The sequence below is a fragment of the Bos indicus x Bos taurus genome, chromosome 15 (assembly GCF_003369695.1).
Source record: "Bos indicus x Bos taurus breed Angus x Brahman F1 hybrid chromosome 15, Bos_hybrid_MaternalHap_v2.0, whole genome shotgun sequence".
Classification (NCBI taxonomy): domain Eukaryota; kingdom Metazoa; phylum Chordata; class Mammalia; order Artiodactyla; family Bovidae; genus Bos; species Bos indicus x Bos taurus.
The window spans coordinates 17,940,816-18,062,711 of NC_040090.1; the positions used below are offsets into that span (position 1 = coordinate 17,940,816).

Sequence of the window (121,896 nt, forward strand, 5' to 3'; positions counted from 1 at the left end):
TGGGGGTTCCAAAAAGTCAGACATGGCTGAATGACTGAGCAACAACAACAGCAACTCACACCCTAGCTTGTGTGCCTTCCTTCCCCAGGCATTATGAAAGTGTATTTTTCAAGGTAGGATGATAGAACATGTTTTCTTTATTTTTAAATAGCTTGATTCATGCTTTAAAAGTATTTAGACATAGGATATGTGGGCCTTCTTTGTACTCTTGGTCTGGGACCTGGAAATATTAGGGGTGGTCATGGATCAGCCCATAGGAAACTTATGCCTCCATGACATGCTCAACCTTGGGAGTACAGACGGGTTCTGCTGACGCCTTCCCTCCTTTCTCCAGCCTCACAGCGAGCCTCAGCCAGCCTCCCATCTTTCTGCCTCTTCAGGCTAGTGTCTCTCTCCCTGTCCATACCCCCAAACTCTGAGCGCTGCCTTTCAAATTCTCCCAGAACCCTTTCGCCTCTGTTTTAGGTAGCAATACCTGGTGGTGAGCTTGTGTACAGCCAATGTACCTGAGGCTGAAGGATGAGAGGTAGCAGCCTCTTCTGGCAGACAGACGCACCTAGATTCCGAGTGGTTCTCCCGGGGAGCGTCTCCCTCAGGCTGAAGGGGAAAGGAGGAAAACACGACTCTGCTCTCTACTCCCGTGGATTCCCTTCCGAAGATATTCTCTACTGAACCTCAGCCTTTTCTTATATGACCTGGAGGTGGGTGAACAGGATCCATAGGGAAGGGCACCTCCTGGGAAGACCTGTGTGGGTGTGTCTAGAGCTTCTCTTAGAACGGGTATGTCTTCATCACCCAAGCATAAACCTTGGGCTTTAGCAGAATACAGAGACAATGGGAAAAGCCCCACCTGGTAATCTTTTACACATGCACATCTACTCATTTGTTAATTATTTATTGAGCCCTAAACTTGCCTTTTTCACTTGGATGGTCATTTATACGTTCTTTTAACAGCTACATAGCATTTCGTGTGGTGCATGTGTCTGTACCATAATTTATTTAACCATTCTCATATTGACAGTTATTTAGGTAGGTTTTTTTATATAGCAAGAAAAACTGCAATGAATAATCCTTTAATATATATCCTGCACCCTTTTATAAATATTCTTAGAAGTGTGATTGCTAATCTACAGGGTCCACAGATTTTACATTTTGGTAGGAAGCACATTTTGTTTAATTGGTGGAGTCAAATTATCCTTCAAAAAGCTTCAGCAATTTATACTCTTACTAAAGTATCTTTCCCTAAACCCTTGCCTACACTGAATAGTGTCACTCTAATCTAATCAGTGACAAATTCTATCTCTTTGCTATTTTAATTTGGTTTTCCCAAATCACTAATGAAGATGAATGCCTTGTATATACTTACTAGCCATTTGTACTTCTGTGAATTATGTTTGTATCTTCTGATTACTTTTTAAAATAATTTTTTAAAAGTCTTTATTGAACTTGTTACGATATTGCTTCTGCTTTATATTTTTGGTTTTTCCGTCCTGGGGCATGTGGCATCTTAGCTGCCTTAATGGGGATTGAACCCATACCCCTTGAATTGGAAGGCGAAGTCTTAACCACTGAACCACTAGGGAAGTCCCTAGATGACTTTTTTAATGTTTAGAATTCTCTGTTTCAGTCATAACTGCTTGACCTTAACACATGTTGCAAATATTTTTTCTCTGTTATTCTCAAGATGCTTTAATCATAAATAGACAGATTCTTGAGGCCAAAGGATTCCTTTTTGTTGACTTGAGTTAGTAACTCCAAAAAAACAGAGTAATGAATTATATATTAGTCAACAAATTTACTATAACAAATTATCCCCAAATTTCTGTAGCTTCATTCAATGAAAGTTTATTTTTCAGTTTTGCAACACCCCAGCATGGGTGTTCCGGATCAGCTCTTTTCCAAGTGACTCATGGGTCCAGGATCCTTCTACTTTGGGTTCTGCTCTAAATTCTTGAAGTCTTCTCCATTTCAGCTGGCAGACGGGGAAGGAAAGAGCAGAGAATTTCACGGGATGTTTTGTAGGCCAGGCTTGGAAGTGCCTGGCCTATGCACCACTTCCTCCCTTATTCCTTTGGCCAGAGCATAATCATATTATGAAGAAGACTAGAAATGAGGTCTAGGTCTGAGCCTGCGGAAGCCTCTGCTGCAGTAAATGGAGCAGACCAACATCTCAGCAAATACACTTCTTCACAACTCATTGTGTTACTGAAGGAAGTCTAGTGACTCTTGAAAGGAGAGCATAGGGTGATCCTTACCAAACAGTTTTCAACACACAGAGTGCTGTCTGAATGTCAAGCATCATGAGTCCGGTGACATCTTTCATCTCTTCCTTATGAAATACAATTTGAAGTCTTCTTCAAAGGGGATATGGAGTCTTATGAATTCTTTTATGAGGAAAAACAATTCTCTCTCTCTCAATCCTAAAACATTTCTGGAGATTTCCCTTCTCAGACTCAGAGGCATTGAGCTGGGGGATTGGAGCAAGGGCTGGGAACAGGCATGTCCAGTGGACGCAGGGGGGCAGTTGGCTGAGAGCTCACAAGGTAAGCTAGAGCTGGGGTGGAATTGAAATAAATACGTTTCCAGGTTGGGGGAATCAGTGTAAGGGTTGCTGAGTGGTGAGCTTTGGGAATGCAACTTTTCTAAGGGGTGACCTTAATAACAGATTAGGGCAGGGGGAGGAGAAGGCAAGAACAGTCTGGAGCATGGATTTCTGATCCAGGTTTGAAATAGGAAGGAGAGGCAAATGCTAAGACTGGTGATGGAAGCAGCATTCAGAATTGTTCCCCAACAGTGACAGCAGGAATTCCAGACAAAACATTTTATCATCTTCAGCAGCCTTGAGCCCAGGACAGCCCTTGCACACCTTGGCCGTTGTGATATTCTCTAAACCCAAGCCTTTATGTCATGAGGAAGCAGTGCTTCACCACCTGGACCACCTTCAGGGGTTATCCTGGGATGCTATTTGGTGCTCTGGCTCTGAAGACACTTGGCTAGTTGGAGAAGTGCTATGTGGACATTCATAACTAGAATGAGAGTTAATGCCCTCTGGCTTCATGACCAATGATCCCATTCCATTAGATGTGCTGTTGAGGCCAGCAAGAGTCATAGCCTGTTTTTTTTTTTTTTTTTAATAAGGGGTAATTAGTTCCAGGACCAATCAAAAGAAGACAGCAACTTTTCCCCAAACTCCTCAGGTTCCAATAATGTTCCTGACCTTGGGCAAGTTGCATTCTCTCCCTGGGACTGTTTTACCATCTGAAAAAATGGGGTAGAGTCTGTGGGGGTGATTTCTCTTCCAGCTCTGACTTTCTTAGAAGCTAAATACAAGAAGTAAATACCAGAGTTTGCAGGAAAAGAGGGGTTCTGTCCCAAAGTGATCAGCGTGGTCTTCCCATTGGTGAGTTCACATATAACCCCGTAGTCTGTGATGCCCTGGACTGCTCAAGGGCTTTAAAGTCTTCCTCATCACTCATACTGGAAGACAAAGCTGTCCCAGGGGGATGCTTTGTGCTCTGTTCAAGAGGCCTTACTGCCTGCTACCTCTCCACCTCCCAATCCTAGCACATCACTGATTTCTTTCTTGTGGCCTCTCCCTGTTTGAGTCATCCTTTCAAATAAACCCATGTTGATGGTGCCCTGGCTTTAAATTTTGGCTTCTTCTCACGGGGTCTCCCATTCTCTCTGAAACAATACACTGAAGGTCATGGATAAGTCCTCACTAGTCTTGCGAAGACTTGGAATCCCAGGTGTCCCCACGGAGAGAGAAATCAGACAGTTGTTGTATATCATAGCACTTGTCCTGATTTTTCTGTTTGACCAAACTTCAGAGGGTGGCAGATGATGGTCAAATAAAGTTTAGCTCTGAGAGGCCAAGAATTAGCTCTGTGAGAAAGTGATGTGAGTTAATGGCCTTTCCATTGGCTAGGGATTTAGTAGAAGTAGAACATGTACATTGTAGGTCCTGAGGCTACCTTGGAGAATTCATTTACCACATATTTTACTAAGATGAGAGGAGCTTGACAATCAGATATACATGGGTAGTAGCCAACAGGATCTTGGAACCAGATAGGAAGAGATCCTAGCTGATGTTTTGGTCCAGCCTTGATCTACTATTCTTTGAAGTTGGTTTTTAAATTTATTTATTTATTATTTTTTGGCTGTGCTGTGCACAGCATGTGGAATCTTAGTTCCTTGACCAGGGATTGAACCCATGCTCCCTGCAGTGGAAGTGCAGTATCTTAACCATGGGACCACAGGAAAGTCTCAAAAATAATCAGTATTTTCAGGTCTAGGATATTCCTATCATTACCAAAAAAAAAAAATCAAGATGCACTATTTGGGGCCTTATATGGGGCTGGGAGTAATCGTGATGATTGACAGAATACTGAGCCTATTTTTCCTTCTGCCACCCAGCCCCTTCTAAGTCAACAATCAGGAAAGGATACTTTTGTAGAGGAAAGTGTGGTATTGGTTAATTAACTTCTGCAGCATGGCTGGCATATGCTGATACCAGTCTCTGCTCTGACCAGACCTTAATTTCCTCCACTTTGTAGGGGCACATTTGGAAAAGAAAAATGAATCTACCAACCCAGAGAGACAACTGTGGGAGAGAAGCTCCCATGTGGCTAGAGAGAATTTTCTAGAATTTTCTTGTCTAGGAAACCTATCCTGGGCTATGGCTGGATGAAGCACAAGCTGGAATCAAGATTGCCAGGAGAAATATCAATAACCTCAGATATGCAGATGGGCTCCAAAATCACTGCAGATGGTGACTGCAGCCATGAAATGAAAAGATGCTTACTCTTTGGAAGAAAAGTTATCAACCTAGACAGCATATTAAAAGGCAGAGACATTACTTTGCCAACAAATGTCCGTCTAGTCAAGTCTATGGTTTTTCCAGTGGTCATGTATGGATGTGAGAGTTGAACTATAAAGAAAGCTGAGCGCTGAAGAATTGATGCTTTTGAACTGTGGTGTTGGAGAAGACTCTTGAGAATCCCTTGGACTGCAAGGATATCCAGCCAGTCCATCCTAGAGGAAATCAGTCCTGAATATTCATTGGAAGGACTGATGTTGATGCTGAAACTTCAATACTTTGGCCACCTTGTGTGAAGAGCTGACTCACTTGAAAAGACCCTGATGCTGGGAAAGATTGAGGGCAGGAGGAGAAGGGGACAACAGAGGATGAGATGGTTGGATGGCATCACCAACTCAATGGACATGAGTTTGAGTAAGCTCCAGGAGTTGGTGACAGACAGGGAAGCCTGGCAGTGCTGCAGTCCATGGGGTCACATAGAGTCAGACACGACTGAGCGACTGAACTGAACTGATCTGATGAGAGCAGGGTCCATGTCTTAGCATCATTTCTGGTGCACCCTGGGTGGCAGCATAGGGAATGAACAGGTGAATCCAGGGCTGCCTCCCCAGTGTCCATGATGAATGCTCCTGGGGCTGAGATGCCCTCTTTGTAAGTAAAGCCCCACAGCACTTGCCCCACAATTTGGCACATACTGTCCTATTTTGTTGTTTTCTAAATCTTACCCCATTTCTTACTATTTGCACTGAACATGGTGTTTAAAATCTAGCCTGAGTCCTAGATGTAGATTATGGTTTCTGACTGCTGTGTAATATTTCATTACATATTTATACCAAACTCTCTAGAGATGGATATTTAGGTTGCCTCTGGCGACTAATCAACTCCCAGCCACCCCCAGGCTCACAGTATGTCTTTGTACTTGTCTTCTTCCAAAACGCCATCTGACTTTAGTTGTTAAGTGTTTACTTGAATGGTTTCAATCACAGTCATTGCTTTCTTAACTAGTGTGTAAATTCCTTTCGAGCAGATAATCACAGTCTCTACTTGTTAGGTGCTTTTGAGTATAGATGAAATTATGTGTTATGAAGTGCTTAGCACATTATCTGGCAAGCAGAAAATTCTCAGTAGATGGTATAAGCCCTCCAGAGCCTAGAACACATTAGGACTTTAATAAATACCAATTACAATAATGAATGTTTAATCACCTCTGGTGATCTGGGGTCTCCTTCTTCATAAAGCTTGGTCCCAGAACACTTAAAACATGAGGTGTTCAGGAGGCAGTAATTACAAGAGTCACCATTAATCCTCCCAAATTATTCCCCTTTTACAGATGATAAAACTGAAACTCAGAGAGGTTTTGCATCTTGCTTATGATCATTCAGCATCGTTTGTGGCAGAACTGGGGCTGAAACCCTGGGCGAACTCCAAAGTTTTTACTTTTAACCACTCTTTCATCACCACCCTTGGGAAAGCACGTTTAGATTATTACTATTTCAGCAACAGTAGCTTTTATTTTCTCTGTGTGTGGATAACAAAGAATTTAAAATTCAGTTAATGCTTACTGAGACCTCACATGTGCCAGGCCCTGCCAGGAACATATTTAAAGGACATTTGTGTACATTACTGAAAGATGCTCCCTGGGTGGCTACAGCAGTGGGCACATGGCTTGGTGAGTAGAAGCCAGGCTGGATTCTGGCCTCTGCTTGTTCCCTACCCTGGCGCCTGTGTGCAGTACACAAACTGCCCGAGTGTGTGCCGTACCCCTGGGAATATGGCATGTATTTCCTCAAAGCCATGTCATTGAATCTTCTTCTCCACAACAGTCCTATGGGGCATACACATTTCTGCTGGACAGATGAAGAGACCAAGGTTCAGAGTTGCAACATTTCAAGGCAACATGATCTTAAGGTACAAAGATCCAGCATTCAAATGGGAGTCCTTTGGCATCAGATCCACAGTCTGGCAAGCATAAAGCAGTGTGATGGAGTCCCTTCCATGTAGGGAAGCAAAAGAGATTCAGGAATCACTGGGCAGAATCTGCCAAGTTTGACAACTACTGCTGAGCCGATCCTCCTGCTTTGATGTAGCAGCCTCCCCAGTAAGTGATGGATGTGGTCCCCCATCGGAACTCCAGAGGAGACGAAGTTCCAGACAGGCTGAAACCGGAGTCTGGGGAGACATCACCAGTGAGCATAGCACTGCGGAATGTGAATGCTTGAAGCTGTCCTGAGCTCTTGGAATAGGCTGCAGGTTTCAGGGCCCATACGGCTTCCACTGCACAAGGGATTAGGAAATATATTTACCTGTAGGTACAGAGTAGCACATGCTCAACCAAGGACCAAGAGATCTAGCCAGTGGCTCAGTGGAGAGGGACAGTCTTCTGGGTAGTGAGGTTACTATGAGGACCCCAGAGAAAGTCACACTGGGCTTGCCCTCTGGCACTTATGAGCCAACCTCTCAGAGCCTTGGTGTTCTCATCTCCTCCTTTATTCCTCTATGATTTTTTCTAGTCCTTTGGAAACTGAGCTTATGATCTCCCTGAAGATACACCTATGTCCCAAGGTCAAATCAGGACCTCTGATTTTTGAATGTTTTATGAAATTATTATCTCAGAATGAAGTCTACCCTCCCATGTTCATGGTAGCATTATTCACGACAGCCAGGATATGGAAGCAACTTCAGGACCTGTTGACTGCTGAATGGAAAAAGAGAATGTAAGATATATAAAAATAAGAAAGTAAAGGGTATGAAAAGTGAAGTGAAAGTGAAAGTTGCTCAGTCGTGTCTGATTCTTTGTGACCCCATGGACTATGCAGTGCATGGAATTCTCCAGGCCAGAATACTGGAATGGGTAGCTGTTCGCTTCTCCAGGGGATCTTCTGAATCAAGGGATCAAACCCAGGTCTCTCACATTGCAGGTGGATTTTTTTTACTAGCTAAGCCACCAGGGAAGCCCAAGAATGCTGGAGAGGGTAGCCTATCCCTTCTCCAGGGGATCTTCCCAAACCCAGGAATTGAACCAGAGTCTCCTGCATTGCAGGCAGATTCTTTACCAGCTGAGCTACCAGAAAAGCCAAATAAAGTGTATATAAATATGATATTCGTGTATATATATTCAGTTCAGTTCAGTTCAGTCGCTCAGTCGTGTCTGACTCTTTGTGGCCCCATAAATTGCAGCACGCCACACCTCCCTGTCCATCACCAACTCCTGGAGTCCACCCAAACCCATGTCCATCGAGTCGGTGATGCCATCCAACCATCTCATCCTCTGTCATCCCCTTCTCCTCCTGCCCTCAATCTTTCCCAGCATCAGGGTCTTTTCAAATGAGTCAGCTCTTCGCATCAGGTAGCCAAAACTTCAACATCAGTCCTTCCAATGAATATATATATATAACATATATATCTGAATGTCTACTGTTCAGCCTTTAGAAGAAGAGGAATTTTGTCATTTGAAACAGCATAAATGACTCTGGAGGGCATTAAGCTAAGTGAAGTAAGTCAGACAAGGAAAGACAAATAACTCACAGTATCACTGATACGTGGAATCTTTAAAAAAAAAATTTTCCAAACTTTAGAATAGAGAAGGGCTGGGGGTGGGAGAAATAGGGAGGGGTTGGTTAAAGGGTACAGCTTTCAGCTACAGGATGAATAAGGTCTGAGGATCTAATGTATAAGACAGTGACTAGAGTTGATAACACCACTGCATGATTGAAATGTGCTTAGATATTCTCTCTCACACACACAAATGATAAATATGTGAGGTGCTGGGTGTACTGATTAACTCTAGGGTGGGAATCCTTTGACAATGTATGTGTATAGCAAATCATCAGGTGGCACACTTTAAATATCTTCCAATTTTGCCCATTACATGGGCTTCCCTGGTGGCTCAGTGGTAAGGAATCTACCTGCTAATACTGGAGACCAGGATTTGATCCCTGGATCGGGAAGATCCCCTGGAGAAGGAAATGGCAATCCACTCCTGTATTCTTGCCTGGGAAATCCCATGGACAGAGGAGCCTGATGGGCTGTAGTCCACGGGGTCACAAAGAGTCAGACACAACTGAGCGACTGAGCACCCGTGCCCATCTAGGTAAAGCTGCAGGGAGTTCGGTGGTGGGCCAGGGGAGAATGTTGCTCTCAAGCACCCAGGATTTTTCTGCCAGTGAAGGAGATGTGTGTTTGGATGGGCTGTTCTCAAGATACTCGGCAGGTATTCCTTCCCTCTGAAACTGGGGACTCCCCTATCACACACACACACACACACACACACACACACACACACACACACACTGTTCGGGGTGCTGGAAATGTCACAATAATTCCTACCTCAAGGGAGTTTATTTACATTTAAAGGGAGACAGACTAACAAGTGTTTATAATCCTAATAAGAGCTAAAATAGGCACTAGAACACTGGAGGAAACAGAGAAGACTTCCTGGAGGAAGTAATATCTAAGCTGAGTCTCAAAGGATGAGTAAAAGGTTGAATGGGAAGCAAGTTCCAGGTGCCCGGCACAGTCTGTGCGAAGATCCAGAGCAAAACCAGCAAAGCCAGGTGGTTTGAGGAACAGAAAGATTGGGAAACAAAAGACCCCACAGGGTTGGCTTGTCTGTTTTGCTACGTTCACGCTTTTGGACTTTACTGTGGGGCACTGGGGGGCAGGAAGGAATTTGAATAAGGATTAACACGCTCTGAAGTTGAGAAAGATTGCTTTGGCCTGACGCAGAAGGCAGGGAGAGTGGGACAGAGACTGCACAAGGGGAGATTTGTTAGAAGGCTATTCAGATGTGGGATTATTTAAGGAAACCTAAAAGCCCAAGTCTAACTGTGCCCATTAGAAAACAAGCCTTTCTCCTTCCACCCTAGAGGAGCTGCCTTTGGAATCTTCGGAATCTCTAGGATCTTGGAGGCCAGTGAGAGCCTCCGTCCTCCAGGCTCCCCCTGTATAGCGGGAGTGCTCCAAAGTGCCCCCATTCCTTCCCCTTCCAAGAATCTTTCCTCCCAGCATTCCTGCAGCCTCCAGACTGATCACGTGTATTTCTTCCTATGCCCTTCAGTTTCACCTCTGACTCTCCTCTGATCTTCTCTTGACCTCCCTGGGGCAGACACAGAGATAAACCTGTTGGATTCTTGGCAGGAGAGTTCAGTCTCTTTCCCAGCTCTGGCCTGACACATTCCCTAGCTCAGCGGGGCAGAGGCAGCCCCTTCACTCTAGTCTGGAACCGGGCAGAGGGGCAGGGAATGAGCTCGGATTGCCAGAAGGTCTTTCTGTGATTCCAAGACAGAAAGAGGAACAGATTCTGGTCCCTTCCATCAGTATCGTGATGCCCAGTCTCATGGTTCTCAACCCAGACTGCAGTCTAGAATCGCTTTCTGGGGACTTAAAAAAAAAAAAACACAACAAAACTGCCTGGTTCCTCAGAGATTCTGATTTAATTGTCATGGGATAAATCCAGGCATCTTTAGTTTTAAAAGCTGCCGGGCTGATTCTAACGTGGAGGCAGGATGGAAATCACAGCTCTCTTAGCATCCCATTTCAGAGATAAGCTGACACTTAGGTGGAGTGTCAGCTCTGGCTATTTCTTTTTTTTTTGCTGGGCTAACCTTGGGCAAGTCATAGCCTCCTTGAGCCTCATCTATTCCCTCCTCTGTACAGGGGGGTTAATAGTCCCTACCTCTTAAGAGAGTTGTGAACCTACCAAGTCAATCATTTGCATTACCTGTAACATAGTTAGTGCCTGGCTGCAGCACTGATGGGTTATTTCTCTTTTTATGATGTCTTCAAGTTAGGTGCTGCCCTGTCCTTTTTCTTTTTTTGTGTCCAGGGATCTTAGTGTGAGTTGGATGACCAGATTTCTAACATTCAACTGTGACAGCAGATGTACTAATGAAGGAGTAAGGTATAGGGTTAACATTTTTGCAAAATGATTGCATAAAATAAGTTTGTCTCCAGGGTGCCCACCCCCATTTCTTCTCCCTGGTCCCTAAGGCTTTTTGGACAAGATTTGAGGCCCCTGGAGGCCTCAGTCCCAAGCACCATCCCCAAAGAGGATGGAGAAAGGATTCTTCTGTAAAATTTTCCTTTCATAAGTGGTTTCACCACCATTACAAAGTAAGACTTTCCATAGCTTTCCTGCCAAAGTATGTTCCGTTGGTCTCTAGACGTAGCCTGTGTGGTCTTTTCCTATGGGTAGACTCTCAGAGACACCACCCATTCTATCTTCCTTTTGCTGTGATGAAGGAGGGTAATGCTACATAGCGTGGCTGGGGCAAGAGTGAGTCCTCCCAGGCACAGTTCAGCAAAGAACCCCGTAGCCTTGCTGCCATTGTCATAGCCGTGCTTTGCTGCACACAGCAGAAATGTCAGTGGAAGAGAGAAGGTTCAGTGCAAATGCATCACCGCTCCAGGAAAAATAGTTCACAACAGGTTCTTCGTAATAAGAAGAGATGTGTCTCTCTCCGAAGATTTGAGACTCAGAGATTGGCAGTGGTGCTCTGGAACAGCTGAAACTGAGTTCCAAAAAGATGCTCAGAAATCTAAGTGACAGCTGATGGGAGGAGCCGATGCCTTCGCAGTGGTCGTGATAGAACTGTAACTCAAAGAGTGTTGCCTTGCCTTTCCAGAGGGACTGGCTCTCCATTAAGATGGAAAACAAACAGTGCTTTCAAATCTGAGCCCTAAATGGATTAATCTAAAAAGTCTAACAGCAGTTCAGTTTCTGAAAGTCAAGCTATTTTAAGAAGCAGTATATTATCCCAAAGAATTTTTCAATGCAATGACAGCACCTGGATGTCCTAGACACTGACTCACTTCATAATTCAATAAGAATTTGCTGTCCCAATGAGCATCTGTTTCTTCTGCTTTACCACAAATACATCATGGGGGCAGATCTTCCAAATTGCAGACATTGGTGATGAGGCTACTTCTCACACAGGCAACTCTACATAGCGTGATCCAGGGTGAATAGCTGCACAAATTTAATTGTGTGTCCTGTAAACTGAATCATCAATTCACTCTACAGAGAAACTTTATTGCAAAATTACAAACTGGATTAATACCAAGCTATTAATTCCCATAGCTTGGTATTAATTATTAATGATTATAAAAAATTAATGTTGATTCAATAATATTTATTTATATACGTATATTATGACACCAACATTAATTTTTATTGTTTTCATAAGACTTATTTTAACAATGGTTAATCACTTCTGCTGAGTCACCCTGGCAGTACAATTAATGAGTTAAAATATGTCAAGTGCTTAGCTATGCCTGACATTAAAATAAGCTGTCAAGAAATGATGGTTCTCATTTTATCAAGGGAAGAGTTCAATTTTTTCAAAAGATAAAGACATTTTGGAAATGACTGGGCTGATGATTTAGAAATCTCAGTATCCATGAAGTTCAGGTCTAGATGTTCACTGACACTGACATTTTGATTGGTTTGCCCTTTCTCAAATGACTAATAGTATTAACAGCAACTACTGCAGTTATCGGCTTCCCAAGTGGCACTGGTAGTCAAGAATCGGCCTGCCAGTGCAGAAGATGAAAGAGACGCAGTTTTGATCCCTGGTTCAGGAATATTTCCTCGAGTAGGAAATGGCAACCTGCTCCAGAATTCTTGCCTGGAGAATCACATGGACAGAGGAGCCTGGCAGGGTACAGTCCATGAAGCCACAAAGAGTCAGACACGACTGAGTGACTTGAGCACATCAACGATAACTGCAACTATTACTATTCTAAATAATAGATTGAAACTCCAAGTAGTAATGGTGGTCATAATTGTAGTTGGCATCATTTATTTCTGCTTCCTCAGTGTCCTAGCCCCCTAGTATTGGAAATATCTAGATTATCCTTTGGATAAATATCCCTCTCAATTGGCTTTGGTCTTGGTTCAGATGTCAAATTGTACACCCTCTTTTGGAAGGTGACCCAAAGATAGTGGGACTGATTCATACTTACAGCAACACCCTGAAGATACCATGCAATGATACCTGTGACTTAACTGGGGACTCTCCTATCTCCTGCTTCCATCCAAAGCCTGGGCATTCAGCCTTATCCTTTGATTTTTGTCAACTGTCTATCTCAGAGCTACTCAATATATTTTCTTTTTCATAAGTTAGCAAAGTGATTTGCTTTGCTGGGTAATCAAAAATCCCTAAATAATAAGAATTTTCCGGGCAAGAGTACTTGTGGATTGCCACAAATGGGTTGCCATTTCCTTCTCCAGGGGACCTTCCTGACCCAGGGATTGAACCCACGTCTCCCACATTGCAGGCAGATGCCTTACACTCTGAGCCACCAGGGAAGCCCTGATAATAAGATAATACTAGTAATAGAAGTTTTGATTGTCATTATTATTTTTTTCAAAATCATAGTAGCAATAGCTACTGTTTACCTGCTATGCATTATGTTCTGGGCACTATTTTGATGGGGAACACGTGTACACCCGTGGCGGATGCATGTTGATGTATGGCAAAACCAATACAATATTGTAAAGTAAAAATAAATAAATAAAAATTTAAAAAATAAAATTATTTTAAAATTAAAAAAAAGTATGAACAGCAGCCTTATTGTTCTAAATTTTGTAGACTTATACAACTATAATCACCTTCTATTCAGCTCATCAATCATACAGAGTACCAGCACCTCAAATAATGGGACTTTAACACAGAGTTGGTGTTTTAAAGAAAATAGGCAAGGAAGAATAAAACATTTGAGAAAGTGGCTTAATAAATACTTTAAAGTCTATACTAAAAAAAAAAAAAGAAATGAAAAAACATCACTCTAAGACTTTATCTGAATAAATAAAGCATTTTCTTTCCTAAAAAAAAAAAAAAAGCATTGTCTTACTGCACCCTCATCAATTCTATGAGGGAGTGAATATACACTGTTCTCATCCCCATTTGCAGATGAGAAAACTATAGGTCAGAAAGATCAAGTAATTCGCCCTTAACCAGCAAGCCTATAGCCAATGCAGCATCTTCAACCATGGCACTGACAACTTCAATCACTATACTCCTTTTCTGTTACATGACTCAGATGGGATATGTCTGGAAATGTGCTAATCACTTTGTATCAATTAACTCTTAGTTTTCACAATCCTGTCTCAGTATGGGTTCTGCTTGCAGCTGTACAGATCAAGAAACAGGGGCTCAGATGAGTTCAATGCTTCGTTCAAGGTCACTCAGCTACTAATATTCCAGGGCAAAACCATCCAGCAAGAAAGGTCAGAGCCTGTTGGCAGAGGGATGAGGAAAAGAAAGTGGAAAGTCTGTCCAGACTTAACCTCACTCACTCTTAACAGAACAAAAGAACCTTTAAAAGATGTCGAGGACCAGGCTGCATTTGGAGGATTCCCAGGAGGCTTCAGCAAAAAGGGAAAACTTCCTTGTACTTAGATAACTTTGAAATTCTCATTTCTAGACCAGTTTTTTTTTTTTTCCTTCTTTGAAATTCCAGGCCTGATTAGGTCATGCTCTGGACTTGAGTCGGCCAAGGGCCATGGTTTAAATCACTGTGATCCTGATGACCCTACATGAACATCTTAAAAGGATAAATCTATTTATTTTACTGAGATAATGGAAAATAAAGCAATCCCTCCCCTCTCCAGGAGACCTTGCTTGCCAAGTTGATTTTCATAACATACTTTTACGGTTGATTTATCTTTTCTGAAAAATGATATTTAAAAACTAAAAAAATAAAGAAGCCTTCCATGGTGCTTGTGCCAAAACCAGTGGTGAAAGCCAAGAACATCATCATGGACCCTATTACCAGACATGGCAGGTTGATGTGTTTCCACACATAGGAACAAAGGCCACCAAATTCCACTGAGCCTGGAGAAACTTGAGTTGTATTTTCAGGGCTGTCATAAAATGAATGATGTAGAAGGCACTCACGTGGCTGCTGTTTAGCCTCCACCACCACCACCAAATCCCAAAATCCCACCAGCATTTATGGCCGTCACCCCCAAGCTTCTAGGTCTACGGGTTGCAAATTTGAAATTTGTGCCTAGAAGGTGCGTGCATGCTAACTTGCTCCAGTCGTGTCCGACTCTGTGACCCTATGGCCTGTAGCCTACCAGGCTCCTCTGTACATGAGATCCTCCAGCAAGAATACTGGAGGAGGTTGCCATGCCCTCCTCCAGGGGATCTTCCCCACCCAGGGACCAAACGCATGTCTCTTAGGTCTCCTGTATTGGGAGGCAGGTTCTTTACCACTAACGCCACCTGGGAAGCCTGTCCCCAGGAGGTGGATAGGGCCTTTTTGAGAGTAGTATCTGTCTGGGATGACTTTCTAGAGGATGCTGATGGGAGTGGGGGAGAAATCCAATCAAGGTGGTGACAGAAGAACAAGTAATTTCTTCTTTCCTTTTGTAGCAGTTATTTCTAAACCATGCCAACTTTTTCATAATGTTCAGAAGAATGGAAGGATGATATTATCATTGGACTACACAAAGGCGCCCCTGCCAGCAGATGTGGGTCATTGAACACCGTCTGGGCAACTGGATACCACTTAAGACTGGCTGCTATGTAAGCCTTAAGGACAGAAGCCCTTAACACGATCCACAGGGACCAGCTTGCCTCCCCAGCTTCCACTGCTTTTTGCTCTCTGGGCTCCTTTTTACACTGGTCTTTTTTTAGTTCCTCGCATGCACCACGTCTGCCTTCTGTCCCAGTCTGCCTTCGCACGATGTTGCTCCCTGGCCTGGAACGCCAATGTATCCCTTTGCTTCATCACTTCCTCTTCATCCTTTTAAGCTCAGCTCCGACAACACCTCCCCCAGGAAGGCTCCCCAAATCCCCTAGACAAGGTCTGGTCTTCTGGTCCCATGTACCTTATTGGTAATGATTGAGCTGTCAATTAATTAATCCATCGTTCATTAAACTTACAGGAGTTTATGGTCTGACTTGTGCTCTCTGGGTCACCAGCGGGGGAGCTCATTTCACAAAGTCAGACCCAGATTCCAGGTTTCTTCACGCAGAATCCTGGGTTCATACTCTTCATAATTGCTTTTAAATCCCTATTCCTAGGGGGAGAAAAATGGCTGTTATTGTACCTTGTCCTTATACAAGGCTCTTTTCATTAGTTAAAAATAGAATCATGCTGATTTTCCAGACTGAGCATCTAGCCTATATTTTTGCTTCCAGGCCCCCTGCATTAACCACAAGAAAGCACTTGCATTAGAGTTCGCTATTTTATTCCTTTACCATTTGATTCTTATTAGCCAGTAAGTACAGAGTTTTAAAAGTTACCAGCAACACTATTTGTCACACGTTTTCTTTGGAGATCAAGCCCTGCTGCTGGAATCCATTGAGGGGAAGAGTTAGAAAAGAGAATTGTCTACTTTTCCCGGGCATTGAGGTTTGGCATAGTGGATGGGCTACTTGGAGCAGAACTCTTAGTCCCCTGCTCTTTTTTTCACTCACACACATGCGTACACACACACACACACACACATGCACACACACACACGCACACACTCCTTTGATTTATTTGCTAGGATGATGTAAATGGAAATTACAGAATCATATGAGCACGTGTGTGTGCGTGTCTGTGTGTGTGCGTGCATATGCTTAAGGCCAGTAGGGATGTCTAAGCGGAGCCTAAAATGGAATTTAAATATGTCTGTAGAAGGCTCTCCCACTCCTCACTGGGAGGGAAGGGGGATAAGAGGACCCCATGAAGTCAGACACAGGCTGTGCCTTAGTTCTGTGGAAATGAGGCTCCTAAGGGGAAGGATGAGAACTGTTTGTACAACAGACTCCATGACCCTTGAGGGCACAAGCAGGTCCTTTTGGAGGTCAGGGTGACTCTGTGTTACTCTGAATGGGGGAGGGAGGCCATCGTCTCACTTTGGAGTGGACTGAACTTGGAAGCCAGCAGCTTGGGAGTAGTGGCAGGTAGCCCACATGTGTGGACATTGGCATCAAACTAGTGTCAGCAGCAGCTCAGAGGCCACGTGGTGAGTTCTAAGGAGCTCTAGAGGCAGGTGGCACGGGTGTGTGGGTGGGTGGGGAAAAGGGAAACCCAGTGGCTGCAACTGGATGCATTGTATCTGTGGTAGTTGATTGATTTATGACCACCTGGGAGACACCCCCGGGGTCACTGGGACAAGAGGCTGAGATCTCATGGGGGCTAAGATCCTACGGAAGAAAGAGCCAGGGATGTGTGGGAAGGGCAGTAATAGTGAGCTTCATCTAGTTACACACCAGAGAGGCTGAGAAGCTCTGATTTGTATACAATAATCCACTGAAGTTGGAGGTTAAGAGAGAGCTTAGGTCATATAGATCAACCTTTCACTATAGTGCGGGGGAAGGAGAACCCAGAGAGGAAGGCAAGTTTTCCAAGGCAGACAGCTAGGACAGAGATCTGAGTTCTGGCCTTGCTGTCTCCTGGTACCTAAAGGAGTTTGGAGTACTTAGGCAGATCTCTGCTACTTCCCTAAGATACTTCCCTGAGACTTGGGGGGAGGATGGACTGATGCTAAGAGACAAGCAGGCCTCTAGGTTGGGTGGCTCCACATCATGTGGCTGGAAGGACAGAAGAGAGCCAGCATGCCTGAAATGTCTCCCCTAGTGGCACACCCTGAATTCACGGATGCCTTCCTTCAAGGTCATTCCTTTGGCTTATAAGCTTGTGCTTAGCAAAGATGCTTTATTGGAAGAGTTAGACCCCATGAGTAAGCATGGGAGGGGTTGAAGAAGGGATTAGCAGAGATGGCAGGCCTGGATGAGGCCTGGGGGGGAGGTCCATAGAGAGGCAAGAGATGCTAAAACGGGGAAGAGGTGGAAACGAAGGACAATGACAAAATGGATCACTTCCCATTTTCACCGGGCCCCAAGCCCATTTCCCAGGCTCCCTCCAGGAGGGTTTCAAGTGGCCCACTGAGCATCAGCCATGTGCTAGAAAATCCCCTTGCCCCAGTTAAGTGGTGTCCTAGTCTGACCTCATGTTAGATTCTTAAGCCTTGCTTTGCTGTAAAGAGAGACAGGGAGGAGAATAGGAGAGAGGAAAACAACATGAAAAAAAGAAGGAATAGAGGAGGAGAGCAGAGGAGGGGAGATGTCCTGAGACCCAGAGAAAGAGCAGGCATGGGCCATAAATTGCTTCCAGGGTGTAAGGAACCACAGACACCCACTTTCAAGACCTTCTGCGGCCACTGTTTAATAGCATCCAGCCGTCTGGCCACAGGAGGGCCTCTCACCTGACTCCCATTAGAGCTCCTTGCCTCTGGAAACCGGCATGATGTATGGGCCCCTCTGGGCTTGCGGCCAGACAGCCACCCCTCACCCATCTCATCTCTGCTGACCGCGAGTTGCCCTTCTTCTTGTGCATGGTCCAGCAGGTGGATTTGAATTTCTAATGACTGCAGACACCTGCGTTTCCCTGAGGCTCTTGCCATGGTGATGGAGAACAGACCCAGACTGTACCCAAGAGGAAGAACACAGCCGAGGAAATATGAGAGACAGAGTCGTTGGAGGCATGAAATAGAGCTGAAAGTGTGCACCTTGTTAGGTTTCATTAACTGTTTACATTTCCCTGGCTGCATTCCGCTGGTCACCTGCCCAGAAACACTATTGGAAACACAAACCTTAAATAAGATCAGATTTTCCAATGAAATATGATAAGAAGGAAAGGGTCCAGAGCGAAATCACAGGTAAGTGGGCCCAGTCCACCAGAGGGACATTCAGGAGGATCCTGATGTCTGTGCAGCTCTGGTCCAGCCTGACTTATGGCTGTCCTGAGGCTCTGGGAGCCTCGCTGTGAAGGAGACGGGGTAAAGTAGGTTTGCAGAGCCTAAGAGAGGCATGCACAGATTTGGATTTATGGGTGGGGGGTGGAGATCCCTCCCAACCTCTAAGTCCTTTGGAGAGTAGCATACTTTCCCTGATGACAGTTCTGTTGCAGCTCATGGAAACTTAAGACTGAAAGTTAAAGGCCCACGGTCAAGTCAGCAGTGCAGAAGGAATGGAAGACTTTGTTACAAGGCCCAAACTCCTCCAAATGCACCACAATTCATGCTGCTCATCACCAAGCTGCTTAGCAGAGAGTAACCCCTTCATTCCTAGGAAGCTTCGTTTGAAAACTCTCTCAGTCCAGTCAGGCTAAGTCCCTGGTGCCAGTTTTCATGGGTCAGCAGCTCCCTGCTGTTATTGCTGCTTTAGTGGAAGTTCAGGTCAGTTGCTCAGTCGTATCTGATTCATTGCAACCCCATAGATTGCAGCACGCCAGGCTTTCCTGTCCATACCAACTCCTGGAGCTTGCTCAAACTCATGTCCATTGAGTTGGTGATGCCATCCAACCATCTGATTCTCTGTCGTCCCCTTCTCCTCCTGCCAACAATCTTTCCCAGCATCACGGTCTTTTCCAATGAGTCAGTTCTTTGCATCAAGTGGCCAAAGTATTAAAGCTTCAGCATCAGTCCTTCCAATGAATATTCAGAATTGATTTTCTTTAGGATTGATTGGTTTGATCTTCTTGCAGTCCAAGGGACTCTCAAGAGTCTTCTCCAACACCACAATTCAAAAGCATCAATTCTTCAGCACTTAGCTTTCTTTATGGTCCAACTCTCACATCCATACATGACTACTGGAAAAACCATAGCTTTGACTAGATGGACCTGTGTCGGCAGAGTAATGTCTCTGCTTTTTAATATGCTGCCTAGGTTGGTCATAGCTTTTCTTTCAAGGAGCAAGCGTCTTTTAATTTCATGGCTGCAGTCACCATTTGCAATGATTTTGGAGCCAAAGAAAAGAAAGTCTGTCACTGTTTCCATTGTTTCCCCATCTATTTGCAATGAAGTGATGGGACCGAATGCCATGATCTTAGTTTTTTGAATGTTGATTTTTAAGCCAGCTTTTTCACTCTCCTCTTTCACATTCATCAAGAGGCTCTTTAGTTCCTCTTCGCTTTCCGCCATAGGGGGGTGTCATCTGCATATTGGAGGTTACCCTTCATGAATCTCTGTTAGAGCCTGTTGGGAGAACTTTTCCCCTATCAGTGGTCTTGCCTATGATCTTAGAGGAAGTAACTTCTGCTCTTACTCCTCTAATTTGTTGTACATAGACCAGCACCACTGTCATCACTGGGATAAGTGGCATCATTTGGGTCCTTATTGGAAATGCTAAATCTTAGGTCCCTGTCCCATTCCTCCTGGATCAAAATAGAGCATGCTGGGGCTCAGCACTGGGTCTGGTTGCCTGCAGGTCGGATATGCAGAGGTGGCAGTAGTTAGACTGGCTTTGGTATGCAGCGGTCCAGGCTGTTGCAGTGCGTAACTTCTAACTTTTGTCTCTACTACTTTGACCTTTCTGTTCATGTGCCCATCACGCAAATACCAGCTAATGTAAACTGGCTGAGTCATTTCTGTCTTCTTGGATATTTGATGCCTATCCAATGGTAGATGCTTTCTTATCCAGCATGATCACATTTTCTAGTAATCCTTGGTGCCCACTCCTATATGCCCACTCACATGCCTCCAGTCATTCAGTCCTTTTTGTTTCAGGCTCCTGATCAGCCAGTGAGGTCACTTGCCATGGTCCATAATCTTGATATATTCTCAAGTGACCCCAGGTCACTTCTTCCTCACAGAGCAGAGGATTAGGTGCACCACCCAAAGCTCCACCCATTGCAAACATTTTCCCTCAGCTCCGTCATTCAGCTCCATTCCATGATGCCTACAAGATGCCCACCATCCATTTTTTCAGCTCAAACGCATATTCCTAAACATCCCATTTGTAACCCAAGCATGGGACTTTTCTCCTTCAGGTAGTTGTACTGGGAATTCTCCCTGAATGTCTGTCATAGGTGCATGCTGAGAGACAGGTACTGGGCAGTCATGGAAGATGGCATGGGAATCTGGAGTTTATGTCCATGAAGCTTGATTGTGCTCTCTGGGCCTGCTTGAGATCCATTTGGGATGTGCCCTTTCCATCTTAGAATGACCTGCTATGGCCCTGTGTAATTTTATGACTTGGAGAAAAAAGTGAAGTGAAAGTGTTAGTCGCTCAGTTGTATCCGATTCTTTGTGACCCCATGGACTATAGCCCACCAGGCTCCTCTGTCCATGGGATTTCCCAGGCTAGAATACTGGAGTGGGTTGCCATTTTCTTCTCCAGGGGATCTTCCCAACCCAGGGATCAAAACTGGATCTCCTGCATTGCAGGCAGATTCTTTACCATCTGAGCCACCAGAGAAGCCCCTGGTGATAGAACTCAGCTCAAGATTACTTGATATTCCAGGGTCAAATGTCCCTGTCCCCCAGGGCTCAGTAATAATCTATATGTTCCTCAGAAAGCAAATGCTGCAACTGACATGGCCTTGGTCCAGATCACAGAAGCTTGTGTTGTGTTTCCCCCACTGGAGTTTGCTCTAAGACCCTTACTGCATCTTTTCCCACCACTGACACTTCCGACACCAGATAGTCTCCCAGATCATATCCTCCACGTGGCAGAGCTACTTGGGTTCTGAGTCCAGAGCCTAATGGACTATAGATTCCTTTCTTGCTCCAGGCCCCACACAAAGCAGGCTATCTTTCAGATTTCCTGGGATACAGGCTGGAGTAGTATTGCTAGATGTGGAGTGTGCTGCCTCCAAAACCCATCCCAAAGAGCCCAAGAGACATTATACTTCTTCATTCTAAGGGATGAAGAATGCAGCAATTTGTCTTTTACCTTGCACAGTATTTCTCAGCCTGTCCCTGATCTTTGGACCCAGAAAACTTTACCAATGTGCCATACCCCTGCATCTTCCTACGGTTTATCTCTCATCATCTGCAGTGAGTTGTTTCACCAATGCCTCAAGTGTGCTAGCCAGCTTTTATAATCCTTGCTCTGTCATTGATGGAATGGATCAATGTGATATTCTGCAGAATATCTAGATGGTCCAGATTTCTTTTGACTATATCATGACAACATGAGAATTAACATAGTCCTAGGACAATACTATCAAAGTGTATTGCTGACCATTCCATGTGAAAGTAAATTGTTTGTATTTCTCTTCTCTGATGGAGATAGGAAAGAACTCATTGGCTGCATACCATTTACCCAAGTCCATTTTAATCTGCTCTAGCAAAAGTACCAAGACAACCACTATTGAAACTATTCGTTTGAGTATGTGATAGATGACAGTCATGCTAGAGTATCTGTCTGACTTCTTTAGGGGCCTGACTGGTGAATTAAATTGAGACAGACCACCATGACTGCATCATTAAGATCCTTAGAGGTATATTAAACATCACCATTGTCCATGAATGTGATCTTGTTTTTGATTCATTATCTTGGGGAACTGAAGTTTCAGAGAGGAGGACAATTTTAGGGGCTTTTACTCAGTCTTTCTATTATCATGATTATCAATATTATGATAAAACAAGGATTTCATGTTAAGAATTCAATAGCTGAGTATGTCAATCCCAATCAAATATTTGGAGCCCAGAAAAATGATCACTGGATGGGTGATCCATAGACCCACAGTAAGTTGGCCTTTGGCCAAGAGTCAGCTTATTAACCTACTAATATATACCTCAAACAGGTGGCTCTGATGTTATTTCAGGCCTCCCGATCTTAGACTCTGTGTCCAGTAACCCCAAAATGTATGAGTGTTTTCCTTCCCCAGTCCACAGTCATCTGAGTAAGAGGTGATAGGTATTCTTAGGAAAGTATCAAAGGAATCATTATAACATATGCTTGCCATAGTGTTGCTCTTTATTTCCTTTTGGGGACCCATCCACCTCTGTAGCCAACAGGTTTTGAGTATGAAAACTGGCTCATGTTCAAGCATTGAGTTAGATTCACAACTTCTGTTGAGGTAGTCACCCTCAGCCTCTTGCTCATCTATTCTTGCCTCTTTTGATTGTATATATTAAGTAGTACCCTACATTTCTGCCTGTTCTTTTGTCTCTAAGGAATACCATGTTCTATTAACTATATCCACAGCTCCTTGAGGGTCAAGTCCCCTTGGTTGCCCCTCCAATCTTATTGATTGTGGTGGTAATTGTGGGGTCCCCTCACTTCTGGTGATTAATAACTATTATCTGGGCTTTATTGCTTTGAGGCCTTATCATTCCCACTGCTATTAGTAAGCCAAGTTTTGTGACATATTTCTTATAATCAACCTTAGCCTATAGAAGAAACTCACCACTGAATGTCTTAGTGATGCTAATATTTATCCCATCAGCATGTTGTTGATGGCCATTGTGAATAGCACCTTCTCTAGGTCCTTCCATGGAAATAAATTTCTGATGCATCTTCTGTCCTCATGTAATATATCCAATTCAAACTGCCTGTTTCCTTGAGCCATTTAATCCCACTGGTTTCCACAGTACCTCAGGCATTACTACTTGGTCAGCATGGGCTAGTGTTTTCTCCATATTTTTAAGAGTTTTCTTTTGTTTTTGTTTCTAGTTACTAAGTCATGTCTGACTCTGCCACCTCATGGACTGTAGCCCTCCAGGCTGCTCTGTCCATGAGATTTCCCAGACAAGAATATTGGAGTGGGTTGCCATTTCCTTCTCCAGGGGATCTTCCCAACCCTGGGATCAAACCCATATCGGCTGCATTGGCAGGAGGATTCTTTACCACTGAGCCACCTGGAAAGCCCTTTTTAGAGTTACCTACTAGCAAATTTGCGCATACCCTAGGGTTGTTGCCAACGCATTAAATCCATGTTCCTAAAGAGTACTCCCAATTAAATGAACTGTTGCTTATCTATTCTTCTGTTTTGTACTCCTTGATCCCGTCAGTGCCAGTGAAGTTGCTCAGTTGTGTCTGACTCTTTGTGACCCCATGGACTGTAGCCTACCAGGCTCCTCCATCCATGGAATTTTCCAGGCGAGAGTACTGGAGAGGGTTGCCATTTCCTTCTCCAGGGGATCTTCTCGATCCGGGGATTGAACCCAGGTCTCCCACATTGCAGGCAGACGCTTTACCATCTGAGCTACCAGGGAAGCCCTACTCCTTGATCAAGCACCCTCAAAATCCAATCCCATGGGTACTCCCCTGGCTCCTGCTGGTACATGCTACTTAATTCTTGCAGCTCCATTAGCATTTGTCTCTTTCTTTCCTCATCGTGTTCTAAACTGGGATTAGGCTGGCACTTAACCCTGTTTTCTGGCCTGGTAGCCAGGACAGGCCTGAGCGCAAGTCCTGAGGAGGACCCTTGTCTTCTTGTAGTGGGAAAACACCCATACTATTTCTTCCCAAGGATGGAGCTCAGGTTCTTAACAGGAACAGATGAGCCATCTCTGAAGGCTCAGGGGATTCATGGAATTCAGTGGAACCACATACTTTGGGAGTATCCGTACAGATGAGTCAATCTCAGGTTCAAGAGTTCAAGGTTTTCTGGGCAGGATGCTGATACAGCGTAGTAGACCAGCCATGACTAAGCATTCCACTCTCTTCGAAGCCTATAAATATCAGAACCTGGGTTTGTTTCTCAGTTCAATCCACTCTCCTACTGCAGGAACTACCAAAGAGGACCACTGGCTTTCACACTTAGTATTTAAATTTGTTAATTATACTTAGTTTCTCATTATCCCTCTGCAGGGCATCAGATCAACTTAGTAACCAGCTGATTCCATTGTCCCTAAATGTGCTATTCCTCCATAATGAATAAAAGCCTTAATCTTCATCCCAGCCCAGGCATTCTCCTCCACTAGGAAGTACTTCTAAGTAGCCAGCTGGGAAATCTTTAGCAGTTGGGTTGCCACGTTGTGCCAGGATTATCTATACCTCAAATACCACTGGGGAATGGGGCTTTCCTTGCCAGCTCTGTGATCTAGAACCACAACCCCCTCTTACCACCTCTTGTTTTTTATTATTCCCAGTACTGATTGTATTGGTTGGTCCCAATACAATATTGGTTGTGTTGGTGTCTAAGAAACAGACACCAAGCAAAGTTAGAAGAGCCAGATAGAATTCTTGGTGGTAGCCCCTCCCTTGCGGTCCAGTGGTTGGGAATCTGCCTGCCAGTGCTGGGGACCCAGGTTCAATTCCTGGTCCAGGAGGATTCCACAGGCCCTGGGGCAGCTGGGCCCATGCGCCACAACTACTAAACCCCTGCCATGGAGTCCTCACCTCAGTGAGAGGAGCCACCGCAGTGAGAAGCCTGCACACAGCGACTGGAGAAAAATGTCTGCTTGCCGCAACTAGGCAAAGCCCATGCACAGCATGAGGACCCAGCACAGCCGAAAAGAGGCACGTTGAAAAAGAAAAAGAATTCTTGGTGGTAAAGCCTATGAAACATAAAAGGGAGAGAAGCAGGATTAGGCAGGGAGAGCCTTCCGACTGCTATGTAGGTCTGACCTGGTGCAAAGCAAGGGGAAACATAGGAGGGTGGGGTAGGAGACCTTCACTGGTACAGCATCGGTCGACGTGGTAGGGAACACAGAGTAGAAATGGCCTGCATTTGAGTAAAAATGGTCAGGCCCCCATATCCTCACCAACTTGGAATAATGTGGCTTGAATTTGAATGCTGCAATTAGATCATTTCTGGGTGGGCTTCAGAGGGTCCATGCATATTCCGAAATTATAAGCAAAAATCAGTATGTGTGTATTTTTCTAGGATCCATAGTTTTCCACTAAATTTTCAAAGAATTCCCCGATGCCCCAAAGGTAATGAGACATTGGTGTGGATTCACTTGGTCATCCGAGCATGTTCTCCTGGAGCCTGCCATACGCCCTCTTTTCTAGAGCGCGGGTCATGTACTTGTGTGCTGGCCACACTGGACTTCTTTGCGCTCCTTGTGTGCTCTAAGCTCATTCCTAGCTTGCAGCCTTTACATTAGCTGTTCCCTGTGCCTGCTAAGTCGCTTCAGTCGTGTCCGACTCTGTGTGACCCCACAGATGGCAGCCCACCAGGCTCTCCTGTCCATGGAATTTTCCAGGCAAGAGTACTGGAGTGGGGTGCCATTGCCTTCTCCTCCCTGTGCCTGGGATGCCCTTTTCTCGGAGGCTCTCATGATGTTTTACTCTGGGTTTCAACTTCAGTGTCACCGTCTCTCTTCTCAGAGAGGTCTGCTCTGATTCCACGAAGTAAAGTACCTTCCTCCATCACTTCTAGAATATTTCTCTGTTTTATTTGTAGCATAGCGCTCTCCCCTCTGATCTGCTCTTCTTTGTTTGTTATATATCTTTGCCCAGTAGGATGTAAGCTCCATGAAGACAGGAATCACTCTGTCATGCTGTCCCCATAGCCTAGAATGTGGCTGACACATAGGGGACACTCAAAATGTTTTCTTTTTTTTAAGTTGAAGTATACTTGATTTGTAATGTTGTGTGAATATCTCCTGCCTAGCAAAGTAACTCAGTTATCTGTGTACATACTTTTTTTCATATTCTTTTCCATTATGCTTTTTCACAGGATATTGAACATAGTCCCCTGTGCTATACAGTAGAACTTTGTTGTTGCTTCATTCTATATGCACCAGTTTGCAGCTGCCAATCCCCAGCTCCCAGTGCATCCCTCCCCCACCCCCAGCCCCTTGGCATCATAAGTCTGTTCTCTATATCTCTGAGTCTGTTTCTGTTCTGTAGAAAAGTTCTTTTGTGTCATATTTTAGATCCCACATATAAGTGACATCATATGGCATTTGTCTTTCTGTTTCTTTCACTTTTATGATAATCTGTAGGTTCATCCATGTTGCTGCAAATGGCATTATTTTATTCTTTCAAAATGTCTTCTTAAAGAGTAAACGCTTGTCTTCTCTATCCATTAAAATATTTTCCCATGCGTCCTTTTCTTACATTTCTGTAGCAACTTTATAAAATATAGGTATAATTATTAATAATCCAGACATCCAAAAAAATTCCAGACTATAACAGAACCCTATGTACTAGCCTCAAAGAGAGACAGATGTTAACATTTGGCTTCAATGCTTCAATTTCTCTTTTACTTGTTTAATATTGAAGCTAAACTTTCATATATCACGTTTTGTGACACCCTTCCTTTTTTTTCTCTTTTTTTGGCTGTGCTGGGTCTTTGGGTTCTTCACTGCTGTGTGTGAACTTTCTCTAGTTGCTTGGGTGGGGGCCGCTCTCCAGCTGCAGTGTGCATGCTTCTCACTGCGGTAGCTTCTCTTGCGGCAGAGCACAGGCTGTGGCGTCCGCAGGCTTCAGTGTTGCAGCCTGCGAGCCATGGGCTCTAGCGTGAGGGCTCAGTAGTCGTGGCGCATGGCCCTAGTTGCTCCACAGCACGTGGGATCCCGGACCAGGGATGGAACCATTGTACCCTGCATTGTACGGTGGATTCTTAACCGCTGGACCACTAGGGAATCCTGATACCCCTTCTTTTCAGTGGTAACTACTGCCTTTAAGGTACTGTACGTCATTTCCATGGGGTCGCAAGAGTCGGACACGACTTAGCAACTAAACCACCACCACCATGTCAATTCTACCTATTATTAATAGTTTAATGATAAGTTTGTATTCACAAGTAACATATGCTGTTTTTAACTGAAGTGTAGTTGATTTAGAAAACTGTTAGTTTCAGGTACAGCAGTGTGATTTGCATATCTGTGTGTATATATGTACTTTATAAAAATTATTTTCCATTATAGGTTATTACAAAATAGTGAATATCATTCCCTATGTTATACAGTACATTTTTATTATCTATTTTACGCATGGTAGTACGTATCTGTTAATTCCATACCCCTAATTTATCCCTCCCTGCCTTCCCCTTTGGTGACTATAAGTTTGTTTTCTATGTCCATGAGTCTGTTTCTGTTCTGTAAATAAGTTCATTTTTACCATTTTTTAGATTCCACATATAAGTGATAAAATATTTGTCTTTTTCTTTCTGACTTACTTCACTTAGTCTGATCACCTCTAGGCCCATCTATGTTGCTGCAAGTGGCATTATTTCATTATTTTTTATGGCTGAGTTTTATATATATATATATATGACGGAATATTACTCATCCCAGGTGGTGCCAGTGTTAAAGAACCTGGCTGCCAATGCAGGAGACATTAAGAGATGCTGGTTCAGTCTCTGGGTTGGGAAGATCCCTGGAGGAGGAAACTGTAACCCATTCCAGTATTCTTGCCTGGAGAACCCCATGGACAGAGAAGCCTGGCTGGCTACAGTCCATGGGATTGCAAAGAGTTGAACATGCCAAAGTGACTGCATGTGCTAGTCGCTCCGTTGTGTCCAACTCTTCATGACCCCACGGTTACTGAAGCTCACCAGACTCCTCTTTTCAGCTGGGTCACATGGCCTCTATTTTTAGGTTTTTGAGGACCCTCCACACTGCTTTCCACAGTGACTATACCGATTTACATTCCCACCTGCAGTGCAGGAAGTTTCTCTTTTCTCCACACCCTCTCTAGCATTTATTATCTGTAGACTTTTTGATGACGGCCATCCTGAGAGGTGTGGAGTGATACATTATTATGGTTTTGATTTGCATTTCCCTAATAACTAACGATGATGAGCACTTTCCATGCGCCTGTTAGCCATCCATACAACATATGCTATATTTATATGTCCCAAGATTCTATATAAACATGTGCATACCATATATATCTGCTGGTTATTTAGAGCTATTTAGATATTTAACACTATTGTTGGGGCACAGACTGAGCTCTGGAGTCATTCTAACTGTGGACTTATTGCTATACTGGACAAACAATTCCTTATTGTTTAAGCCAGGTAAGTTGGGTTTGCTGTTATGCGCTGCTGAAAGCCTCTTTCCTGGGATAGTCTCACTCTATTAAATTTCTCGCCTTTGGGTCCTTAAACTCTAGCAGTTTTCATTTGGCTGCAGATTTACCGACTGTATAGACACTTTTAGTTTCTTCTAAAGATCATCCAATTCACAGATCTTTTGTATTAGTCAGCTCTTGCTGTGGAACAAATTTAGCAGTGCCAAGCAACACGATTTGTTATCTTGCCTAGTTTCTGAAGTTTGGGGATCTGGGAGCAGCTTATCTGGGTGGTTCTGGCTAAGGGGACTCTTGCTAGGTTGCAGGCAAGTCGCTGCTGAGGGCTGCAGCCACCAGAAGGGCCCCAGAAGGGAGGATGTGCTCCCAAGCTCCTTTGGGGGACTGTTGTCAGGAAGCGTTGGCTCCTTTCCATGTGAGCTTTGCATAGTTGACTTCTCCCAGAGTGAGTGATCTGACAGAGAGAGTGACAGAAAGAGAGGCTGAGAGAGGAGAGCAGTCCTGCACAGCTCACCACCATGCGTCTGTCCACTCCTATGTGGTTAGCAACAGGGATAACCCTAACTTTGCTCCCGTATTTTTCTCCTCAATCTATACCATGATCACTGATCCCATCCTTTTTACCTCCTCAGTGCCTTTCAAGCCGCTTCTCTCGGTCCGGTTGCATACTGGATGTTGTTGCAGAGAGGGGAACCTGGGGCACCAACCATCCAGTCACTGACCCCCAGGCTGTTTTCCCATGACCCCCACAGAACCAAGTTCATGGTTCTCAAGGCCTGCCTGCACCTGTAGCCTCCCAGTACACGGTCTTTCTCATCTCTTGTCCTCTACTCTCCCTTCCCTCTGCGTTTCTTCAGCTCTGAAGTTCAATGTCACCTTCTCAGGTTAACTTTCCTGACCTTCAGACCAGATTGGATCCCCTGGTTACCTGCCTCTGGGACGTTCCATCTTTTGGCGGGATCTTTTGCTGTGGTGCACAGACTCTCTAGCTGTGTCGCATGGGCTCAGTAGTTGCAATGCAGACTTCATTGCCTGTGGCATGTGGGATCTTAGTTCCCCTGACCAGGGATTGAACCCATGTGTCCTGCATTGCAAGGTGGATTCTTAACCACTGGACTACCAAGGAAGTCCCCTTCCCTACAGTCTTTAACAAATGTCAGAATACTTTTTTCTTTAGCACCTGGACTGGGCCCACTCGGGTCAGACCTCTCAATTTGTCTTTGAAAAAGTGCACAGTCTGCCCCTAGACCTCCAACTGGGAGCATAACTATACAAGGCAATATATTTTTCAGACACACATTGGCTTCAAATCAATATAGGAACATAACCTGACTTCCATCACCAGAGCTATGGGAAATGGTACCTATTTCAAAATGAAACTCTAAGATTAGATGTTCATAACAATCAGCCTTGATTGAACTACCATTATGCAGGCTGGCCTCATTTTAATCTCATCAGAATGATAAGGCAGCTCTCACCTCCCTTTTACTGATGAAGAAAGTGAGACTGCTGCTTTCCTGGTGGCTCATATGATAAAGAATCTGCCTGCAATGCAGGAGCCACAGGAGATGCAGTTTCAATCCTTGGTCCAGAAGATCCCCTGGAGGAGGAAATGGCAACCCACTCCAGTATTCTTGGTTGGAGAATCCCATAGACAGAGGAGCCTAGTGGGCTACAGTTCATGGGGTTGCAAAGAGTCAGACATGACTGAGTGACTGACACTTTTCACTTTCTTTCAAAGTGAGACTCAGAGGAGCCAATGGATTTGTCCAAGTTCACCCAGCCGGTAGGTAGTAGAGCCTTGGTTCCCCCTGGGACCTGGTGTCTTTTTCATGCCACCATACCCTACTGCCTTCCCTCGGAATTTTTCCATGTTTTGGTCCTTTCCCCACCCAAAATGGCTCAACTATATGTCAAAATGGCACAACTACATGTAACTCTTGAGTTAATCACTTGGATTGGGGTCCCGGTTTTTGCCAGAGTTCTTTATAAAGCTTTGCAGCTCATGGCATAGCAGAAATTTTTATTTAAATTGAAGTTTACAAATAACACATATGAAAATCAAGAACTGGTTTCCCCAAGAGATTCAAGAGTGCAATGACCATGAAGGAAGGAAGCACGCCCTCTTTCAGCAAGTTCCATAAAGAATGACATAGAGCAAGAAGAATGTGGCCAAAGAAAGAACCACAGACTCACCTACCCGCTTGCCCAGCTCCCGGTGGAAAGGGAGTGGAGCTGAGCCAGCCCTGGAGGCACAACATCATTGCTTGTTGTGTAGGTGAACAGCCGGGATTCATTAGGGCTGGAGACTTCCATGGCGGGGCCAGTTAGAGCAGGCTCTGGTGGAAGGGCCCTTTGTCTTTCCCCCAGACCTACCCTTCTCCATCTCTGGCCCTGGGTGACTTGAACTTTGTGTTTCGTACAGCTGATAAAAACCAAACATAATGACCAGCAAGCAGTCTGGGATGCCTCTCGTAGGCTTACAGACGGGTCTCACCCTAGCTATTCCCTCTGGCTTGCCCTCAGTGGTCTCTGCTTAAGCTGCTGATCTAAAAAAGTTACAGCTTGGAGACTGGGGAGCTGTTGTCATTCACAAGACAGCCTCCACTGCGGTTTCTTTCCGTGTATTCACATGCAATCAGCCTCCCATGGCAGTGAAAAAGGTCCAGGTTTTTTAGAGTGCCTCATCCTTTCATGTGAAAATTAGTGGGGATTGTGACTTGTAATTAAATGGGTGGCCCGACTCCATCTACTCCAGCCAACTGTTGATTTCTGAGTGCTCATTATAAGAAGATAATTTTTAATTCCAGGTATCGTTCCGTGTTCCCTAGCATGGCACTTTGCCTCTTTTACATTCAGCCTTTCCAGTGATTTATTTCTCCCAGAAGTGGATGTAGAAAGTGAGGGCAGGAGGGGGAGAGAATCATAATAAAAATAGTGTTTTCTGAGTACTTAGGTAGGCTATAGTCCACGGGGTCGCTAACAGTCGGACACGACTGAGCGACTTCCCTTTCACTTTTCACTTTCATGCATTGGAGAAGGAAATGGCAACCCGCTCCAGTGTTCTTGCCTGGAGAATCCCAGGTCGGGGGAAACTGGTGGGCTGCCGTCTATGGGGTCACACAGAGTTGGACACGACTGAAAGACTTCCCTTTCCCTTAGTGTATTTTAGACACTGTTCTGAGCTCTTTACTCCAACCCCATAGGGGCAGGTACCATTATTCTCCTCACTTAGCAGATGAGAAAACTACAGCCATCACAGGTGAAATAACCTACCCAAGTGTACACAAGTAGTAGTGGTCCACCTGGATTCAGCACTAGGCAGTGTGAGCCACAGCAAGTGCTCTTAGACAAAAATAGAAAAAAAAAGGGAGTGGGAGGGAGGGTCCTAAAAATATCCGTCGTGCAGTTTATAGCCTAGACTCAATCACTGTATGTACCAAACCACTTTCCCCAAACCCAACAAATATGTGGTGAATTTTTCGATGTTAACTTGTGAAGATCAGTGATTCTAAAAAACCTGGATGTTTGCAGATCCCTATTGTTTGAGTGAACTCTGGGAGTTGGTGATGGACAGGGAGGCCTGGCATGCTGCAATTCATGGGGTTGCAAAGAGTTGGACACAACTGAGTGACTGAACTGAACTGAACTTACTGATGAAATTTTGAAGAAGGCAGTGACTTCCTCTTGCTCCAAAAACTGCCAGAAAAACTTGCATATCAATTCCAGAGGTTCAAAGGCCCTGCTAAAAGTCCTCCAGGTAGACCCCATGGAACCTGGGTCAAGAATCCTGATTTAGAACAACACTAAACTCTATCGATATGAAAAACTGAGTTAATGGAAAGAGAGGAAGCTAAACTTTCGTAGGAAAACTGAAATTTATGTAGGGTTGTATGACCTCAGACAAACTACCCACCTTTTTTGTATCATAGTTATCGCTTCCCTCTTCCTCTCCCAGTCCAAGCTAATTGTCAAGTTCAACAAGGTAATATGTGATCGCTGCTTTCAGTTCCCCAGAGGAACGTGCCCCACTCCTTTTTGAGAATTCCTTTCCAGGTTCCCTAGTCCTAGGAAATTTGCAAACCCAAATTAGTGACATTATTCCTGAGGGCGTTCCAATAATAGATGTGAAGGCCTGTTTCCAGTCCCCTAAGCCTGGAGCAGCAAAGACCTTTCAGTAGAGACTTCTTTAGAGAGTCACATGCATTAACTGGGGCCCCGCCCTCGTGGGCTAAATTGCTGTAGGGATGAAGCTGCTGGGTAGACTCGGAAGGTGTGTGTGTGTGTGTGTGTGTATGTGTGTGTGTGTGTAGGTGAGGGGAGACAAGGGAAGAAGGAAGTGGCATTGTCAGCTAATGGGAGAAACAGATTCCTAAGAGGCTGTAATACTGAGGCAGGAGGTAGAAGCCTCCCTCACACCCCCCACCCCCCCAGGGTAACGTGATTGGAGATTCATCCCTAAGCACTGGAACTCCAAGAAGAGATGAGCAGAACAAATAAGGGAGGAGGCGGGGCCCTGCCCAGTCCACGTATTTCTTGCTCTCAAAGTCCGAAGACCTCCCCGATCACACATGTGCAGGATAGCTCCTTGGAGGTCAGAGGGGAGTGATGCTAACTAATGCCAAGCTACCCGTATGCCTTTTTGGTAAAATCCATCTAGGCTAAGAGATGCAGGCATGCACACACGTGGGAGGATCCTGAGATATACCAAGTATGGACTGTGAACCAGACAAATCAAAATGATTGGCTAAAGAAAACCCTGGAAGAAATACCCCATAAAAGTCATTCAAACTGCCACAAGGGCACGACTCAGTGACTCTCAGAGTCCCCTCGTGTGTCTATCCACACCTACTGTACTCTTTTTCCCTCTTAATAAACACTTTACTTATCTCACCACTTTCTATCTTTGAGGAAATTATTTTCTGCAAAGCCAAAGGGCCAGGGCCCTTGTCACTGACCGCTGATCTAGGAGCTAGGATCTGGTACTTTCACCGCCACACCCTGGCCTCAATCTCTGGCTGGGAACCCATGCCCTGCTCCAAACCATTGCAGGCTGAGGCCACCCGAGATCGTATCCTATGGTTACTTGGGAACCATGTCAACTCCTCCCTATTTCCATCACCAAAAGACTAGGGCTGAGTGACCAGCAAGAAAGTAAAACTCTCCTCTTCTAACCTCCTACCCAGCTGCCCTTTGGCACTTCCCCCACCCTCCCCTTTAAGGTTGTTTTTGGTGCCTGTTTTAACAAATTTCACTTTAATAGAGAAATTGAGGGTGAGGAAGAAGGCCCATACCATGGGATTTCCATGGGGTCAGTCTCAGACCGATAATACAGACAATGATGTATATTTATTGAGCATTTAAAATGAGCTTGACCCTGTGCTAAGGGCCTTATGTACATAATCTCATTAAATTCTCCAAATAGTCCACAAAGTATCTTTGGTTATTATTTTCATTTTACAGATGAGACAGTTGAGATTCAGAGAGTTGGTGGTGAATGGAGGATTTGACCGCTAGGTTCTTGCTCCCAGTCTTTTGGCTGCGGTGGGCCCCAGAAGCAGGGCTGGGTTTTAGGGATTTCCCCAAGTGGAGTCCCTTTGGCAGCGCTCCTGCACTCCTAGGCTGTCCTGAGTCCCAGGACTCTACCTTCCCCAAGTTCCTCCCACAGTTTTCCCTTCAACTTCCATGGCTTGCTCCTCGCTCCAGGCTGTTCTCTCTAGCCAGGCCTTGGCCTCCTCCATCCCCTGTTCTGGACACCAGAAAGGCTTTTCTTCTAGGACTTTGCTTTAGGCCCCACACCTTCTGCTCCTAAACAGTCAGAGTCTTCCATTAACTATGGAATAAAATCCAAGCACATGACTACATGCTTTCTCTTTACCTTCTGTCTCCAAACTGTACAGAGTGTTTATCCTCTTGAGTTGGCTTTTGTTCTGAGATATGTGTGTGTGTGTGTTTGTATCAGTCAGTTCAGTTGCTCAGTCGTGTCTGACTCTTTGCGACCCCATGGACCACAGCACTCAAGGCTTCCTTGTCCATCAGAAACTCCTGGAGCTTACTCAAACTTATGTCCACCCTGTTGGTGATGCCATCCAGCTATCTCATCCTCTGGCATCCCCTTCTCCTCCCGCCTTCAATCTTTCCCAGCATCAGGGTCTTTTCCAATGAGATTATATATATGTGTGTGTGTGTATAATCTCAAAACTGTTTAAAAGTCATTTTAATATTTGTTTATTTTATTTATTTGACTGCACGAGGTCTTAGTTGTGGCATGTGGGATCTCTAGTTGTGGGCATTTGAACTCTTAGTTGAAGCTAGTTCCCTGACCAGGGATCAAGCCCAGGCCCCCTGCGTTGAAAGCTTGGAGTCTTAGCCACTGGGCCACCAGGGAAGTCCCTAAAATTCATTTTTTAAAAATTTATTTATTTTTAGTTGGAGCATAATTGCTTTATAATATTGTGTTGGTTTCTGCTATACATCAGCCTGAATCAGCCATAGGGATACATATGTCCCCTCCCTCTTGAACTGCCCTCCCACCTCCCACCTGATCCCAACCCTCTAGGTTGTCACAGAGCATTGGGTTTGAGCTCCCTGCATCATATAGCAAATTCCAGCCGTCTATTTTACATATGGAATTGTATATGTTTCAAAGCTACTTGCTCTATTTGACCCACCCTCTTCTTCACTGTGTTCATAAGTCTGTTTTGTATGTCTCCATTCAGTTCAGTTCAGTTCAGTTGCTCAGTCGTGTCCGACTCCTTGCAACCCCATGAATTGCAGCGCGCCAGGCCTCCCTGTCCATCACCAACTCCCAGAGTTTACTCAAACTCATGTCCATCGAGTCGGTGATGCCATCCAGCCATCTCATCCTCTGTCGTCCCCTTCTCCTCCTGCCTCCAATCCCTCCCAGCATCAGGGTCTTCATCATGTCTTCATTACTGCCCTGCAAATAGGTCATCAGCACCATCTTTCTAGATTCCATATATATATGTGTGTGCATGTGTGTGTGTCTAAAATTCATTTTAATGGTTTACATTGCCATGGATCCTTTGAAGGAAGGATAATTAAAGGATAAAAGGATAAAGTATCCTTTAATTAAACATGTAAATAGTCATTTATTTCCCAGTGGCACTAGATGAACTCAGCCCTTTTTCTTAGAAAGACCTTCCCACTCCCTCCATGGATTGAGATCCTGCCTCTCTCAGGTCCCAGCTCAAGCTTCCCCAGTTCTGGGAAGCCTCCCAGTGCTGTAGGCCCGAATGATCACTCCTTCCAACCTCGGTTCTTCATCTGACCTGACAAACTGAGATCAAGCACGTCCTGAAACCCCAGTGCTTCTCTGAGTTAGACCTGGGTGTCAGTCCTACTCTGACAGTTCCAGCCAAGTGACCTTGAACAAGTCATTTCATCTCTGAGTGTTGGTTTCAGCATCCATACTACGGGGACAGTGCCATCTACTGTACACGGTGACTATAATGGCTAAATAAAACACTGCATACACAGAATTTTAAGAAGCAGTGTGCCTGCTGTCTGGGATTGTAGCTTCTGGACGCAAGCTGCTTGGGTTCAAGCCTGGCTCTGCCATTTACTTGGATGAGCTATTGAATTCTCATGCCTCAGTATTTCTCTCTGTAAGACTGAGATGACAGATGTATTATGAGGAATAAATGAGTTGATACATGTATGGTACTCAGTTGCCTGGCACAGAGAAATTGATCAAGAATGTCAGCTGTTATCTTGTAACACATCCTTCGTCTTCCCTTCAACATCTCATTTGCTATCTCCATACCTAGACTGAATGCCCTCACTACCGGGACAATGCCTGTGTGTTCTTTTATCCCTGAGCCCAGTACCCTGCCTGGCATGTGGGCAGGAGCTCTTTAAGCTGCTGAACTCACCATAAGGGGTACTGTGGGACCATGCAGAATACCCCCAGCAGCCTATAGAGGCAAAGGATAAGGTTTGCAGACTGTGAGCGCTGGGAGCAAACGCTGGGCAGGAAGGAGACTGGGGATACAGGTGGAGGGGGGAGGCGGGTTGACCGCTTTTCTCCCCCCATCTCCAGCTCACCCCCTCCCCCAAGGCCAGGCGTTTAATCTGGCGGACTCAGTGTGTGCAGTCAAAGCACCCACTAGACCTCCCATCCGGGCTGGAGGTGGGGGTGGGGCTTCAGACCTCACCTGCGGTGGGGGGACAGGGGGCCCAGCCCCGGCTACCTCCGCCCCCAATTCAGGGTCCTGCTGGCTTCTCCCCTGCCCTCACCGCCTCGGGGAGCCCAGCCGGACCTGGGCGGGCCTCCGTGCCCCGCAGCTTCCTTTCCAGCCACAGCCCGGGGCCTCCCCTCGTAGCCACACCTCCCCGGGCTCCGCAAGGGTTAAGGCGGCCGCGGAGAGGAGAGGTTTGGGCTGACGTCGCGCCGGCTGAAGGTGGTTCCCCTCGGATGAGGATGGGAGAGCCTGGCGAGCTGAAACCCGAGCTCCCGCTCAGCTGGGGCTTGGGGAGGTCCGCGTAGGAGCCGCCTGCCCGCCGGCCTCCCTCGGTCCCTCCCCAGCAGTCACTCCGGGCACCGCCGCGGGAACGATGGAGCTGGGCTGGTGGCCGCAGCTGGGGCTTGCTTTCCTGCAGCTCCTTCTCATCTCGTCCTTGCCAAGAGGTACTGTGGGTCGCATTCAGGACCCCCCAGGAGGGGACTTTTGTCTCCTGGGGTTAGTTAGGGGGCAGGAGCGAGGTGTCCCAAGAGAGGGTGCTGTGTGTCTGTGGGTGGTGGTGGTGAGCTTTCTTCTAGTGGGAATCTTGGGGGTTTGGCTGGTGGTGCTGAAGTGTCCCTCTTTCTAAGAACGTGACACCGTTTTTCTGCCATCGCAACTTGCGGGACTGAACTCCCTCAGGAAACGTACCAGCTTCAGTTTTATGTGCCTTTTTTTTTTTTTTTTTCTTAAGCTTTTTAAAGCACAAAATTATCGCCGGGGTTCTACTCAGGCTCAGGTGCCCTCTCTGACATGCAAAAGCCAAATATCTACCTGGAAAAAGCCCCCTCCCAGGTGAGCTGGGAGGAAAGAGGTGAATAAGAGCAGGGCTTACAGCGAGGGTATTTGTCCTGAGCATCTGGTTGAGGAAATCTCACACCACAACCATTCAGAACAGATTCCCAGCAAGGGAGAGGTGCTCACTCAGCATATATACACTTCCTTTCCGATAAGGATGAGAAAGAAGAAGAAAAAGCCAGGGTGAAGAGTGCAAGTTGATTTGGGGGATGCGCAGAGTTTATTTAGAAAGAGCTGTGGCTTCTGTGTTTTTCACATGTCATTTTCTGAGCCACAAACCCCACGTCAGATAGGCTTCTGGGGCAAGTGAGGTTGAAACAAGACCCAGACAGAGCTCTTGGGAGCCTCTTGAGCCAGCAGAAGCAAGGGGAGAGCAGGCTTGTCCTGTGACTGCTCCTGGGCAAGCAGGGAAGGAGGACTTCTTAGGAGCATCTGTCCCTCTATGGCTAGAGAGCCAGGTGTCAGGAGGCAAGGTGAGACCTCAAGAGGTAAGATGCACAGGTGATAAAATAGGGCAGCTTTGTGAAGGAGCAGGGAGTGCATAAGCCTTTGTTACTCCCCACTGTGGGGGTTACCTGACACCTGTGCTGGTGACCTGACACCTTTGCTTTACTTAAGAAGTGGCTGCTTCGTTGCTGCATGGAGCTGGCAAGTGCCCAACAATGAAACAGAGGAAGTTGGGTGGTGAGGGTGTAGAAAGCCATCAGCTACTGTAGAAGGGAAGCCGGACCTTGGCACATGTCGCTTCATGGTGAACAAAAACCGAGATACATGAAAAGCACCCCCGCCCACTTTAGTCAATACTTTCCATCTACCTGCCAGCCCCAAGTGAAATCTTCCTTGGTGATTTACTCTCAAGCTGAAGAGTGTTTCATTTGAATTTTGCCTTATTGGTGTCTGAAACAGCCCAATAATGTAGGGAGAAGGAGCCCGGGAGGGTGGAGTCTGATAATCCTTTAACCCAGCCTCTTGCCTGGGGTTTAGTTGGTGGCTTTTCCTTGAGACATGTCCCTGTTCCACCTCTGCCTTTTGGAGCCGACCTTCCAGGGCACAGTGGCCCAAGCCCAGCTCCAGAGGAGCCAGCTTCCTCCTATAGTGCCAGGGCTCCCACGTGTAGTTTTCTTGTCCCCGCATCTCTTTTTCTAACGTGGCAGGTGAGATGGCTGAAACCCATAAAAGCTGAAAACTAAAGCTCAGCTGCCCCTTTTTCCTTGCCCAGGATCTGAAAAACCCGTTTATCCCTGACCTGAGAATCTCTTATACCTTTTACTCAGGAAAGAAAGCTGACTCTGGTAAAGAATCGCCTGCCAATGCAGGAGACAGGGGTTCAGTCCTTGGGTGGGGGAGATCCTCTGGAGAAGGAAATGGCAACCCAGTCCGGTAGTCTTGCCTGGTGAATTCCATGGACAGAGGAGCCTGGCGGGCTACAGTCTATGGGGTCATAAAGAGTCAGACGCGACTTAGAGACCAAAACAAAACCAACAACAACAAAAAAAGCCAAACAGAAAAGAAGAGCTTCAGGGAATGTGCATGGCGTCTGGGCAGCCAAGCTGCTGACTGAGCTGGAGAGCAAGGCTATTTCATTGTCTGTCAAACATTCACGTTTAAAGGGAGCACAGAGGGATGGAGTGGAGAAGGAAAATATTTCAAGTTGTGAGCGAGTGAGTCCACTCCCTGCTGGAATTCTGAATCTGGCCCCCGTCAAGGAAAGCTTAGCAGCATATTTCCTCTAATTACTTTTCTAAAAAGAGCATTTGATGAGATGTAAACACCCACTGGGATGGCACGGCAGACGGTTGTTGCTCATCGACTCGGGACACGTGTCTGAGGATGAGAATCCAAACATCAGGCCAAGTGATAACCCAACACAAACAGCATGTGAGGGGAGAAACCCAATTCCACTGACTTCACCAAACAGCAGTCGCTCTGCCAGCAGGATCCAGCCTAAAAGGAACAACTCATTGAAAAGATGTGACTCTGGGGAATGAAGCTTTCACATGAATAACTTCACAAGTGTTGCTTCCAACAGACATTAGCTGGTGGGGAGCGAGCATCCAGGCAACCGGGGAGGATAATTTGAAGCCCAGATATGCAGTGGGCAGGAGCAACAGTGGAGAGAGGGAATGTGGAAAGAAAGCAAGGGGGAAGGAGTGGCAAGAAAAATTAGATGTTGGTTTATAATGGGATGTGTTAGCAAATTCCAAGGAGAGAGCTATGAAAATTGGGCCTTCTTGGCAGAGCTAGATTTTTGTGGGGACTATGAAGAGGGTTTTCTCTTGATATATACTCTGAGAATTCCTAGCTTTTCCAACAGGGAAATAATTTGATGGTGGGATCATGGGTTTCAGGAGCTAGGAGTGACTGGAGAGATCATTTAGTCAGAGTACCTTAAAAGGCAGAGAGCGAGGGGAGTAAACCTCTGAGCATTTATGATGGGCTCAGTGCTTAAACCGAAGCAGGGTAGGTGCTGTTATTTCCCAGATGGGGTTTAGAGAGGGTCTGTGACCTATTCAAAGATACATTAGGCAAGGTTCCTGGAAAAGTGAAACATTTGATATAGCAATTCCACCTCTGGGAATAGACACAAAATAAATGAAAGCGGAAACTCCAGCAAATATTCATACACTCGTGTCCACTGCAGCGCTATTGCCAGCAGCCAAAAGGGAGAAACAACCCACGTATGGGTAAACAGAATGTGGGTCTATACACACAACGGAATACTATTCAGCCTTAAAAAGGAGTGAAGTTCTCAACGTGGATGAGCCTTGAAAACATGATGTGAAAGAAGCCAGACACAAAAAGATAAATACTGTATGATTCCATTTATGTGAGGTGCCTAGAGGAGTCAAATTCATAAAGGCAGAAAGTAGAACAATGGTTACCAGGGGCTGGAGGAGAAGGGATTGGAGACTTAGTGTTTAATGGGCTTAGAGTGTCAGTGATCTGATGATACATTCTGGAGATGTATAGCAGTGATTGTTACACAGGCCATTGGACTGTACACTTAAAGGTGATCAAAATGGTAAATCTGTGTTATTTACATTCTGCTGCAGAAATGATTCCCAGGTGGCGCTAGTGGTAAAGAACCCACCTGCCAGTGCAGGAGATACAAACAGATGCAGGTTCAGTCCCTGGGCCTGGAAGATCCCCTGGAGAAGGAAATGGCAACCCACTCCAGTATTCTTGCCTGGTGAATCCCATGGACAGAGGAGCCTGGCAGGCTACCGTCCATGGGGTCTCAAAGAGTTGGACATGACTGAAGTGACTTAGCACAGTACAGCAACATGATAAAAAGAAAACACAAGAAGGTTAGTGGAGCCTGGGGTGAGCCCAGACTGTCAGATTCCTGAGCTCAAGCTCACCTGGTACCTGGCTGAGAAACTCACACAGCTAACAGCCTCCTACAGTGATGCGCATGTAATCGCGGCACGGTCTCAGGACACACGTGGCAGGAGAGGGTCCTTGCTCTCTCCCATGTGGGTGGCGCTGTTGTGTCGTGGGGTGACTCTACAAAGAGGAAGACTATCGCATGGAAGGGCTGGCAGCCTTTGGGTAAAGGTCTTCAGAAGTATTCAGCAGTGCTTGAAAGGTTTTGAACCTGAATGCTTTGAGGTGGGCTGGGTCCTCTGTCTGGTCTGACACCCCACTTCTCAGTTCACAGGTGTCTTACCTGCTAGTCCCTGCTTGTATTTGCCTTATTGATCTCTGTTCTTGGGAGGGATGGGGGAGAAATGGGATGTGAAAGAGAGAAAGTGGAAAGCTGGGTGCTGAATGGGGAGAGGTACAAGTGAGCATTTTGCAGCGGACAGGAACATAAATGTATTTTCACTTGTGTGTGTTGTGGAACACAATCTCACCTCTATGACCACCAGTAAAATGTTTTATGAATGCCCTTGAGGGTGAGCTGTTGGTTGAAGTTGAGGGTGAGGTTGGGTGTTATATTTGGGTCAGTAAGCTGGGGACAAAGCACCTTTGGATCCAGAGGCAGAGATGACCTGGAGCATGTAAGTCCCTTAGAAATATCCAGAAGCCTTAGGGAGGGCTTTGGAATGCTACTGGCAGGGACTGTGGTTTTGACTTAAATTTATCTGCATCTGGGTTACCCTGGCTAGACAGCATCGGCTGAGATTATGGCGTCTCTTGGTGTCTGGAGGACCTAATGATTGGCCTTAAGTCAGAAAATTATTTCCATCTGCCCTCCTAGGGGTGGCCGATCCCGATGCAAGAGAAAACCTCTCTACCTGCCTTTTCTGAGCCTAGTTCTAGAAGCTGCAATTGATTTGGGGGGAAGGGTGCACATTTCAGTAGTAAATGAGGGAAAGTGATACCCTGCTCCTCCCCTCATGTGGGAAGACCTGTCACCCCCACTTTGTGGATATTTGAAAGTCACAAGAGCCCAGATCTCTCTCATTTTATTTTAAAGGGGAGGGAAAACCAGTGTTTATATTTTCTAATTCCTGAATTCCAGGGCAGAAGACCCCGAGGCCAGCTGGAGCTTTGAAAGCTACCAGATCAGTGGCAGAAAGTTATCAGATTTCAAGCCTGGTCTGTGTTTAAGGAGTTCTGTTTGACAATCATCCCAAGATCTGGGCCAAAGCATTAGGTTTATAATGGAGAGAAAGAAGTAAAATGCAGGAAAAGTCAAACTCCATATCTATGAACAAAACCACTCAGGGAAGGTAGAGAATTAGAGTTGGCTGGAGATATTTCTCTTAACCAATGGGACTTTCTACTACTCACTGCCCAGTGCTGTTCCTTTCGTTGTTCTCGGTTGCTATTTGTGATACAGACACAGAGCCTGTGTGGGTTGAGAGTGGAGTAAGGAGGGCTGCACATCAGATATTTCACCTGTAATGGTGGAAACACCAGTGGTGGAAGCCTCATACCTAAGGGACCAGATCCCAAATAATCTACTGGTATTTGTGGTAAATACCAGGCATTCTCCTATATGTTTTACATGTATTCATTCAATCCTCACAACATACCTAGAAGGTAAGTAGTTATTATCCCTAGTTTACATACTGAGAGGGAGGCACAGTACTTGCCCAGGTCGCAGAGCTGGACATCAGTGTTTTGAACCCAGTCTGACCCCATAATGCATGTACGGAAGCAGTAACACTGCTATAGTCAGTAGTGGTATAGAAGATCTACCAACTATGGTAGATCTTCTGTCTGTATTTTGGCCAAAACATAAGGAATCACAGTATTAGTAAAAAGTCCTGGTTATCCTGTGGATATTCCAAGAGCTGATATTCCCCAGCCCCTGAGTCAGTAAGGTCACATGCTCAGCACTATGGAGGCCGAATGGATGTAAGTGACGAGGGAGAGACCTCAGCAGTCCCCGTGGGACCACGTGGAACCCAAGAGGAGCCATTTTCTAGAGGAAACAGGAATGTTAAGCAGATCACAAATCCCACTCATTTCTGGGTAGCTGTCCACAGGCACATGCATCTCATTATGATTAGACATGGGAAGTGAGAATTTCTTTGTCTCATGGTCAAATTTTATAATCAAAATCACGTTTCTGTTTGTGGAGTGACAGAGTTAAGGCTGAGACGTGCTTCATGCCTGGCCCTGAGACCGTGGAGCACTAGTCTTTTATGGATTTATTCTGTCAAAATCGTCAATGTGTAAATTCTTAGGTGATGGAACAGGAGTAGCAGGCCTGGCCTGAATAAGGGGAGGCATTTTTCTTTCTTCTTTTTTTGGCATAACACAGCTGATGGATATTGCAGGGGATGGAGATGCAGCCTCCCTCCATTAATACTGAGATGGATTTTAACCAGTTCATTCCAACCTTGAATGAGGATCTGCTGTCTTTTGAGTCTTTTGTTGAGTGGTTAAGAGAGCCCAAATGAAGACACATGTTTCTGTCACCCTTCTGCCTCTGGAGTTGGGGACATGCCTTTATCCCTGCAGTGTAGGCATCTTTATCACTGCCCTCTCCGAGACTCTGGTTGTTTCAGGGGGCTGAGTTAGTGGTTTGGCAGCGAGTGTCGGTAAGTAGAAGTCTGGTCAGTTGGTTTGGTGATTGGAAAACCAGGGCTGCTGCTGCCAGAACAGAGTGAGGAACACATTCAGGCAACTTTAGCTCATGGGGAGGTGCAGCAAGTGTCCTCATAAGCTGAATTTATGATTGGTTAAAATAAATTTCCATCTAGCTTAGTGGAAAACCACTGGGTGGAGGAGGGATGTTGGCCTGGTTTGCTTCAAATCAAATCATTTGAGAACTCTGGCGAACTGAAGTATCAGTTTTTCAAACCCAGTTCTGTGCCCATTTACTTCATAGGATTCCTTTGAAGATGATCAGTTAATCCCCTATATTGTGCGACCCCACTTTGGAAGTCAGTGGTGATGGTGGAGAACATCTAGGAAGCCCAGGACAAGTTGCCTGAGCTTAGCTTCTAGCTGGTAGCATCTATTCCCATGTTTTAATATACGACTTCCTCACCTGGGATGCAAGCAGAAGGGAGGGCTTGGCTGGTATAAAGAATCTTTATTGCCTTACTTCTTGTTTGGCTTTCTGCCTCCCACTGGGTGGTTGACTGCTTGCTTCTAAGTGATGTTCAGCCTCCTTTCTCTGCAAACCTGGCTCCCCTGGCCAATTCACTGGTGGAACAGAACAAGTGAATATTCAAGTCTTCATGGAAATGAGATACAAACTGTAAGACACAAAAAGCAAAATATATTTAGCAGTAATGGACCCAACTGGGGCTTCCCTTGTGGCTCAGTGGTATAGAATCCACCTGCCAATGCAGGAGACTCAAGTTTGATCCCTGGGTCAGGAAGATCTCCTGGAGGAGGAAATGGCAACCCACTTCAGTATTCTTTCCTGGGAAATCCCATGGACAGAGGAGCCTGGCAGGCTACAGGTCTTGGGGTCGCAAAGAGTCAGACACGATTGAGTGGCTAAACAACAACAGAAGTGGACCCAATGGATTCCCTGTAAAATAGACTCCTAAAGGTCATAGCAGGAGCCATTTCTAACAGCAGTCTTTGTCACAAATAACCTGACCCTGGAAATCACATATGCCTGATATGTCTGCATTCATATATTTATTCAACAAACTATCTAGAGATAGCAGGATGAATGAGACCAGTCCTTTTCCTAAAGACACTTGTAATCTGTTGAGAGAGGTCATGGTCTAGCCTGGTGTTTTCCAAAGTAGGTTTCATGAGATACTAATATTAAAGGATATTCAGCAGAAATAATAAAACCTAGGATGTCATGGTAAAATAAGTTTGGGGAATGTGGGAATTAACTTGGTACAAAGAATATTATAGACTCAGCAAAGCCCTACAATAAAGCAAGCTATTACTAGCATTTAAAAGGTTGTTCAGCTGCAGAACCTCTTTTCATGTCAGACCTTATACCATCAGTGGATTTGGCACTCTATGGAACACAGTTTTTTTCAGGTCTCTTGTTCATAATGGATAAAACATTGAAGAATATCTCTCTCACCATTATGGAGGACAAGGTAAGAAGGGAATTTGAAAATCTATAAAATTGGAGCGTCTCTTCGGCCTTCTGCTGAGAGACAGGCAGGAAGTCTGTTGTCTGCTCACTTCACACTTGCTGAGTCGTTGAAAGAACCGTCGGGGTGATCCCGGCCCTGTTGTTGTGATAAAAGTCCTCACCAGCATCGACCTGCGTAGTTCACCAAGAAAGCTTATTCTTGACCTACAAGGTGCTCACAGTAATGTGATTGCCCTGGGATCATTGGGTGGAATGAGGTGTGACTCTGATTAAGGTGCACGTGGTGATGTGACAGTCCCAGGGAGTGGTAAGAGCTGTGACTTGAGTTCCCCACTTAGGTTGTAACCTTGGTGACAGTTACACTGTCCCCACCTCAAAAATGAGGAGAATATTCGAGCATCCTTCTAGCTCCTGGGAACATTGAGTTCAAGATCCAAGTCCATTCATTAACCTCCCCCGATCTCAACACACATGTTGCTTTGTCTCCAATCTTTTCTTATTTACCCTCCTGTCTGCTAGTTTGGGTATAGCTCAGGCACCATGATCCTGATTTTTACAACCCGGAAGCGGTCTGGGCTGTTTACACTGGTGCTGTATCCCATAGAGACAGCACGTGAGTTTGAGCTGTTCATCAACCCCTTGTTTGCTGTTTCTGGGAACAGCTTTATTCCTCCCTTTCCTAAATATTGTTCTTGTTGGCATGCAACACAGTTTCTCCCTTAGCCCTCCCGTTGCCTGCCTCCTGTCTCTGCCCAGACTTGTTTCAGATTGGATGACTACAGTGGCAATGGATAAGGAATGAAGCAGCTCTTCCTTTTAAGGGTTTTCTGCCCAATCCATAGCCTTCTCAGCAAAGATTTAGCTCTTCCTGGCCATTGTATGTATTTCGTTTTTGCTGCGGATATCTTAGTATGGATGTGTTCAAGTTTGAATATACATGCATACAGAAAAATAAAAGTATAGGTATGGTTGTTGTTGTTCAGTTGCTCAGTTGTGTCTGACTCTTTGTGACCCCATGGACTGCAGCACACCAGGCTTCCCTGTCCTTCACTGTCTCCTGGAGCTTGCTCAAACTCATGTCCATTGAGTCGATGATGCCATCCAACCATCTTATCATCTGTCGTCCCCTTCTCCTCCTGCCTTCAATCTTTCCCAGCATCAGGATCTTTTCCAATGTGTCAGCTCTGAGCATCAGGTGGCCAAAGTATTGGAGCTTCAGCTTCAGCATCAGTCTTTCCGATGAATATTCAGGATTGATTTCCTTTAGGAAATAGATATAGTTATGTATACACTTATGTGTGTATATGGATGGATATGTATAAACATGGGGTGTAGAGTATTATGGTTTAAAACATGGGCCAGAGTTTGAATCCTGCCTCCATCATTTGTGGCTCTTTTCTTGAAAAATTACTTAACCTCTTTCATGTGGCCTTACAACCTTCCAACCTGTACACTGAGAATAATAGTGTCTTTATTTGAGTTTGAGAAGGGAATGGCGACCCACTTCGGTATTCCTGCCTGGAGAATTCCATGGACAGAGGAGCCTGGGGGGCTGCAGTCCATGGCTTTGCAAAGAGTTGGACATGACTGAGCGACTAACACACACACATGAGATAACCTATTTACTTTTAAATTATTATTGGGATATAGTTGATTTATTATTGTTTTTTTTAATTTATTTTCATTTGGAGTATAATTGCTTTACAATGTCATGTTGGTTTCTGCTCTATAACAGCATGAATCGCTATATGTGTACTTATGCCCTGTCCCTCTTGAGCCTCACTTCACCTTCCCCATCCCATCCCTCTAGGTAATCACAGAGCACTGAGCTGAGCTCCCTGTGCTATATAGCAGGCTCTGGAATAGCACTGAGCCATAAAAAGGAATAAATTGAGTCATTTGTAATGATGTAGATGAACCTAGAGTCTGTCATACAGAGTGAAGTGAAGTTAGAAAGAGAAAACCAACTACAGTTGATTTATAATGTGTTAGCTTCAGGTGGACAGCAAAATGAATCTGCTACACATGTACACATATCCACTCTTTTTTAGATTTTTTCCCCATATAGGCCATTACAGAGTGTTGACTAGAGTTCCCTGTGATATAGAGAAGGTCCTTTTTAGTTATCCATTTTATATATAGTAGTGTCTATGTGTCAATCCCAATCTTTGATTTATCCCTCCCTTCCAATTTACCCTCCCTCCTCCTTACCCTTTAGTGACCATAAGTTTATTTTCTACATCTGTAATTCTATTTTGTAGATCAATTCATTTGTCACCTTGTTCTTAGTTTCTACATATAAGTGATATCATATGGTATTTGTCTTTCTCTATCTGGCTTACTTCATTCAGTGTGACAATATCTCGGTGGTCCAGTGGTTAAGACTGAGCTTTCACTGCAGGGGGTGAGGGTTCGATCCCTGGTTGAGGAACTAAGATCCTGCATGCCACATGGCATGGCCAAAAAAAAAAAAAAAAAGAGAGAGAGAGAGAGAGCCTATTCAGTATAATGCTTTGCAAAAAGGAGTACTCAGGAAATTAAAGTCATCTTCTGCTCTTCTCTTTTCTAGTATTTTTCCCACTAGCACAGAAGGAATTAAGAAAGAGAAGTATTGGGTATTCTGTCTTTAGTAGGCTGGAATTTACATGGTCCTTTTCAGGCTCACTTCATCTTGGTGCACAGTCCTATCCTAGTCATCTGTCACCTGTGACTCTGTGTCAGAAAAAAAAATCTCCTAAAGATTCACCGTATGTTTATTTCTCTGAGACTTGCTTTCTCCCCTTGCTTTTATCATGCATCTGCCTTCCAACCTTAGGGTGAAATGCCTTCCACATGCCTAAGTTTGTCCATGTGCTGGATTCTTGCAGGGATTTGAGGGGCTGGAGTCTTGCAGAGTGGGGGATTCTGGGTCAGTGATGTTGTCTCCCAAACATGAGATGGTGCCCATGGCCACCTGTTGTGATTCAAGGGTAGAGCCAGCCAGGAATCCTCAGGCCAAAAGAAGTTCCCCTTCATCTTGTTCAAGCTTGTAGAGCTGGGGGAGGCAGCTATAATGAGGACTAGCCTGCATGAAGCTGCTGCCAGCTTAGGGCTTAGTGAACCATAGGACATACCATTATAAACGCATCACCCTCGTTCAACCTGACATCGGCTCTTGGCCATCTGCTTCTGCTTGGCATCAGTGAACCTGAACGTGAACACAGTAACACTGACTCTGGAGGCTCCTGGCAAAGGGATAGATGTGGTTGACCAAGGCCCCCATAGAGCCCTGGCAGACTCTGGCTCAGAAAGAAGGTTTTAAACATGTGGAGGATTGGGGAACAGGTGGGATTGTTTGTAGAATTCTTATGTCTGAGGAAATCCAGATTAGATTTTTAGGGTAAGCATAAGTGTTATTGTTTTCTTAAGGAAATATCTTTTCTTGTATTACTTTTAAAAATATTTATATATTTTTGTCTGTGTCGTGCAGCTTGTGGGATCTTAGTTACCTGACCAGGGATTGAACCTGCACCTTCTGCAGTGAATGCTCAGAGTCCTAACCACTGGACTGTCAGGGAATTCCCAAGTTTTATTGTTTCTTAATTTATATATTCTAATGCTTTGCTTGAATAATATTTGCTGGGTTCTATGGCCAGGAACTTTTAGGTGCATTATTAAAAAATTTTTAGTAGCCAATGCTAATTAAAAAAATAAGATCTATTCAGCTCATATTGCAGTGTTGGAAATAACCCAGAAGCAGCTGTCTTTCTGTGCGAGGGATTTCTAGCACAGTTGTTGAGGATAATGGCAACTTGGGGCCCTTCCAAGATGCTCAAGTTTGGGCTTCATTCCCTTTGGCTATAGATGCAGAATTTCTATTCCTAGAAGAGAAGCAGCAGGAGGTGAGGTATGTCCTATTTAAATAGGTGTCTGAAGAGGAGGTTTTAGAGAGAAGAGATTAGGAAATCTAAAAGCAAGGGGGAGGAACTCAGAATGCCATGATAGAAACAAGAACAGACTGCTTGAAATGCCATGTATGTGTGGGCCTCTGAGGGAGACAGTTACTCACCCCTCTTGTTCCCCTAGCCATCTGTATCTTAGCCACACATGTGATGGCTTAAAAAAATTTTTTTTGGAATATAGTTGTTGATTTACAACCTGAAACTAACACAATATTGTAAATCAACTATACTTCATTAGAGTATATTAGAATGTACAGCAAAGTGAGTCAGATACATATATATATATACACACACATTCTTTTTCAGATTCTTTTCCCATATAGGTTATTACAGAATTCTGAGTAGAGTTCTTTGTGCTGTACAGTAAGTCCTTGTTCACTATCTGTTTTATATATAGTAGTGTGTATACATTAACCCCAGTCTCCTAATTTATCACTTCCCCCCATGTTTCCCCTTTGGTAACCATAGATTTGATTTCCAGGTCTGGGAGTCTGTTTCTGTTCTGTAAGAAAACTTCATTTGTATCATTTTTTATTAGATTCAACATATAAGTGATATATATTTTTTCTTTCTCTGTCTGACTTTCTTCGTGTAAAAATTTCTAAGTCCATCCATATTGCTGCAAATGGCATTATTTCATTCTTTTTTATGGCTGAGTAATATTGAAATTAAAAGACGCTTACTCCTTGGAAGGAAAGTTATGGCCAACCTAGATAGCATGTTCAAAAGCAGAGACATTACTTTGCCAACAAAGGTTCATCTAGTCAAGGCTATGGTTTTTCCTGTGGTCATGTATGGATGTGAGAGTTGGTCTATGAAGAAGGCTGAGTACCGAAGAATTGATGTCTTTGAACTGTGGTGTTGGAGAAGACTCTTGAGAGTCCCTTGGACTGCATGGAGATCCAACCAGTCCATTCTGAAGGAAATCAGCCCTGGTATTTCTTTGGAAGGAATGATGCTAAAACTGAAACTCCAGTACTTTGGCCACCTCATGCGAAGAGTTGACTCACTGGAAAAGACTCTGATACTAGGAGGGATTGGGGGCAGGAGGAGAAGGGGACGACAGAGGATGAGATGGCTGGATGGCATCACTGACTCGATGGACGTGAGTCTGAGTGAACTCTGGGAGTTGGTGATGGACAGGGAGGCCTGGTGTGCTGCGATTCATGGGGTTGCAAAGAGCCGGACACGACTGAGTGACTGAACTGAACTGAATATTCCAACATGTGTATGCACCGTATCTTCTTTATCTGTTGATTGTTTTAATTCTACAGTGAATAATGGTAATGTCTCAACAAACACGCAATTTTTCTTCCAAAGCACTTTATGCTTATTGCCTCTTTAACTGCAGTGACATTAACAACCCCATCAGTCTACATCCATTCTCTTGAGATTTGAGGAAAATGCCACAGCAAGATGTCTTGTTTGTGATTGTCCAGCAGCATAAATGAGAGGCAGATTCAGTATTAAAATTTGAGTAATCTGATTCCCAAGTGTGTTCACTTCACCAGTGATGCATTCTTGATCTGTAAAGTCAAAGTTGTGAACTGTCGAGAATCAAAGTATTGTGTTGAAAAGAATAAGACTTTGGCCCTAGAAAGAGCTGGCTTTTTCACCTGAAAGCTTGCCACCTAGGACAGTTTATTTACCATTCTGTTCCTGAGTGTCCTCATCTGTTAAATGAAGAAAATGATACTTACTTTGAAGGGTGGCTCTGAGGATTCAGTGAACTGGTTTCTTTCAAAGGCTTGGATACGTTCTTGTGGGGGCTGGGACCCAGGGAGAGGGGACAATGAATGAGACATGACAGAGTGGAGCAGTGTGCTTAATAAAGGATGAAGAGGGGAAGAAAGTGACAAATTGATTTTTGCTTCCCTTTCCTCCCCAATGTACTAAGGCCTGCAAACTAGATTTCTAGGGAGTCTGTTAAAAGACTTATCACTCCTGATACCCAAAGGGGATGATGAACGTGTTGACTTTCCAGCTATCATTATCTTATTACCAAGAGGAGCTATGAGAAGGGGAAGACCAAGGTCAACTGAGGGTAGGAATCCAGCCAGGCTGGGACTGAGAGTCACTGGTGGTGGGAGGGTTTTCAAAGTCACAGGAGATATTGAGTCATCAAGAGCCCTAGTAACCATTCCATCGCCCCTGACTCACAGCATTTCCATCTGGGATTTGCCTGGCATCTGTCATCAGCCCCATGGAGTGGGCGGTCAAACCTTCAGGTGGTTAGGAATGTACTGTGTTAGAAATCAATAGGGGGAGTTCAGAGAGCCTGAGAGGAGGTGGGGGAGTGAGTGGGGATGAGAGGGCAGCCCAAGCTGCCTAAGTGTAGGACTATGATTCCTACATCTTTTTTTTTTTTTTTTCCCCTTCTGGTCTTAGGTTTATAATGTGAAGGACAGCAAAACACTCAGTAGAGATTTTCATTAAATGTGGTTAGAGGGGAGGGCTGTGGGGTTTTTAAGTGGAGACAAAGGCATATTCTAACATCAAAGAGGAGTGAGCCCTTGATGAAAGCCCCTTTCTTTGCCACCTTCTGGGGTGGCCTCAGCCTGGGCCTTTGGTCTGACAACCGACATCATATATGGAACAGGCCAACTCACATTTTCATCAAGAAGTCTCTGACTTTTTTCAGATTCGCCTGAACAGTTACTGTGTCAGCTTACTTCCTTGAAACCTGGTGTTGAAAGTGTGCTACTCAGAGATGATGCTGTGGGGACTCCATTGCCCCTTCTGCCCTTCTGTGGAGTTAAGCCCTGGTTGTTTGAGGGATTAAGTGTTCTCCGTCTTGTCAGCAGGAGAAATATATCAGTGTTGGAGAGCCTTAACGCTAGCTGCCAGGCTGTGAAAATAATGCCGAAGGCCCTGAGGACAGCCAGCTTCTCTCACTCATTCATTCATCTTTTTCACCACATCTATAAAAACTGAACCTGGGCTTCCCTGGTGGCTCAGTGGTAAATAATCCGCCTGCCAATGCTGGAGACATGGGTTCAGTCCCTAATCTGGAAAGATCCCACACGCTGTGGAGCATCTAAGCCCGTGCTTTACGACTACTGAACCTATTCCCTACAGCCCGGGGGCCGCAACTACTGAAGCCCTCGTGCCCCAGAGCCCATGCTGCAATGAGAGACTGCCGCAGTGAGAAGCCGTGCACGGCAACTGGGGAGTGGCCCCTGCTCACCGCAAGGAGAGAAGAGCCTGAGCAGCAACGAAGACCCAGCGCAACCAAAAATAAATAAATAAATAAAATTTAAAATAAGCAAAAGCAGAACCTGTGCCAGTCAGTCGGCACTGCCTTGGTGTTTGCATGAATAAAACAGAACTGAGAGGTTAAGTGTCTTGTGTTTTCCAGCGTGAATTCTGGAAAAAGCAGAGCTGGACCATTGTAAGTGAAATCTCCACTCATGGGGGCTGCCCCTGAGGAAGGGCTTGGGCAAAGCCTGTGATACCGAAGTATTGAGTCAGCCAAAAAATTTGTTTATGTTTTTCCGTAAAATTTTATGAACTTTTGGCCAACCCAATACTCTGCAACTCTCTGGATATTTGTTTACCCTGATTTACGAAAAAAAAAAAAAAAAAAAGAGGAAAGAGAAGCACTTGTCCACACAAAATAATGATGCAGCAATTTAAAATCACTTCTCAGGACTACTCAAGGTCAAGAGAAGATGTTCATGACTGAAGTAAAGAAATAAAGCAGTTTCTAAAGAAAACCAAAAATATAATAGGTTACCAGTTTTGAGAGGTTAAGAAGACTGTACACATCTTTTAGCGTCTATGTGTGAATGTATATGTTAATTAAAAGATGACAATTGAATGGTAAGTTATTTCTGAATACTTTTTCTTTATGTATAATTTTATTTTTTGATGCTTTCACAAGAAATCTTTTCTATTACAGTATAAGGTCTTTTATGGGTTTCTCTGGTGGCTCAGATGGTAAAGAATCTGCCTGCAATGCATCCCTGGGTCAAGAAGACCCTCTTGGAGAAGGGAATGGCAAACCACTCCAGTATTCTTGCCTATAGAATTCCATGGAGAGACGAGCCTAGTGGGCTATAGTCTCTGAGGTCACAAAGAGTCTGACATGACTGAGCGACTAACACTTTCACTTTTCATAGAGTGTTTTATAAAAAAAAAAAAAAAACTTTATCCAATGGAAGAGTTCAGATAAATGAATGAATGTATAATATGCCCGGAACTTTGTGAGTTCAATTTTGCTATGTGATTATGGGCACGTGCTTGACTCTTTGGTGCCTTGGATGATTCCAGGTGGTGCTCTGTGAGTTCTTGATGCTTAGTTTGTACTTATTTCCTAGGAAGCACTGGCAGAATAAAACTCATTTGTGGTTTAATAAGACTGTTCTTTTTTTCTTGTTGTTTTGTAAATAAAGTTTTATTGAAACACTGTCATGCACATCTGTTTATATATTATCTGTGGCTATTTTCTATTGAGTAGTTGCCACAGAGACCACGTGACCCACAAACTAAGACAACATTGGAAAGCAACTATACTCCAACAAAAATTAATAAAAAATTAAAAAGATAAAGTTAAAATGCCAAGAAAAATGTACCTGCCTCTTTACAAAAACCATTTACCAATCCCTAGGTTAGACAACCAGTAAGGCTTTGTTCTTAAATGTGGACAGCAAAGTAACCTTTGTTACCCAAAAAACTGGAGGTTGTCCTGGCCTATTTTGCCCTCAGCAGCAGGCTTGCTCATGTCTTCCCTAAGCCTGAAATTCTGCAGGCCTCCCTTTCTTCTCAGAATTCCCTAAAAAAATGTCTTTGGAGTTTCTCTTTGCTTATTTCCTACTTAGCTCTTTTCCTCACTGATAAAGTGAAGAGGTCAGAGTAACTCATTTTAACTTACAAGAAAATATTACCCATTTTTCTGGATCGTTTTTAAAATTAAATTGCATGAACAATATAAAAACACTTTAGCTAAACAAATATTAAAATGCTTTAGCATACATGCAGGAAAACCTTCAGTTGCTTTTCCGCTGTTCATGTTTCTTTAAATCCTAGTTTTTGTAACTGGCTTTTAGCATCATATTGAAATTCCCTGAAGTTTGTACGTTTATGCATGCATGTCTTCGTGACCCCATGGACTGTAGCCCACCAGAATCCTCTGTCCATGACATTTTCAAGGCAGGAATACTGCAGTAGGTTGCCATTTCCTCCTCCAGGAGATCAGAAGCCAAATGACCAGTGTGCCCTTTGCCCGTTGTCACAAATGGAGGAGGAAAAGTCCAGGAGATTGTTTTTGTCTGCTTATTGTATTTTCAGATCTCTTCAGCTGATCAACTTTAAATATTTCTCATAGAATATTTCTTAATCAACTTACCTGTTTATTTCTTACATATACGTTTGGGGCACGTTCCTGTCTCTTTTCCAGCCAGGTGAGAAGTAGGGTGATGGACTTAGGGGGGCCGAGTCAGTAACACCATTAGCCCTGTCTCCTCCCTCACTTCCATGTTCCTGGGCAGTGACCTTTTCTTGGGAAATGATAGATTTTTATTTGTTATCTTATTTAACCCCCCTTATGGTGTGATCACTGACCTAGAGCCAGCCATCCTGGAATGTGAAGTCAAGTGGGCCTTAGAAAGCATCACTACGAACAAAGCTAGTGGAGGTGATGGAATTCCAGTTGAGCTATTTCAAATCCTGAAAGATGATGCTCTGAAAGTGCTGCACTCAATATGCCAGCAAATTTGGAAAACTCAGCAGTGGCCGCAGGACTGGAAAAGGTCAGTTTTCATTCCAATCCCAAAGAAAGGCAGTGCCAAAGAATGGTCAAACTACCGCACAATTGCACTCATCTCACATGCTAGTAAAGTAATGCTCAAAATTCTCCAAGCCAGGCTTCAGCAATACGTGAACGATGAACTTCCTGATGTTCAAGCTGGTTTTAGAAAAGGCAGAGGAACCAGAGAGAAAATTGCCAACATCCACTGGATCATGGAAAAAGCAAGAGAGTTCCAGAAAAACATCTATTTCTGCTTTATTGACTATGCCAAAGCTTTTGACTGTGTGGATCACAATAAACTGTGGAAAACTCTGAAAGAGATGGGAATACCAGACCACCTGACCTGCCTCTTGAGAAATCTGTATCAGGTCAGGAAGCAATAGTTAGAACTGGACATGGAACAACAGACTGGTTCCAAATAGGAAAAGGAGTACATCAAGGCTGTATATTATCACCCTGCTTATTTAACTTATATGCAGAGTACATCATGAGAAATGCTGGGCTGGAAGAAACACAAGCTGGAATCAAGATTGCCGGGAGAAATATCAATAACCTCAGATATGCAGATGACACCACCCTTATGGCAGAAAGTGAAGAACTAAAGAGCCTCTTGATGAAGGTGAAAGAGAGTGAAAAAGTTGGCTTAAAGCTCAACATTCAGAAAACGAAGATCATGGCATCTGGTCCCATCACTTCATGGGAAATGGATGGGGAAACAGTGGAAACAGTGTCAGACTTTAATTTTTGGGGCTCCCAAATCACTGCAGATGGTGATTGCAGCCATGAAATTAAAAGACGCTTACTCTTTGGAGGGAAAGTTATGGCCAACCTAGACAGCATATTGAAAAGCAGAGACATTACTTTGCCAACAAAGGTCTGTCTAGTCAAGGCTATGGTTTTTCCAATGGTTATGTATGGATGTGAGAGTTGGTCTGTAAAGAAAGCTGAGCACCGAAGAATTGATGCTTTTGAACTGTGGTATTGGAGAAGACTCTTGAGAGTCCCTTGGACTACAAGGAAATCCAACCAGTCCATCCTAAAGGAAATCATTCCTGAATATTCATTGGAAGGATTGATGCTGAAGCTGAAACTCCAATACTTTGGCCGCCTGATGTGAAGAGCTGACTCATTGGAAAAGACCCTAATGCTGGGAAAGATTGAGGGCAGGAGGAGAAGGGGACAACAGAGGATGAGATGGTTGGATGGCATCACTGACTCAAAGGACATGGGTTTGAGTGAACTCCAGGAGTTGGTGATGGACAGGGAGGCCTGGCGTTCTGTGGTTCATGAGGTCGCAAAGAGTTGGACACGACTGAGTGACTGAGCTGAACTGAACTGAACTGAACCCTGTAGTCCTGTAGATGTGGTGCTAATATCCCTCCATGACCATCCATTTGTTCTCTTTGCGTTGCATATTTCCTCGTCACGGTGAGTGATCCTCTGTTTGTGAGGTCCTTTATCCAATGTCTACTCCTCTATGAGGCTGTGAGTTCATTCAACATCTGCTCCCCTATGAAACTCCATGGGAATGGTGTCTGTTCTTCTCTCCCTTGTATCCCAGCACTCAGCCTCCTACCTGGGACGTGGTGGATGCTCAGTAAACACTTGTGGGATGAAAGAATGAACTCATCAGTTCACCCACAGTCTTGGCACTGTGCTCAGTGGGAAAACTGAGGACCGGAATGGTTAAAAGACTGGCCTTGGGTTAACCTGTCTTTTGAGAAGACACAGTGTGTTAAGTTCCCTGTGGATGATGTAACATTACCACAAACTTAGTGACTTAAAACAGTGCAGTTGTATTTTTGTACAGTTCTGGAGCTCAGTGGTCTACAGTGAGCCTTAGGAGGCCAAAATCAGGGTGATGGCAGGCCTGCATTCTTTGGATGCTCGGGGAGAAGCCGTTTCCTTTCCTTGTCCAGCTTCTGCAGGCTGCCTGTGTTCTTTCAGCTGTGGTCCCTTCTTCTATGTCGAAAGCACAGCACTCTGATCTGTCTAATGCTGCTGTTGTCACACTCTATTCTGACTGACCCTCCTGCCTCCCGTTTATAAAGATCCTTGAGATTACATTTGCCCTACCTGGACAAGCCCCCATTCTCTCCCCATTTCAGGATCCTTAAATTAGTCACATTGGCAAAATTCCTGTTGTCATGTGAGGTCACATTTTCATTGGTCTTGAAGGTTAAGATATGTACATCTTTGGGGCTGTTTTTCTGTCTTCCAGACAGACTGCTTGGGAAGGAGCCAGCTGGCTGACTTGGCAGACAGTATAGAAATGGACTTCCCTGGGGTCATTCCCTTTGGCTAAGACGATACAATATTCTGGACCGTACCTATGAAATTAATGTATGTGCCGGGGGCGGGGGGGGGGGGTGGGGGCAGAGTGGACTTGTTCATTGAAATAAAGAGAAATGCCAGTGAAGGCATTTTAGGAAATTAATTTCTTGGGTAAAGAGAGGCCCACAGTATTCCATGGCTGGACTAGCCTGCTGCTTTAGGAAAAACAGGCTCCACCCTCTACTGCAGTGGAGCAAACCTTGCTTGGCTTTCCACATTTATAAAAGTACAAGACTTACAAAAGTTGCAAGTAATTTTTATTCTGTCAGTGTCCCCCAGGAGTCATCAATATTTGTAAATTCTTAGAAAACCTGGAAGGATGGAGTACTTGCCCTCAGATGAGCAAAGGGAGGGGTAAGACATGAGCCACACCCCACAGGCATGTCAGATGTTCAGAGAGTTGAGAAATCATATGGCTGGACAAGGCAGAGGCTGGCGCCAAGGGATTGGGACCCAAGTTAGATAACCTAGGCCAGTTGTTCTACACCCTTCATCATGGGAGGGAAACTGCCCCTGTTTGATATCAGCAAATTATTGAGCAGAACAAGCTCTCCTGGCTCATCGCTCTGACCCACTGGATGAAAATTCTTGACTGTTGAAGCTCTAGAGTGGAGGCTGATTCATTCAGCAAGGATTTGTCCAGTGTCTCTTGCATGCCAGGCCCATCCCTATCTATGGTGGACAAATCAGATGAGGTTTCTGCCAGCTTCTGGTCATGTGAGAGAGCTTTGCCAACAAAGGTCCGTCTAGTCAAGGCTATGGTTTTTCCTGTAGTCATGTATGGATGTGAGAGTTGGACTGTGAAGAAGGCTGAGCGCCGAAGAACTGATGCTTTTGAACTGTGGTGTTGGAGAGACTCTTGAGAGTCCCTTGGACTGCAAGAAGATCCAACCAGTCCATTCTGAAGGAGATCAGCCCTGGGATTTCTTTGGAAGGAATGATGCTAAAGCTGAAACTCCAGGACTTTGGCCACCTCATGCGAAGAGTTGACTCATTGGAAAAGACTCTGATGCTGGGAGGGATTGGGGGCAGGAGGAGAAGGGGATGACAGAGGATGAGATGGCTGGATGGCATCACTGACTCAATGGACGTGAGTCTGAGTGAACTCCGGGAGTTGGTGATGGACAGGGAGGCCTGGCGTGCTGTGATTCATGGGTTGCAAAGAGTCAAACACGACTGAGCGACTGAACTGAACTGAAGTATGTGTAAGGTGTTATCTTGTTGTGCCTTTGATTTTCAGTTCCCTAATGATTTGTGGTGTTGAGCATCTTTTCACGCGTTTATTGGCCATTTGTATATTTTCTTTGGAGAAATGTCTATTCATGTCATTTGCCCATTTTAAAATTGGGTTGTTTCATTTTTTGTGGTTGAGTTGAAGGGGTCTTTTATATATTCTGGATATTAAATCCTTATCAGATATATGATTTGCAAAATCTCCCCCCATTTTTAAGTTGTCCTTTCACTTTCGTAAGAACGCACTGTGTTGCACAAAAGTTTCTAGTTTCGACGAGTCCGGTTTGTCTGTTTATCTTTTGTTGTTTTTCGTGTCATGCCTAAGAATCCAAGATCATACCAAGTCAAGCATCATGGAGACTTACTCCTATGTTTTCCTTTACTTCCCTTCACTTTTAACCATTAAATTCTCTTCTAGATTTTAAAAAGTATTCATTTCATCCCACCAAAATCAGAAACATGAGAAGCTCAGCTGAGTAAGTTCTAGTGTGTCCTAGAGGAGCTCCCAGAATAGTTCAGGAAACAAAATTGCAGCGATGACAATATCATAGTGATCGATGCCACTTGTTCCCAAATGCCAGGGTGAAGGTCTTTGCTGCCCTACCAGTGTTTGTGGAAAAGCAATGAGGGATTTTTTTCATAAAACTGCATGTATTCGTTCTAAGAAACTGTCCCTTATCATGCAAGTGGTTCCTTTCTATGATGCTAGAATGTTCTTATGACCAGAGGCCGAGCGAAGATGGTAAGAGTTTTTCTATATGACTCTACTTGGCAAATTAAGAATGATCTACTCTTTGTCAGACTTCCAAATTTAGGGAAGGAAAACAGAAAACTAAGTTATGAAATTTAAGAGGTTAGAAGCCACCATAGATTTTAGAGTTGGTTTACATGGGTCTGCAAAGTTTGATGAGGATCCTGGCCTGGGGTCTTTAGGGAAGCCTTCACAGGGAAGCCCGATTTGTTTTCTTCCTCAAATATCTGCTATTTGAGGAAGCATACAAAAAGCATACATATAACAAAAAGCATACATTTCCTGAGTGTCTATGTTTATTTCTATTTTTGCTAGAGTATATCAGACCACTGCTTACAGCGACACAGGTTGTGCACTGCACAATCCCAAAAGGAACCACCCACCTGCATAGCTGCACAGCACAGCCAGGCATTTGGGCCGTCGGAAAAGTCTGGTGACCACTCTCTAGGCCAGTTCTATCAAGTACAAGGCTGAATGCCAAGTAGAGACAATGCCATTTCCTATCTGACCTATTTCTGATTCAGTCATCTTAGTGCAAAATTTTTTAGGACTAGAGAGTTGGGACAGGAGGAAAAGGAAATCAAAGTGAGGTCTTGTTTCTTACCCTGGATTCCTCTGGGCAACCACCAACTGATTACTCTTATAGTTTTTGCCAGATGGTTTTTCCTTTTCATTTACCTAAGATATATTTTAGGAAAAAAGAAAGAAATTCTATCCAGAAAGGAGTACTGCTTTCTCATGGGAAAGAACACTCAGTTGTATTGAGGGATTGAATGAAGTTCTGCCAATGAGTTCACTCTTATAAAACATTGAAATTCTCCCAAACATACTAATTAAGATACTTTTTGTCTTTTCTGCTGGTTTTAGCTTTGAAGATACCATAAAAATGGTTTGCTGCAAAATCCAGGAGCCAAGTTTGGAGGAAATGCCATGGTCTCTACTGGGCATTCAGCCTTGTACTTGATAGAACTAGCCTAGAGAGTGGTCACCAGACTTTCCTGACGGCCCCAATGCCTGGACTGTGCTGTGCAGTTGTCCAGTTGGATGGTTCCTTTTGGAATTGTGCAGTGCACAACCTGTGTAGCTGTAAACAGTGGTCTGATATACTCTAGCAAAAATAGAAATAAACATAGACACTCAGGAAATGTATGCTTTTTGTTATTTATGTGCATGTGTGTTAATCCACTTAGATTCTATATTGATAAAACATGATTTCTTTTTTATTAAAAATAGAAATGAATAGCACCTTTGAAATTTGAAATAACAAATTTCTCCTGTGCCCCACTGGATGGTTTTGAACATCCTTCGGGCAGGTTCCAGGGCAAGGTGCTTCTTGGCAGTAGAGTACTTCTGGGGCTTTCCCATTCCGGCCAGGCCCCCCATCCTCACTTGCTGCTTTCTGTTTCAGAGTACACAGTCATCAATGAAGCCTGCCCTGGAGCCGAGTGGAATATCATGTGTCGGGAGTGCTGTGAATATGATCAGATTAAATGTGAGTGCCCTGGAAAGAAGGAAGTGGTGGGTTATACCATCCCGTGCTGCAGGAACGAGGAGAATGAATGTGACTCCTGCCTGATTCACCCAGGTGAGTGTGCACTGGGAGACCTTGGATCACCTCCATGTTTTCTGAGGTCACTGATGGAAGCAGGCAGAACACTTGAATTCTGACAGGTAGACATCAGGGGTTGTGATGCCATAATGATTAAAAGTGGCATAACTCTACCCACTCTAAATACAGGCAGAGGAATTGGAGGGTTAGTGCCCTTTTCAGTGCCAAACTTACAAAGCTGTGGATTCATCTACTTATTCATTCATTGAACAAACAGACTGTGCGCCCCTGTATACTATGGCAAGTACTGGGAACACAGTGCTTTAGAAAAAGAGACATTCCTGGCATTTCTAGAACTTGCAGCCTGGTGGGGGAGATGGAAGAGTAAATAGGTAGAGCTGTAATGTATGATGGGAGGTGCTGTGATAGAGATCACGGGTGCCGTGGGAGCCTGGGTGGGGACGGGGGCGGGTGACTTATTAGAGGAGGTGATATGCATGCTGAAGATAGAGGCAGCAAACTGAGGAGTGTGAAGGGAATCTAGTAGAGAGGTCAGGCCATAGAGAATAGCACGTGCTAAGGCTCCGTGGCAAGAGAAAGCATGGAGTTTAGGGAACTGCAGATCACACTAGAAACACTAGAAACACATTAAGAGTGAAACTCAGTGACAACACAGCTCTCAGCAGACAGACACTTCAGCGAAGGAAAATCAGTGAGATGCTGAAGGGCTCTGCAGGCAGTACTATGATGTTTAAGCTATATCCTGAAGATATTTTATGTAACACTTGGAGATCTTTTAGTAAAGAGGTGAAAGCCGATTTTCTTTTCAGCCACAATATGGAGAAAGGATTGGAGGAAGGGCACAATTAGAGGTAGGGAAAGAATAACGGAGACCTTGATGAAGAGAAGCCCTGTGGATGGGGAGAGGTGGAGGGATCTGAGAGAGATCAGAGAGTGCAGTTGATGGCAGTTTGGAGTTGGCTGGAAGGGAAGGGAAGCGCAGAAGTCAAGGGTGATGCTTGGGCATTTGGGAACTGGTCCCAGTAATAAGTATTCTTGCCAGGAAAATCCCATGGACAGAGGAGCTTGGTGAGCTACAGTTCATGGGGTCACAAAGAATCGGACACGACTGAACACGCGTGCACCACCACACCACCCAGTGATATGAGAGCATCCTAGGACGAGATGGGGCCTTCCCAGGTCACGGTGCCCATTCCTTTGGCTTTACATCAAGCTAGACTTGCCTTCCCCCAAACCCCAACTTCCCTGGCCCCCACCACAGAGGAGATGGTGATTTTCCTTCACTGAAGTGTCTGTCTGCTGAGAGCCGTGTGGACACTGAGTTTCACTCTTAATGTGTTTCTAGTGTGATTAGCAACTCACTGAATGGTTTCTTGGTGCTTTCATATCTGCTGCCTTGTGAGTCCTTTTCCCTTCTGGGCCTGTTCAAACAGAGGATGTAGAGAACTTCCAATATACTTTCCTTATACTGAAGACTAAAAGGATGTCAAAAATAGGCTTTGGGAACTTCTCTCCTTTCTGCCTCTCCCCTTCTTTTACAAACACAGAGGATGATGCTTATTACTACCAGGAACTTCCTTTTGAGGAAAATCATAGAAGGGGAGAGAAAACAGGGCTCAAGTATACAGGTGTTACGTCTAAACCATTTTCCTTCTTGGAAGAGAGTAATGCTGAGCTTTAAAATAGAAGTGACCTCAGCATGACCCTTGCACATTTGATCCAGAAAAGAAACCCGCTGTTCCAGTTCCCTGATGGTGAGTAGGGTTTGCAGAGAAATCGTTGAGCAGTGCCTCTAGATTTTCTAAGGAAAATCTGAGAGCTAAGTCAGGGTCTCCAGACTAGGGATCCTTGGCAGGAGTACGGAAGTCTGAACAACTTTCAATATTTTCAAAAGGCTAACAATTACTGTTGTGGTGGCAGCAGGGGCTGGGGCTGGCTTTGGCTTTGTGAGACGGCATGAGGTCATGGGGTAAGTAAGGGAACTTCGTAGGCAGTGCTGTCGCTTCATATCACATCTTAGAGAAGGCCATCAACATCTGCCACACTGCACCCAACAACTTATTACATCAATACAGGAGGCACCCACCTGGACTGATGCTAGGAAGGGTCTTCCCAACTGAGTAGTGAAGAGCTGTTCCACATTAACCATATGGGTGCCCTGAAAGGAAGAGCCAGAGAAAGACTTTTAAAAATTTTTTATTTTCGAAAATAGCGAATTCATGTTTGAGCAGTCCCTATCAGTGATCAAAGAGGTTTCTCTCTGTGTGTGAGTGTCATTATGAACTCAGGCATTTTCACTTATTATGTGGTTTAATCCATGTCAAACATTATTCATTTTAATGCATACATCCCATCTTTTAATACTGGGCTCCCCTTTGTGTCCGTCTGTGTTCTTCTGGCATGACCACACTGATTTTGAAGACTTTTTGAATTCTTCCTGTCTGTTTTTTGCCCCAGATCTGGAATCAGCCATTTCTCCAAGGAACTCTGGTCTGAGACCATGATCAGGTCACCTGAGCTGTTCCTTGCTGTTGAACCATCATTGCTACAGGGTTTTGTTTGTTTGTTTTCTTAAGTGTCTAGAACTGGGAAACGTGCATTTTTAAAATGTTTTTACTGCTACTCAAGTTCAAATGTAACATTCCAAGGTTGTTAATTAACTTCTTGGATTTTGTATTTGTATGCCTTTTCTTTCATGGTGAAAATCCTGTGTCCCAATAATACTAAACCAATCACTTACTAGCTGTATCTTAAACTTGTACGAAGCCACACTAGAGCATTATGGGTGTTAGTAATAAGAGCACTGATGCTTATGGTTTTTATTCACCTTAGAATATATCTCATTAGGTTGTAGAGTCAGAATACTATGTTTTAAAGTCAATTGTAGTTCTTTTATCTATGGTGTTATACCAGTTACTCAAAACCCACTTGCTTGATATGTAGGTAGGTTTATATTTGACAATAGGAGCAAATCTGTGTGTGCATTTATGTGTCTTTCCCCTTCGTGCACCAAAGACAGCGTGCCATAAACACTGCTGACTACCTTGCTTTTTTCTCTCTTAACAATATATGCTGGAGGTGGCTCACTGACAGTATAAAGCCATTTTTTCCCACTCCTTTTTACAGTTGCACGAAACTGCATTGTGCATCATAAACTGTGGATTACCATAGTTTATGAGTATTTGGATTGTTTCTAGCTTTTTGCTGTTAGAAATACTACTGTAGTGAATAGCCTCAGGCGTACATCAGCTAGTATTTTTGCAGCATATCTCTGGGACAGGTTCCTGGAAGAAGGATTGCTGAGTCAAAGCGGGGCGCATGTGTCATTTTGCCAGCCTTTGCCAAATTCTTCTCCATGCGTTTGGCATTCACAGCAGCCATCCATGAGAGTATTCTTTGCCTGAAGTCTTACAACAGAATGTGCCATTTTGGAATTTTTTCAGTGTCAAAGGTGAGAAACGGGATCTCTGCCTGGTTTTAGAATTTCTATCACTTCTGTCATCATGATGGACAACCATTCTTTCTCCTATGATGGCAGTAATTGCAGGAGGACCAATGTCCAGGGGCCTGGTGGTGGCGTGTGGGTGTGTGTGCTCAGTCATGTCCAACTTTTTGCAACCCCGTGGACTGTAGCCTGCCAGGTTCCTGTGTCCATGGGGATTTTCCAGGCAAGGATACTGGAGTGGGTTGCCATTCCTCTTCCAAGGGATCTTCCTGACCCAGGGATCGAACCCGCGTCTCTGGCATCTCCTGCATTGGCAGGCGGATTCTTTGCCGCTGTACCACCGGGAGGCCCGGCGGTGGGGATGGTGGTGCTGACATCCAGCAGCTCCGGGGCCCTCACTGGAGCAGGTTGGCTGCATCTTTTAGTGCATTTCTAGGCTGTTAGCTCTGACCTTGGTTCTCTTACCATTTGGGCAATTCTGTGAGCTGCTTAGTGTCTTTTTAACATAGCCTTGTTCATCTTAATCACCAAACTGGTTTTTAATGGCTTGCCCCTAATGGCCTGGAGAGAGAGCGAGAGAGTTGGCAGGGTCATCGAAGGCAGATGGAGTCCATTGACCTCCTCGGCGGCACAGCGGGGAGGGAATCAGATGGGAATGTGACACATGGGTGAAGATGGCCTTTAAAGACACAGAGGTCCCCCCTGGGACCCAGTTGTGGGTCATATGAACTCTGATGAGTCATATTAGCAATTTTTTTCTGGTTGAAAGAAGCAAGCACTGGAAGAAGGGAGCAAACTCAGAATGGTATGCAGAGAGAGCTGCAAGTCTGTCTCTTACAGACATCACACACGTATGCACTGCACATGTGCATTATGGGCCAATGAAAACCTAATAATTTTAGCCAAAGAGAAAAGTGTGCTATCAGCTCAAGGAAATGATGGTTATCTCAGACACTTCAGAAGCCTGGATTAGCAGTTCATTCATCTCTCCAACTGTCCATCTATCCATTTATTCATTCACTCGAATCTCATATAATATTTCTGGAACACTTACTATGTGCCAGATACTATATTAAGTGTGGGGAGGATATAGTGTGGAATAAGATGCAGTCCTTGACTTCAGTTTATATAGGAAAACAGATAATAGGCAGTTAAAATTCAGCATGCCAAATGCTATGGTGGGGATAAGCCCAGTAAGTGGAAGTACAGGAATGCAGAATAATAATAGGAGTTCATATTTGGGGGGAATTGCTATGTGCCAGGCCCTTTATTGGTGTGAGATTAATTTTTAAATCAACTTTATGAGATAAGTACATTTTTTAACCCCAGGGTTACAGATGAGAACATTGAGGCACAGGGAACTTAAGCAGTTTGCTCAAGGACACACAGCTGGACAATGAATGGGGCAACCAGAACTTAGCGCTCTGTTTTAATAAGCGGGCTTGGATTATCTCCACCTTTCCTCAATATCCCCCACCTCTCAGGAGGCCATGTTTTAAAAACAACCCTTGATCGAGGTCTGCTGAGTCCTCTCTGGTGTGGTCTTCTGATCCGGGGGAGCCTGACACCTTCCAAGGTGAGCCCATTAATAGGCATTGAGGCTGTTTCCAACAGCACACTCTGGCTATAGGAGTATATGACATAGAAGGATATTTAGTGGAATGGGAAGATGTTTACTATTTTTATTAAATCAAAAAGTAAAACAGAATGTGCAGTGTATAATATAAGCCTAATTTTTAAAAAATGTTTGTGTGTATACAGAGGGAAAGTATTACAGATGGTTTTCTCTGGGTAATGGAATTTTAGGTGTTTTCAATTGAATTCTTTTTGCTTGTTTGAATCTTCTTAATATTCCACAATCAATATGTGATACTTTTATAAAGAGGAAAAAATACCTATATTGGTGTAGTCTGCCTTTTACTACAGGTTGTTTCATTTTGCATTAGAGCATCAGCCACTAATGAAAAAAGCCAGACAAGAAAGGCCATGTGTTGCCTGTTTCCATTTATGTGAAATGACTGGTAGATTACTGGTTGCCAGGGATCAGGGACAGGGTAAGGGGGTGACTGCTAATAAGTATGGGGTCCTTTATGGAGGGAGGTGATGAAATATCCTAAATTTAGATAGTGGTGATGGTTACCCAACTCTGTGAATGTACTAAAACCCACTGAATTGTAAACTTTATTTTTCTTTTTTTGAATTGCAAACTTTAAAACAGTAAATTTTATGGCATCTGAATTATGTCAATGTTGATTTTTTAAAAAATTATTAATTAGAACCAAAATGTGGAATCAATCTGGAAGGTTATTACTAAATATTTTCAATATCTCATAATACTTTTCAGGTTACTGATGATATATGAGATAGGCATCCTTGTAAAAAATGTGAAAAATTTACAATCAGCAAGAGGCTTCTCCTTTAGCACAGACAGCAATGTAATTTAGATTTGGTTTTAATGTAATAATAAGCATTTGCTACCAGTCTTAGATTTGGGGGTATTTTCATCAATATTATTTGCTTTGTAAAGCATAATGATTAAAAATAAGTTTAAATAGCATTGTATTTTATTGAAAATTGAAGTTCATAATTATGACCAGAAGCTAAGTTTTTTTAAAACAAGCCATCAGCTGCTAACCTGGAAGATGGTTCAGACCATCCCCTAAACTCCTCAGTCTGAATGCTGGTGACTCTAGCATCTTCCCAGGGATGAGCATTTTTTCCTAAGGGCACCTTTCTGAGTCCAGATGCTCTTAGGTGAGACAAGATCCTGGCAAAGTCCACAGTTTCTCGTGCAACCCATCAGAACCTGCATGTGCTTAATCGAACACCATTCTGCTTGGAAATGTTTCAGGTTGCACCATCTTTGAAAACTGCAAGACGTGCCGAAACGGCTCCTGGGGGGGTACCCTCGACGACTTCTACGTGAAGGGGATCTACTGTGCAGAGTGCCGTGCGGGCTGGTATGGAGGAGACTGCATGCGTGAGTAGTCCCTGACCTAGCTCCGTCTCTACTTCAGGCTCCTGTCAAGTCTCACCTTGCCGTGGACTAAGGTTTATCTTGTTGGACTCTGTGAGTTCTGGAAAGCTTGTGGCCAGAAGACTTCCTACGTAAGACTGTAAGAAACAAAAATATGTTTCCTTCTGCTGGGTGTGGATTGTGGACATCTGTTTGGAATTGGCCATGGGAGGTTTCTGTCTCCTCTTAAATCTTCCCCTCTCTCCTGAACGAATCCAAGGCATTCTGCACACAAGCATGCCTCATGTCCATTCCAGAAGCAACTGCGTGCTGTCATTGGTCAGCAGGCAGTGAATAAGGCTTCAAAAATGTTGTCTGTAGTGCATTTTAAATATGAATTCCTATTGGAAAACTTCTTAAATCCTGAGTTCCACTCTTGGAACCACATCAAACTGTCAGCATGCCACTTGTCCCAGGAAAGGGATCCTTGCTGGGTTCTGCTTGATCTCCAAGAATTGCTTAATCTTTATTAGTGCTCCCCTCTGTGTCAATAATCCTTTGAAAATGGAGTGGAAATCTAAACTGTCTCTCAGTTTAAGATTCCCCCATGCAGCAACCCAGTGGTGAATATCACTCTGAGCAGCAGGATCTGGAGCAACGTATAAACTGTTATTATTTTGTTAAGCCTATTTTACATGTTCCCCATTTAAATTAGAAGCAATCAGGATGGTTTTAGAGCCTCATTAATTTTACTCTTACGAACGATATTTCCAGTCCACAGAAATAGAGGATGGAGTGTTATTGGTATTTCTTGCCTGATCAAACATGTAGCAAAAATGCAAGAGTCTAGGTCAAAGGGTAAGGAAAATACCTAAGACACCTAAGTCTGTGTGATTTCAGACCCCTTGTCTCACCTACCTCCTACTGGTGAACTCTTCTGTAGCTCTGTCTTCTCTGCAAGCAGCATATGAAGTCTCTAATGAGAGCAGAGTAGAAGGGAAGCTGAGGCTTGAGAGTACCAAAATTTGGGGAGAGCCACCTGATGAATGAGGAAATGTGTCAGCTACCAAAAAGTTAAAGCATGCCCAAGCATGGCCAAGGACCCAGTGGAAGCTGGAACTAATGTGTAGGTGATGCAGCCTGGACAGGTGGGTGATACTCAGCAGCAGCATGGTAGCAGAGGTGAATAAAAGCAGTCACATGGTTGACCTAAGAGTTGGCAGAGACGTGACTGTCCAGGGGTCCAGCATGGGCAGGACACAAAACCCAAATGAACCTGGTAAAGAAAATAGAGACTGGAGGTGTCGGTGAGATGGAAAAGCAGGCTCAGTGGTAATAAAGCCACCGAACATGTAGATGAAAGAGGTATTGTGGTCAGAGAGTAGAATTTCTAAGTCAAAGCTTTCACAGGTGGTGGTGATAGTGTGTTCATATGTATTAGTCAGTTTGGGGGGCATAAGAGTCACCCTCAAAAGGATAGATGTGTATTTTTCTCTATCATGCATCTGTGAGTTGGCTGGGGTTTAACTGGTGTCAGCTGGGTTGGCCTGGGTTGAACTCTAGAGTTCGGAGCTCAGACCACAGCGGGCAGTTTGGGGTATGATCTGCTTTGAGTGTGTCACAGAAGCACAAGCAGTCAAGCCAAACACACGGCCACATTCCTGGCCTCTGCTCTCACCACGTTCACTTATATTCTAAGCAAGTCACGTGGCTGAGCCACAAATCAGTCAAGTATGAGAGTATATTCTACCTCAAACAAAAGGATACAAGTATTTCCTAAACAATACTCTAAACACTGTGAGTGAGTTTGTTTAGAGGACAGGGCAGAGAAGGGGAAGAATATTTGCATGCAGGAAGTCAAAGACAGAGGACTGCATTTTCCCAAAGAAATCCTGTAGATGTATCTTTCCAAATAGTACCTGTTGGTTGAGTCTTGCGTTTAGCCTCAGTTTAACAGCCGACTGTGTAGGTCTGTTTGGTCTGGATTGGTGATGGTTTCCATGTATAGGATCGAACTTTCTCAAGGACAGCAGAATTGGCTCAGGGCAATGGGTCACCACCACTAGGCAGGCAAAGTGGAGTACGCATGCCCCCATTCATTAAAAAGAAGTAATGAATAGATCTACCCATCCATTCAAAAATATTGAAGGACAGAGAAACCTGGCGAGCTGCAGCTCACAGGGCTGCTAAGAGTTGGACACAACTTAGCAACTGAACAAACAACAATCCATTCAAACAATGCTTCTTGAAAGAATGTTCTTCTATGTGCAATGATGAGCAAGACAGATGTAGTCACTGCCATTTTAGAACCTGAAATTTAGAGAAGAGAGACAAAAAGAATGTGGTCAATGCTGTGAAACAAACAAAGCAATGATCATACTCCTATTCCATTCTGTGTTGGCTCAGTTATGCTTGTTCAATTCCATGGTGAAAGCCTCATTACATGCAGTGTATGTTTACCTGATCACAGCCACATACACAAAGAGAGCATTTCTTATGGATCACTAGGCACGTCACCAGGGGAAACAGGGAACCCTCCATGAGTTTACAATACATTCGTGGAAACAGGACTTGACCATAAGACATCAACATGATGTTATTAGGTTCTCATCACCTACAGCTCATACTAAATAAATGCAAGGGGAATTCCCAGGCAGAAGTAATTCATTTCAGTATTTGTTGACTGTCTGCCCTGCTGACTAGGCAGGCAGGATGCTGCCTGCCTCTATTAAGGGGCAGCTGAACACCTGGGTGGTCTGTGCATGGTTGGGGCACAGTGCTGGAGCCATGTGGCAGTGCAAGCATTTGCCCAGTAGATGGCGCCCAAGTGATCCTTTCAGATCATTTAATTCTGGAGGAGGAGGGCTTCTTGCTGAAGACCGTTGTAGAACCCTGGCACCTTTTCCTGAGTGCCATATAGAACCTTAGAAGAAAGGAGGAGTGCCAGGCAAATGCCAGAAAGGATCACAGTGTTTATATTTTAATTATAGACCTTTCAGCACTGAGCCGACGTGGTAGCACCTTTATTTACTCACTGTCTTTGACAATGCTCGTCACAGATGGTTTTGACCCAACTCTTTACAGTCTTAACATCCATTATGTGATCGATTCACTCATAACCATCGACAAGTTACATTAAGCAAGAGAACTGGAGAAGGGCTGGAGGTCACTGAGCCCAGGGGAAAACTTTCTTCACATTTTCCTGGCCAGGAGAGATTGGTTTAGTAATCGCAGAATATTCAGAGGAGTGATTCCTTTTTTCTCCAGTTTTTTACTTTGAAAAGTTTTAAATACACAGAGTTGAAAGAATACTACATTCATTCTTTACCTGGATTCACCCGTTATTATAATTTTCCCACATTTGTCTTCTCTCTCTTCCTCTGTACTGTGAGCTCATGAATTTTCATTTTTTTCCCCTTAATCCTATCGTCCTCTTTTTGATGCTTAAATTGTCCCAGAACTGGCCACCAAAGTCCCTTTAAGGTGACTTCGCTGCCTCATTCTGTGAGCACTTCCTTGCTTCTTGGCACTGCCCCCACCCGCTCAGGGTTTCAAGTTCACCTTGATTTTTATGTGCAAGTCCTGAAATGAGCCATTTCTCCAATCCTGGTTCCTGTTGTGGGGAATGATATTTAGGAACTGTGACCTGGCGCTGGCAATGAGAGGCACTGATCTCCAAAGTTAAAATCAAGGCGTCCTTTCAAAGCTTCTTAAACTGGAAAGTTGAGTTCTTAAGTGGAACCACTCTGCCGACTTCCAGAGTGAAGTTTATTTAACTTGGCCTTCAGACCAAGTTTCTAAGCCACTAAATGAGATGAGCAGGAGAGGGCCTGAGAGCCTCCTGGATGTCACGCTTCCAGGTAGCACTGAAGTGATGCCAACACTTCAGGCCCCAAAGGGTCTCGGGGAGGTAGGAAGGTTAGGAGAGCAACCTAGATGAGAGAGGGTTTGTGGGGAGAGCTTAATAGGCCTGGGATACTTTTTATTTCCTTAGTCATATTGTAGATAGACACAGAGGAGCAGAGGAACGGGCCTTCAGTGGTGACCAAAATGTGGGGGTGGAATATCAGAGGGGAGCATGGTTTGTGCTGGCTGGTCCAGGAATGATTGAGAGTCGATGAGAAAGACAGAGAGAAGGAGATAGAGAGGGAGAGAAGGAGGGAGGAAAAGAGAGAGAGAAAGAGAAAGAAGGAAGGAAGGAAGGAAGGAAGGAAGGAAGGAGGGGAGGGGAAGAAGAGGCCCACAAAGCTGGGTGTCACTGATTTACTCATCTCTGGAGCTGTACTGCTGGGGAAGAGTAGAGTCGCCTGGGTGGAGTTACTGAAAACTGGCTCGTGGAAGTCTGGGCTTCTGTGTCCTGGCACCTCCAGGAAAGGAACAGTGCTCAATTTGGTACAAATCGAGGATGGTATTATGTGATGGTTAATAGCTGGGCTTGAAACCAGGCTTTTAATCTGTAGGACCTGGATTTTAATCTGTTTCATGACTCCTTCTGTGACTTTGGCAATGCCACCCAATCTTTGTAAATCTCAGCTTCCTCATTTACAAAATGGGGGAAATAACAGTGCCCCATCAGAGGATTTAATGAAGGATTAATGTGAGGGTTAAATGAAGTGCTATCTATGAAATTCCTTAATAGAGAGTCTGGAACATAGTAAGTGCTTGATAAATGGTAGCTGCTATTCGTATTATTACTAAATCAGAGCCTTGAAGGGTGCTCTTTGTCTTTTCTTTGTTGGGAAGGAAATCAGTGTGGGGCCACAGAGGAAAAATACTAAAACAGAACTCCCTAAGAAAGAAGAGGATATATGCTGGCCATGAGGAGATTAGGGTGGCCCCAGTGGTAAGGAATCCATCTGCCAATGCAGGAGGTGCAGGAGACGTGGGTTTGATCCCTGGGTCGGGAAGATCCTCTGGAGGTGGAAATGGCAGCCCACCCAGTATTCTTGCCCAGAGAATTCCGTGGACAGAGGAGCCTGGCAGGCTGTAGTCCATGGGTCGCAAAGAGTCGGACGCGACTGAGCACAGCACACGGGAGGCTGCTTTCCAGGACAAGCATTGTATGTGTGGCGAATAGCTTTTCGTACGTTATGTGCTGAAGTTCTTGATTCTAGAGAATTGACGTTTGAACTCCTGCAGATGATTTTATGTTATTAAAGAGCTCATCGATTATTGCTCAACTTCTGGTTTGGGTGGAGAGGGATATGAAAAAGGCCTTCCTTCCTGTTCAAACAGCAAGAAATCACTCTAAATCAAAGGAAATTCAGAACGTACTTTAAAGCCCTCTCATATCTATGAACACAGAATCTAAAAGAAACTAAACTCCATAGGAAAAAGCTCTTCCTAGGAGAGCAAGTGATGCAGGATACGTCTTACCTGAGGCCAGCTACTGAGGTCAGGGCCAGGGCAGGTGAAGGCCTGCCTGAGAAGGAGGAGGACCCAGCCAGACTTGGGATGAGCCTGTGGGCTGGCCTATTGAACTTACATCTAAAAAATACCCCCAAACAAAGATTACCCTATCCACTGAGACTTCTCATTAGTGAAATTTTGTTGAGCAAGCAGAAGCTGGGGGTGAGGCTAGAAAGCAGAAGATCTTGGAATATTGTTGTCATTTTCCAGTTTCAAAAATTTGTCATCTCAGAGTCTCATGGTCTCACAGGATCAAAGATTCCTGAACTCACAGTCATGGAAGTGCAGGAAGTTGGGCAGGGGGAGTGTTGAAAATCAAAAATAAGTTTTCTAAGGTTCCCACTGCTTGACTTTCAAGATGCTTCTCGAGGGATTATAGCTTCAGCCCTGCCCCAAACCACCTTGCTTCCTGATTTGATCAAATTGATCAGTACCTCATTCTACCTGCCTAATGGAGGAAAAGATATTACCAATCAAAAGAAAATATGTCTTTTCTGTTGTGAATAAGCAAGAAGAGAATAGGACCAATAGTCAAGAGAAAGATCAGTCAAGAGAAACACACCACATGGGATCAACTATTAGAATTTTCAGACAAGGAGTTTTAAATAATTTAAAAATGAATATATTAAAGGATCTGCAAGAAAAGGTAATTATAATGGATGAAGAGATGCGAAAATTGAGAATAGATTTAGAAAGCATTAATAAGAACCAAAAGGAAATCCCAGAACAGAACACATTGTAATATTTGAAATTAAAAAATCATCAGAGGGGTTAACAGCTGATTGATCATGATGGAAGACAGGATCAGAGAATGTAAATACAGGCTGGTAGAAATCAACCAAACTGAAGCACAGAGAAAAGAAAAAATATTTAGTTGTCTAATTTTTTATGCTGCTCAAACCCAGTCCTCGACTTTTGAATTGGATCGTCAGGGTTATCTCAGTGTATGCTTTTTTTGTGAAGATTGTGATGAATCTGGAGGAGAAAAACCTTTTTGCAACAAAGTGGCAGATAGTATTTTTGCTGGACAATGGTTTCAACTGAACGGATAGGCCATTTGGTACAGTATTGGGAAGAGGATTCGAAAATGGTTTGATTGGGCAGGAAGAGGCTTGATACAATTTGGCAGAGTCATTCATTCAGTTAATTAATTAAGCACATATTTCATGCATATAGAGGTGAGCAAGACAGACAAAGGTCCTTGCTTTCATGGAACTGTGTCATGGAGGAAGCACACACTTAAGCAACCATTCTAAAGTATTAGATTGATTGGAACTATAGGCCAGATCACAGAGTGAGCCATGAAGTCATTTCTAGAGAGCCAGTGAAGACGTGAGCCCCTGGTAAAAGCTATCACTTAGCACAACTTTACTTTCACTTTTCACTTTCATGCATTAGAGAAGGAAATGGCAACCCACTCCAGTATTCTTGCATGGAGAATCCCAGGGATGGGGGAGCCTGGTGGGCTGCCATCTATGGGGTCACACAGAGTCAGACACGACTCAAGTGACATAGCAGCAGCAGCAGCACTCTTTATGAACCAGACAATGTTCAAGTACCTTCATGTATGAACCATTCATCCTCATCCAGCCTTTTACAGGTGAGGGCTTCGAGGCACAGAGAGGCTGAGTCACTTTACCTGCTGTCTTACAGCTGTTATGTGGCAGAGCCAAGATGCCAGTTCAGAAGCTGGGCCCCGGAGTCCAGTCCCTCTTCCTCTGAACTAAGCTATTTCTTGAAGTGAGAGGCCCTTGAGGTCCTCACTCCAAGCACCTGTCTGAGGGATGAGCAGGTCAGGGTAGGATGAACCAAATCACATGGGCAGTATCAGCTTCCTTCTTGCTCCCTGTCTGGTGTGTGGGTCATTCCCATGTCATTATCCAGGCTTTTGTTCTGCCATCCCTGTCTAGGCTCCTGGGCCTAAAGGCTTTAGAGCTTTAGCCAATGATGCAAAGAGGCTCTTAGGAGACCTGGAGCAGTGGATCAGAACCTGGGCTGCCACCTGTGATTCTTTTGCCAAATTTGTGTCTCAGATCCAGACAAGACTTGAGAAATGACAGTGTTAGCTGCCATTTATTGTTTATGTGTGCCAGGCACTTTGCTAAATGCTTCACATACAGTAACTATCTCATTTAATCCTTAAATAATAAATCAGCAACAACAGCGTGGTTGTAGCTACTCCTGTTATTTCCAAATGAGGGACGATCAGCTTGGAAAATCTGAAGAACTTGTCTGGGGTCATACAGCTAGGAAAAATCTGAACTGAGATTAGGACCTGGTCTGGCTTCCAGGGGCTTCCCAGGTGGCGATAATGGTTAAAGAGCCCGCTTCCCAGTGCAGGAGACATAAGAGACATGGGTTTGATCCCTGGGTTGGGATGATCCCCTGGAGGAGAGCATGGCAATCCACTCCAGTATTCTTGCCTGGAGAATCCCCTGGACAGAGGAGCCTGGGGGGCTACAGTCCACAGGGTCACACAGAGTCAGAGGTGGCTGAAGTGACTTAGCATGCCCACACACACATGCATCAGTGGTTAGGACTCCAAGCTTTCACTGCTGAGGGTGTGGGTCAATCCCTGGTCAGGCAGCTAAGATCTTGCAAGTTGTGGAGCATGGCGAAAAAAAAAAAAGAAGCTAACAGAATTCTTTCTTTAGTCCTCCTTGCCCCCAGCCTAAAGGAAAGATTTAAAAAAAAAAAAAAAAAATCCACTGCTTCTCAGAAGCGCCCCTCCCTCTTTTGTCCCCCAGCTGGAGATAAGGACACTTGTCAGAATGCTGGGGGTGTTCACTGCTTTTGGGAAGCTTCCAGCTCTCGTTCTAGTTTGGAAATTCATGAAGATTTCCTTTCAGCTCTGTCGAAGCAGAGTCTATCCAGCTCTCTCTCCTGTTTGGGTTTGTAGCAAGGACAGGGGAGGAGGCAGGCTTGGAGATGAGTCCAGGATTTGAGATCCCAAGGGCCAGTCTGGCATGGCTGGCAAAATCCCCTACATACACGCACGCACGCACATGCACACCTCTTCTCCTGCAGCCAGACGTGGTCAGGGAATCCGAGCACGTTGTCCGGGCCCTTGCCACTCCCGTCTTTCAGCCCCAGGACCACCTGCTTGGTTGGCCAGCCGCACTTCATTAGTGAGGACACTTGGCTGTGTTCAGCCCTAGACAGAGGGTGCAGTGAGTCTGCCCTGCACCCAGCTCCTTGGACTCCCCGTGGGGGTGGGAGTGAGATGGGGGCTGAAGGAGCCCCTTGGTGTGAGGAGGGCATGGGGTGCCTTCTGCTTTGCCCGGTGCCCACTAACTGCGCCCCCCGCCCCTCCCCCTGCAGAGCACATTTCTGAGAAGTGGCCTCTGTGTCTCTGGCTGCTTGGAACTTGCACCCTGTCTTGAGGCCGACTCTGCCCTCCCCTCCAGAGACAGAAGGGAAACATCATGAAGGACCCGGCTGTTGCGTGTGGTTGGGAATCCTGGCTGTTTCTGAAGGACAGCCCCTGGTCTCCAGGAACCAGTGGTCTCACATCTCACGTGGCCAGGGGCCAGCACCCGGGTTGGGGGTGGGACCCCGAGTACTCCCCAGGCCATAAGACCCTCAGGCTGGCCAAAGCCTGCTGGCTCCCCCAGATCTGAGACGGGGAGAGGGGATCTGAAAGTGACACTGCTGTCTGATTCCAGGGAGGAAACCAGAAGTTGGCTGGCAGCATCTGCTGCCGGTTCTAACTTGGGGTCCCTGCGGGAGGTTTGCTGCGGAGCTGGGACTTAACACCTTGTGGTGGGGAAGCTGCCAGTCCCCGGGGGGGCGGAGGCTGTGCAGGAAGGTTTCTTTTTTTGTCTCTCACACCCCGTGTATCACTTCCATAGCCGGGCAGCAGATGGGCGGATGGGGGCGATGAGGAGTGTGAGGTGTGCAGGAAGAAGGCACGTGCATTTCCAATAGCTCGACGGGGAGGGGGACGGGCAAAGATTCAATGTATTTGGGAACGGGGGTGGGAAATCCTGCCGCTTCAAAATGGTGCGGGAGAAGGCTGGGTCAGGAAACCCTAAGACAGGTTAATGTACTAGCAGAGATCCAGCGCTGGTACTAGGCAGATTCACGTTCAAGTCCTTGATCTGCCACCAACTAGCAACAGCTAACATTTGCTGGTTTTTCTGCTAAGGGCTTTCGGTGTGCATAATCTGATTCACATCTCACAAAACGAATGGGGTAGATGCCAGTTTTATTCCCATTTGGCTCAGGTCTGGTGAGGTTCTGAGAGATGCCGTAACTCACCGAAGGCCACACAGCTGGTGACTCTAAGGTTGAGACCCATACTGAGAGGGGACTCCGACGTCCCCTGGCAACCACTGCTCTACAGCTAGAACAGTCATCTGCCACCTTCCGACTCCCTGGCTGTCTGGCCATGGGGATACCTAACTTCTCCCATCCTTAGGGTTCCTCGTCTGGGGGATGGGGAGATAAATGTCATTCGCCCAGCTTTCTTTTCTTAACTTTTTATTTTATATTGGGGTATAGCCAGTTAACAATGTTGTGGTAGTTTCAGGTGAACAGCAGAGCAACTCAGCCATACGTATCAGTTCAGTTCAGTTCAGTTGCTCAGTCGTGTCCAACTCTTTGCAACCCCATGAATCGCAGCACGCCAGGCCTCCCTGTCCATCACTAACTCCCATATACCTGTGTCCATTCTCCCCCAAACTCCCCTCCCATCCAGGCTGCCACATACCATTGAGCAAAATTTCCTGTGTACACAGTAGAACCTTGTCGTTATCCATTTTAAATATAGCAGTGTGTCGTGTATTCCCTTAGGAACTGTCTGTAAATGTGCAAAATGTGAAATTAAGGCGTGTGTGCTGCATGCTTAGTCGTTCCAGTTGTGTCCAACTCTCTGCGACCCTATGGACCATGGCTGCCAGGCTCCTCTGTCCATGAATGATTAGTGAATACTCTGCCAGGACCCTGGCTGTCCTCCTGGGCCAGGCCTATTTTCTCCTCACTCCTTTCTCTCCTATCCACCCCCTCCCCAAGGATGAACTAAACCAATCTCTCCATCTACCTCAGCTATCTCCAAGCTTTCTTGTGAGGATTAAACCAGAGAAGGTGTAAGCCTTTTAGCCAGTCCCTGGCCTGTCACAATGTCATCGTTCATTCATTCAACAGCTCTTTATTGAGCACGTGTTCTGTGCCAGTTTCCGTTCTAGGCATACAAACTGGAGGGGTGCTAGCTCTGCCAAAGGGAGTGAGCAAATAAGCTAGAAAATTTCCAGTAGCGATGTCCATTATGAAGAAAACAAAATCAAGTAATGGCAGTGACCGTAGAAATATGAAGGTCTGTTTTAGCTGGGTGGTCCAGGAAGGCCTCTTTGAAGAAGTAGCAGTTGAGCTTAATTCCCAAAGGGAGGAGACGTGGAAGAGGATGAACCTTCTAGGTTAAGGAAGCAGTGGGTGCGAGGCCTGGGGTTGGGACAGGAAGGGGGCCGTGTGGCTGGCTCAGAGTGAGGACTGGGTGGGTGGTGGTGGAGGCTGAACAGAGGGCAGGGCCGTGGATGCTGTGGGGAGGTGAGCTACAGGGCGCAGTCTTTGGAGGGGCGAGTCGAGAGAGTAATGTGATCTCATTCATGTATTTAAATGGTAGCTTTGGCAGCTATATGGGGAATGGAAAGTTGGGAGAAAAGGATGGATGCAGGGAGACTGAGATCACAGAGAGACGATGGAGGCCCGGCCAAATCCAGAGACTCACATGGAAAGGGGCGAGGGATGCTTCCCACGCGGAAATAGAAGCAATAAACATCCTAATGATGAGATGCCTTGGGCAACCTAGCAGTCAATTTTGCAAAAATCACACACCTCAGACCTCACAGCTTATTGAAAACAGAGTTTAAGCTATATTCCTACCACTGTAGAAATATTACCACCATCATCTTGCCATGAGGTACCATCCACTGATGTTCATGTTTTTCTTTTGAGCTTGGGAATTTATTGGGGGAGGTTATTAAAGATAACTGAAGGTCTGGAGTTTATGATGTCAAACTGAGTTCTGTGTAGATAGGGTTAAAGAAGCTTCTCCTATAGCGGGGCGGGTAGTAAATAGTTACATTTTTGTGGATTCTGCTGTCTTGTTTTGCAGCTACTCAAGTCTGTCATTGTGGCTGGAAACCAACCTTAAACAATGCATTAAAAATGTATGTGGCTCTGTTCCAATAAAACTTCATTTAAAATATAGGCAGTGAGCTGCATTTGGCCCATGGATCATAGTGTGCCAACTCTGGCAGAAAATATAGTTTATTTACATGACCGAGATAATTTTTTCCCTACAACGAGGGTACAGACCTCTGCTTATCTCGACGCTAGAGATGTGATGTAATTGAATGGAGACTGTTCTGTGGTTTTCAAATCGTGGGGATTCCTTGGAACCAGCTCAGGGGACCGAGGTGATAGTGAGGATGGAGGGCTTGGGGTCCCAGCTTCTACTTCAACCAGGACCCCCTGTTGGATTCATTTTTTTTTTAATTAAATTGGTGGTCTTCATAAGAGTTTGGGGGGGGGGGGGAAGGGTCTTGGGAGCCAGGAAAAAAATCGAAAATCACTAATCCAATTGGACTGGTTGGAGTTCATGTCCCGCTTCTGGTATTTGCATTAGAGAGGTGCTTCCCTGGTGGCTCAGGTGGTAAACAATCTCCCTGCAATGCCGAAGACCCAGGTTCCATCCCTGGGTCAGAAAGATCCCTTGGAGAATGGAATGGCTACCCACTCCGGTATTCTGGCCTGGAGAATTCCATGGACAGAGGAGCCTGGTGGGCTACAGTCTATAGAGTCGCAAAGAGTCAGACACAACTGAGCGACTAATGCTTTCGCTATTGCATAATTGCTCATAGAACAAATTAATACATACATTTTCTAACTGGATGGAGGCACGTAAAAAGGAGTTGCTTTGGGATTATATGTGTGGATTGAGGGTGTGCAGGGGACACAGAGCAGAGGGGCTTACGTAAATTTAGACGCTGAACAAAGGCCACAGTGTCCCAGGCAGAGCTGCTGGGAGGGCCAACTTTCTGAGCCTTGTAAGGTGGCGGCAGCAGGCTGGGGTGTGGCAGTCTTGGAGAGGTAGGATGAGGGTGGCTTGGACCTCACATTCAGACACAGCTAGGTTTTAAATCTCTGCTCTGTCGCTTAATAGCTAGACAAATTATTTAATCTCTGGTTATCCATTTTTCCATCTGGAAAACTGGAATGATGCTATTTCCCTTCTCAAGCTGTTGGGTTAAATGAATGAATAATTCATTGCCAGTTGCTGAGCATATCGCCAGGGGCTTGAGAAATAGAAATATCCTTCTCCATTCTGTTTTTAGGGGCGTGGATGAGCTCAGAGGCTTCGAGACCTTTTACCGTCTCTTTCCTGTTGACTCCAATTTCTATGCCTCAATCTTCTCTTCTCAGGATGTGGCCAGGTTCTACGTGTTCCAAAGGGTCAGATTTTGTTGGAGAGCTACCCCCTGAATGCTCACTGTGAGTGGACCATTCACGCCAAACCTGGATTTATCATCCAACTCAGGTAAGGGGCTGCGGTCAGAATTATGGAACCTGAGGTTTGAGGAAGTGCAGTAACAAAACCAAAGGTCCTGGACCCTAGTAATCAGGGCTAACCATCTACATTTTATTCTTGAAAGCAGAAAATGTATATTAGAGCCTTTCTGTTTACCTCTTAGTGATTTTGTGGGATAAGGCCTGGGTAAGACGACCACCAATTAAATGCTTGTCCTTCACTGACTGCAGACAGTGGGGCTCAGGTGATGATGACCCCAGGAAGACACCAATATGTCAGAACACAGCACTGAGAGCAACCTGCCCACCGATAACCTTGACCAGGTCACCTAATTCACTTAGTACTGGCTGGATTCTATGGAAGGGGAGGAAATAAGGCCAGGCCTAACCTTCAAGGACTTTGTACTCTAGATTGGGGTTTATGTTTGTCACAGCTTCTTTCATTGCTGTTCTCAGAAACCAACCACCACCTCCACAACCAATAAGCTGATTCTTTCATTTGTGTGGACGATAAGCCGTTCATCTTATGGAACGTTGGGGTCCACAGAAATGTTTAATTCATGCCATGGACCCAGTTGTAACTAGAGATAAATAACACAAGTGCATCCTGCTTTGTGAGAACTGTTCACTGCTGCATCCAGGAGCCTGGAACAGGACATGGTACACACGACAGGTGCTCGATAGACCCTTCCTGCATAGATAAAGTTGAAAGATCTGCTCCCTGTTGCCAGTGTTTCTCCTCTCTCCTGGCAGACACCTCTAGTCTTCCTCTTTAGTAAAGCAGAGTGGCCCACTCAGCCCAGGACTTTTAGGGACGTTGTCACCTAGCTCTTCCCTTTTCTAACTCATGGAGATGTTGGCGGTGATGGAAATCTCTAATCTTCTAGAGCACAGGCTTCCAATCGGTGTTTTCTGGGTGGATTGATGCACCCAGAGGTTCCCTTATGTCAGCTGGCTCCTCGATGGCACTCTGTTGTGCAGGAGGGGCAACACGGTACCCCACATCGAGAGGATCCAGAACTCAGGTCCCTTTCCCAACCCGCGCATCAAAGCCACCCTTTAGTTGCTGGTCTTCTTGTTCCCTGAGGTCCTGGGGTTAGGATTAAGGTTCAGTAAATGAACTTTCCTAGAGGAAGTTCAAGAAGCAAGTGAGAGGCTACACCATTCTGCTGAATGGGCTCCAGGCTGGATCTTTTAGTGTGATAAGGACAGTTTTGGATGCCACAGGCTAATTTTTCAGCAACTCAGGGACCAGGACAAATGGTCCCCTGGGACAAATGTCCCAGGACAAAAGCTCTCCAGAGGCCTCTGGAGAGCTTCTCCAAGACCCAGGATGAAAAGAAATCAGCTCCCCCTCCCCAACTCCACCAACCAAAAATCCAAAATGTTGGAGGGGTTGAGAAGTGCATCACCTGCCTAGGAAAGGGTCCTAGGAAGGCACAGAAGTATATAGGTTTCTTCCCTGCAAACCTGGACCTGCTGGCCAGGGGTAATTATAAGGACGGAAATACTCTGCAGCCTAGTGTCCAGCCCCAAAGCTGGTCGTCATCCCTGGTGTTCCCTTTTCCATCGCCTACCACAGCCAGGTCACCAGAGAATCTATTTACTCAGCTGTAAAATAATCTCATCTGTCCACTGTCTCTACTGCCAAAATTCTACTTTGAACTGCCACCAACTCTTACCTGGATCCTCTTGTGGCCTAATTGGCTTCCCTGCCTCCACTTTTGCTGGCTCTGCCATCTCCTCTCTTCAGAGTGGCTGGAGTGATCCTTTAAAATCCTCTCTCAAATTGTCATTCTGTTGGTGAAACCTTCCAGTGGTTTCTCTCAAGCTTGGAATAAAATTCAAACTCCTCACCATACAAAACGTCTCCTGCTGTCCTCTCTGACCTTCCTTCACACCATTCTCCCAGGTATGCACTGCCTGGCAGTGTAGCATCCCTGCCTCCTTTCATTTCCTCAGAGATGCTCATGACTACCTCAGGGCCTTTGTACTTACAGATTTCTCCTGCCTGGACCACTCTTCCCCATGACCTGCACATGGCTGGCTCCATTTCATCAGTTAAGTGTCTACCCTTGACCATGTATGTAGAAAGCTTATCCTCCCAGTCACTCTCAGTGCTCTTACCTGCTCTGTTTTTCTTAGGACTTAACACTCTCTGGAATCCCCTTGTTTTCTGGTTTCCTTGCTTATTTTCTGTCCCTCAAATCAGAACTCATGAGGGCAGGCACTGTGTCTACTAGGGAAGTTGCCGTACTTTCAGCACCTGGAACAGCGCCTGTCACAGTGCAGACCTGCCATAGATGCATTGAATAAGGAACACATGAGTGAATGTAAATGCAGGTTGCAGTGTCTCGTGTTTCAGTTTCAGAAAAAGCTGTGATCTCGGTTTGGTGGTGGCCTTGCCCCCCCCACCCCCGCCACATCCCTTCCCCCTTTTCAAATTAAGACACCAAAGCCCAGAGAAGCAAGGGATTGCTCAAGGCCGGCAGTGAGCTGGTGTGGCCAGATCCTTAAAACTATAGCAAGTTGCACACATTATGATGAGTAGGACTTACACTCCCGTACAAAAGGTTTTGTGATAAAAATTTCTGAAAAATAAACACTAGCCATACTCAGTGATCATTCCTTTTTTAAATAAGATCTTTAAGATCATTTACAATATCCTGATTGTTCTCTAATTCTGGCACATGGAGTTTTTGCCCAAGGTGATAGAAGTGGCACTGGTCTGAACTTTTCAGGTGGCAGTTCTGAGTTCTCTGTCTATTCCCACTTCTCCAGAACGTGAGGAAGAAGATACAGATGTACATTTTGTGAACTTGATAACTCAGGCATTCCCTTGGAATCTTCTGAAAAGTTATCTTTTCCTCTCTTGCCTTGGTGTGTATCTGCCTCTTTTCTTACCTCTCGGAAATGAGAGCTTAGGGTTTTATCTTCTGCGTTTTTGATCCATTGCATCCCAATATTTCCAAACCCAAGATCCCTTTGAGGTAATCAAAGATATGTCTCTTTCAATTCTGAAATTTTGATATGATGCTACTCTTTCTACTCTTTGGGGCAAGAGTTATTGTTACCAAGAGGATAATTATCTTCTGATCCTTCCATCAGACAGAAGAGTATGCATGCAGAGAGTTTTTTCCTTTACTTGGTCTTTAAGATAACATATACTCTATCACTCTCCAATTGTAAAATTGAAGTATCCATTTTATCACCTACTCAACAACATTTGTTTATTGTCTCTACATGCTAGGCACTGCATTAGGCACTAAGCAAACATTGATGGAGTAAGACAGATGCCACACCCTGCCCTTAAGGAATTTGCAGTCTAGGGGAGCTAGGGGAGCAGACAGGCATGCATGTGTGCACACACACACTCACAAAGTCAAGGAGATAAATATGAGAAAGTAAAATGTCTATACACATTATGACGAAAACAAGGGCTCTCCTTTAGAAAGAGTTGTCAGGGAAGCCTCTTTAAGGAGAGAATATTTTAGCTGAGCTCTGAGTTTAGGAAGGAACCAGCCATGCAGCCTGGGAGGAGCAGTGCCCCTAAACGGGGAGCTGGTGTGTGCAGAGGTTCTCGGAATGGACTGTGCTGCCCCCTGCACCTGGCATGCGTCCACACACGTGCCCACAGTACACCTGCCCACACACATGGAAAGAAATGCAGCTGCTCGCAAGTCCTCCAGGGCCACGGTTCTCTCAGATCAGGGCATAGCTCCTCTCTTCCGGAGGTCTACTTATCATCTGGCCTTGAACTTGCCCAGGGCGGGTGGAAGGATTCTTCAGGGCCTCACCTGTCTCCTGTTCTCACCCTCTCCTCCTCCAGGATTGTCATGTTGAGCCTGGAGTTTGATTACATGTGCCAATATGACTATGTTGAGGTCCGTGACGGGGACAGCAGCGACAGCCAGATCATCAAGCGTTTCTGTGGCAATGAGCGGCCAGCTCCCATCCGAAGCACGGGCTCCTCACTCCACATCCTCTTCCACTCAGATGGCTCCAAGAACTTCGATGGCTTCCATGCCATCTTTGAGGAGATCACAGGTAAAGGCCAGAGAGAGAAAGGCCAAATTTTATTTTATTTTAGAATTTATTTTTTGGCCATGCCCCACGGCATGTGGGATCTTAGTTCCCCGACCAGGGATTGAATCCACACCCCCTGCAGTGGAAACACGGATTCATAACCACTGGACCTCCAGAGAAGTTCCCAAATGTCACTTTTTATGGCTGCGCTCTAGATAAACATTCCTTTCTGTGTATCCCACTCCTTCCTGCCCAGCCTTGTTAAAACCCCACCCTCTGGGTTCTCAGAAATGACCTGCACATTGAGAAGGTAGAGAGAAATGGCAAGGGGTGTTTCAGAAACACTCACCAGAACCAGAACTAGGAATTCTTACTTCTCCTTCTCCTGTAAAGCTGCTGTGGTACAGATAGATCAGGTCACTTGTCTATGGTTGCACAGCTCTAGAGGTGGAACTAGGAATCTGCACAGTTTGGCTCTGGAGCTCCTGTTAGGGGCTCTCATGGTTAAGAGAGTTAGCTTTGGTCCCTGGCAGGTTAAACGGTATGGCTTAGACAAGTTCTACTGTTCTGGGCCTGAGTTTCCTAATCAGTGAATAAGGGCGTGACCCTAGATCCTGCTCCGTTAAGGAGTCTCTGGGAGACAGAACAGATGAAGAGCTGAGCAATGTCTGGTGCAGAGGAAACCCTCAGTAGCCGCCCTGCCCCAGGCGTGCCCTGAGCCTCCTTTGTCATCTTTCAAATAATTGTTCCAAGTCTGACACTACCCAGGAAATGCCACTCGCTTTATGAGGAACTCTGCGTCTGACTTCACCTCCTGTCCTGTCAAATGAGGAAGTAGCATTTGGCCAAAATGAACAACGGGCTCAGTGCTAAGGAATCACCCCAGATCTTTTTTACTCCTTGGAGATGGGATTGCATCAGGTTTTACAAAATAAACTCCAGCTTGAAATATTTATTTTTTGAAACAAATAACTGAATTTAAGAAATTGCAATGGCCTTTTGACCATTCAAGCTCCCTTATGGAAGGTCTGATACAGATATCTCAGGAAGGGAGGTGGGCGGAGGTGGAATCAGCCTTTCTTTAGCCTCACCCATTCAGCAAAACCAGCAGACACCTCACCCTCTCCACGTGGTCCCCCTGAGAACGTTCTGCCAGGGCCTCCGGCGGTTGCTCCTATGAGCTGTGTGCTGACTTCCTCCCAGGACGTGTGTCTCCTATGCAGACTTGCAGGGCCTGGGAGCTCTAGAGGCTTTTGCTGCTATGCTGTGGTCAGCCTGCGGCTCAGTCCTTGCCCCTCGGTGCCGCCCTGCCAGTCAAGGCTGAGATCTGTCTGGGGGTGTTCATGGCAGTCAGAAGTTGGGGGCAGAGGCGGCTCACCAGCTTGCGACCCTGTGTCTGAGGGAAGGGTCAGGAGGGTCTCTTCCTCACTCTCCCCTGGAGGACTCTGGTCTGTGTGATCTTCCTGTTCCTCAGGCACCTGGTGTGACCCACCTGCAGTCTTTATTTCCTGCCTAAAGCCCCCTTCCCATTCCTGCACGTCATGTCCCATCCCCGGAGGCCCTGTCAGATTTCTCCTGCCCTGTTAAGCCTTTTCCCTTCTTCCAATGAGCTGTGGCTTTGCCCTTTTCTGAATGTCTTCTAGCACTTTCTCTCTTTTCTGACACTCACTGAATCAAACTTCAGGTTATAGTCACTGCCGACTCTTCTTCACAAAGCTTTGTCCTGATGAGCAGGCTCTCCTGTTCGTCTTTGTATCTCACCAGCGCCTTCCACCGAGCCAGCGCTCGATTCAGGCTTGTTGCACTTGGCCTAGCCATGTATTTCTACACCAGGGTAAATGAAGGTGGGGTTAGTGGGAAACAAGCAGACTAGTGTTTCCCAAAGTGTTCTCTGTAGAAAAATGGTCCCCAGGACACTCTGTGAAATGCAGTCTCTCAGATCAAATAAGCCTGTGAAAGGTAGAATGTTATGTGCATTCTTAGAAATTCACAATGCACATTAGAACGTGGAATGTGCTGAGAAGTTCTGCAGTGCGGAAACCTGGTGAATTATCATTTAACCCCAGTAGCATTTCCCCACCGTATCTGAGACCATTAACTCTCAACACATCAAGGGACTACTGTTTACAGAATGCATGTTTGGAAATTCTTGAGTACCCTTTCACCAGTGTCATGAAGTCGTCTTCCGGTTCCTTTCCCCCAGTACCCCGGATGCTGCGCTTCCTTGAATAAAAGATGATGTGTTAGCCAAGCCTGCTCTCTCCCCATAGGAGCCCCCATGGGAGGGGTGAAGCTTGCTTCTGCTTTAATTATGTGCTGCACTCGTGTGTGTTGTCCTAGACTAGAGGTGTCTGGAGCAGACTTCCAGGGCTTGGAAAACATCAAATAACATCAGCAGCATTTGATTAGTGAGTAGCTGTTTTAGGCAATCTTGAAACAGTGTTAACATGATTTCAATAAAAGGACTTTAAAAGACAAGTGAGAGGCTGTGATCAGGACTCCAGGCTTGAATGAAGGGCTCACGCACAGGGGCACTGAGAGCAATTGCCTTCTCTCTTACAGCGTGTTCCTCGTCCCCTTGTTTCCACGATGGCACTTGCCTCCTTGACAGCACCGGATCTTACAAGTGTGCCTGCCTGGCGGGCTACACCGGGAAGCACTGTGAAAATCGTGAGTTTGCCTGCAGAGTGGGAGTGAAGGCGTCACGTGGGGCTGGCATGGAGAGGGTCTGGGGAGTGTTGTTCCCTGGTGTCTACATGGTCTGTCCAAGATAACAGGTAACATGGACTCTCCCATTGAGTGAATCTCAAGAGGGTTGGGATCCCTCTGGGTCAGAATGTCTGGAACCACCCCAGTTTGCCCTCACCTGCTGCAAATACCGCTTAGAAATATCTTATCTTAGAAAGATATGCCTTCAGTGGCCTCAAATAGCATCCAGTGCTCAAACACACTGAGAAAGAGTTAACAGTAGAAAGCTACCATCATACACGCTCCTGAGGCCCGGAGTCTGAACTCCCTCTCCATCCCACTGTCTGAATTTTGGAGACATGCTCCAGGGCACCATTCACTGTGTTTCTGTGCAGTCTGAAGCCCTGCATTGAGGATGGTAAAGATATAGGATAACTATGAGCCCCAGATTCCCGGGGACAGTTTACGCATTTTGTCTATGTCTAGTTATTAATAGCATACTCTTTCATACTCAAGTGTCCTGAGTGGATGACAAAGTACAGTCATCATCTTATGATGATCTGACCAGGTTACATGAGTCACAGGCAAAGCAACATTTTATTGACAGACTACTAAGCACTGAGGTCTATGGGAATGCAGGAGAAAGCATGTCTTACTGTTCTCTGAAGGACCTTATCCCGACTTGTGAGCTCAGCTCTGTGCTTCTCTGGTAATTCTTGAGCAGGTCTGAGAGGCGATGGGGCTGTGAGGGTGGTATAGCCCAGAGGAGTCATAGAGGAAAGAAGTCTACCAGCCATGGCAGTCCACATATCATTCTCTAGGATGGTTCCCTTTCTGCCCTTGCCACTCGAGTCCTCACCGCCTCCTGCCTGAGCCATATCCTGGCTGTCCCATTGGGTCACCCACACTTTCTTGCAGACAGAAGTCAAACAAATGACTTACTCCAAAGCAGGTAGGAGTTTCCCATTCATGCTTTTGAAAGGCAGAACGTGACTCTTGTGTGCTATTGGACTCAAACTTTTGCCAGAGGAGAGAAACTAGAACATGTATCTGATATGGCAAATCCTTATCTGATAATGGTGTCTGATATGGCATTGCCCTTGGGAAGGGTACACACAGGCCAATGCATATGGCAGCGTCAGGCAGCACCCAGCCCAGTGGGGTGGTGCCCAGGACTGTGCCATTGGCAGAGAGGAACATAAACACTATGACCAGAAATCAACTATCAAGGGTCTTTGGTAATCAAGAGCCTGTCTGTGCATGACAAGTGGTCCTAACGGAAGTTTGAGACCTAAAACTGGTATCCCACGCCGCAGCTGTCACATGGATGAAATGAGCAGAAGAACAGGAGGAGTCAGCGTTTGGGGAAAAGCAAAGGAGGGCAGCTAATGACCTAGGGAGGGTTCCCCCTAAGCAGATCCTGACGTGGGAACGTGTGTACAGATGACATGTCAAGGACACGTCCTCCAGGAGAAGCTGGTGAGGGAGTGGGGAGGCTGGACCGGAAGGGAAGGAAGCCAAGCAAAGGCGTGATTTCGGGCAAAATCCCAGCCCGAGTGTTAACAGGCAGTGGAATCTGGAATGGAATGCACATCTCAGAGTGTGTCCTGGCTTTAACGCAAGACAGCTGGGCTTTCCTATCCCAAGTGCAATTGGCGATTGGCTAAGGACTGCCTTGGGCAAGTAGGACGTGCTTACCTTTCTGTGCATGTGCCAGGGTGGTTCCAGTAACACTCGAGCAGTGGAGTTGGTTGGTGCAGGCCACTGGAAGTAAAACAGTACATTGGGTGGGGGAGGGGACGTAAGGGGCATCCAAGGACAGAGCCCCAGCAGCCTCTGCTGCTGTCATTTCTGACTGGCATGCTCAGGTTACTCTGGGGTCATTCTAGATATAAGAGACCTGGTGTGACAACGTTCTATAAAGTTCACGCATTTTCGGTTAATTTCGTGACTTTTCCTTGCAAACAGTGCATGAAGCCAGTGTCGGGAGTGTGTCCTTGAGTGTACATTTCATTCTACTTAACACACCCGTTGCTTTGGGCGTCTCAGCTGACCTAAGTGTGATTATGCCGGATTCTTAGAAAATTATGTTCTGCTTTGTGGTTCTTGTCTCGTTCAAGTTCTCTGTGAGGCGTACAAGGTGGAGAAAAGAAGTGTTGCTTTCCCTTTGTTTCAGGAATTTGTAGATGGAGTGATTGTGGAGTCTTGATAATGACCAATCATGAGTGCTACCCTTTAGATGCAGAGGGGTACCAAGAAGGAAGCCCTAAATTCTTGACAAATTAACTTTACCATATTAGGGCTTTGATTAACAAAGGCAAAATTGGAGAAAAGTAAAACATTACCATATTAGTCAAAATACCTGTAAGAAGCTGAGTCAAATTGGGGAAGGAAAGTGGAGCAGAGGGAAGGAAATTGGTCCAAAAGTTTTGACTAGAATATTTATGAGTAGCTTTTGAGTGAAAAACGGACTTCTAGGCATTATTACTCTATCCAGAAAAAAAACCAGAACAAAACAAATAAACATGATGAAAAAGAATGTAAACGACGTCATTATGAGCTGAGTCATAACTTGATTCATGAACTGTCTCAAATCCCTTTTGGTCTCAAGTCATTTTTGGTTTCAAAACATCAGCGTAGATGGACAAGAGAATTCTTTCTAGCTACTTTTCAAAACGTTGTTCAAAAACCATAATTCTCTTAGTACCCTGTAGTTGAGATTGGGGGAAGATACTGGTGGTAGATATCTGATAAGCCATTTGCTGGCAGCAACGTGGGGGTGGTGGTTTAATCCCTAAGTCATGTCTGACTCCTGTGACACCATGGACTGTAACCCACTAGGCTTCTCTGTCTGTGGGATTTCCCAGGCAAGAATACTGGAGTGGGTAGTGATTTCCTTCTCCAGGGGATCTTCCTGACCTAGGGATCAAACCCACGTCTCCTGCAGTGCACCGAGTTTTTGTTTTTTTTTTCACCACTGAGCCACCAGGAAAGCCTTGGGGGACCAAATGTTTGATAATTTTCCATAAGATTTAGGTCTGTTTTTCCATTTTAGGATATTCACCATGAATTCCAACTAACTCAATAAGGGAATCATCACAATTGTAACAGTTTACCTTGTAATTTCTGAACAAACTTTAACCATTTTTCCAGAAAAAAACAAAAAGAAAAAAAAAAAAACTTTATCATAGGTATATCAAAAAGCTGAAAATACCTCCCTGGAGGAAATTCTTTCAAAATTAATAAGAAACTGAAGCATTCTAGGATACTCTAAATTCTAAAATGCCCATATTGGACTAGGCATATGTTTTTAAAAAATGACTTTTAAAGCAGCAAAACAAATATTAATGAGAATTCCGTCTTTTGTTTATGTAGCACCAAATCTGACAAGGGGAAATCATTTCATGGATGATGCGTTAATGTGCTACTCTCCTAAAGGTTTTGTGGGAAGGTAGATGATCCTTTAAGCAAATGAAGGATTTGAAGTACAGGGCTTAAGACACTAAATTGGTCGAATTCAAGACCAGAGGCCAGAATTCCACACTTCCCACCCTGTTTACAATCTCTCAGACACCGTTCTCACCACCTGGCTTGGTGAGACTACAGATGATGGATTGATTAGCTCTGGTTAGCATCCTGTCTTATCAAGTCCTCTCAGAGGACTTCTCTTCCCAGGTAAGACCCACCTGTCTCTCTTCTCTAGAAAGTCCCAATTAACTGTCTCTTGATATGAGTTATTCTCTTTATTTTCCTTGTGTGTGTTTATGTCCGTGAGTGGGAATAGAATTGAAACAGATTTTCTGCTTAATTACAGAAGAAATATAGACTTGTAAAAATAATCAAACAGTACAGAGGTGTATAAAATAAAAAGAACATTATTTTCCTTGAACAATCCTGGTTGCCAGGGTTAGCAACTTGATGAGGATCCTTCTAAACCTTTTTCTAAGGCGTGCAAACCTAGGCGGTCTATATGTCATTACTTGAAACCAGTGGTTCTCATCTAGGGGTGATTTTGTCCCAGATTTTTGATCTGGGGCAGGACCAGGGGACTTTTGGAAACTGGAAACTTTTTTGGTTGTTGTAACAGCAGGAGGGGAGGCTTCCCCTGGCATTTGGTGGGTAGAGGCCAGAGATGCTGCAAAACCCCCCAAGACACACAGGACAGCCCCACAACAAAGAGCTGTCTGGCCAACAGGTCAGTAGTGCCAAGACTGAGAAACCTGGTTTCAAGCAAAAGTGAATTTAAAGCATGCATACAATTTTTCAACTTTTTGCCTTCAGTGTTCATATCATAGACATTTTCCCAGGTCAATCCATGTTGGTCTCCCTCTTGGGAGAAAAAAATGATTGCTGAGGACTCCATTATATGAATGTCTATCCAATCATATAATCATTCCATCGCTTAAGATGGACTTAATGTCATTTTTAATATTCTCACTATTATGAAAAAGGCTGAGATGAATAGCCTCACATGTTTCTTTGTTCACATGCAAAGGTATTTTGTAAAAAAATTCCTAGATGTCGAACTGTTAGTCCAAAGGTTACCCGTATTTAAACTTTGGAGAGCTGTTGCCAAAGTGGTCACCAAAAGTCACTTTACCAGCTTACGAGACAAGCCATTATAAACACCAGTCCTCAAAAGAAGAATTAGAACATGCATGTCAGCAGCTCAGTCTATGCTTGTCAAGTTGGAAATGGATTTATTTTCAAAGGAATTCTTTGAGTCTGAGGGGAGATGTTTTGTTCAGATTTTGTGGGGTAGTAGATAAACAACCTGAAGAAGAAAATGGCAACCCACTCCAGTATTCTTGCCTGGGAAATCCCATCAACAGAGGAGCCTGGCAGGCTACAGTCCATGGGGTCACGAAAAGACTTGGGCACGACTTCACGACTAAACGAGCAAGCAAGATGAACAAGAAGATACAATCAACACAGGTTTTCCCGTTGGGTTCCTGAGAGGGTGCAAGAGCCCTGAGGGCAGTCTTCACTGATTGCAACTCCACCTTCTCCTCAAGTTGTTTTCCAGGGAAGAACCACCTCCTCCTGCTCCCAGATGACCTCCTTTGAGAACAAAACAGGGGAGTGGCCCCTCCTGAGCTCTGGGGCCAAGCTAACCTCCTGCCAGCACCCTCTGCAACCCCAGCCTCCCTGGGCCACCATGTAGGAAACTGGGGCCCCTTTTTTTTCCTCTGAAGTTTCCTGTTTCTTTGGATGGAACAGAAGGACAAAGTAAGTTCTTGAGTAAAGGGTCGGAGTCTTGTTTTGAAAGTAGAGAGTGAGGGGTTCACTGCCCGCTCCACTTTCCATGTCGTCTTTGTTCCTCTGGCCCAGTTGACGGTGCCGAGGTCTCCCCCCTGCATCCTAATGAAGGGCGATGAAACGGGCTAAATCTTGGGGCACAATGCTCACCCTGCGGGCTCAGACGCGCCTTTGAACAACACAAATCGGCTTCCACCAATTAAAGACAAATGGTGTCTCTGGATTCATTGGGGTTCTGGGGCATCAGGAGGTTTCCCACTAGCCTGTCCCGAGGACTGGGAAGAAAACAGCCTTGGATAAGAGGCACACTTTATATTTTAGCTTCAAAGGGCCAACCCGTGTTTCTCATCAAAATAAGTGACTGGGAACTTTGGGGTTTTCCGGGAGACCTTAATAGTGATGAATGTGCTGAGAACCCTTGTGGGTCACAGTCACCTCTCCCATCACAGGTAAATAATGGGCTGCAGGCTTGCTGGGATTAATGCGTATTTGTTCTAAGATCTCTTAGGGGAGACATTGTAAAAATGGAATTTTGTACTGGCTTCTTTAGAGTTCAAAAGCTCTGTTTCATCCTTAACATGTAGAAGACGGGTAAGAATGCCTTTGTCCACACTGGGATGACACAACCTAGGGTGGAGAGCTTGGACTCTGGTCAGAAAGACTTTGGTTTGGTTCTAAATCTGCGATTTACCAGCCTGGTAAGTCTTAAGCAAGTAATTTACCTCCTAGGAGTCTCAGTCTCCCCACTTATAAATTCTAGGAAAATCTTATCAAGTTCTTCTCAGGGGTGATGGCAGGGAGGGAATGAGATGATCCATTTAAGATACTTGTGTATTGATACAGATAGTGATAGAATTATACTGAATTTAATAGAAGAAGTTATTCTTATGACTACTTCTGGGCCCTGTAGCCATTTAAAAGTTTGGCAGAAAGCAGGGATGTTCTAAGGGGTTAGGGCATCAGCACTCGTTTCTATAAACTAGATGATCATGACAAACCTTTCTCAGACTCTCAAGGTTTAAGAAAATTCTCCCAAGAGTTTCTGAGTTTTTTCTGTGAACTGTTCCTCCTGAATCATTGCCAGATGCTGAGGACTGCTACCATTACATCTGCATCCAGGCAAGAAAGATTGGGTTTTAAAGGACAGGTAGATACTGCCAATGCCATTGTCGTAAAGAAACCCTGGATCCCAGGAGTAGACACGCACAGTGGCACTATGGATGGGGAGTCTCTGTAGCCAGAACAGCCAGAATAGGGGGCTGTTGGAGATGAAACATGGAGTAATAGCAGGGGGAACTGCATTGGGAAACTCTGGGACAGGTTGCCCCAAGCATCATGTTACTTGGTCAGCCTCCTTATTCCTCATGGTTCTTTTTTAATGGTCACTCATTAACATGAAGTGGACTCTATGTCTGTCCCCTGTGGTTATACAGGAGACCAAGTGTCCAGAGCATCCCTTGCATATTAAATTAGAGCAACAGGGCAGAAAAGAGAATTCACGGTCTGGCTGGAGAGGACATGAGAGGTATAAGGATAACTTCATAAAAAAACAGTTCCTGGGGATCCACTGTTATTACCCACCAGCACTCAGTAACCCAGAGCCTTTGGAGATGGAAGGAGCCCTGGGAGGATGCTTAGCTAGTAGTCTGCTTCCTTCTTACACTTCCTATACTGGAGCCTCCCATCTGCTGTCTCTCTGTAACATGGAGATGAATCTCTGCCACCCCTCTTAGCATGTTTGGAGGGATGCTGTCTCATTTGGATTTAGATCTGGAAATCCAAAGTGGTCACTGAACACAGTAGAAGCTGCCCTTTCATAACTATCTAATATTTGCTTGCTTTTATAATTCAGGGAGAAAATTTCCTTATCATTTCAATTTGTTGGATAAATCTGAGTCTACATAGACCAAATGACATGTTATCCTTAACTCTGCTGGGCTCCATGAATCTGTGGCCTTTTAATCAAGGCATTGCCTCTTCTCACTCAGAGTAAGATGATTAGGATTGGTATATATGGGGTGCATTTTGCTGGTCAGCAATTGTTTTAGTGATGGATGGCGTTCTAGCCAAATAGTAAGAGGACAGATCAAGCCTCATAAACAGCTCTTCAGCCTGACTGACTCTGAGAGCTTGGGATGGAGTGCCCATCAGTGTGGGATGGGCCAAGTCTACCACTGTTTTACTAAGACACTGCTTCCACTTGCCTGCTCCTTGTGGGGACCCTCTTGGCTTTTGCTTTGGCAGACAAGGTCCCTGAGGCAGGACTTCATGCAGGGGTAGGATTTATTTTGGTTTTGGGTTAAGAAGTAACCCGTCAGAGCTGGGATGGACTATATGCCCATGGAGGGAAGTGGTGGGAAGATAAGAAGAGTAGAAGAACTTGAGAGCAAAGCCAAATTACCTTCTGATGGAAGCAACTTACCTGCTATCGCAGACCCCGAGACCAACTCCAGCCACTTGACAGAGGTTACAGTGTTCCCATTTTCCTTAAAAACTTCTGCCTTGTGGGGCATTCATCACCTGTCCCTCACCCTGCTTCAGAAGATGAAAGCTTCTTTTCTGCAAAACACAAGGCATGTTTATTGATATCCAAGTATTAAAAATGACAATGGTAGTTATTCTGTGCATTCTCAATATAGACCAGACTCAGTGCTCTGTGTGACACTGTCTCATTTAATTGTCACGACATCCCCCTGGGGTAGGTACTGTGATCCTCCCCACTTTGCAGACTCATCCAACCAGACATTTTTGAGTGTCTGTTAGTTGAGTGTCTGTTACCTTACCAGGCACTGGTAAGGTAAGGCAGGGCTCTTTGGTGTATTTTCCTGCTTCATTTGGCAGAACTGTACAGCAGTTCCAATTTTAGCCCTTTTCTGGCACACAGGAGAGTGGTCATGCCATGCGTTTCTCGGATACTACTTCTTCTAGAAAGGTGTTTGGTAATGATGGTGATGATGAGAGTTACTAAGTGGGCAGGATCTCAGGACTCGAATGTCCTCTGAAGCTCAGGACTCCTCTGCAAGGTCATCCTCTCTATCCCCAAGGCTAAACGGAATTTCCTTGTTTGGACTATTTTCACCGTGAGCATACTTCACGTTTGAAAAGTTGACGATGAATGCCGCTGGGGGACATTTCCCCTAGTAGTTTAGGGTTATTACCTACCCGCCTGGAGCTGACTCAGAAACACTCTGAAATTCGAGGGAGCCCTCAGAAGACCTACTGAGCACATCCACCAGGTAGAAGATGACTAAATTTCTGTAGTTACGTAAGCTACCCATCGACTCTACCAAATGAGGATGTTGATTTTGAACAAAAGCAAAGTAACCAGGACTTTCTGAGGATTTTTTGAAGCGGACCCGTCTCTTAGGCACAGGGAGTTTCAGCTGTCTAATGAAATAGGCCATCTAAACACCAGAAAAGTGGTATCCGAAAGACACAGTGTACCAGGAGCCAAGGACAATACTGATTAAGATCAAGTAGCTAATTGAAAGCCTCAGCCTCCAAATTGCTGCCAGATGAACAAATAGCAGTGTGTGCAGTCCAAGTATAATTTCACATGGGCACTGTCTCATTCACAACCTTGGAAGGCTGGAAAACATCAGGGGGGCAGAGTTCCATCAGCTGGACAGGGATAAAAAGGGTTTTCAGTGGAGGGGTTATATCACCAGTTGGTGTCATTGTTCCTGGTTGGGGAAGACGTTTTGGAGGTAAAAGATGTTGGATCCAGAGGCACCAGACTCAGATAAAAACTGAACAGGAAGAAGTGCGAAAGGGATTCAAGCCTATCCAAAGGCTGTCTCTGGGTGTTGGTCTCATATTAAGTTAGGTTTCCAGGATGAACGAAGTCCCAGTAAGAAAGTTAATGCTTTATATATAAATAATATATGTATTTTAGAAAACTTATAAATTTTTGCCCAACTAAAAAATTTCTGACATTTTGATTCCACTTGTTTGACTTAGTATGAATAGAATGCTAGATTTCTAATTAAAAAAACAGATATGCAATAAGCAACAAAGGTTTCCTGTATAGCACAGGGAACTATAGCAATATCTTGTAATAATCTCTAATGGAAAATAATTTAAAAATAATATATTGTATATGTATAACTGAATTACCTTACTGTGCACCTGAAACATTGTAAGTCAACTATACTTCAATAAAATATACATATTAAGGAAAAAAAAGAAAGTTAATGCATTTTCCAAATAGAACTGAAATTATCACAAATTGTTCCTTTGAATTTGGTGATAAGTGAGAACGGGTGGATAGCAGAGTATCTGAAGAGTTGAGGCTAATACCCCAGTTCACACTGCCAGCTGGATAATGGAGTCCTGAATGTTGTTGACTTTGGATCTGTGTCTGGAACTCTCAAGATACTCTTATAGCTCTAATAGTTCCTGTTAAAGAGACAGAGTGGTCCCCTTAGTGTTTTGCTCAGGTGACTCTCTCATTACCCTAAATGTATCATTAATATAAAATTTGAGGAAAAAAATGTATGACTTTTTAGGTGCAGTTTTGTAAAAGACATCAAACCATTTTTGTAAGCAATCAGCTTGCCAGGTGTTGCTAGTGGTAAAGAATCTGCTTGCCAATGCAGGAGATGCAAGAGACGCGGGTTCTATCCCTAGGTTGGGAAGATCTCCTGGAAGACGAAAATGGCAAACCACTCTAGTATTCTTGCCTGGAGAATCCCATGCACAGAGGAGCCTGAAGCACTATAGTCCATGGGGCTGTGAAGTGTCAGACACAACTGAGCGACTGAACACACACACACAGGGTATAAATAATAATTAAAGTAAGAGAGTTTAGAAGTGGGACAAGAACAGAGAAGGAGGACTCTATATGGGATGAGAGAGTAAGTTCAACGTTTGCATCAGATGAAATGATCAGCCTCAGAAAGTCTGCGATTCTGAGTTTCTTGGCAGCAAAGGCAAAAAAGAGAAAGGCCTTCGCTGGTATAGCTCTCATTGTATATTAACGGAAAGCAAATACAAGTTCATTTGCAGATGCAAATATTGTTTGTGTTATTTTTAATCCCTAATTCTTTCCTCTTCTTATCTAAAGGTGGGTGCTGGAGAAGTGTTTTTCACTTCAACTTTGTAAATAACAGAAATTTAACCTTTTTTATACCAAACGTGTAAAAACTGGGTTCTTCCACCTTCCTGGGAAAAACAAAAGGTAGCTAGACTTTATTATGCTAACACTATTACTGTTGACCCAGTGATCTCCAGCCCCAGGCTCCTACAACTCTGCCTAAGGGCTTTCTCTGGTTCTCAGAGTCCATTGACTCATATATGAGCAAAGACTGGAGTGCTGAGGAACTAATGTTCATCTCATCATCTTTCAACAAATAATTGATGGTGGTCTGTAGGTAATAACTCATATCCATTGCTCTCTGGGTAGTATGACTCTGAGGCATAGTCTACACTGTCTCCCAGAGTTTCCCAATGGCATTGAAACTCCATTGCCCCCAGTAGTAACTTTCTTAATAATAAACACTTTTGTGTCTTACTTCCCTACACTACTTTTGGCCCTTCTTGACCTGGGTTCAATCCCTGGGTCGAGAAGTTCCCTGGAGAAGGAAATGGCAACCTACTCCAGTACTCTTGCCTGGAAAATCCCATGGACGGAGGAGCTTGGTGTCCATGGGGTCGCAAAGAGTTGGACACAACTGAGTGACTTCACTTTCTTTCTTTGGGATCACCACCTACATAAGCTACTTATACTCAAATCTGTCTCTCCCAGCCTGCTTCTAGAAGAACCCAACCTAAAATAATTTGTGAAGATATTTCTCTGAGGAGCTAACTTAATAGAGTTATAGAGCTCAAGTCAGCTAGATCACTATTTGGTTGGTTCTTTAAAATATTGGGTAAGACATTGATCAATGCTAAGTAACATACATTTCAGGATTACATTGTCTAAAGGATGCTCAAAGTATGATTGTATTATTGATTTAAAAAGATTCAATGTTAAATCCAAGAATTGATCTCTCTCTCTTTTGTCTTTTTCACTCTCACACACACACTGTTCTCGGTGTGAAAGAGCCAGCCCAGTCCTTTGTGAGATGGGGTAGTACAAGTGAGTGGAGATGCCAGTAATGTTTCTAGAGAGAGCCTATAATGTCTCCCAAAGGACTTAAAATCTGAAGGATTTGGTCATCCTCTGCCATCTACCATTTTTCAGACACGTGTTAGAAAGCGGCTGCTCTCATCGTAAGGAAGCATCACCGGGTCTGTGCTAATTGCGTCCTCTTTCCTAATTGTGCCCTTGATCAGTTGGTCTCACTGCATTAACTGTAACACGTGCCCTGGTTAAATGGTAGTCTCTGTGTCAACACATCTGTCTAGTATCACAAGGAGAACACACATGTGATACAACAGATTCCAACAAATCCCAAATGATTATTCTTAGCATAAGCATCTAAAATAGAGCCTGGTTCCATTTCACCCAGGTGTCTGCCTGTAGATTAAGAGGTTATCTTTCAGGCAACACAAAAGCTGAGTTGTATCAACCCAGTTAATCGTACCTGATGGAATCTTTGGTGCAACCCAGACCACCATCAATTGCTATGGTTGGCTAGTATTTTCTGAGACCACCCCCCTACACCTCTTTAAATTATTTAAGGCCCCAGTGATTACCTTTACTTTATTCTCTGGTTAGACCTTCCTATGTTCTGATATAATTTTATAAGCAAAGTTAGACACTAGTCTTTTAGGATGAAATGGTGCTAATGAAAAAAATTATATATGTGTGTCTCCATTCCCCTGAAGACTTGGGGGTTAAGTCTCTGGAAGGCCTCAAACCATTTTTTAATAAGTGCTTACATAAGCACTTATTTTAATAAGGCAGGGGAGGGCCTTGGGTTGTCTGGGTTTAAATGAAAATTTTTCATTAAAATTACAGAAGCACATCTGCCAATACCTGATTCTGCTGGACACAGAGGCGACGCCCATTGAATAGAGGATGCAAGAAAAGTCATCAGTGATACCAACAGCCAACGGCAATTCACAAGCCTTTACAGAAAGACATATTGGGCTTCCAGAAAGACAAGTGGTGGTTGAATTCTTTGGTTCCTAGGGGCTTTTTTCTATGTATTATCTCCAAATTTGAACTTATAGCTTTGAGAAGAAAGGAAAAGACAAATACTCATGAATCTGGTGTATCATATTGAAATTCTAAATTCATTCATAAAAAGGCATTTTGTGAGCAAGGATAGAGTAATATAATGGAACAAGCAGTCTGCTTTCTTGCCACAGCTGGATCTGCCCTCTGAATTTTGTGATCGTTAGGGTGATGGGAAATGGACCGTCTCCCTAAATTAGGAATGAAGAGTATGAACTTCCTTTTGTTATGGTCAGTGTAGTTGATCTGAGCAGAGGGCACGAAGAAGGCGGTGTTACTTGTGTGCACCAAAAAGCTGCTTCTCCTTATAATGTCTCTACAGTATCCTGATATACTTTTTGATGTCTCTATCATCATGTCCATTTTTTATGGTCATGGTCCATAAAACCTTCTGGACCTGGTCATCTTAGCTATTATACCTTATGCTGAGTATGAATCTTAGTGGACCAATCAGGGGAGAAAAGGATATAATTTTATTTGCTTTAAGTCAACTTAAGTCCAACTCTAAGACCCACAATTCAGGCCCATGGGAAGTTCAGTCATTGCTGGGGCCATCTCTGTACCCCAGGGTTGCAAAAGGTCCCTGGCTTTACACAGACAGCAGCAAATCAGTAAGGAGAATCCTTGGATGGTGTATTTTGGGTCCACACTGTTCAGCTTGGGGAAGTCCATGTCTTAAAGCTCCTGTTCCCTTCAGGTCAAAACAGCCCTGCTGATGGAGCCTGGGGGATGGGATGCTGGAGTCTGAGACTATCTGTGAAGGCTGGAGACCCTCTGATGAGATGTGATCTTTCTAGTTGCCCTGCCAGTCATCCTCCCCAAGATCTCCTAGGAGTGCGGAAAGCCAAGCAAGCCCCGTGCCAGGGGTTGACTTAACCACCTCTTGGGCTTCTCATCACTCCCAGGAGTGCTGCCATGGGGAGGCATGATGGGTTCTGATGCCCAGGGCTAAGAAAACAGAACTCCCCAAACCAGGTCCTGAGCCACATTTGGGTCCACATGATTTATTAAAGGGAGTACCTTCACGATCAACCACTAAGGAAGTTGCAGAAGGAAAATGGGAAAGAGGAACAAGCCAAGCATGAGTGATTTTAACTGAACTCCCAGACTCAGCCCCATCCTGTAAGGTGCTGGGAAGTGTAAACCACACCTTGAAGAACAGGAGTGGGGCCTTTGTGCTTCCGCACCCATCTGTCACTGGCTACAGGCAACCCTGGGGTGAACATGAAGGGGCCAAAAATCTAGGCATTTTTTAGCTCTTCATTTGGGTGAGATGGTGCCCATGCCCAAGGGCAGTCTGTGAAGGTGGCAGGTGCCAGCTCTCAGCAGCAAAGCACACGTATAGAAGCAGAGCTTGGGAAAGGATAAGAGGAGACCTCGATGGGGCATCAACAGTGATCACTACAAGAGCCCTGCAAAGCTATTGCATCTCCTCTGTAAAGTGGTACCACAGTGAACTGCCTAATACTGCTGTTCTGAAGAGCAAAGAAGACAAGGGAGAGAAGGTCTTTTTAAAAACGTTTATCTGAAACAGTGTTGCAGAGAAGTGCATCCTGAGTACTGCCTTTGCTTACAAGGTAGCATGTAAAGGCATGCTAAACTTAATGTGTTTATATCCCTAGGCTGAGTCCCCAAAGTAATAGGACAATGTGCTATTTATGACTACTTATGGAATATTTTATTTAGCAAAGCAGGAGTTTGATGCTCCTTCACACCAGTGATGCAGATGTTTTAAATTCTCATTTGGCTTTGTGTGAAAACATCCATCCCACCGAGGAGAAATGAAATCAAAAGCTCTTGAAACATCAAATAGGAAAGAATCATGAGTCTGTTCAGTGGGGAGATACAGAGGTTTCTAAACAGAGAACCCACAGGGAGAAAAGAGAGATAGCTTTGAAATCTAACCCTAGGTAGATGCTCTGATGAGATGCAGATGGTCTATGAACCCAACAGGTAGAGGTCTAAACCGGGAGAGAAAAGGATGGATGAGGAAGTCTTAGAATTCTCTTCAAAAGCATCAGAGGAGAAGGTGTAGCTTTGAAAAGCACAGGAAATAAATGAGGGAAGAGAGACTAATGCTCAGTAGATGTTTGATGTAAGAATATAATTTTAAGGCTTCATTACACAGGATTAAAATAGATGAATGTAGAGATCATGCTTGGTGTACCCGGAAGTCTGAATCAACACACTGGACCCAGATCTGGAAACTCATTGTATTGCCGAGAGACCAAAAAGTATTGCTTTGTACTTGAAAAGGTCCGATAATTAGATTCCTCTATGGATTTTTCTTTGTGTATGCATTTGAGGAATTGATTTTTAAAGGCAGTTGGATGCTTTGTAAATAAAGGCAAACAAGGGAAGTAGAGACTATGTGTAGTTTAAATTGCTACTCAAAACCAGACCAACCAGAAAAGTGTTATTATCTTGCTTCGTAGATGAGGAAAACAAGATCTGAAAAGATTAATTTTCCCAGGCCCTAGTTTATTAAGTGGAAGAATGAGTACATTTTGACCTTTATTCTTTCTACCCACACACAGACATTTATTGAATACCTGTGTATTTGAGCCTATAGCTATCTGATCCTGGAGGCTACTATTTTTCCACCAGAGTCTAGTGACAAAACATTTAAATCTGAATTCATGGAACGTGGGATTACACTCTGGTTATGCAGGATGGTAAAGAGATTTGCGGGGGGCAGAGAGGGTCTGGGAGCACACACAAAAAAAGGCATGAAGACTTAATGTAGATTTATAGGCTTAGTGGGGGATACCCAAACCATCTCCCTGACACTTTAAAAAATAATAGCTATAGGACAACAACAAAATTATAAAATACAAAATCTTATGGCTACACTTTCTGATTATAAAACTTGAAAAAATAGTAGAAAGAAGCAAGAAACATTCTCAAAATTACAAACCAGAGATACTGACTGCAATTATTTTAAAGTATGCTTTTCCAGTCCTTTTATTCCTTTGGCTGCTTAAATTTTCTTTCTTTGGTTTTGATTTTGAACAGCTTTATACACTATGTCTGTGTGTGATTTTCTTCATACTCATCTGGCTTGGGACCTTGTAAATCTGTAGGTCAGTGTCTTTCATCAGAAAAATGTCAGTTATCTCTTTACATGCTGGTTTTCCTCCATTCTCTCTCTTTTCTTCTGGGATGCCAGTTACATGTATTTATTAACCTTCTTACTATATCTTTACATTTTCCTGTACATTTTTCATCTTTTTGTCTCTTAGGCTTCATACTGAGTCTTTTCTTTGAAGCTATCTTTCAGTTTGTCAGTACCCTTCAGTTGTATCTGATTTGCTATTAAACTCATCCAGTGAATTTTTTACTTTATGTCATTATAACTTATGTGTTCTAGATTTCTCCTTGGGTTACTTTTTAAGGTGAAAGTTTTCTTCCAAAGTCCTCAATTTTATATTTTATTTCCTTGAATATTTTCAGTCTATTTTTAAGTCGTGTCAGACAACTCCATTATCTGAATCCTTTATGAATCTATTTCTAACATCTACATTTCTCTTGAATTTCAGCCACATGGTCTCACCTTCCATTGAACCTTCCCTTGGAAGCATCATCCTGCTCAACCCTGGTCATATTTCATGAGCATAACTTAAAACCAAATGAAAGAGAAGTAGACAAGAAAAGTAGGCATGTGTCTTGATTTCAGACATGTCATGTTAGAAAGGAATATGCATTTAAGAATTATAGAAATGTGGCAGAATTCCTCCACCTTGGGCAGACGTGTTTAGATATCCTGAGTCTGTTGCCCTTTAAATCTTCCTTTAAACCCTTTTCAATGACATGAAGAACCTGGATTGTCATGAGGCTTTATTACCTGGAAGGGCTTGAGAACTCTCCAAGGTTCCTGCCAGTTAAACCCACATGAAATGTAATAGAAATCGGACCCATCTCACACGTAAGAGATCATGAAGTGGAAGCCTAATGGACCGTGAAGGTACTTACTTCTAAGCGGAGAAAAATCCAATGATTAGGCTTACAGGAAAAGTGATTTCTTGTATTCTCACTGAGGCTGACATGGCTAGAGGCTAGTTCATTTTCTTTCCGTTTTCCAGGACAGGCCTTAAATATCACTCAGTCTTTCTTGGCTGTGATCTCTAGCAAGCAAAGTTCAAAATGAATGAGGAGCTACACTTGAATTACACAAGTCATAGCCCTTTGATAGTCTAACTGGTCACAGACTGAAGTCTCTGCGGGTACCATACAGCTGGTGGGTGGGGACTGTGACCAAGGCAAGAATGTGATCCTGTCTAAGTAGAGAGCTCCGCCCTGCACCAGCTGATTCTTGCCGTGTGAGAATATAGACCCAGGGTTTCCAGAGCTAAATTTTGTCAGAAGCTAGTAACACAGATTTTTATGAGACACTGTCTGATTTTTATGTTGACAACGAATTCCACTCTCTGAAACTTGCAGGTATGACATATGTTTGGGGGATGATTGAAGTCTGTGGGCTCTTCCAGTTGTTTCCGGGCTATGTATTCAGCTTTGACTGAGTCTGTACTATAAGACAGTGGCCCGTCAGTGAAGCAATATGGAAGGCTCTTTCTGCCTCTTCGTTCCACATCATCCAGGGATTCCTAGAAGTATAAGCACTGGGATTTTTCTGAGTCCACTTGAAGCTTCAAAAAGTACAGTGCCTTCTCTATGCCATTTTGGTATTTTTAAACAACTCACTCAGTGAGATCCCTTTTTGACATTTAAAATGGGACTTTGGCATCAACCACCAGGGAGATCGCGCAGAATGCATAGTCCAAAGCACACAGTGTCATTGAGATCATCTGTCATGTGAGCTATGAGCAATCTTAGAGTACACAAACCAGGAGTTTGACCAGTTTTAGCAACTTTGCCAAATTGCACATAGGAACAATATTAATTTTTAGTTCTGAAATATTATAGAAGCGTTATATGAATGGATATTCATTTCTTGCCTGGAGGCAAGCAAGCAGGTTATTTGAAAAGTAACTGGGACACTTAAGGGAAGAAAAGAATGTCCGATGCGTAACTGAGTTGTGTGGAGACTGTTTTATAATGTGCTCAGTTGTGTCTGACTCTGCTACCTCACCAGACACCTCTGTCCATGGGATTTTTCAGGCAAGAATGCTGGAGTGGGTGGCCATTTCCTGCTCCAGGGGATCTTCCTGGATGAGAGATCAAACGTGTGTCTCCTGTATTGGCAGGCGGATTCTTTACCACTGAGCCACCTGGGAAAGCCCCTGTTTTATAGGGATGAGCCCATATCTTAGAAAAATGATTAAAAAGAGACTAGAGAGCCTGATGGAGTGATTGTTATCTAAACTCAGTAATTAAAGGTTGAATTCTAAGGGGACTTACTCTGTATCCTTAGGCAAGTAATATTCAGTATTGTACCATAATCCATTTGAGAAAAATATATTGTCTAGCTGATCGAATATTTCCAGGATATATCTACTATCCTGTTCAGTGCTCAGGATAGCTTTGTTGATGCCAATTTTACTCTAAGTAGCTGTGCAGTATGAATGAGAGAATGGAGATCTCCTATAATGAGTATTGTTAAATGTTTAGATGGAAAGTTCTATTTGGAGATTAAGGGACTTTGTTGTATCTCTGAATTTATATTGCCTCTAGTGTTTTTTAATTACAACTTTTAACACACCCAGTGTTCTGGCAGATGAAATAGAAAATCTAAATTCATAAATGTACTCTCATTTCTAATCTATTCTACTTTCTGGGTACAACACAAATAGGAAACTGAATAGTGTGGTTTAATTGCCCAAGCTTTAGGGAACGAAGATGATATTACAATACTGAATACCAACAATCCTTGCATACTGAGCATAAAATCTAGGCAAAATGTGTATTTTGTCCGGGCCTGTCCAGATTTCACAATTTGGGAAGCAAATGAATGTGATTACATGAGAGCCTGATGTGCTGTCAAATTTATATATATATATATGGTGTGAAACAGTTCTCAATTTAAGAATAAATTGTTAAAACAAGAAGATATGTCTAATGCATGGATTTTTCTGTTATGCGTTTTCTCTTGGTAATTCCTTTGAGTACCATTGTTAGCAGGCTCCATATCACTGCATTTTTAATTCAATGAGACGTGAAAAGATTCAGTGCTAAAATGGAATGCTTCAGACTGTTAATAACGCTCCTTTTCTTTTCTTTTCACTTTCAGTCCTTGAAGAAAGAAACTGCTCAGACCCTGGGGGGCCAGTCAATGGGTACAAGAAAATTACAGGAGGCCCTGGGCTTATCCATGGGCACTATGCAAAAATCGGCACCGTCCTGACCTTCTTTTGTAACAGCTCCTATGTTCTCAGTGGTAATGAGATGAGAACTTGCCAGCAGAATGGAGAGTGGTCAGGGAAACAGCCAATCTGCATAAAAGGTGACTGGCAAATATTTCTGAAGTCTGTAGAGATAAGTGGAGTTGCTGAACATTTTGGTAGCTCCCATACCTGTTTTTGAAGCCCTGGGAAAAAAAATTGCGTCTCTTTTAAGTTCTCACTGAAACCATACATTCTTCTTATTTTGGTGTGTCAAAAACACATCCATAAAACATGTGCTTCTTTTTTAGACCGCCAAAGGACCAGTTTATCCTCATCACAATGTCTTGATGTGATCAAGAAGAGTGATGTAGTTATCAGAGCAGTTTAGAGAGATGACAAGGCTGAGTTTTTTATGTGTAACCCCAAGGATAGAACTGAAACAATTAATATGCATTTATATGACTACATTTATCTACTCTCTGTGCAACATTAAATCAATGCAAGAAATAAAAGACACAATAGACACATCATCCCTGCCAGCCTGTGTGGAGGGAGGTTTGAAATGTTAAAATGTTTAAAAGCATCTTTAAAGGACAATAAACCCTTGAACATTCAAAGGAGAGTTATAGAGCAAATGAGTAGTGTGTATTCTGAGAAATATGAGCTCCAGTTCTCCTGCAGCAGGGAGGACTGGAGCCCCTTTGGGAAGCAGGGAAGGATTTACTGAGATAAAGAGGAGTTGGGATGGTATTCCACTTGGAAGACAAAAAGCGGTATACGTAGAAGTGAAAGAATCATGGTAAGTAGAAAAAATCAGTCAATCGGGGAATCTGGGAGGTAAATTTTAAAAGGTAGTTTGAGAACAGAACAAATTGGACATTGCATAAGGAAGTTTGGACCTGACTCCATGACAGTAGGCACGTGTAGTTTCTTTTATACATATATCATGTATACATGATATATATATAAATATGCACTTTTATTTATCTACTTTTTATTTGTTTTTGGCTGTGCTAGGTCTTCGTTGCTGTGCGGGCTTTTCTCTAGTTGTGGAGAGCGGAGGCTGCTCTTTGTTGGAGTGGCTTCTTTTGTTGCAGAGGACGGGCTCTAGGGTGGGTAGGCTCAGTAGGTGAGGTTTCCAGGCTCTAGAGCACAGGTTTCCAGGATCAGTAGTTGCAGCACACAGGCTTGGTTACTCCATGGTATGTGGATCTTCCAGGATCAGGGATCAAACCCGTGTCTCCTACATTGGCAGGTGGATTCTTACCACTGAACCAACAGGGAAGCCCCGTAGTTTCTTATCAACTTGATTCACTCGTTGCTCCAAGTCGATAATAGCTCTTTTTGGTGGAAGGACTGAGCAAGTGACACACACACACACACACACACACACACAACTAACTGGTTGTTTCCTGAAGAAAAGCATGTCCGTGGCCTAGATTATCCAGATGATTGCTTCAGTCCTCCACTTTGCCTTCTGAGTGTTTGTCAACAACCTGAATCATGGGAAAAGGAATGAAAGAGGAAGGCTGTGAAAGGAAGACTTTAGACTTTAGCCAGGAGCGACCTTCATCCCCAGCAGCACAGACTATGAGTCTTGATTTCATTAGGTATGGAAATGGTGTTACCTATGTCCTTGGAGATTTTTTTGTCAACCCTTCTCTTACAAATTAATACAACTAGAGTTCCCTAGGTTGCTAATTAGACAAATGTTGGCTGCTTGATTGGGAAAGTGAGATGGGAAGGATTCCTTTTCACTTGTGAAGAAAGAGAGACTTCAACAAAATTAAACCAGGCTTTGAGTTGCCCTCAAAGGATCATTAGAAGCCTTAATTGCAGAGAAAGGACCTGGAGGAATCAGTTACTCAAGACTTATTGTTGGTTGACACTGCTGTTCAGTTTTAAATGAGAACCTTGTGATTTCCTATCTTGGGCTACATTTTAGAACCTTGCCCTTGGCTTTTATTCCATATTGATCCAGTTTGCTAATACTATTTACGTAAATGGATAATTCTATTAACTACTATTGCTTCATATCACTGGGCTTCCTTGGTGGCTCAGACAGGAAAGAATCTGCCCTGCAATGCAGGAGACTCGGGTTTGATCCCTGGGTTGTGAAGATCCCCTGGAGGAGGGCATAGCAACCCACTCCAGTATTCTTCCCTGGAGAAGTCCATGGGCAGAAGAGCCTGGTGGGCTATAGTCTATGGGGTCACAAAGAGTCGGACACAACTGAGCGACTAATCCTTTCACACTTTCATATCACCTGGGTGGAGCAGCTCTGCAGACGTTCTTATTCTACTTGGTTTCTTCAAAGGGGGATGCCATTTTATTAATAAATGAAACTCAGCATGCTCTGTTTTTTAAAAAATTCATTTATTTATTTTGGGCCATGCTGGGTCTCAGTTGCACTCGTGGGCTTCTCATTGGGGTGGCTTCGCTTGTTATAGAGTACAGACTGTAGAGCATGGGCTCAGTATCTGTGGCTCACAGCCTTAGTTGCCCTGCAGCATGTGAGATCTTCCTGGATGAGGGACCGGACCTGGCTCTCCTTCATTGGCAGGTGGATTCTTAACCACTGGACCGCCAGGGAAGTCTCTCAGGATGCTCTTTTGCTAAGCGAGCTGTTCGTGCTTGGCTGACACGTCTCACTTCTGAGAGCCTGGGGAATGTGCACTGGTGTCCAGAGAGGGTGGTCAGGTATGAATCTGAATTCATGGTGTGAACAGTTAGTATGGAAAAGGATTATGCAGCTTTAACTTTTTCTTTCTAGCCTGCCGAGAACCAAAGATCTCAGACCTGGTGAGACGGAAAGTTCTTCCAATGCAGGTTCAGTCAAGGTGAGGTTGAAACACCTGAACTCTGCTTTAAAGGCAAATGACCATTCCTTTCTCCACCCCCTTTCCCTACTTGTGTTTGGCCAAAGACAGTCTGAGGTTTCTTAGGGACACTCCGTGTTGACTTGCCAGGAAAGAAAAGGGCCTGTTAGATGGAGGCTTATTAGCTAGCTGCCTTTAGCCAAGAGGTAGCAACTGTTGGAATATGTACAGGTTTCACTGGATCGTGGGAAAGTCAGTGGCTGGTGGGAAGCCAGACTTTAAGATGGCCTTTGAGGAGCTGGATTTTAATACTTGAGTCCTTCTAAAATGACTGCGTATTTATCATGCAGCTTTTAGGGAGATGGCATTCCTACCAAACACAGTCAGTCATGGCTTAGGAAGATGTCCTTGGTAGTGATCAATCAGATAAAGCAGGCTGGTGGAGCTAGGAACCAGAGATGAATGACTAGCCCCTGATGAAGGATGTGAAGCCTCGGGGCGGGAGGCGGGGTTGGGCGGGGAGCCCACCTAGTCTTTCTCCTGGAAAGACAGAGGTGGGGACCCCTGGTGGCAAGCTAGGGAAGTTGCTTCCCCTGGATTTCAACGAGGCTTAATGCTTGGCTTCCTTCAGTTCCCTACTCAGTTTTTACCTGGCAGAGAGACCCTCCATGACCGTCCTTTAAAAAGGATAGCACCCTTGCCTCCACCCTGACTGCTGAGCTGACTTCTTTACCCAGTATTCTCTGACCTTTACAGATATCTCCAATTTGCACCTGGGCATCCATCTTCACCTATTGTCCTACTGACATTTGCTTGTTTATTTGTTCAATTTCTGTCTCCTCACAACCCACCAAAAAATTGTGAAAGTTACGCGTGCAAGAACATTTTCTGTTTAGTTCATGCTGAACTTCTAGTACCTAGAATAGCGCCTGCCGCATAGTGGACACCCCCAAAATAGTGAGTGAGTGAATGGCTGGATTGGATGGACGGGTTCAAGTGCTGTTTCCGTCATCTCTCTTTAGTGCTGGCTATTCTTGGGCAGATTCCTAAATTTGCAGAGCCTTTAGTTTCCTCTTTTCAAAAATAAGGGCAATCACACTAACGTTTGCCTCTAGGAATTGTTAAGGATTAAATGCAAGGCAAATATCTCCCTGGAAGATTCATTGCTGGAGCAAGGATAGGACAGTCTTCAGCAGACAGGCTCATCCAGGAACCCCCAAAGGCAATGCAAAGCTTCAGTGGCCAAAACCTGAGCTTGTTTGCAAGTACAAGAGCCCCCTGAGCTACAGAGCTGGTTCTAAATATGAGCTAAAGATTTGTAGAATGGAATCAATGTAGGTGGAATATTTGCTCTGAGCAAAGCATTGTACAGACACGTGAAACATTTCTTACAATGGTATTCTCACTGGGGTGAGAATCGTGACTGCCCAGTGCTGTCTGGGGCCCTGTCTTGGCTTCCTGTGTGCCCTTCAGCATCCCCACCTACCTCTCTGGGCTTCCTTTCTCCATGCATTAAACAGGGATGAAAACATTGATTCCTAAAGGAAATCTAACTTGTCAGTTAATAGTCATTATGCACTGATATAAAATGAGCATAAGCTGTGTAGTATGCATACCTCTCTCCCAAGAACCCCAGAGTGGCCTCTGGGGCTTCAACTTCAGGGCTCATTTAAAAGGCCTTTTCACATTTGCACACAGCGCTTCTTATTTCTCCCAATCAATGCGCTCTGAGAGAAGGTTCTATTCTCTGAGGTGGACTAATTATATCCGTTAATTGCTAAATCAAGCCACTGTATCAACACAGTTTAGTTCGAGTCAATTCCTTATATTGCTCCATTATGATAATGGTTAGAGCAGAGCAGTCACTTGGATTTCTTTCCTTGAAATTAACTTCTTTTCTTGTTTAATTTCACAATTAATTTGTGTGTGTGTGTGTGTGCATGTATAGCGTAACTTTGGAAAGCAGCTATTATGTCAGATATTATGCTCTTTGGTTAAAACCCTGGGTAGCTGGAGGCATGCCAGAAATGGAAATGGAGGAATAAATAAAAGGTTGAAGTGTGCAAGAAAATCTGCTCAGTGGTAGAAGAGATATGTGTGTGTGTGAGAAAGAGACAGAGACAAAGAGGGGTGAGGGGTGAAAGGGAGAGCAAATCACCCACACACAGAGGATGAGATAGCTGTTGTTTTCTTCCTTCGTACCTGAACATCTTCGTGTAGCTTGGCATGGATGCTAAAAGGGCTGTAATGACCGTCTCCTGCCCTCCTTTCTCTCCGGGCCCCTCTGCCGTGATGCAGGGAGACGCCATTACATCAGCTATACTCATCAGCCTTCAGCAAGCAGAAACTGCAGGACGCCCCTACCAAGAAGCCAGTCCTTCCCTTTGGAGACCTGCCGCCTGGGTACCAACATCTGCACACCCAGCTCCAGTACGAGTGCATCTCACCCTTCTATCGCCGCCTGGGCAGCAGCCGGAGGACGTGTCTAAGGACTGGGAAGTGGAGTGGCCGTGCCCCATCCTGCATCCCTAGTGAGTCAAGGCTTGTCCTTACACTAAAACAGCTTGCATCTCTCATGGCTGCCTATGAAAAGCCCCTGACCCTGTTGAAGACTTCTGGGGAAAAAATCCTGGTCCAAAAGAATAGTCCTCTAATACTTTCCCCCAGCTTGGTGAAGTCTGAAATTCCACAGTTAGAGTTTCCTTCCTTTGGCTTAACCTAATTTGAGAGATGATTAAATCTTAGATGAATTTTTGAGGAAGAGGGGGCATGCTTTCTTGTGGATGATTTTATCATATTTACTTGGAGAAAAGGGACAGAACAGTCATTAAACACCATGTGGGGAAGGGATTAAAAGTGCCAGAGAACTTCTAGTTATGTCATATTGGTTACCTGAGCCCCCGTTTTCATCCTCATCACCCAATGGGATTAATTACATTATTGTTCATAAGTAATGAGGTATCAGTTACTTACAGGTTATGTAATAATGATTACTGAGATAATACATGGAAATGTCTGGAGTGGGCTTTTGCACATACTCAGCTACTACCCCATCCTTTTTTGTCAGAGGAGAAGAGCAGTAGTCACGATATTTTGAATCTGTTTATATACATTATACATCATCTCATCCACTCTCTGCAAGAACCTAGGAGACAGTTGTGATTACAGTATCCATTTTGCAGGCAGGAAGACTGAGGCTCTAAGAGATTAGGCAACTTACCCAGTAAGTGCCTGGGATGGTAAGACTCCCAGTTATAACCCTCGACTTCATAGTCAAGCATGTTAAGGTGGTTGATTAGTATTTAAAGGAAAAAAAACAACAACAGGTTAGATGCTCCGTGGTCTTGACATCCGTAGGGCCCACCTTTCCAGATATATGCTCTGTTGGTTGATTGACACATTCCCCTCTGGATGGGAAGGTCTGAGTTTATCTCACTGAGCTGGTGCTTTCTCCGTAGTTTGTGGGAAAACCGAGAACGTCTCTGCTCCGAAGACCCAGGGCACGCGCTGGCCGTGGCAGGCTGCCATCTACAGGAGGGCCGGCGGGGTGCACGGGGGTGGTCTGCACAAGGACGCCTGGTTTCTGGTGTGCAGCGGTGCCCTGGTCAATGAGCGCACCGTGGTGGTGGCTGCCCACTGCGTCACCGACCTGGGCAGGGTCACCGTGATCAAGACGGCAGACCTCAAAGTCGTCCTGGGGAAATTCTACAGGGATGACGACCGGGATGAGAAGAGCATCCAGAGCTTGCGGGTGAGAGAGGGCTGCAGCCTAGAAGTCTGGTTTATTTCTCGGCAGCTCCCAGCACCGGGCGAGCAGTTATTCTGTCAGTCTGTCACCTTGACATCCAGTCCAGAGCCTGGAAAGATTAGGCACATGCATTCTCAGTTGCTCAGTACTGTCAGACTCTTTGCAACCCCATGGACTGTAGTCCACCAGGTACCTCTGTCCATGGAATTCTCCAGGCAAGCAGACTGGAGTGGGTTGCCCTGCCCTCCTTCAAGGGATCTTCCTGACCCAGAGATTGAACCCCTGTCTTTTGCATCTCCTGCATTGGCAAGCAGATTCTTTACCAACTGTGCCACCTAGAAGCCTAATCTTTCATGATTGGCAGATACTAGAAAGGGGCATCTAGAAAGACTATGCAGTCTTTCCCCCCCAAAAAAAATTTTTTTAAATAAGATAATAAAAAATATCTTCTATCATTGGGGTCATTGAAAGGTAACCAACCACCTATTATGTTTAGGACATGGTGCTAGGTAGACTGTGAGGACATAGAGACTCAATAAATTTCTAATATTATTTTCTTTCCCTACCTACCTCCCTCCTTCTGTACCATCCACCCTCTCATGCAATCTAGCTCATCCACCTGTCCATCCATCCATCCATTGTTGAGCTCCCACAGCATGCCATTCATTAGGAATACACACAGAACTGAACAAGGCATGATTTTTGCCCTGAAGAGTCCACAGGCTAGGGGATGAGACAGACCAGTATATTGTGACTAATCCAGCACAATAGAATCCCTGGGTAAATGAGCTCAGATATAGAACAAGTCTATAAAAATGTTATAGCGTATCATAGATTTAAGCTCCAGGGGGCCCCATCAAAGAGGGTGATGAGCAAGAATGGGGATAATCAGGGGAGGCTTGGTGGAAAAGTCCCGTGGACCATCCTAGGTGTAGCTCTAACTTACTGGCTTGACGGTAAATGAAATGTTTACAGTGGACCAGAGGCTGCCACCTGGTAGCCTGTAGAAGTTTGTGTTTTGGTAGTGCTACTGTATATTTTTTTAATCAGTTATTTCCCAACATTCAGAGAAGGCAAAGGCACCCCACTCCAGTACTCTTGCCTGGAAAATCCCATGGACAGAGGAGCCTGGTAAGCTGCAGTCCATGGGGTTGCTAAGAGTCGGACATGACTGAGCAACTTCACTTTCACTTTTCACTTTTATGCATTGGAGAAGGAAATGGCAACTCATTCTAGTGTTCTTGCCTGGAGAAACCCAGGGACGGCAGAGCCTGGTGGGCTGCCATCTATGGGGTTGCACAGAGTCGGACACGACTGAAGCAACTTAGCAGCAGCAGCAGCCAGCATTTAAAAACCAAGAGGTTTCAGCCAGAGGTCTGGAGTCTACTCTCTGGCAAAATGAGCATCTCTGCATGGCAGTGGTCAGCTGAGCAGAGTGGTGTGCCTCTTTGCCTGGGGTATGCACCCCCGTCCTTCGAAGCCTCGCATGTCCACTCCACTTATTTAAAAACCACCTGCCAGCCCTGGTAGGCATTTCAGTTTGCGACCCTGGAAACAGAGCAGTTGCTTTCTGTGATCCATTGAGTGAAGTGTGTCCGAATAATTGCAGCTGGCTCTCAGACATTTTCTCTCAATAATTTAGCCCGGGGCTTGCCTGTTGCCGTCACCGTGGAGTCAGCCACTCACCACTGCTATCCATTCTCTTTACCTTCGTAGATTTCTGCAATCATCCTCCACCCCAACTACGACCCCATCCTGCTGGATATGGATATTGCCATCCTGAAGCTCCTGGACAAGGCTCGCATGAGCACCCGCGTCCAGCCCATCTGCCTGGCGGCCCCTCGGGATCTCAGCACCTCCTTCCAGGAGTCCCGCATCACCGTGGCTGGCTGGAACGTCCTGGCGGACTCCAGGAGCCCCGGCTACAAGGATGACACGCTGCGCTCGGGGGTGGTGAGGGTGGCGGACTCGCTGCTGTGTGAGGAGCAGCACGAGGCGCAGGGGATCCCGGTGAGTGTCACGGACAGCATGTTCTGTGCTGGCCGGGACCCCACGGCCCCTTCTGACATCTGCACAGCTGAGACAGGGGGCATCGCGGCTGTGTCCTTCCCGGGCCGGGCATCCCCGGAGCCCCGCTGGCACCTGGTGGGGCTGGTCAGCTGGAGCTATGACAAGACGTGCAGCCACAGCCTCTCCACGGCCTTCACCAAAGTGCTGCCTTTTAAAGACTGGATCGAGAGAAACATGAAGTGAGCCACAGGCCCAGGGAGGAGCGTTTCTGTGCAGCCGTCCGTGTACATGTCAGCCAGGGCAGTATGGACCCAGAGTGGGATTCTGCCCGTGAATTTCGCTGTGCCCGGGCTTCTGATTTCAAAACCAGTGGAGGGCGAGTTGAGCTTACTTTCTGGTAGGCCACTGCCTCCCTGACTGCTGGGGTCCTCTGGAAGATTCCCACGCTGCTTACAAGAACTCAGTTTCTTCCAAAGAGACTATGTAAGTGGCAAAGAAATTCACCCCATTCTACCAACCCAGTGGGCTTCCCCTCCCGCCTTTTGGGGATGGACCAGATGCCATGGTCAGCTCTGGTCAAGAGGAGGTCGAGATCGGATTCATCAGGTCTCTTCCAAGGCTCCAACCAGACCGACTTCCAAAGAGCCACCAATGGGCCAGCCCCAGACAGCAAGCCTGGCTGTGGCATTGGCCATATCACAGAGTGGTCCTTTTCCTTCCCAGTCACCTGTACATACTTTAATAAAACCAGGGTTGGCTTCTGACCCACAGAACACATGTCCTATGGCTCTGATTCCTGCCTGCAGCCTTTTTTGAGCTACATATGTTGGGACCGGTGGCTGGGGGAAGCCTTTTAATGAATCATCATTTCCAAATAACGCATATAGCCAAGCCAGTGCCATCTTTTCAATGCCAGTGCTTGCAGTTTGCTGTTCATGGGGTAGGAGAGAAAGGGGACGGGCACCATCAGATAAGGCACAAGCAGAGGAAAATACCAGGGACTTGACAATTTCTAGTGTCCCCTCTGGTTCTCATGTTCTACATTCAAGCACAAGACCCTGGTTTAAATCTCCAGAAATCTCTAGGACGTATTTTCATAGCATCTGAATTGGAATCACCTATTTATTCACACTTGATTGAGATATGCCAAGAACCCGCTACTTCATTCTTCTCTATAACTTACACAACTTTCCTTTCCAGCCCCATGCCTGACTCCCACTGCATAGCAGAGGAAAAAAAAGAAAAGAATGCAATCCAGTCCCTGAAGGGGTCTTTTCAGGAACATTCTCTTTTTGGGGTGACTCACTGTCTTATCCTTTCTCCCCAGCTTTCACCAGATTCCTCCCTGTCCCAGATGGTGCCATGGAGGCGTAAGTGACTTTGAGCCCTGGGACACTGGAGGACTCCTGAGTTTCTGCAGGCTCTTGGGTGTGTGTGGTATTACTTTCTCATTCCTGGGCGTCTGGGGGACATTGGTGCTCAGGTCTGTAACGAGTGTAACTTGTGCGGAGTTCTCTCTGCTTCCCTGGGACTCTGCGGTCCTCTGCGCTCACTTGGCTGCTCTTTGGGTCTGGCTTGCACTGATACTCCTGAGATCCAGGGGGACTCTGTCTTGACACTGGTTTGTTAGGGTTACTCAGCCTCCTGGCCACAGTGGCAGCCTTCTTGGGAGGCTCCCCAGCTGACCTTTCACTGACCTCCTCTTCCTCCCCTGAAGGCTTGTGGAACATCTAGGTCTTTTCTGTACCTCCTGAGGCCTGAAAGCCCAAGGTTGGTGCAGGATGCCTGGGGACAGTCCCATCCTACAGACCCCAACAGAAACTCTTCCCTCCCTTATCAGTGAGAACTTCGACCCCAAGAACTTTAGCCCCAAGGCAGGATGCCACATCTGTCCCCCAACCTGCATTCCCATCTCTGTGTCTTTGCATCATTCCCTGAGCCAGCAGAGAATTTCTGGTACTTTCTCTCTTGGTTAGGCTTCCTTGAGGCTTTCCATAAGTCAGGCTCCTCACCCCCCGCCTTTCAATCACTCCCTCCATCCTCTCGGTTTAATCTGAGAGCAATGTATTGGTTATCGACTTCTGAGGAACAACCATCCAACATGTAATAGGTTAAGCTGGACTGTTGGATTTGACAAACATTTATCAGGTTACTCAAAAGGTTTTTTCCTTGCTGTTTTTAAGCCTAGAAAGTTTAGATCTCAAGAGGTGTAATGGTAGTCAGATCAAAAAGATCTAAATTCCTCTCTTTCTACTTATTTTGAGTGATCTTGGGCAGGTCACCTAATGTCACCTGCGTCAGTTCGTCATTTATTAGGTTGGCATGCTGAAGTCTGTCTTTTGCGGTAGCTGTGACGGTTCAGTGAGCTACTGTGTAAAGCAGTGAATGTAGTACCTGATACACAGCTCAGTGCCTTTAAACCCTGGCAGGGGCAGGGCTGTCCAGCTGGGCACAGCTCCACAAAGCCTTCATATCCACCACTTCTCACCTGGGCGTCCATGCTTACACCTTCCATTCTTTCACGCTGGTCTGACTCCTCCCCTGCATTAACACGTTCCCTAGTTTCTTGACACTCTGTTTACTCTTTAGTGTCATTTTCTATCTTTGCCTCACCGCTCAGATTTGGTTCTCGATACATCATCTCTGCTATGACTTTGTTCCCTTTAGAAGCTGAGTCTGGCCCCCAGGCCGGGTGACACCGCCTGTGGCTGCTTAGTTAATAATATCCTCATGGCCACTTGCCACTCTCCCTAGATCTTCCTGCCCCAGAACTGCTCTCACTACGAGCACTCAACCACGCTAATCAGGACAAGGGAGTCAGATACAAGCCTGTCCCTGGACCATACCTGGCACTGGAGGAATCTTATCTGTCTCTCTTTGTCATGTGGTCCTTACATCCTAGGGATAGAATGCCAAGGATGAGGGATCTCTTCTTAGCTGGAAGTCTGGAGTGCGTATCAGTCAGGGATTTTTCAGAACTTATAAGGTCCATGTAGCATAAGGGATTACAATGACCACAGACAATTATGGGGACTGGTGGCAAAGTCTCCTTGAGGTTGTGGCCTTTGCATCCAGTGTTGGACTTGAATTCAAGTGGCCAGCAGTTGTGAAGGAAAGTTGGATGTGAAACTGGAAGAGCAAGAATGAGCTGGAATCCACAAAACATCGAAAGTCATGTCTGTCTCTGCTGTCCCCAACCTCAATGATTTGAGTGACCTGCACCCCCACACACCTAGTCCAGGAGACTCAGAGAAGCTGGAAGAGGATTTCCAGCAGGTACGGGAGGGCTGTGGGCCAGGGTGCTGTTCCGCCCCGGAAAGGTGAACGAGGCAACCGTTGTGTATGAACTGCCAAGGTGCGCGATGCTCTTACCAACTTCCAGAGCGTGGAGACAGCTGTAGCTTTACTCTCCTTTTAAAATCTCATGTTAAGTTCTCTGGTGCCCACTCTAACCTGGAGCCACATAGGGAAGGGGACTCTGCAAACATAGTTGCAGCCCCTCTCTAAGTCGACAAGGAACAAAAGTCATCACAAATCATTGCATGAAATATTAATGTGGTTGTTGACTGGGGATGCCTTTGTGGAGAGCTGGTGAAGGCTTCTGTTTCATCCAGATTAGTTTGGCTCTAATTTCTTTTGTAGTGGCTTTTTGTTTTGTTTTGTTTTAGACATGTGCAACCCCCAACATCTGACATTCTATCAGTGAAGCCTTGGTGTCTAGGAGCTGGCCTGGCACTCACTTCAAAGCTATGGTGTTCTCCTGCAGAAGATCAATTATTTCACAGCATGCTGGTATCAGTCAAGATCCTTCTGTGACTGTGATGGATCAAGGCAGACACAAGGCTGCTTTATATCTTGTCAGTGAAGAGGCAAAAGCAAGGTCATTATACAAACTAAAAAATACAAATGGTCCCCCTCTCGTGGTTGAGAGCAGTGACTGTCTTTACTTCTTCACCAATTACAGTGTTAACCTCTATTTTTCCTTCCTCCTAGATAAGATTTATAAAGATAGCCAATAATAGAATTACGTCTATTTAACTGATAGCATCCAATCCACAAGAAAGCCCCACTTCCCTGGGACTTGCTCAAAATCACCTAATAGAAGCCCGAATCCTAGAATAAGTTCTTTCTAAAACTCTTTTATTTTTTTATTAAATTTTCTTATTGTTCTGGGTCTTCATTGCCACTCGGGAGCTTTCTCTAGTTGTCATGTGACATGTGGGATCTTAGTTCCCTGACCAGGAATGGAACCCAGGTCCCCTGCATTGGGAGGTGGATTCTTAACTGGATTCTTAACCACTGGTCCACCAGGGAATTCCCTCTAATACTCGCTTGATGATGTACATTCTCTTGCATTTCGAAGAGCAATAAATCCATCTTGTTCAACTAGGATTGGCCAGGTTTAACATCAAGTGGACTTTCAAGAATTACTGAGTAGTCACCCACACTGCTTTATTTTACTTAAACTCCAGCGGGAATTGAGAGGAAGGGGCAATCCAAATAAGCAATATTTTTATTCACAGGGTAGTTAGAACTTCAAATTGAGTCTTGAGTGTAGGTGGAAAGAAAGTGTAGGATATTCTAAGTACAGAAAATGCTTGGAAAGTACATAGGATTAAACATGGAGGGGGGGCTGGCTTAGAGAAGGGCCAATTCTCTTTTTTTAAATTAATTTATTTATTTTTGGCTACACTGGGTCTTCGTTGCTGTGCACAGGCTTTTCTCTAGTTGCAATGAGCTGGGGCTGCTCTTCATTTTGGTGCGTGGGCTTCTCATTGTGGTGGCTTCTCTTGCTGCAGAGCATGGGCTCTAGGCACCTGGGCTTCAGTATTTGCAGTGCATGGGCTCAGTATTACAGCTGCAGCTTGTAGGTTTCAGAGAGCAGGCTCAGTAGTTGTGACGCACGGGCTTAGTTGCTCCATGGCATGCAGAATCTTCCAGGACCAGGGATCGAACCCATGTCCCCTGCACTGGCAGGCGGGTTCTTATCCACTGTGCCACCAGGGAAGTTTGGGAAGAGCCAATTCTTTCCTATCACGAATTCTTTATTACAGTGACAGGCCAGGTTGGCCAGCCAGCACCAGTCAAGGTAAGGCCAGCTGGTGGTAGCTCTCAAAAGCTAGGATCAAGAATTTGGCTTCTTATTGCCCATTTGCAAACATTCAAGCCCATGTTGATGTCTCCAGGAGAGTGAAAGGACAGAAGTGGAATTCTAGAAAGACCCATCAGGCTGGCTATGCTAGATAGAGGCAATGGTTAAAAGACCCAGCCTGAGTTCAAGTTCCCAGCTCTGTCACTTACATGCTGTGGCCCTGAGCATGACATTCAATCTCGGTCCTACTGTTGCTCTATCCACAAATGGGAGTGAAATGATATGGGGATTCGGGGAGTTAACATGACTGTGACTGAAGTGTGTAGAACAGCATCTGCCCTGTGCTCAGTCTCTCAGTTGTGTCCGACTCTTTGTGACCCATGGACTGTAGCCTGGCAGGAACCTCTGTCCACGGGGATTCTCCAGGCAAGACCGCATCTGACCTACTGCACTCTGTAGATACTGGCCACCGTTACGACGGTTGCTGTTTCATTGCTGTTCTTCAAAGAGGAGACTGGAGATGGAGAAACCAGTTATGAGTGACCTTATAGGGGTGGAGAGAGGAGGAGAGGATTTAGAATGCTGTTGAGGTACAAGCATGTGGAAAGAGGTTTGGCAATCTGTGGAATGAAGTTGAAAACAGGAAAGGGTGGGCAGAAATAAATGAGGTTTCAGGTTAAAAGATGGAGAAGGAAATGGCACCCCACTCCAGTACTCTTGCCTGGAAAATCCCATGGACAGAGAAGCCTGGTAAGCTACAGTCCCTGAGGTTGCAAAGTGTCAGACATGACTGAGCAACTTCACTTCACTTCACTTCACTTCAGGTTAAAAGAACCAACAGGGTTGAGAGCAAAAAGCAATGGGACTAGAGACTTGCCTGGTGGCCTAGCATCTAAGACTCCGTGCTCCCAGTGCAGGGGGCCCAGGTTTCATCCCTGGTCAGGGAACTAGATCCCATATGCCTGCAACTAAAGATCCTGTGTGCAACAGTCAAAAACAAACAAACAAACAAACAAAAAGCAATAGGACTTTGTAAGTGGGAGTAGTCTGGATAAATTTCTAAGAAAAAGTGTCAGAGCTTGCACCAGTTTTTTACACGTTTCCCTGTCTGCATGTGTGTGTGTATATATGTGTTTGGTGGGAGTTCAGGAGCATACAGGATGGACTTAATAAAAAGGATCAGGTACAGCTAGACAAGTAGGAAATTTGCAGCCCTCTCACTGAGTCCTCACCAGCATAATACTTGTTGTTTTTTGGAGTTATGGCTGTGGAGTTTGAATATTAATCTTTACAGTTCTTTGGGATTTTCATGCCTCCAAATTCATCATCTACTCATAACTTACTAGGGCTTCCACATTTGCCTCCTCTATTGGGAGTTGGTGATGGACAGGGAGGCCTGGCGTGCCTGCAATTCATGGGGTTGCAAAGAGTCGGACATAACTGAGTGACTGAACTGAACTGAACTGATTGGAATATTAGTCTATAAAATCTCTTCCATCATGAATTCAATCAGAGATTGTGAGTTCATTGATTTTTCTACCTATCATTCATCCATCCACAAAAATTGAGTGTTAAGGATTGAAATACTAAAGGTGGACAACATAAGCTTGGTGCTTGCCCTTAATCTGATAGTCCCAGAAATACATGAATAATCAGAAATCATGATGAATACTGGGAAGAAAATACAGAGTATTGTAAAATTGTAGAACAAAGGTTGCTGATTTAACCTGGATGGGGCAGGATAAAAGGTTTGCCTCCCTGAGAATGTGATGATTGATCTGGGAAGAGGTCGACTATTGGATGGAGGATGGGGAGAGGGGAAGAACATTCCAGGCAGAGATGAGCATGTGCAGAGATGTTGAGAGAAGGGCTTTTGGCATATATAGAGAACTTCCAGAGACCCAGTAAAGCTTCAGAGGAAAGCATGAGGAAGGGAGAGGTGTGACGGGAGGCTGGAAATGTAGTTTTGGTGTGTATGGCCACCCAGGGAGCTGGGAGCACCACACTCTATATGTCAAACTCCATGAACTCCAAGAATGTGCGCTAGGAACTATTAGTGAGGCCATCAACTCATCACTTATAGCCTTTGGCTTTGACCTTGAGTTTTTCTGTTATCCTTCTAACCTGGTTATGAATGAAGACCTTGAGTCTCCCAGCAATGACACAATTGCATCACGTTCTAGAAAAGATCTTAAATGAGGATGAGGGGAATTAAAAAAAGACCGAAAGTCAGTGCAAGAGGCAAAGAAGTGAGACACTTATAGCTTCACTCCTGCCTTAGTTTTTACTCTTTCTTTAGTATCCTGTGAAAATGTTGAGTGAAATACTTTTTGGATCCCTAGGGCTTGGGGAAGTTTATCTTTTTAGGGCTGTTGGAAAGATGAGAACATTTTGGAGTGATTTGGTAGCCATTTGTGGTCTCTTTTTGCTTTTCTTGGCAGGAGGACCTGCTTTCCCTGGCAGGACTCTGCCGGATGTGCTGTTGAGGCCCAGCATTTTAAGAAGACTGTCTCAATGGCTGAGGTTTTTAGGGATCACTTCACGTTTGTATTCCAGTTCACCAAGTGTTTATCCAGAGGCTTGTGGACCAGGCACGATAGAGGGTTTTGTCAACAAAGAAAAAAAAGAGTCAGTAGATAAAATTAGGGAATAGCTTTCTTGGGTGACAAATAATATTAGAGATTGAATTCTCAGAGGAAACAAAAAACAGTGTTATGTATCTGAACTTATGGTTTCTAGGAAAAGATAACTCCAAACAAAAGAGAAAGAAAGAATGTTATTAATCCTTGTTTCAAAAGGGGGACAGGATGCTACAAATAAAAGTAGGTGCTAATAAATAAAACCTCCAAGTGAATTGGGACTCTCCTAATTTGCTGTTATTCCCCAAAGGCATAGTTTAGCCTCTGATTTAAAAAAATGTCACTGAATCTGTAACTTC

The 121,896-nt window shown here is 44.8% G+C and overlaps 1 protein-coding gene across 1 annotated transcript; it reads left to right on the plus strand.

Moving 5' to 3' along the window:
* Positions 1-36,844: 36,844 nt before the first annotated feature.
* On the plus strand, positions 36,845-114,643 carry PAMR1 (peptidase domain containing associated with muscle regeneration 1). Its single transcript, XM_027562665.1, has 11 exons — positions 36,845-37,129; positions 60,414-60,590; positions 66,872-67,000; positions 79,808-79,922; positions 83,742-83,959; positions 86,501-86,608; positions 105,196-105,408; positions 108,063-108,129; positions 110,407-110,639; positions 111,567-111,859; positions 113,573-114,643. The coding sequence occupies exons 1-11, from the start codon at positions 37,057-37,059 to the stop codon at positions 114,107-114,109; spliced, it is 2,163 nt and encodes a 720-aa protein (XP_027418466.1). The 5' UTR covers positions 36,845-37,056; the 3' UTR covers positions 114,110-114,643.
* The last annotated feature ends 7,253 nt before the right edge of the window (positions 114,644-121,896 follow it).

What these genes read in the sequence shown, in the direction of transcription:
- PAMR1 (XM_027562665.1), top strand. Translation starts at nt 37,057, where the DNA reads ATGGAGCTGGGCTGGTGGCCGCAGCTGGGGCTTGCTTTCCTGCAGCTC. An exon ending in CGGGAAGCACTGTGAAAATC is followed by an intron (nt 86,609 to 105,195) that starts GTGAGTTTGCCT and finishes TTTCACTTTCAG; the next exon opens with TCCTTGAAGAAAGAAACTGC. An exon ending in AGAGCATCCAGAGCTTGCGG is followed by an intron (nt 111,860 to 113,572) that starts GTGAGAGAGGGC and finishes TTACCTTCGTAG; the next exon opens with ATTTCTGCAATCATCCTCCA.